This window comes from Lobosporangium transversale (assembly GCF_002105155.1).
Source record: "Lobosporangium transversale strain NRRL 3116 chromosome Unknown BCR41scaffold_60, whole genome shotgun sequence".
NCBI classification, from domain to species: Eukaryota; Fungi; Mortierellomycota; class Mortierellomycetes; order Mortierellales; family Mortierellaceae; genus Lobosporangium; species Lobosporangium transversale.
In genome coordinates this window covers 1-113,896 of record NW_019029038.1, presented here as the reverse complement: position 1 = coordinate 113,896, position 113,896 = coordinate 1, and the positions used below count along the sequence as shown (strand labels likewise).

At 41.2% G+C, this 113,896-nt stretch overlaps 29 protein-coding genes across 29 annotated transcripts; 12 read left to right on the top strand and 17 right to left on the bottom strand.

Moving 5' to 3' along the window:
* Positions 1-3,829: 3,829 nt before the first annotated feature.
* Positions 3,830-4,399, top strand: BCR41DRAFT_390114 (hypothetical protein; the record flags this gene model as incomplete). Its single annotated transcript, XM_022028193.1, has 1 exon — positions 3,830-4,399. The coding sequence occupies one exon, from the start codon at positions 3,830-3,832 to the stop codon at positions 4,397-4,399; it is 570 nt and encodes a 189-aa protein (XP_021876336.1).
* Positions 4,400-5,699: 1,300 nt separating this feature from the next.
* On the bottom strand, positions 5,700-7,965 carry BCR41DRAFT_363107 (SecY protein). Its single transcript, XM_022025840.1, has 4 exons — positions 7,811-7,965; positions 7,410-7,477; positions 7,019-7,298; positions 5,700-6,903 (listed from the first exon to the last, which is right to left on the bottom strand). Exons 1-4 carry the CDS (start codon positions 7,818-7,820, stop codon positions 5,834-5,836), a joined length of 1,428 nt encoding a protein of 475 aa, XP_021876335.1. The 5' UTR covers positions 7,821-7,965; the 3' UTR covers positions 5,700-5,833.
* Positions 7,966-8,213: 248 nt separating this feature from the next.
* Positions 8,214-11,974, top strand: BCR41DRAFT_426086 (hypothetical protein; the record flags this gene model as incomplete). Its single annotated transcript, XM_022030678.1, has 3 exons — positions 8,214-8,570; positions 8,678-11,338; positions 11,444-11,974. Exons 1-3 carry the CDS (start codon positions 8,277-8,279, stop codon positions 11,972-11,974), a joined length of 3,486 nt encoding a protein of 1,161 aa, XP_021876334.1. The 5' UTR covers positions 8,214-8,276.
* Positions 11,975-12,059: 85 nt separating this feature from the next.
* On the bottom strand, positions 12,060-14,775 carry BCR41DRAFT_342289 (hypothetical protein). Its single transcript, XM_022022279.1, has 3 exons — positions 13,902-14,775; positions 12,863-13,662; positions 12,060-12,675 (listed from the first exon to the last, which is right to left on the bottom strand). The coding sequence occupies exons 1-3, from the start codon at positions 14,674-14,676 to the stop codon at positions 12,106-12,108; spliced, it is 2,145 nt and encodes a 714-aa protein (XP_021876333.1). The 5' UTR covers positions 14,677-14,775; the 3' UTR covers positions 12,060-12,105.
* An 821-nt stretch (positions 14,776-15,596) lies between these two features.
* BCR41DRAFT_382283 (mitochondrial carrier) lies at positions 15,597-17,356 on the top strand. The gene is made up of 6 exons (XM_022027350.1): positions 15,597-15,830; positions 15,969-15,981; positions 16,104-16,242; positions 16,416-16,556; positions 16,651-17,009; positions 17,119-17,356. The coding sequence occupies exons 1-6, from the start codon at positions 15,775-15,777 to the stop codon at positions 17,305-17,307; spliced, it is 897 nt and encodes a 298-aa protein (XP_021876332.1). The 5' UTR covers positions 15,597-15,774; the 3' UTR covers positions 17,308-17,356.
* A 540-nt stretch (positions 17,357-17,896) lies between these two features.
* BCR41DRAFT_207039 (hypothetical protein) lies at positions 17,897-21,714 on the bottom strand. Its single transcript, XM_022019933.1, has 3 exons — positions 21,663-21,714; positions 18,065-21,544; positions 17,897-17,990 (listed from the first exon to the last, which is right to left on the bottom strand). Exons 2-3 carry the CDS (start codon positions 21,450-21,452, stop codon positions 17,941-17,943), a joined length of 3,438 nt encoding a protein of 1,145 aa, XP_021876331.1. The 5' UTR covers positions 21,453-21,544; positions 21,663-21,714; the 3' UTR covers positions 17,897-17,940.
* Positions 21,715-24,201: 2,487 nt separating this feature from the next.
* BCR41DRAFT_363100 (RIC1-domain-containing protein) lies at positions 24,202-29,571 on the bottom strand. The gene is made up of 21 exons (XM_022025839.1): positions 29,181-29,571; positions 28,956-29,063; positions 28,640-28,812; positions 28,285-28,540; positions 28,058-28,188; positions 27,742-27,975; positions 27,604-27,649; positions 27,440-27,494; positions 27,283-27,338; positions 27,029-27,187; positions 26,743-26,943; positions 26,503-26,656; positions 26,226-26,401; positions 26,002-26,127; positions 25,824-25,923; positions 25,628-25,722; positions 25,364-25,544; positions 25,113-25,255; positions 24,889-25,023; positions 24,770-24,809; positions 24,202-24,661 (listed from the first exon to the last, which is right to left on the bottom strand). The coding sequence occupies exons 1-21, from the start codon at positions 29,457-29,459 to the stop codon at positions 24,606-24,608; spliced, it is 2,904 nt and encodes a 967-aa protein (XP_021876330.1). The 5' UTR covers positions 29,460-29,571; the 3' UTR covers positions 24,202-24,605.
* A 105-nt stretch (positions 29,572-29,676) lies between these two features.
* On the top strand, positions 29,677-31,363 carry BCR41DRAFT_342283 (hypothetical protein). Its single transcript, XM_022022278.1, has one exon. It carries the CDS (start codon positions 29,723-29,725, stop codon positions 31,028-31,030), a length of 1,308 nt encoding a protein of 435 aa, XP_021876329.1. The 5' UTR covers positions 29,677-29,722; the 3' UTR covers positions 31,031-31,363.
* BCR41DRAFT_363096 (hypothetical protein) lies at positions 31,075-33,474 on the bottom strand. Its single transcript, XM_022025838.1, has 9 exons — positions 33,269-33,474; positions 32,986-33,173; positions 32,847-32,887; positions 32,654-32,734; positions 32,453-32,552; positions 32,269-32,362; positions 31,520-32,180; positions 31,340-31,423; positions 31,075-31,259 (listed from the first exon to the last, which is right to left on the bottom strand). Exons 1-9 carry the CDS (start codon positions 33,458-33,460, stop codon positions 31,093-31,095), a joined length of 1,608 nt encoding a protein of 535 aa, XP_021876328.1. The 5' UTR covers positions 33,461-33,474; the 3' UTR covers positions 31,075-31,092.
* A 1,937-nt stretch (positions 33,475-35,411) lies between these two features.
* On the top strand, positions 35,412-38,624 carry BCR41DRAFT_426079 (hypothetical protein). The gene is made up of 7 exons (XM_022030677.1): positions 35,412-35,596; positions 35,843-35,906; positions 36,027-36,096; positions 36,187-36,290; positions 36,390-37,595; positions 37,692-37,917; positions 38,022-38,624. The coding sequence occupies exons 2-7, from the start codon at positions 35,865-35,867 to the stop codon at positions 38,456-38,458; spliced, it is 2,085 nt and encodes a 694-aa protein (XP_021876327.1). The 5' UTR covers positions 35,412-35,596; positions 35,843-35,864; the 3' UTR covers positions 38,459-38,624.
* A 30-nt stretch (positions 38,625-38,654) lies between these two features.
* Positions 38,655-39,824, bottom strand: BCR41DRAFT_379137 (mitochondrial carrier domain-containing protein; the record flags this gene model as incomplete). The annotated part of the gene is made up of 4 exons (XM_022027197.1): positions 38,655-39,029; positions 39,141-39,293; positions 39,470-39,582; positions 39,677-39,824. 4 exons carry the CDS (start codon positions 39,822-39,824, stop codon positions 38,655-38,657), a joined length of 789 nt encoding a protein of 262 aa, XP_021876326.1.
* A 2,623-nt stretch (positions 39,825-42,447) lies between these two features.
* On the top strand, positions 42,448-44,819 carry BCR41DRAFT_363092 (cation efflux family-domain-containing protein). Its single transcript, XM_022025837.1, has 6 exons — positions 42,448-42,768; positions 42,875-43,460; positions 43,566-43,686; positions 43,785-43,907; positions 44,006-44,100; positions 44,208-44,819. The coding sequence occupies exons 1-6, from the start codon at positions 42,556-42,558 to the stop codon at positions 44,720-44,722; spliced, it is 1,653 nt and encodes a 550-aa protein (XP_021876325.1). The 5' UTR covers positions 42,448-42,555; the 3' UTR covers positions 44,723-44,819.
* Positions 44,820-44,832: 13 nt separating this feature from the next.
* Positions 44,833-49,267, bottom strand: BCR41DRAFT_206794 (hypothetical protein). The gene is made up of 12 exons (XM_022019930.1): positions 48,923-49,267; positions 48,662-48,788; positions 48,436-48,542; positions 47,922-48,343; positions 47,539-47,782; positions 47,230-47,395; positions 47,086-47,107; positions 46,715-46,951; positions 46,397-46,590; positions 46,169-46,293; positions 46,015-46,056; positions 44,833-45,885 (listed from the first exon to the last, which is right to left on the bottom strand). Exons 1-12 carry the CDS (start codon positions 49,124-49,126, stop codon positions 44,944-44,946), a joined length of 2,832 nt encoding a protein of 943 aa, XP_021876324.1. The 5' UTR covers positions 49,127-49,267; the 3' UTR covers positions 44,833-44,943.
* Positions 49,268-49,269: 2 nt separating this feature from the next.
* BCR41DRAFT_206798 (hypothetical protein) lies at positions 49,270-51,703 on the bottom strand. Its single transcript, XM_022019931.1, has 10 exons — positions 51,420-51,703; positions 51,166-51,246; positions 50,819-50,947; positions 50,618-50,661; positions 50,411-50,512; positions 50,153-50,272; positions 49,898-49,993; positions 49,728-49,787; positions 49,413-49,525; positions 49,270-49,312 (listed from the first exon to the last, which is right to left on the bottom strand). The coding sequence occupies exons 1-9, from the start codon at positions 51,616-51,618 to the stop codon at positions 49,514-49,516; spliced, it is 843 nt and encodes a 280-aa protein (XP_021876323.1). The 5' UTR covers positions 51,619-51,703; the 3' UTR covers positions 49,270-49,312; positions 49,413-49,513.
* Positions 51,704-53,614: 1,911 nt separating this feature from the next.
* Positions 53,615-56,474, bottom strand: BCR41DRAFT_390099 (hypothetical protein). The gene is made up of 9 exons (XM_022028192.1): positions 55,960-56,474; positions 55,858-55,867; positions 55,648-55,755; positions 55,240-55,554; positions 55,093-55,139; positions 54,741-54,991; positions 54,422-54,621; positions 54,094-54,320; positions 53,615-53,995 (listed from the first exon to the last, which is right to left on the bottom strand). The coding sequence occupies exons 1-9, from the start codon at positions 56,272-56,274 to the stop codon at positions 53,783-53,785; spliced, it is 1,686 nt and encodes a 561-aa protein (XP_021876322.1). The 5' UTR covers positions 56,275-56,474; the 3' UTR covers positions 53,615-53,782.
* Positions 56,475-61,597: 5,123 nt separating this feature from the next.
* BCR41DRAFT_206667 (hypothetical protein) lies at positions 61,598-63,702 on the top strand. Its single transcript, XM_022019928.1, has 4 exons — positions 61,598-61,849; positions 62,272-62,822; positions 62,905-63,378; positions 63,461-63,702. Exons 1-4 carry the CDS (start codon positions 61,835-61,837, stop codon positions 63,558-63,560), a joined length of 1,140 nt encoding a protein of 379 aa, XP_021876321.1. The 5' UTR covers positions 61,598-61,834; the 3' UTR covers positions 63,561-63,702.
* A 614-nt stretch (positions 63,703-64,316) lies between these two features.
* Positions 64,317-70,457, bottom strand: BCR41DRAFT_426073 (hypothetical protein; the record flags this gene model as incomplete). Its single annotated transcript, XM_022030676.1, has 20 exons — positions 68,792-70,457; positions 68,407-68,660; positions 68,209-68,302; positions 68,052-68,119; positions 67,727-67,962; positions 67,509-67,640; positions 67,276-67,407; positions 67,114-67,196; positions 66,899-66,982; positions 66,629-66,811; positions 66,122-66,185; positions 65,955-66,067; positions 65,788-65,874; positions 65,507-65,696; positions 65,255-65,415; positions 64,990-65,084; positions 64,845-64,888; positions 64,723-64,760; positions 64,515-64,639; positions 64,317-64,409 (listed from the first exon to the last, which is right to left on the bottom strand). The coding sequence occupies exons 1-20, from the start codon at positions 70,257-70,259 to the stop codon at positions 64,317-64,319; spliced, it is 3,744 nt and encodes a 1,247-aa protein (XP_021876320.1). The 5' UTR covers positions 70,260-70,457.
* Positions 70,458-71,014: 557 nt separating this feature from the next.
* On the top strand, positions 71,015-74,017 carry BCR41DRAFT_363084 (hypothetical protein). Its single transcript, XM_022025836.1, has 4 exons — positions 71,015-71,499; positions 71,643-72,006; positions 72,702-73,823; positions 73,927-74,017. The coding sequence occupies exons 1-4, from the start codon at positions 71,340-71,342 to the stop codon at positions 74,006-74,008; spliced, it is 1,728 nt and encodes a 575-aa protein (XP_021876319.1). The 5' UTR covers positions 71,015-71,339; the 3' UTR covers positions 74,009-74,017.
* A 31-nt stretch (positions 74,018-74,048) lies between these two features.
* BCR41DRAFT_426071 (hypothetical protein) lies at positions 74,049-75,925 on the bottom strand. Its single transcript, XM_022030675.1, has 2 exons — positions 74,654-75,925; positions 74,049-74,523 (listed from the first exon to the last, which is right to left on the bottom strand). Exons 1-2 carry the CDS (start codon positions 75,550-75,552, stop codon positions 74,133-74,135), a joined length of 1,290 nt encoding a protein of 429 aa, XP_021876318.1. The 5' UTR covers positions 75,553-75,925; the 3' UTR covers positions 74,049-74,132.
* A 296-nt stretch (positions 75,926-76,221) lies between these two features.
* Positions 76,222-77,481, bottom strand: BCR41DRAFT_313426 (hypothetical protein; the record flags this gene model as incomplete). The annotated part of the gene is made up of 6 exons (XM_022021134.1): positions 76,222-76,339; positions 76,454-76,556; positions 76,656-76,782; positions 76,921-76,961; positions 77,068-77,191; positions 77,344-77,481. 6 exons carry the CDS (start codon positions 77,479-77,481, stop codon positions 76,222-76,224), a joined length of 651 nt encoding a protein of 216 aa, XP_021876317.1.
* Positions 77,482-78,151: 670 nt separating this feature from the next.
* BCR41DRAFT_206550 (peptidase C14) lies at positions 78,152-79,639 on the top strand. The gene is made up of 4 exons (XM_022019927.1): positions 78,152-78,538; positions 78,647-79,075; positions 79,237-79,320; positions 79,405-79,639. Exons 1-4 carry the CDS (start codon positions 78,204-78,206, stop codon positions 79,538-79,540), a joined length of 984 nt encoding a protein of 327 aa, XP_021876316.1. The 5' UTR covers positions 78,152-78,203; the 3' UTR covers positions 79,541-79,639.
* Positions 79,640-79,667: 28 nt separating this feature from the next.
* BCR41DRAFT_426068 (Di-sulfide bridge nucleocytoplasmic transport domain-domain-containing protein) lies at positions 79,668-81,954 on the top strand. The gene is made up of 6 exons (XM_022030674.1): positions 79,668-79,917; positions 80,023-80,585; positions 80,739-80,917; positions 81,030-81,284; positions 81,374-81,446; positions 81,562-81,954. Exons 1-6 carry the CDS (start codon positions 79,710-79,712, stop codon positions 81,916-81,918), a joined length of 1,635 nt encoding a protein of 544 aa, XP_021876315.1. The 5' UTR covers positions 79,668-79,709; the 3' UTR covers positions 81,919-81,954.
* Positions 81,955-82,585: 631 nt separating this feature from the next.
* On the bottom strand, positions 82,586-85,718 carry BCR41DRAFT_313427 (kinase-like domain-containing protein; the record flags this gene model as incomplete). Its single annotated transcript, XM_022021135.1, has 9 exons — positions 82,586-83,092; positions 83,308-83,541; positions 83,655-83,699; positions 83,808-83,872; positions 84,218-84,317; positions 84,591-84,669; positions 84,783-84,911; positions 85,500-85,530; positions 85,682-85,718. Coding segments are annotated over 9 exons (1,227 nt in total), but the record flags the coding sequence as incomplete, so codon positions are not given.
* Positions 85,719-86,577: 859 nt separating this feature from the next.
* On the bottom strand, positions 86,578-90,565 carry BCR41DRAFT_363075 (kinase-like domain-containing protein). Its single transcript, XM_022025835.1, has 9 exons — positions 90,117-90,565; positions 89,183-89,434; positions 88,696-89,073; positions 88,426-88,506; positions 88,011-88,303; positions 87,633-87,915; positions 87,368-87,467; positions 86,901-87,235; positions 86,578-86,785 (listed from the first exon to the last, which is right to left on the bottom strand). The coding sequence occupies exons 1-9, from the start codon at positions 90,324-90,326 to the stop codon at positions 86,714-86,716; spliced, it is 2,004 nt and encodes a 667-aa protein (XP_021876313.1). The 5' UTR covers positions 90,327-90,565; the 3' UTR covers positions 86,578-86,713.
* A 1,428-nt stretch (positions 90,566-91,993) lies between these two features.
* On the bottom strand, positions 91,994-93,375 carry BCR41DRAFT_375042 (hypothetical protein; the record flags this gene model as incomplete). Its single annotated transcript, XM_022026913.1, has 3 exons — positions 91,994-92,141; positions 92,971-93,113; positions 93,202-93,375. The coding sequence occupies 3 exons, from the start codon at positions 93,373-93,375 to the stop codon at positions 91,994-91,996; spliced, it is 465 nt and encodes a 154-aa protein (XP_021876312.1).
* A 4,397-nt stretch (positions 93,376-97,772) lies between these two features.
* Positions 97,773-101,234, top strand: BCR41DRAFT_363073 (WD40-repeat-containing domain protein). Its single transcript, XM_022025834.1, has 11 exons — positions 97,773-97,929; positions 98,309-98,786; positions 98,894-98,964; positions 99,077-99,364; positions 99,495-99,790; positions 99,882-100,023; positions 100,124-100,382; positions 100,514-100,613; positions 100,695-100,828; positions 100,915-100,977; positions 101,060-101,234. The coding sequence occupies exons 1-11, from the start codon at positions 97,918-97,920 to the stop codon at positions 101,224-101,226; spliced, it is 2,010 nt and encodes a 669-aa protein (XP_021876311.1). The 5' UTR covers positions 97,773-97,917; the 3' UTR covers positions 101,227-101,234.
* A 5,924-nt stretch (positions 101,235-107,158) lies between these two features.
* BCR41DRAFT_426065 (hypothetical protein) lies at positions 107,159-110,262 on the top strand. The gene is made up of 5 exons (XM_022030673.1): positions 107,159-107,767; positions 107,898-108,040; positions 108,145-109,708; positions 109,796-110,023; positions 110,095-110,262. The coding sequence occupies exons 1-5, from the start codon at positions 107,213-107,215 to the stop codon at positions 110,215-110,217; spliced, it is 2,613 nt and encodes an 870-aa protein (XP_021876310.1). The 5' UTR covers positions 107,159-107,212; the 3' UTR covers positions 110,218-110,262.
* A 61-nt stretch (positions 110,263-110,323) lies between these two features.
* On the bottom strand, positions 110,324-111,565 carry BCR41DRAFT_206463 (hypothetical protein). The gene is made up of 2 exons (XM_022019926.1): positions 111,060-111,565; positions 110,324-110,966 (listed from the first exon to the last, which is right to left on the bottom strand). The coding sequence occupies exons 1-2, from the start codon at positions 111,353-111,355 to the stop codon at positions 110,387-110,389; spliced, it is 876 nt and encodes a 291-aa protein (XP_021876309.1). The 5' UTR covers positions 111,356-111,565; the 3' UTR covers positions 110,324-110,386.
* On the bottom strand, positions 111,566-113,896 carry BCR41DRAFT_206462 (hypothetical protein). Its single transcript, XM_022019925.1, has 6 exons — positions 113,616-113,896; positions 113,290-113,494; positions 112,545-113,171; positions 112,138-112,454; positions 111,940-112,031; positions 111,566-111,806 (listed from the first exon to the last, which is right to left on the bottom strand). The coding sequence occupies exons 1-6, from the start codon at positions 113,811-113,813 to the stop codon at positions 111,776-111,778; spliced, it is 1,470 nt and encodes a 489-aa protein (XP_021876308.1). The 5' UTR covers positions 113,814-113,896; the 3' UTR covers positions 111,566-111,775.

The following is a 113,896-nucleotide window of genomic DNA, read 5'->3' as shown; positions in this document are numbered from 1 at the left end:
CTTGTTTATAATCTCACCAAATGTTCTGTGTCTTGCGTTCATAGGCGGTTAATCGCAGTTTGGTTTTCGTATACCCCTTGAAGAACGTAAGCAAAAATGCCTTTATGTTTTATATTTGATACTCATCAATTTACCCTTTTTACTTGTCCGAAGGTAGAATGACGCCTAGCCAATGGATGCTATTGCAAGTGTGTCCACAGGCCCTTGGAGAAGTTCATTGAGGAAACTCGGTTCCATCCAGGACAGATTTATTCCTAGCGCTCTTCACAGAAGTAGCAGAATTACTTGGTAGAGTTGGCTTTAATTGCCTTGACAAGCTCCTGCAAGATTGGTTCGACAATCTAATCAGGGTCCTTTCGGAGCGGCATCAAAGCAACTCTATGTTTTTGGTTGTTTTGAACGAGGTGCAGGATATGGGGAGGGGAGGCTAAATACCAGTTTATTAATAACGACGACACTATGCGACCAATATTATCAGCATTCTTTCATGGATTGGAGGGCTTATCAGAGGATTTACCACGAATTTGCATAGTTCCTTGCGGGATAGGCTTTTGTATTTATGATCCTGCTTGGGTTAAGAGAACTGGCAAAGCTTCAAGGAATATCGAGAAGTTCTCGATGACTCGAGGTTCAAGAGTGCAGTATCGTTTCCTAGATGGGATAATCAAGCAAAAGTCCGGACATACTTCAAGACACTTGTGCGATATTTGGAGAAATAAAGTTACTCAAGCTCTGCATCAAAGCGGAGAGGCCATTTTAATGATCAAGCAATCGAGATGCTATATGCTTGGTCCTGTGGTCGTCTCCGTCCAATGATCACTATAATAGAGAACGTCATTGGACGTGCCGATGCAGGCCTTTGGAAGCAAGAAATCAAGGGCCTGGTGTGGTCGCTCACTGATCCGGGATATAAAGAATCTGGTAACCTATGCCATGAGTAATCTAGAATTCTGAAGCGTATTAACAAAGGGGATGCAGCAATTAAAACCAGTGTCGACATCAGGGAAACCTTCGGTCGAGCCGTAAAGAATGAATAGATTACTATATAGTAAAGACTTGATATTGGAGTACAATGAGCCTGTTCCGGTCGAGGTTTTGTTTGCTTGAATTGTCGTTAATCAAAGGAAGAAGGAGTTTACAATTATCGTTGAGCCAATAGCATTTATAGCAGCAATTAACTTGTTTGAAGTGGATGACCCTTGATTGGTTAAATTGGTTAATAGTGTGTTGCTAGACGCCCCTACGTCTGGCACAAAGGGCACACATTTTGAGTATTTCAGCCCCGCTTTGTTTAATTTCAATCTTCCAGAATTATAACAATGAACGAATTCTTAGATACTCACTGTAACAAAGACTCCATACATGAATCCAAGTTAATCTCGCACTTTCAAGGAAGTTCAACAAGCTAATATTGAGTACGTCGTTTCTATTCGTTTGTCTTTGATGGTAGGAACTTCTTTGACTTTAGCTAGCGAATAATCACCCTGTTCGTGATAAGACAACATGATAAGGCAACGTGATAAGTAAGGCCTAAACAACAGCAACAAGGATATGCCATTCGAGCAAAAGCCGAGAGAAGACGGTGATGAGAGGTGTTCTTTGATGCAATTATGGCAAGTTGTATTATGGACATCCTTAATTCTTGACCTTATTGCCGATTTTTGACTGTACGGAAACAGGATAATATTTACCCTCCGATTCTAATACAAAGACGATATCTGGTCCAGATGGGTTCTCTTTTGGAAACAAAAAAAAGCAAGGGAGTCCCTCAAGAAGTCAGAATTGACTCGAGCTGTGGAGGATGAGGGAGAAGGAAGCAAGCCCAAAGAACCACAGGCAAGGAGGACATCAAAGAGAATTGCCGATAAAGCTCAAGCTATGGAGCATCGCCCTAGCTCATGGAATATGAGTCCAACGTTTTCAAGAAGTTTGGGGCTCCTCTTCCAGTTTATGTTTGCGTAGTCTTCATCTGTCAGGTCTTCACCGGCTGCCTTTAAAACACGCCGTGTTAAGGAACCCTTGTGAAAGTTTCAATCCCTGGCTGAGATCTTCTTCATCTACGTCAGACTGCTGCTGTCTCTTCGTCTGGATTGTGCCATAGGCAAGTGGATTCAGAACAAGGCCATTGGTAGAATCGTTCCTTTGAGTTTGAACCGAGTTATACCTTTGTCTTGTGCCTGTAGGGGTACCTTGTCTCGATAGCCATGAAACATGCGATCTCCTTCAATGTCACAAAGAGAGCCTGTATCTAGACCTCTTTTGTTCCCTGTACACATTTAAACACTGCAGCCTTGAGAGGATTGTCGAGAGGATGTCAGTTAGGACGTGTTCAGACAGATACACATACCGAGGGGGGACGTAAGGAAGTCTGTTTTTTTTTTTTTTTTTTTTTTTTTTTTCACTCCATTGTTCTCTGGCAAGAAAAGCTCATCGAACAATAAAAAAATAAAGAGCTTTAATAGAGAGCAATCGACTGCAGAATATGCATGAGGATTCTCTACACAAAGTTATATCTTTGTGCTCCTGTGGTGAATACATGGGTAGATTTGACTCGGTCTGTAGGAACTGATTTGAAACAGGTGGCTACATCCTTGTCAAAGGTAACAACAAAAGAAAAAAGTCTTCTTTCTTCTTTTTATCAGATAATGGCCTCATATGATGCTCTTTGCTCCAACAGCTCCAGCACTTTTGCGTTAAAGCAGAGATATTCGTTGGCTCTCGGGTTCCGGCATCATTGGTGGAGATAGGAGTGATGTAGTTGCATGCGCTTATTGCTTGCAGTAAGAACTATCTTAGTACCCCTTACTAGACGACGCCCTGTTAATGGTGATATTGTGCAGTGCCTTGTGGAAGGAGGGAGAGCAGAAGCGAGATTAATACCGACGCGTTTGATCCTCTCCTAGAAGTATTTTTGATTATGGAGTGATCGCCAAAATAAAGTTTGTTCATTTCTTCTGGAGGCACCAATGGAAAAGGCTTGTGTTTTAGCAAAATGTGTTTGTGCATGTACAGAAACAAAAGAGATGCTTCAGCTGCTTATTCGTGCACACAGTGATTGACGAACAAAAAAGGAAAGATTTGCCAAATAAAAAAAAGCCCTGCGATAAAAGAAGGCATATGCAGACAACAAATAAACACCGTTGTGTCTGTATCTCTTCTAAGCTTTCTGTCTGGCCGTTTAACACAAGGAACCCTCAGAAAAAGAAATACCTCGCATGATTGGTGCCAGGTCTGAAAACAACAATAATGCAATACTGTACGTGGAAGATAGGGTCTAGAAGCTATACCATTGATCACAACTGCTACTCATGCTCTCTTGCCAAGGACTTGAACAGGCATACCAACCCCTTCTTCCTTGCTCTCATAACCGCTCACATCCTTTCGATGCATTCTTTCGCCGTTTATGTCCACTACATCTGAACCACACACAGTTCACCACTCACTCCAACAGAGATATTTGTATCACCTTGGGTATGATATGTTGCTGTGGTTCCCTCTGGTTTCAACAGGCCCAACAAACTCTATTAGCAGTGTTTATCAACCCAAATACATCAAGGGAACGCAAGAAGACGAGTAAGCAAATGATGCGACAAATCAAGTCCCGTCGGGCTGTACAGAAAAAGATCAAGTTAGTCAGGCTGTAGAACGAATTAACTCAGATTGCCTCAATCATACGACGAATATTATCATCACTATATCACATCAATCAATCAATAAACGATACAATGAGGCCCCCCAAGCGGACAATGGAGTCATGCGAAAGTCTTCATGAGTATTATGGTCTAACCCAACAGTTCGAGAGGAAATAGTCCAATTGTTGGAACTAAACATGAGTACCAAGGGGGCTGCAGAGGACAAGATCCTTAACCACAAGGGGATATTGTTGCAGAAGCTGTTTTCCTTGAAAGGATACAAGGACGTTGGACTGCAATCTGATGATGGCCCTAGAAGGAAACTACGGACATCGTTCTTTACATACGGCCTTACCCTAACACTTCTTGCCTATGACACATCGAAGCAAAAAAGAGGTAGAGGTTCGCAAGCTGCCCAACCTTCGGATACTCAAAGATCTCAAGCAGTCCAGGATTCCTCAAGTGCTCAGCAGGGATCCTCGTCTTCAGGCCATGGTGCAAGTGATGGTGGTGATGATGGAGACGACGACGGAAATGAAGATGACGATATCTTGCTGGGTATCAGCGATATTGACTTGCTGGAAGTTGATGAACCATTCTTAGATGGCGAAGAGGGAGAAGAAGCAGCTGAAGAAGGTACATCGAGCACAAATCCACTGTCCCCGGTGAGTCCCAGTCCCCGGCGTGAGATCAACTGGAAGCAGAGATCCCGTCTCCTCGAGAATGTAGAAGTTAAATATGACACCCAGGCAGCATGGGACCAGTGACGACAATAAGGAGACTATATATAGGGCGCTTGTCGATTTCTATAATGACGGGTGGTTTGTTCGGAATAGCTGGGATAATAGAAAAGCACAGAACGGATGGGTTGATTATGTGATCAAGGCAATTCTGAAGCTTGCGGGCGGAAGCAATGGAAGAAGAAGAGATGCCAATACGAATGCGGTGATCTGTATTGGACTAGGATCATTCAAGACAAACCGAGGACAAGTATCGAAGCATGGGATATTGATGAAGAAGCTTGTTGAAAAGGTAAAAAAAAAAAAAAAAAAAAAAATTCCCTTGATCAATGACATTCAATTTTTGAGTCTCTTTTTTAACGAGTATTAAATCTGGCTCGAACAGGCAAAATCTCTAGACTACCCCATTGCAGGTTGTCATGAATACTACACATCTGCCAAGTGTCCACGGCCTCACTGTGACAGTATATTGGAGAATGTTCCTTTTCGATCCAAGTACTGTCGAAATTGTAAAGCATACTTTGATCGAGATGCTGTTGGTGCTGAGAACATCGCAAGGGTCTGTGAGTCGCAGATAAGAGAGCAAAAACGACCTGCAAAATATATGCCGCCGGACGGAGGAACTCAAGGCCAAGCTTCTAGCGGTAGTGGCGACGGTGGAGGTAGTGGTGGCAGTGGTGGCAGTGGTGGTGGTAGTAGCAGACCCACAAAAAGGAAATTTTCAGATGAAGGAGGAGGAGGAGTAGAGGGATCAAGACCACCGAAAGGGCTTTTGTTGAGTCCAGGGGTAGGAGGTAGTGGTAGTGGTAGTGGTAGTGGCAGAACCACAAAAAGAAAATTCTCGGATGATGGAGGAGGGGAAGTTGAGGGTTCGAGACCATCGAAGGAACCTTTGTTAAGCCCGGGGGAAGGAGGAGGAGGAGAAGGAGGTAGTGGTGGAAGTGGCAGTGGAGGAATCAGAAAAAGGAAATTTTCAGATGAAGGAGGAGGAGTAGAGGGATCAAGACCACCGAAAGGACCTTTGCTGGGTCCAGGAGGAGGGGGAGAGACAAGCCGGCAACAACAGTAGGACACAATCTACTACAAACATGACTAGGTCCAGAAAGGCCTTCGTCTTAAAAAAATTGTAAGTATTGGCTTGATAGTACTTTTTTTTCTTGGTTAATTTATTTATTTATTTATTTCTGTTCTAATACATTTCTTCTTTTTATATACAATAGATGGAATGTCTCGTTTTTTAATGGGACGGACTATATTTTATAAGATTTATATATAAATATTTTTAATTTATTTTTAATGATGTACATAATACGAGTGAGAATTCATAGTGGCATGGTGTTGTATAAAAGCGTAAAATGGTTTAAAGTCTCTAATGTGAGGAGCTGCGTTCTGTCCTTATCTCTTATTCCTGACCCTCAAATAATAAAAAGTTTTAATATACTCATGGGCCAATAGGCGTTTTTAGAAAGCAAGGGCATCACCAGAGTTCTCGATGCTCTCCTTGACAAACATCTCCCAGTATTGATAGATGATAGTGGTGCAAAGCAAAATACCGGTTCCGGATCCAATGGCTCCAATCAAATCAGCAAAGACAGAGACAGCACCCAAGACAGCACCACCAAAGGCAGCAGCAGTAGGGATGACGCGCTTCAACTCCTTATACATTGAAGCATCACGATGGCCAGCCATAACCATGCCTTGGTCCTTGAGCTGCTTGGCAACATCACGGGGGGATGAGCCAGAGACCTCAATCCAGGTCTTGGACAAAAGAGCGCAAGCGGTCAACATAAAAGTAATATAGACAACAGTATGAATGGGATCCAAAAGTGCCTCAGTGATGCTGTGGGGTGGAGACATGTAGTAAGCAAGACCACCTGAGGCAATCATCTGGTTAGTGCCTTGGTAAGGAGACCATGTACCGAAGATGCGAACAAGAATGTTGTCAGGGAAGCGGTTGTAGACCATCTGAGAGATCATGAACATATTAGAAGTCAGAGCAGACTGCAGCATAATAGGCATGTTGGAAGTATAGAACAGCTTGACGGGATAAGTGCCACGCTGACCACGGAAGCGGGAAGACTTGACGGGAAGCTCGACACGGAAGCCTTGGAGGTAGATGACGATTCCGAAAATAAGAATAGTAGCCAACAAGTTCATAACATTAGGCAAGTTGTCACGGTAGAAAGCCTCCTTGAGGGCACGGGATTTGTTGGAGCGAGTGAACAGAAGGTGGAAAAGAGCTATCAGAGCACCCTCAAACTCGGGACCGTTGCCAACGTTGTAGGTGGTGGGGCTGAGAGCCTTCCAGAGAATAGTTTCGCAGACGTTGGTAGCGATGAAGAGCGAGATACCAGATCCAAGACCATAGCCTTTCTGCAAGAGCTCGTCCAACAGGACAACGATAACACCAGCAACAACCAACTGGAGGATCAAAAGAAGGCAAATGCCAGCACCCAGCTCGGAAGGAGGTCCATACAATCCATTCATAACCGATACAGTAGCCTGACCAAAAGCGATCAAGACAGCAAACACTTTTAAGGTTCGTATATCAAAAAGTAAAATAAATAATTATCAATGATCGACCATTCAAGCAAGATAGCATTATTTTGGAGATGAGCACCGATTGAAAGGAATAAAAGGACATACATTTTTGGGCTCCATTGAAGAGAGAGCGGTCCTCTTTGAGACTGTAGTCAACCTCAATTAGGTTGGCACCAGCCAAGAGCTGCATGAACATGCCAGATGTGACAATGGGAGTGATGCCAAGTTCCATCAAGGTTCCACGATTGGAGGCCAAGATGGCACGCATCCAGTAGAGGGGATCGGACGAGTCTGAAGACATGATACCATACAAAGGAACTTGAGAGCAGACTAAGAAAATGAACAAGGTGACAGCAGTCCAAAGAACCTTTTGCCTGAAAGGTACCTAATAATAGGGCATTCAAAAAAAAAGGAATGATTAGTCCCTCAAATATATTTTACGCTTCAGCTACTCACGTCACTTTTCATAAACCTGATCCGTGTCAAAACTACATACCTTGCGTTCTGGAGCAGCAATTTCGGGCAGGACAGCCATGAAAGGCCTGATCAAATGCAGAAAGCGAACTAAGGTAAAGATATAATGGAACAAAAAACTGAGGTTACATATTTTGGACCTGACACAGATTGAATTGCTTAGATGATGGAGGTGCTCATCCAGAATCTTTTCTTGTCAAAAATGAAGCGTGGCGCCCTGACTGAATTAATGATATTTAGTTGCATTCCGGGATATATCCTGAATACTATTAAATATTTACACAGTAGTTTATTGTTGCCTTTATTTTGACCAGCGAATGAGCGACCGACCTCCTTTGGTGTGTTGAGACAATAAAACAAGCGTGGTGATCATGTACAGGGGTAGATCAACTATTTAAAGAAATGGTCAGTCAGACTACTTACAGCCAGCCATTGTGGTCAACACGGATGGAGCGAGCTTAGGGAGGGGTCGTGGAGAGTGAAAGAGAAGAGATGATGAGAAAAGAAGAGAAAGAGGATCGAGTTAAAAAGGAAACTTCGCGCTGGCCCAGACATGTGCAATAAACACGAAATGAGAGCGACCAAAGCGATGGGAGGATTTACTATTGATTTTGACCAATCAGAAGGAGCCAACTGCAAAGCTCACTTGAACTGAAAATCAATCAATAATTGGAAGAGAGGTATTGCCTGTGAGTACAGCACAAATCCCTCTCAAAATGCGTCATATGTATCGCTTTATATCCGAACACAATATTTCGGGAAATAAACGCTCTCTTCATGGTTTTGCCACCAATTTATCAGTTTGTTTTCATTATTAGACTTGCATCCCATAAGATCTTTTTCGTCTATATCCTTCTCCTTCTTTACAGTTACTTTTACACATAAAGTCATGGCTCTCCAGACACAGCGGACGAAAAATAACCTTAATGAAATGCGAAAGACTGTAGCATTAAAATTTCCAAACATCACCAGCCTTCATTCTGGCAACAGTCTTTCCCGCCCGAACCTTTCATCAAAAGAGAATCGCCCCCCAATTGCAGGAAGCAGAAGTGGGAACGGGCTAGAGCTTGTTGCAATGGAGCCACCAAAGACATATGAATTTGGAGCTCGTTCCAGTAATACCATCTATATGCCACAGGGACTTACCAATTCAAATACCACCACCTCTAACTTTCCAAGACAGGTATAAGATAGCTTTATTTTGTTAATCCATTCTCTCAGTAATACGTTGCTGCTGTGGAGCAATTTTTTAAGCTCATATTCAGCGTCGCTTTCGTGGTGAATACATAGACAATCAGCGTTGCTGATTCGAGGCAACCAATTATTACAGAGAGTCCAAAGTCAACAATAACCTGGGGCGGATCTAGCAGACCTGTTCTTCAAGAGTCTATTGCCACAAATACTATTAGTAGTAATTCCAAATCAGTTACCAACAGATTAAGTTTTCCAAGCAGCTCTGACTATCCGACTTCTCCATCCACGACATCTTCATCTAGGCTTGTCAAAGTGGCATCATCCAATCTATCCAAAGACCCTTCAACAGCCACCTCATTATCTTCAGGTCGTAATCTTACATCTGTACACGATGAAGCTCTGATAGAAGATTATAAATTTTTGGAAGAGTATGCTGTATTGAACGATCTAGAAACAGAAGAAGCCAACATTCGCGCCAGGTCTCCTGTTGCACCGACAAAGAAATCCGAGGTTTCACCCGTGGCTTTTGATCAAGATGATGATGCTTCATTGGAGGAATTAGAGGTGATGCTTCAAACCGCCATGGATGAAAAAAGGCGCCTTGGAGACCTCATCATGGATCTAGAAGATTTGGATCAGGACACGGACGAGCTCAAGAAGTCATGGAGAGCTATGCGTGACCGTATCAACAATCTGCAGCCAAAATTAGAGGCTAAGAAGAAAGCGACTACTTCTGCGGGCAACAGTAGCGCTAGGGGAAATATAGACAGATCGCCATTGGATGATGCCTTAAATCAAAATACGAATAATATGGCTCAGGCGACACCTGTTTCTGCTTCGATCAAAGCATTCTCAAACAATTGTAGTGCGGACTATCAGGAATATGGAGCCGCAAATCAGTCTTCTATTAGGCATGGTTATACTACATTCGAAAATAACGGTAATATCGGGAGTAGCAGCAATGCTAGCAACACCTTTTTTACTTCTGCGTCTTCTGTGACTACGACTCGGAGTCATTTCAGTCCAGCTTTGGAGTCTGATTATCGAAAATCTCAGTCTCCTACTACTAAGGAGTCAATGTTATATCCTTGGTCCAGGCGGGTGATGGCTGCTCTTCGAGATATCTTTGGATTGCAGGACTTCCGTATGAATCAACTTGCAGCGATCAACGCAACTTTGTCAGGAAAAGATGTTTTTGTATTGATGCCTACGGGTGGCGGTAAGAGCTTATGTTACCAACTTCCAGCAACCGTGGGCAACGGCTCAGGGAACACTCCTACAGGCGTAACGATCGTTATTTCACCTTTGTTAAGTTTGATGCAAGACCAAGCAATGCACCTTGTGAAGAAAGGTATTCCGACTGTACTCTTACATGGTAATCTGGATGCAGCCATGAGGAAGTTTGTCTTTGATCAGTTACATGCAGAGCAAGTTATCCCTAAGCTCGTCTACATGACTCCTGAAATGCTGTCCAAGAGCGGGCAGGCGCAATCAACGTTACGACGCTTGCATTCACGTAAGCTGTTGGCACGATTTGTGATTGATGAAGCTCATTGTCTAAGCCAGTGGGGACACGATTTCCGACCAGACTATAAACTGTTAAGCCAGCTCAAGTCAACTTATCCTGGAGTACCGCTCATGGCACTGACAGCAACAGCAAATGCCAAGGTTCAGCAGGATGTTCTTTTCAATCTTGGCATGCAAAATTGCCTTGTGCTAAAGCAGTCTTTCAACCGCCGTAATCTATATTATGAGGTTCGGGCTAAAACAGGCCAAATCTATGCCGACATCCATGCGTTCATTACAGCAACATTCCCAGGCTCAAGTGGCATTATTTACTGTACTAGTAAGCGCGCTTGTGAGGAGATTGCTGACAAACTTCGGAACGAGTACGGGTTAAGTGCGCAACATTACCATGCAGGCTTGGATAAATCAGATAGGATTGCGATCCAGAAATCATGGCAGGATGGTGGGACACAGATCATTGTGGCAACTGTTGCGTTCGGAATGGGTATTGACAAGGCCAATGTACGGTTCGTGATTCATCACTCTCTGCCGCAGTCACTTGAAGGTTACTATCAAGAGACAGGGCGAGCAGGCCGCGATGGCAACAATGCACATTGCATTCTCTTCTATACCTACCGTGACAAGGCTACGATCGAGTTCATGATCGATAAGGGTGAAGGAAACCACGAGCAGAAGCAACGGCAACGGGACAATCTTAAACAGATGATCATGTATTGCGAGAATAAGATGGATTGTCGTCGTGCCCAGGTTTTGAGCTACTTTGGAGAACATTTTTCTCCCTTAGATTGCGCCAACACCTGCGACAACTGTCGTCGAGGCCAAAAGTTTGATATCAAGGACGTTTCAACTGAAGCCAAGACATTCATTAACTTTGTCCGGCAGATAGTCTATAATGAAGATCCTTCAACACGGATGAGTTTGCATAACTATACAGCACGACAAGAGGCTGACCGGTTTACATTATTATATCTTGTTGACCTATTCCGTGGGGCTAAGATCAAGAAAATCATCGAGGTTTATCATCATGATCAGTTGCAAGGCTACGGTATAGGCAAGACATGGGACCGCACAGATGCGGAACGTCTGGCACGACTGTTGGTCTCCAAGAAAGTGTTGGATGAGCGAGTAGAAGCCAGTGGGCAGGCATTTGCGAGCTATGTTTACCTAGGACGAGAAGCCTGCGGTGTAATGAATGGGTCAGTTAAGATCGAGATGCCATTTGCCTCGGGAGTAAGCTTTTTTTTTTATTTATTTTATTTTATTTTACTTTGTTTTATACTATTTAACTTAAAAGTTTTTTTTTTTTTTTTTTTTTTTTACGGGTTTCTGATGTAGAATACCAAATCTTCCCTAGCAAGCGCTATTTCTAGCAGGAAGCGTAGCAAAAAAGCTGATGCAGATGGTTCCAGCAACACCAGCACTACAAAGGCGAAGGCCAAGGCTAGTGGTAATAAAGGTCGAAAGAAAACTAAACAGGGAGGACAGGAGATCGATGATGGTTTTGAAGACCTAATTGAAGATGAGGTCATCTTGCTGGATGATTACTCGCCTGACCCTATCGAAGATGCGCCCAATGACGACATGGAAATATTAGACTCCCGGACTGAGCTTTCGCGCTTTACGGCAGATACTACCGGCAAGGGTAAAGCCAAATCTCTGGAGACATCTACTGAGGCGTTTCCAACACGCTATAAAGCTGTACCTGCAACCAGCGTAAGGAGCGGGGGGGTCTCAGGTGTAGGAGCAGGAACTGGGGTAGGGGAAGGAGAGATAAGTGATGATGATAGGTTCTATGATGCTCACGACTTTTATGACTCGGATGGGCTGGGGCCACCGCAGGCCAACCGCAAGCGCCCTCGATTTTAGAAAACAGATTCTATTCTTTACTTCCTTCAAATTTAATTTTATTTCCTATAATAAAATAGAAAAAATATGAATGATAGTTGTAAAGGCCATTTCTATTTTTATTTTTATTTTTATTTTTATTCTTTACTTTTTTACGAGTTTGCCAACTGTCGAATTTCGGCATCTTCGTATCCGAGTAAGTAGAGAACATATTTGAGACTCTTTTGATTGATGCGAGCACGAGCCTTCTGTTGGACCCTAGGCTTGGCATTGAAGGCGATGCCGAGTCCAGCCTTGGCAAGCATCCAAAGGTCATTGGCACCATCACCGACAGCAATGACCTGATCCAGGGTCACGGACTCTGCCTGTGCAATGACTTCCAACAGCTCGGCCTTACGTTCGCCTGAGACAATAGGACCCACAGTTTCGCCCGTCAGATAGAGGCCGTCAGGAGAAACCTTGAGATGATTTGCAAATGCATAGTCGAGTCCGAGTATGTTCTTGACATGCAATGCCAAAGGCATAAACCCTCCGGAGATGACGGCCAGCTTGAAGCCAATCTTCTTGAGGGCTTTGCAAAGATACAAGGCGTCTTCTGTGAATGTCAACTGGTCTCGTACTGTTTCGAGAACGGATGCGGGTGTGCCCTTTAAAAGTGCAACGCGACGCTTGAGTGATTCCTTAAAGTCGATTTCTCCATTCATGGCCGCTTCAGTGATTTCCTAAAATTCACACAATCGCACCATCGATATTGAATTAAAAAAAAAAAAAAAAAAAAAAAAAAAAGATAGGTAGATCGGGATATTAAGTAAAAGATTGAGCACGCAAAAACAATATGCATCTTCTGTCCCCTTCTCACTCCCTCCCTCGGGAAAAAAAAAAAAAAAAAAAAAAAAAAAAAAAACTTACAGAGACTTTGTCCATGACTCCGGCATGTCGTGCGATTTCATCAATGACTTCCTGCTGAATCAAGGTTGAGTCCATATCAAAGACGACAAGTCGCTTGTGCTTCCTAAAGACATCATAGGGTTGCAAGGCCACATCAGTTCCATGTGCAGCGCTGAGCTGGAAAAGAGACTCTCTGAACTTGTCCATTTGGAGAGCAGGGGGGATAGAAAGTTTATAGTCTGCACAGGAGAGTTGCCCTTCGTTTAAGCGGACCATCTTCTCGACCGAAATTTTATTCTCCAACAGCAAGTGAGTCCAATCTGATAGGAATGCAGAGGTCAAACCGTGTTGGCAAAGAACCGTTGCCGTGTACTTTAGACGACCCTCATAAGGTGCATCCTCCAATGAACGGGGAACATAGTTTCCAAAATGAGGATCCTTCTTGAGCGAGTCCAAAATGTCAAATGTCAAGGTTGCGTCCCAACGTTTGGCAGCTTCAGCCAGGTCTTTGAAGATATCCATATCATCGTTCTTGATCGTGATCAGGATTGCAAAAGTGACATTGTGATATAGACGTGCAAACGAGAAATCCTCGACCTCACATTCATATTTGGCTGCGCAGGCTAAAAGTGTGCCAATAATATCGGTTCCGTGGGGTCCGCTCATCGAGATCAAGACACGTTGGTGAGGGAGTAAAGGAGCAGGCGGGAACCAGGTCTTTTCTGTGGGTTTTAATGTAGTCGGACGCCACATCATCACTGGTGAGTCTACATTGAAGTTGAGACCCAAGTGAGGCGAGAATGGAGCTTCACCTGTTATTGCTAGTAGAGTGGGGTATATCAGGAGTCATCCATGGATAAGGATTAGATATACAATAGGCAAATAGAAAACAAAATTAGTTCGACATTTACAGATTGTTGATTTAAAAAATAGTTCGTTGGTGTCATGAAGGAGAAAGCAGTGACTTTGATTGTCTATCGGAAGATTTATGATAAAATCATAAAAGTAAAAAAATTCAGGGTGTTTGATGGTGACTCAAAACTCAAAACGTGCTTCTTACATGATCGTCCAATGGTGCTATTGTTGTCAAGTTGTTGACCGCCACTCAGTTTCTCCATTAGTTCCTTCTTGAGTGAGCTCAATTGTTCAGCCCTCGCAAAAGGAAGTCTCCAGACACGACCCAGATAGGATTCACTGATTGCCAATCCTGAATGGCGATCCATTTTCTTGATGATCTTTACAATGCCTGTATAATTAAGGAATATATACTTCTCAAGTCTGATCACTGACTGCAACAGCGTCTCCAATGACTCTCCTGTGACAGATGTTATTCCTGGTGCTGCTGCTCCTGATCCTGATGATTCTGACGTATGAGAAGCATTCGAAGCTGTAGCGAGACCAAGATCGATCTTCCCATTCTGGAAGACACCGTAGGCTTCATATATCTTTCGAGTCTCTGAAGCAGTAAAGTCGGAAACACCATTGACCTGCTGATCCAATCTCGAGAGGAACTCGGGGACTTTGGTCTGCAAGATCATCAGGCGAGAGGCGATCATGGTTGTGAAGTCTTGAAATTCTTCTTGAGCAACTGCAGTTGTAGAAGTAGTAGTGGTTGTTGTTGAAGAGAGATTGAATCCATTGGGCTGACCATTGATGGGAGCAGCAGGCGAGGTGATAGAAGTAGGGGCAAGTTGATTTGCAAGGGTGGGTTTGAGGCAGGCAGGGGCGATGTATTCCTTGATGAATTGCTTGAGGCCTTCATAGTCAATAAAGACCTGCTGCCACTGCTCTGGCAGTTGTAGCTTACGCTCCTTGAGGTAATTGCCGTACTTCATTGCAAACGAATCGATTGAATCAAAAGAAAGGAAAGGGCGAAAGTAGCAGAATAGGTCTGCAAGAATGAAAGGAGTGAATGAAATGAGAGGAATGAGGAGGAGAGGAAAAAAAAAAAAAGTCCCTGACAAGAAATAAATTTTTCACTTTTTGGGAAATCAATAAATGCGGGGACAGTAACAACACTGGCCTGATGATGAAAAAGGTTTTTTTTTTTTTTTTTTTCGTTATGAACGTGATGTAGTCTTTCAATGTACAGTTATTCCTGACACCCAAAACATAGCAGGATGTGGTCCTGCCACAGGCATTTAAGATGATCAGGCCATTAATGACATCTTCAGAAATACTGCAAGGGATATTGGTTATAAGAAGAAAAATCCAAATATCACCTAGTTCAAAGATAACGTCCGGCTCAAGCATAGTGTTCAGACTTAGGGCTATCATTTTTTGACAAAGTGTTTTCTAAATCGATGACAGAAATGAAGCCCTGCACCTACGTAGATACTATAAACAGAACAAAACGCGAAATTTGTTACCAACAATGTGCTGCGGTGAACATGCACAAAGAAGCTCGGACTGCATAACGGTATTATCCACTACACTTATGGCGCGACAGGGGCGTGGGAGGGAAAAAAAAATGATACCGAACCCTCGTCAGGATTGAATCCCGGAACCTTCAACTGTTTTTACTTATTTATTTGAAATGAACGTTCCTAAAATAATAGGAAAAAGGTGTTTTACTTTGGATCCTAAACTTTTGCTTGGATTATCAGCTTGGCTTTGGTATTTGAGTTAAGCCAATCTGATAATTTTTTTTGATTGAGGTCTTTCTTGACGCCATTCACAGTCACCAGGCACCATTGTGCTGAATGAGCACAGACACTGACCTTTTTCTCTTTCTCTTTCTCCTTTCCTTTCTTCATTCCATTCCTCTTCCTTACTCATTCATTCATTCCTCTCTTCTTCTTCTTCTTCTTCTTCTTCTTCTTCTTCTTTCTTTTTTTTTTAAATTTTTTTTCTCTCTTCACTCGATCGCAAGGGGAATAATCAAAGAGAAGCCCATTATTTTTATAATCATATTAATAAAAAATAATAATAAAATGGCAGAGTTGAAGCAAAAGGAAATTGTCCCTTGGCATGATTTTGTTGCTGGAAGGTAATTTTTAACAGCATAATTTAGAATTCCATCCATTTGTTTATTATCCATATAAATGTAAAATCGCTTGTTGATATACTTACTCTTTAAGTGTGGATACTTTTTTCTTTTATTTTCTTTTTTATTCTTATATCATAGTCTTGGAGGGATGGTAAGCTTATTGAAGCATTAGTTTAAACACTTTTTTTTTTTTTTTTTTTTTTTTTTTTTTTCATTCTCACCAGCAAGGTATCTATTTTTCCAAAAAAAAAAAAAAAAAAAAAAAAAAAATAGGCTCAAGTCACAGTAGGACAGCCTATGGACACGATCAAGACTCGTCTGCAGATCGAAAGCAAGTCTGGACGATTTGCTGGGCCCTTGGACTGCTTGCGCCAAACTATTAAAAACGAGGGGTTCCTTGGACTCTATAAAGGTGAACATAACATACACATTTGCAGGCCAAAGAAAAAAAAAAAAAAAAAAAAAAAAAAAAAGATGTAGCGAATGATGTTTGCGCCAAATGTTGAAATAAATCTTGATTATTAGTCACACAAGGCCGCAACTCAAATTCTTACTCGTTTTTTTTTTTTTTTTTTTATGACTTAGGAATGGCTAGTCCGCTGGTAGGTATTGCTGCTGTGAATGCGCTACTATTTGCTGCTTATTCCAATTTCAAGAAGCTACAGGAACCTTATCCTGGGGGGCCTCTAACACTAAGTCAGATCGCCATTGCAGGAGCAGGAGGAGGTCAGTCAGTGAATCTTGGATAAAAAATTCTTTGAAAGACTAGTATTCTCAACGCAAACTTATCCTCTTTTCCTTTCTCTGCTTTATCACTTAGGGATTGTGAATGCTGTGCTCGCTTCCCCTGTTGAGCTTCTCAAGATTAAGATGCAGGCACAATATGGAGCAGGATCTACAGTCCGGTATTCAGGGCCAGTTGACTGTGCGCAGCAGCTAATCAAGGAGCATGGATTTCGACATGGGCTCATGCGTGGATATTGGGTAACTGTCTTTAGAGAGATCCCTGGATACGCTGGATTCTATGCTGGATTCGAAGGCATGAAGAGATACTTGACGCCCCAAGGTCAAGACCCTGCTACATATCCTCATGGATTGTTCTCTCTCATGGCTTCAGGTGCAACAGGCGGTGTTTCATACTGGCTTGCATGTTATCCTCTAGACATGCTCAAATCCATGGTAAAAAAAAAAAAAAAAAAAAAAAAAAAGTAGTTTGTAGCTTCATCTTTATTGCAAAAAAAGAAAAGCATTTGTCAACATCTTTTTAATGTTTTCTTTCACCTTGCAGATCCAAAACCAGCCAAACCCTCCAAAAGGCGCGTTTTATGTCCTAGAGGCTGCCAAACAAATTTACAAAGAGGGTGGCATCCAACCTTTCTTCCGCGGATTTTCTCCTACAATCATCCGTTCCATCCCCGCAGCTGCCGCTACCTTCACAACATATGAACTGGTAATGCGGGCACTTTCCACAGTCTAACTCGTCCTTGTAACAATTATACAATATACAATAAATATACTAGTTTTGCATAAATACCAAAGGACCTTCAACAAGTAGACGCAGTGATACTGCATATTTCATAAGTTTTCTGTAGCTAGTGAATGTTTTTTTAAGACAATTTTCTACAATTGAAAGACTGTAAAGCAAGCTAGAAACGGAAAAGTACAGGCCGAGGAAAAAAAAAAATAATGTAAATGAGGAATGATGCAGGACTAGATAATAATGATCGATTATGGTATCGGATTGATTTGAGAATATGGGAGGTAGAGAAGTGAAAATACAAAAAAAAGAAAAAAAAAAAAAAAAAAAAATCTAAAATGAAATTCTAGTCGATGGACTGGTGGTCTTTTTTTTTAAGCTTTAAAAGACTCACTTGGAAAGATGTATTCCACCACTTTACTCTCCTTGGTAGCGTAATACTCTGGACGTGTCACGGTTGTTGGTGTTGTCACAGTGCTTTCTGGGTCCTGTTCTTGCTCTACCGCTGCCTTAGCTGCCTCCAGTTCCTCATATTGAAGCCGTGACACGAACTCCCCCTCTCCTTCTTCGTCATCATCGTCATCATCTTCCTCTTCCTCTTCTTCCTCTTCTTCCTCTGGAATTGCATTAAAACTAGTCTGTACGTTTGGGCGCTTGGATCGGGCACTTCTCCCATTCTCTTCCTCCTCCTCCTCCTCCTCCCCTTCAAAGTCCTCATCATTCTCCTCCTCCTCATTCTCGTTCTCCTCATTCTCGTTCTCATCCTCCTCCTCATCTTCTAAAACTTCGCTTGGCTTCTTGGGCAATGCCGTCGTAGGTGGGGCTGGAAGAGCCCCCTTAGGAGGCAGAGGCACAGTCGTTGTGGGTCCCGGAGGTAATGCGATCAAAGCAGAAAGTCTAGACGCCAGAGCTAATTCTCGCTTCGAAGCAGTTGCAGCAGCAGTAGCATTGGTAGTAGAGGGTCTTCTAGCAATCCCACCGCCCAAAGACGCTACATTATTCATTACAGATGAAATTGGTCGAAGTGCAACACCAGATCCGGAAGGTCTTTGCAACAGGGGTCTAGATGACGATGGGGGCGATCCTGAAGGTGTTGAGGACAAAGGATGTGTTGGTGCCTGTCCAGCGGGCGGAGCAGGCAATGCGTACATGGTGTGGATGGGTAGTGACATTTGTCTGCTATGTCCACCTTGGCTATTGCTATTGTTACTATTGACATTGTTGTTACCACTGCCATTGCCTTTGTCATTGCCATTGCTCCTACCGCTCTCTCCAACGACAATCATCGACTGCCGGTCTCGATTAGATGTAGATATTGCTGCAAGCCTAGGTGAAGGGCTCGTTGCTCGGCGAGAGAGCTGCAAATTACCCAGTTCCGCAGCGAGCAATGCTGCCTCCTGGGACTGTGCCCGGACGCGCGCTTTAGAACGATTTGGGATTGGGAGCTCTGGCTCATGATGACGTGGTACAGTGGAATTACGACGAAAGGGCTCGGTGGACGATGTTGTCACAGCTGTAGGCGAAGATGTAGATACAGACGCTGTAGACTTGTTTGGAGAGGTGGATATTGGTCCTGGAGGATCCGGTAAAGGAAGTGTGGGAGCAGATGATAGAGACGGCGTTGGAGAGAGTGGTCGATTCAAGCCTATCAGATCAGCTGAACCGAGTGATCTCGAAGAAAATCCAGATCGGAGTAAACTGGCTCTGGATGAACTGCGCTGCACATGTCCCTGAATACTATCCCCATTACCAAGTGAACCAGCACCAGCATTCGAGCCCACATTTATAACACTGTGTCGATAGAGCCCTATCCTTGGATCCCGTTGGTGTCGAACGCTGGTGATACGTGCAAGTGGTGTGGAGTTATTTTGTTCTCCACTCGGTCCTGGGGTAGGCGGTAAGCTGGCTGTGGGTGGATTAGATCGAAGGGGACTGCTATTTGTCGGTGTGGAGACATATTGGGATTGAGATGGAAGACCAGCGGTCACGATTTGTGGAGGGGGTAGAATCTGTGTCGAGTGTCTCATAGAGACGCTGATGGGGCGGTGAATACTACGAGGCGGTGGAGAAATCACAAGGGAGTTCCTCGGACTTGTCCTTGACATACTGGGACTCAGGGGTCGTGAGGTAGTAGGGCTTGCGGGCCTCTGTTGGTTAGTCACATTCACTCTCTGTACATTCCGTAAAGTTACGGATTGGGATATCGAGCCATCCGACTGTTCCATAACCATAGATGCTCTATGGCTCAAAGGGGCTGAAACTAAAGTTGGCTGTGTTGGCATCGTCGACTCACGCTTAGCTCGAGGAAGTGTGGCGTAGTTGGTGTCCAATCTGTCTAAGGATCTAACTGTCTTTGTGGGCATTGACCATGAGGACGATGGGGACTCCTTCTGCTCCTCTGCCATGGCCTCTGCTTGCTGCATAACCGTCCCAAAACTAGCATAGTCTGTCACAGGCTGACCTGATGAGAGAGAGCTGTTTCTCCTTCTCCTGGTCTCTGGTTGCTGCGGCTGCTGGGATCGCGCCAATTCTGTCGACTGACCCTGTGATGCCTTATAGCCATGTAGAGGTGCGCCTCCAGCAGTTCGTTGAGGATCAGTTCCAGAGGTTGATGTTGAAGGCTTTGGAGAGATGGACCGCGGTGGAGGATTAAGGCTAATAGATTGCCCCTGGTAGTTATCCACTTGTTGATGTGGGAGTTGAGAGTAGACAGAGGGATGGTGACCCTGGCGTCCAGGTGCAGAAGATGGTAATGTTGCAGGAAGAGATCTCGTAGTGCTGGCCATGTAATCGTATTGATTAGCTAAGGCGGAGGTAGGAGTCATTCGAATGACCGTTGAGGTACCAGACATGTCCGAGACCTCGGACATATCTGAAAAATGTGCGCCATGTCCTCCTTCTGACTGTTTGTTCCTGAAGCGTTGTACGGCATTCTTGAGCTCCTTGAGCCAGCCAGACATCTCTGAAGCAGTGTCAGCAAGTACATACCAAGCCTTTTCGCCTGGAGCAGAGATTTGAAGACAATAGCGTTTCCCTGCAAACATATCGGTGACGCATATAATAGCCTCGGATGAAAGTTCAATGGATTCGAGTACCGAATGCTGAGGATCAGAAGATTTGAAACAATAAAGTGATTTTTCACTAAGAATGAAGTACCGGCGCTTCCACTGTTTACGAGAGAAAAAAGTCCTGGATGAAAACTTTGTCAGATATCCTGCATAGGTCGAATATTGTTCCAAGTGTCGAACACGGAGCTGTGATAAGGATTTTGAATTAGTGTCCATGATGGTGCTATTGCTGTTGCTGTTACTGACAATGCTATTATTGATATTATTGTTGCTGTTACTGGTGCTGGTGCTGTTGTTATTGTGGGTAGTAGAGCTTTTGCCACCAGAAGGAGGGAAGAAGGAAAGAGTCGAGAGAGCGTTTGTGCTAATGTTTTTGTTTGGAGAGAAGGATGATAAAGCTCCGCTGAGTGGCGAGGGCATAGACCCTGCCTTACTCACTTTACGAGGCCTTTGGTGAAAGCTGGCAGTAGACGAGGCGTCGTCGTCTGTGATCATGGACAGGTCTGAGTTAGAAAGAAATGCGTCCCTGGTGCTAGCAATATCCTGGCGATAGCTTTGGCTACTATGGCTATGATTATGTCTATGACTTGGAACGGTGTTACTGCTATTGTCAAGGCGATGCTGGTGGAAGCGCAAGTGGTTACTATTGTTGCCAGCAGCAATGGTCTTACTTGCACTGTAATAGAAGTGGTCGTTGTTATTGTTGCAGTTAATAATGGTGCTATTATTCTTATTATTAATGTTGCTATTGCTAGTGATATCGTTATCCAGGAGATTAATTTGACTGGTACTTTTAATGCCCAAACCGCTTGGTGTACTGGGCATAGCACTACTAGATGAAATTTCCGGCAGTTTATTTTTTTCGTCAACGACCGTTAGTCGTGCCGAGGAACTGCAGTTGATGATTCTGTTGCTATTGTTGTTGTAAATATTACTATTGTCACTAATGTTATTAGCGACAGAGGTGTTGCTGTTATCAAGGATGTAATCCTGCTGCGAGAACGAACCGGGTATTGGGGTTGATCGAGGAGAGTAGTCCAAGGTTAAATGAGTCCTTGGGTGAGAATGCAACTGCATTGAGAGAAAGAGAGAAAGAGAGAAAGAGAGAAAGAGAGAGCGAGAGAAAGAGAGAGAGAGAGAGAGAAAGAGGGGCAAGGAAAAGATGGTTCCTGTTGACGCAAACAAAATGTCAATTAGATGGTTTACATTTGTATGAGAACTGTGTTCCTGAAAATGACTCGGCTGCTTCTTTTTTTTTTTTTTTTTTTTTTTTTTTTTTTTGTTTACCAGAACGGCGAAAGGGAAGGAGTATGACAAAGACGGAGAAGAGGAAAGAGAGTGAGAGCGGGGAAGAGAGAGGGAGAAGGGAGTGAAGGAGTGGGGGAATGAGAGAGTAGGGGAATGGGGAAGAAAGGTACAGTTAAAGGAGCTATGAGTGCAAGTGCAAAAGAGAGAGGAAAGGGGCGTTATGGTATGAGAAATGACTAAACAAGAATCGGAGTGTCCATTTGTGTATTTGATTGTATGGATGTGTTTGTGTGTGTTTGTATGGAGATGGTCGCTAAAAGAAAAACAAGAACAAAAAGAAAAAGGAGAGGCCAATGACTGATGGTGGCAATGACGATGGCAATGGGAATGGGAATGGCAATGAGAATGAGAAGGACTGACAGTAACAATGACAATGACAATGACAAATGACAAGGATGATGGAGGGAAAAAGAAAAGAGGGAGAGCGAGAATTAATTAAAAAAGAGCTGAAACCCACGCGTTTTTTTTTTTTTTTTTTTGGTCAGATGTGTTAAGGATGAATGTGTATAAAAATATATATATTTGTGAGGCTCATTTTCTGTATACATATTGTTTTGTATTTGTATTATGTATATATTTTATTTCATAATATTCATAATATTCATAATACTCATAAGGGAATAGAACAGAGTTCACCTTCAAAGAAAAAAGGTTAAGTTTATTTATTTTTCATCTTCATCTTTTGCTACAGTTTTAACAACGCGACCCTATCCTCTTTCTCTTCTCTCTCTCCTACATATACACACTCCCTCTCTCCTTGTTGCCCTACTCCTTTCTATTACACATTACTATCTGCCTTGGTCTTGACTTTTTTTTTTTTTTTTTTTTTTTTTTTTTCCTCTCTCTTCCTTTTCTTTCAATTGCAAAGAGTATTATGTACAACCAGCTCTTTGTCACGGTAATGATCATGGCAAGGATAATTATAACAGTTAATGGTGACCTTAGTAGTAGTAATAGAACAAAAAAGATGTATATTGAGAATCGACGTTGTGTGAATGTGTGTTAGGTTTATGTGAATATTTATACTTTTTTTTTTAATGAGCTGGAGAGCATGCCAATCAATTGTTCTCCTTCCTCTCTCTCACGCCTCAAAGCTTTACAAACTTTTCGTTCCCCCTTTCCGTGCGTTACAACTTTCTCTGTCTTACTCCGTTTCTTTATTGTCAATACAGTTATCGACTATCCTTTCTCTTGTTATTATTATTTGTTTTTTTTTTTATCATTCTATCCACTGTTATTATTTCTTTCTCTCTTTCTCTCTTTCTTTCTTTTTTTTTTTTTTTTTTTTTTTTTTTTCTTTAATTCTTCATATAGCCCGTGGCCATTACGGCAATTGTGGCTGTTCCTCATGTACACACAAGTGGCAAAGGCAAAGGAAATCAAGGCAGCCAAGGCAACAGGTGAGTTGGAGCAATCAAAGTTTTTATACGGATATAAAATATATGAATGTAATAATGTATACAGATACAAAAGGTCCGTGTGATAATTACAAGTAATAAAATATATTAAGGTTTCTTTTTGGAGCACTTTCAACGGACAATGACAATAAACAAGTTTTTATTCGCAGCCATTTTTTCTGTCCATGTGCAGAATGTGTCACTCGTCTCTTACCAAACATGCAGGGCAAAGTGGAGGAGTGACAGGGATGTATGCTGGAATATGAAATCCGGGACATTGTCTCAGACCAAAAAGATTTGTCCGTGAATCATTTTTAATGAGTGTTATGAGTGTTTGCCCACAACATTTCCAATAATCTCTTCTCCTCTCCTTCCTCTAAGGAATGAGCATTTGTAATAAGCATCATGACATTCTGCCTACCTGTACTACTCATACATTCTAATACATTCATACATACATATATATATGTATACATATATACATTCATTACAATACATTCTTTTTCTTTTCATTCAAGGTGATTATTTATCTACATTTATTACTTAATATATCCGTGTTTGTCTAGGGGGTTTGGGGAACCTTGATCGCGTCTCATCACTAGATGCTAGGACTCTACACTCTATTCACTCTAGACACATCTGTCCAGGAAAAAAAATGTCATTAGTCTAGTCTTCCTGTTTTTTTTTTTTTTTTTTTTTATCATTTGCAACAGATGATCGTAGTTATTTCCTTCAGCGTTCATTAAATTTTGTTCTCCTTAGGACCCCTCTACTATCCAGCACTGTTTACATTCACTTTTATACTCTTTGAGAATCACAGGTAGCCTTAAAAAAGGTCATTCCTCTAGACAACACTTCTCATAACTCTTTCTTGCCCATAAACAAAGCACCTCACTTTGTTTCAATCCTCCTTTCTCTTTCTTCTATTTTGTGTCTTGCAAAAAAAAAAAAAAAAAAAAAATTGCATCTTAACCCTCGATCCATTCCTCCGAAAGAAGAGTAAAAAAAGTAAATTATCTGAGTTTCATGGCAAAAGCCATTAAAAAAAAATAAATAAATAAATGTGGCGATCGGCCTTTGGTCGAAAAATCATGCTCGGTAATTCGACTCTAGTGTGTGATCGCTCAATGTCTTCAATGTATGCTTCTTTATCAAGACCAATGCGCAATGGTAGGCTTTATTCAATGGCCAGTGGAAGAAGCAACGCTCAGAATGAAGTCCTTAATCTTCACTGAAGAATATGGGTGGGTTAAAGAAGAGAGGATAGGGTATCGTATAACACCACAAAAAGAAAGAAAAATTAAGTAGAGCTGAGATACAAGAGGTTGTCCTTTGGAAAAGTGAATTTGGGATTCATCAAAAAATATTAATCATGATTGAAACAGAAGAGGGATATCAAGAGTCCTTCAAACCTTTTACTCTAAACTCATCCTTAGAAAAACTCATCCACAAAAGACCCAAACACCCCTTGTTTGCCACTCTGTTGTTTGACATACCCTCATTAAAATCACAAAGCGCCAAAGGCCTATGCGCTCGTTACAGACACCATTGAAAGCGCTTGCTGGAGAGTGGCACCGGTGGCTATATGTCATGTCAAAAGAAACAGTTTAAGTTTCTCATTTCATTCTATTAACTTTTTTTTTTTTTTTTTTTTTTTTTGATCCTCAATCTTGGATAAAGTTTACTTACAATCGATCGAATTTAGAAAACGAACAAGCTCTTTACAAAGCTATTGGGAGAGTAAAGGATTGAAAATAGTTAATGCATTGCCGAAAAAAAAAAAAAAAAGCTTTATACCCTGGTTATACCTCATAGTCTTCAGATTGTAAAGTCTTCTCCAAGAGCCGAACAGTATCTTGACTTGTTGTCTGGAGTGGTTCGAGAGTATGCAAGATAAGCAGATAGGATGTTGCAGTCTTGAGTTGGTCTGCCGCCAAACATTGCTACCAGAAAACCCAGTAATGCCTTGATTAATTTATATTCTTTAGAATAAGAAGACCTTGCTTCATTATCCCACATCCAAATCACATACCTCAAATAGCTCCTTGGGAGCACCCACAATTGAAAAAAGATATTCCCACAATGCAACCTCAGTCTTACGGGCGCAGGATACAATAACATCCAAATAATGGGGGAATTGCTGCAGGAAATTGACAACCCTCGGCAGGACCGCGCCTAAATATTAAACAAAGCAAAAAAAAAAAAAAAAAAAAAAAAAAAAATCAGTAAAGCACGAGCGATAAAAAACTGGTGGGACCACTGAGTCGTTCCGATTGGCTTTACCTTCCTCGAAGCCAATACCGGATTCAGCTTCATCCTCCAGAACATTGTGCAAAAGTATTTCTAAAGCATGTCCAAAGTATCCTAAATCCTGGTAATGTTTTGCAAACTCATATGCCTCCCATTCACCATCAACATTATGCGTCAATACATGGCGAAGGATTGTCTGCAAGAATAGATGCGTCTGTCAGGTTGAAAGGAGTTGTAAATCCTAAAGTTAGTATTCGAAACAAATAACGAGTATTGCAGTTCGGGATTCAGTAATACCTTAGTAGCCATTTTGAACATGGCGATAGATTTAGGTTTGTGGATTGCAATCTCTGGTTCTAAGCCCAAAACGATGCCTCTCTCGGGGAGAATGGCTATCTCGAAAAATAGAATAGCAAATGTTTAGCCCTAAAAAGTAGTGAAATGTCAATCTCGATCATAGGCATAGGAAATGACAACTGGGATTTAATCATACCTAGCGGATAAAATTCAAGATCCATTTCCAAGAAGTTATGCTTTGCAAATGTCGCTAGGCTCATTTCGCTGCTTCCAGGTCCGAATACATTCCACCACATCTAAAATGATAGACATATAAATCAACCATGAAGCCAGATAATCTTATACGAAACATAGCCATATCCGAGCATATATACCTTCAATGTCTTGCCATTGAAAACCCATAGTGAATAGTCATTATTATCGTGAGCAGACCTTGTAATCCAGTAGTATTCGACTTTATCTGTGATCTGCCTGAAGGATAGTCTCACATTTCCATCAGACTGAGTGACCAAAATTAAAATAAAAATAATAAGATAAGAAAGTCAATCCAGAGCTCCAGTAAAAGACCTTATGAATCATAACAAGACTATCCACTTACCAAGAATTCTGGGCGAAGGAAATAGACCTTGCCATCAACGAGCAGCGTAATATGGGTAGCATCATTGCCATCTGGACTTTGAGATGTCAAGATGGATACAGACTTCAAGAGTGTAGGCGACTCCACAATATCCTTAAGCGATGTCTTCCAGATCAACTGTAAATCAACGCGTTTCGCTAGCATGGATTTAATGACAAGCGTGTCAGCCCAAGTAGCTAGATAGAATCAGATTTTCCTGTATTAAAAAAAAAAAAAAAAAAAAAAAAAAGCGTCCTACCACTTCCAAGGGAATAGCAGTATAGGGTATTGTTGGAGGTGTAAACCAAAAGAGATGATCGCCAGACAGAGATGTGGGCAATTCGTGATTCAAACTGCTCTGTAAAGATGATATCGTTGTTGTCCAAATTATTCTCGCGCTGGTACAGTCGTAGCTAAAAATATGATGGTGTCCATAGTATAAGTATTCAAGTTTCTCTGAGACTCTTATCCTTTTTTAAGCAGTAAGATCTGTACGAACCTCGGAGCGCTTATCTTCTATCGTCTCACACCCAGCAATCAAAATATTTTTGAACCATGCCAAACCCCCCTGACACCTGAAAGACTGTTCTTGTTGCCAGTTACCGAATAGTCTCCAACGGCACGAATGTAGATTATAATGAGCAAGACCTCGTCGTCCAGCAATGGCAAGAAAATGACCGTCATGACTGAGACAAGAATACTAGATGAAATGAAGTACATGACGTTCAATATTGGTTAAATAATACAGGAGTATAATAAGTAGCTCCCTAAAGCTCGAGTCTTACTCTGATCGGCCAGTTGTCACTTAAATATACAGCAGGCACCATGACATTATTCCACACAAAGGTGTCAGGATTGATTGTTGATGAAACATCCTGTCGATGGCCTTCACTGTATACTAACAGGCGATCGTTTAGATGCAATAAACACTGTGGAGCAGAACTCTATTGCACAAATGAACATACAGGTTGATTAAAAAAGTGAGCTTTTACTATATACCTTTTCATATAACGGAGAAAAAATGCAATGAATAACTTACAAGGTGGTTCTGGACCGAAGGTATAACTTTTGCACATGGGATAGTATAAATATTGGCTAAAAAAAAAAAAAAAAAAAAAAAAAAAAGTATAACATGAGTAATATTGGTCACAACACATTTATGCTCAGGCATCAAGTATGAAAATTGTATCACGTACAACTCGAGTCGTCTGCACCCAATACAATGAGTTCCATGTTGCCTGCACTCCAAAACTAAAAAAAAAAAAAAACGCACAATCAAGTCATTAGATGTTTGGATGCTATAAAGTTTGATTCATTATTCCCATATCATGTCCTGGATATAACTTTGACAATGTCTTACGAGTGTTCTTGACCCTTGCAAGTATGGATCTTCACTGGCATTTTTCCTATGAAACAAAAACCCCATAGTGATTATTACAAAAATTGTTACCATGCTTCCAGATAAAGCATCGAAAATGATTCTGGATGTTGGTCTTACAAGATTGGAATATCATGAGCAGCAGAAGGAAAGAGTCGTCGACCGAATACACTCCAAATGGAGGGACAGCGAGATCCCTGCCCAATAGCTAATGCCGTTCCGTCCGAGTTCCATGCGAGAGATAAAATTTTATCATGAGTGCTATTATAACCCTGTGACTCTTTCAACGGTAGCTTGTGCGAAAAAACCCATTGTCCTGCATGCTCGCCTGATTTAAAAATGCGCACATCGCCTCTATTATGGATGAATTGCATTTTTTTCTTCTTAGGATGTGAAGTTATAACTGTTGAAATTAAGCAATCCCACATGAACATACCCGCGCGTTCCAATTGCTAAGAGACTATATTCAGGATTGCTCGCAGCAACAACACCTGCGTCTTGCATATCAAATCCCTCAGGGTTGCCATGAAAGCAGAACCCGTACCAACTGTCACCATTTGATGGTATCTATAAAGGCAAATCCGGTTAATATCATCAGCAACTTTCATACTTAGCACCATATACGTGTCTGACAAGAGTAACATTTTTCTCTTCTTTCCATACCGAACTTGGAGAACCTGTTTCGGAGATGTTTGGGGTATAATACACAATGTAGGCTTTTCCATCAGACATACACCATGTTTGCGTCGTTGATTTTGGGAAACGACTCATCGCTACAATTTTTACGGATTTGTCGAGTAAAAAATTCAGATGACGGATTAAACACGTCTTGACATCAACTTTGCCCATCCATGGAATGAGTTGAACTGCTGGAGGATTAACAGTGGCAACAACAATATCTGAATCCAGTCCAATGAGACTAAAAATCGGTAAATACCAATGTTAAAAATTGAGATGAATATAATAGCTAGTCAGCGATTTAGGTGAGACAAATAAAAGAAAAGACATCCGTGTATACCTTGATACGCCCGCGTCCATCTTGATAGTCATTTTAAACTTGATGGACAGATCTGGGAAGCCGACGCCTTCACCTGGTCCCAAGGCATAGCTTTTGCTATTTGTCAGTTGGTAGCGTGTACCATCGTTTCCTTGTGATACAACTTTGTAGAGGTGTAAAAAGCTTTGCTCTGTCTGAAGATGACATGAGGTCTCGGTGTTTGTCAAAGCACTCCTGCATCGTTGGCCATGTAAATCATTAAACGCATATTTACAGGCTTTTTTTTTTTTTTTTTTTTTTTTTTTTTCTTCTTCAAAAAAAAATGTGTTCTACTTACAACAACGACCAGCATCGTCGAGTCGGGCTTCCAAAGCACGCGTTGGTTTGCGCCATGGTCTAAAAGGGATTTAGGAGTTCTGACGACCTTAGAGATGACGCCTACAGGCTGGATGATCCAAGTCAGTTGAAACACAAACAAGCCATATTAGCATCCTTTTCATCTTAAAAGGAAAAAGCCCACATCCGATATCCAACTACTCAGTATGTGTCAATAAGGGCATACCCGATGAACCCACAGTTGAATGGACTCGCGTGTAATGGTCGCCCATAAGGAACCCTGCTCGTTCCGTGCCATGTCTACGATACCGCTACCCGTGCCCTTGATGATGCGTGACTGGATACCATTCTGAGTGTTAGTTTCGATATCGTTGCTACTGATATTATGATCCGAGGCAATCACTGGAAGGACCAGCTCAAGCTCCTCATCCTCGCCATCTGAGCTTCGCTTCAGCAACGAGGGCTCCACGGCCAGAACTCGAGCACTTCCGGTGGCCCAGTACATCGCCTGCGTTGCTGGTTAATCTTCCCTTCTGACGTAATGAGTTTTTTAATGAGCCTTCTGAGGGTACTTGACTATTCTCAGGTCAAATAGAAGAAAAAATAAGATGGCAAGATGCCAGCAAACTTGATGAACAATGCGCACACACAGACAAACTTAGCCGTCGTGGCTTAGCTATAGGAAATGATGCTCTCAGCGCCTAAATGCCCAATGGCACACATGTCTTATGAATCCTGCACTCAAATACGCTCCTCTGTACCAATACAATGTCAGCTAGCAACAACAAGCGATCGACCAGCGAAGATTGGCAGAAAGGCAATGAAGGGCCTTCTAGATCTTCAAAACGCGTCCGGTTTGGTGGTGGAAGAGGCAGGGAAGGTTCAATCGATTCGCTCGAAGAGATTGATGATTCAGATCTTTTGGAGACGCGTAAGACAAGACGAGGGGGTGTCACTGTAGTCGAGTATGGCTCGGGAGGGGAAAGCAGCGACGATGAAGCAATGGATCTCAAGAAGAAAAAGACACCCGTTGATGAGATTTTCACTGCAGAAGGTGGAGAAGCTATTACTGTGGAAGAAGAAGAGGAAGACATGTTTGCAGATCCAGATGAAATTGAACGACGAAAGATCGAAAAGAAAAGGAAGGCTGCCTTGAGTGGCAAAGGCAAGAGCAAGGCGTTTGACCGGTCCGAAATCGAGGGCGAGGACTTGGACTTGAATGTACTGGATGAAAATGAGTTTGACTCTGAAGGCAATCCGAAGATTGAGGCATTGAATATGAAAGCTGAATTAGAGGAAGGAGAGATTGATGAGAATGGCAATTTTGTCCGTAAGCTCGACCCAGAGCGCTTTCATGATGTGTGGCTCGAGGGCGTCTCTAGGAACGAGATCGAAGCAGCACGAGTGGCTCACGAACGTAAATTAAAGCAAGCGCAGACCGAGGAAAAGGAGGAAGCAGCCAAAGCCATGTCAAAGGAAGATATTTATCTAGAGCTGGTGAACATATTAAGGCCATCAGAGACAGTCATTGAAGCGCTGCAACGGCTTGGCGGAGGCAAAAAGGCGGGGTCAAAGGGCGCCAAGAACCACCCTAAGAAGAAGGGCTGGCAGAAGAACAAAGCCATGGACGAAGATGTGCCTGAAACTTCTGTTGTCTCGCCAGATGTTGAGGGGGATAAGAGGAAAAAGCTGATTGAGAAACTGACCGACCTCAGCGATCGAATGATGGCTATGGGTCACTTTGATATCTATGAGGAGACATATGAGCAGATAGTCAGGTTACTACGAAAGGTGGATATCATTGCTGATGATTGGGAAGTCGGGACACCAGTTTTGAAGCCGGGAGAACAGGCACAGGCTATGCTGGAGGATGATCCGTTATTTGCTAGCACCGTCAGCTGGGAATATAAATGGGCAAATCCGTCCGAAGATCAGGATGCCGATGAAATTTTCGGGCCCTTTTCTGGAGCAGAAATGAAATCTTGGAATGATCAGGGCTTCTTTAGCCAAGGGATTCTGGCCCGAAGGGTTGGCGACAGTACTTTCGAGCCAGGTCCCTCTATCATATTTGAATAGATCTTTTTTTTTTATAATCTGCAGCATACATTTTTTATTTGCTGTAAAAATTTATGCTTCGCCTAAACTAAGGGCAGGTATTTATAAGGGTTCATGATACCATTAGGATCGATCAGCTGCTTGAACCGTCTCATCAACTGGATCATGGATGGGGACTTTGAGTAATGCAGATGATTGTTCTTTGACAAACCCAAACCATGTTCAGCAGAAATGGATCCAGCGTGTCTCGCTATAAACAGGAGGGGAGGTAATTATGAGTCGTGAGAGGACGAGACAAAAGATGCCGAAGCGTCAGTCATAATAGCTTACCTGTCCATTCGAAGATGTATGGCTCAATCAGATCTGTCGCCTCTTTACAAAATTCTGTGGCAGCCACATTCAAATGCAAGTTGCCTATGGAGTGATTCCATATAATTTAGGACCATCTCTTTTAAAAACAGCAAATAACGATAAAGTATATATGAATAAGAGAGCATGATCCTAGCTTACCATCCCCCACGTGTCCATATCCGATAACGGACGAAAACAGTTTTCCATCACCAATGGCTCCTTCCTTGACTAAGCGAGCTCTCATATCCTCGACAGCTTGATAAAGGACTGGCACAGGCATAGAAATGTCGTATTTGTAGACCGCTCCGGCTTTCGAGCATGCTTCAGGAATACCCTCACGAATCGCCCACAAGTTGTGGATCTGGGTCGAGTCCTGAGCAACAACACCATCCTGGATAACATCATCAGTCATTAAACCTTCCAAGAAAGTATTCAATTTCTCGTCATCGTGATCCTTGTTACTGCCACTAGTTTCAATCAGAATATAAAAAGGATACAGCGATTGAAGAGGGTCATGTGCTCCTGCAACAAGATGCTGCTTCGCAAGCCTCATGGCTTCCCGATCCCAAAACTCGAATGCGGAAAGGATTTCTGACAGTTCATCCTTGGATCTCTTGAACGTCGCTTGAAGTTGATCGAAATTGTTGAGGCCGAGGAGGGCTACGTTAGTGGCTTTAGACCGTTTTGGTGATAGGATGGACACGGCCGTGATAATACCAAGGGTACCCTCAGAGCCAATGAAAAGTTGCTTAAGGTCATAACCTGTATTGTCTTTGCGAAGGGTCGAAAGATTATCCAAAATCGTTCCATCAGGCAAGACCTATAGCAAATTCGTGTATCAGTTAAAGTCAGTTAGATCTATTTCCTTAAATAGATAATGGTGGAATTGGAGACGCCTAATCACATACCACCTCAAGACCAAGCACAGTTCCATGTAACGATCCATATCTAAGCAGTCTTAATCCTCCAGCGTTCGTTGCTACATTGCCTCCGATGTGGCAACTGCAGTTTTTAGACGATTCATTCATTGTCAATTAAATATATCCTATTAGTAAGATTGAATTAGGCCTCATCTCAATTACAAGCACATACCTGCCCTTGGCTCCCAAATCAAGTGGCATAATGTAACCGCGCTCTTCAAGATATTTGTCCAATACCTCAAGGATACATCCAGCATCACACACAAGCGCACCTTTTTTTTTTTTTTTTTTTTTTTTTTTTTTCGTCAGCAACTGTTATGAAAAAACGGTGCCAATGCAGATCCAGAACGCAACTTCATGACAAATTCTTTACCTGACACTTCATCAAAGCTTCTGATCTTCGACATGTGTGATAAGGAAATGACAATTTCATCAAACACAGGAACGCTACCACCTGAACGTTCAATTATAAGAGAACATTAGATGAATGTTTAGTTGAATAAATGGTCAACCCTCATAACAAAGATATTTTGTATTTAAGCAATTAGTGAAAATTCTCTCATTACCAACGAGGCCAGTGTTTCCTCCTTGAGGGACAACAGCTAATCTGACATGTGGCCACATCGCAAGTATTGCAAAAAAAAAAAAAAAATCAATATTTTAAACTCACTGAACCGTGAACATTTTTGCGAAAATTTTATTTACCTTTGCTCATTGCAATATTTTAAAATTTGAGAAACCTGCTCAGCCGAAGATGGTTTCAGAACTAACTTGGATTGCCCCCTATATTTTCTAAGCCAGTCATTGTTAAAAGCTTCAAGGTCTTCCGCATCTTGCGTAATGCTGGAAGAAGCCAATATTGATTTGAAATATGAAATATCCTTCTCCGACAGCTGCAGGTGTAAAAAATAAAATTAAAAATATTTCAGAGTTTAAGAATGCTCTTTACGTGGAGTCTTCAAAGAAATCCTCTTGTTCCAAATGTTACCCTGTTAAAGGACTCGCTCCTCTTTAGATATGGGTACTCATCCACAGTAAACCGGTTTGTTGCAAAGTATGAAGGATTATGAGTCGAGAATGTAGCCCGAGCTCCTAGGAAATTAATGCCTCCTAATGGTCTTTTCAAAGATAACCTCGAGATTGCGCGTAAGGAATGAATGCGAGACAACATTGTGAGCATGCTGTTGATGAAAGTTGCATTTTAATTTTATCGACCAACACATACCGAACAAGGTAGGCTCGTCACCATCCTGAGGTCCGAAGCCACGTGCAGCGAATGAACGTGTTAGTCTACAAGGCGGAATTGCCATTTGTGACCGCTCTTGCCGGAGGCTGTGGTAGTTTCTAGACGAGGTTTCAAGAGGTGGGCTCGCCTATGACTACTAAAAGGCTTTCCACAAAGAATTCTCCTAACTGTGGTTCGACAGAATATCCCCATTAATGGATACTGAATGTAATGAAAATTAAATAGCTATAGTTCGCTTTACCTAACCATTAATGATTAGCCACAAGCGTTGTATAAAGTTCAGGGAATATCCTCCGACAGCAATGACTAAGAAGATTAGGATCCTTCACTGGACTTCTGCCACTTTTGCATTAACTCCACTCAAAAATAACCAAATCGCCTCCTTCAAATATAAAGTGAAAACGGTGCATTTATTAATAAAAAATATAAAGGAATGGAGGCTTTGTTACAGAAATACATCCACTTGGAGTATGTGCCAATGGGCATCAAATTGACTTGGAACGAGAATACGCAAGCAAAAGATCATATTGTATGGCAGCGCGCAACACTTCGCAACTCGAGTGAGTTTTTTGAGATAGATAGGTAATAATGGTATTGCTCTCGTCAGAGGTGATGCAAGCGACTTAATTGTCATGGACTGTGATGCGCTAAAGCCCGAAGATCTCAATGTCGGTGTCCGTTGTGGAAAGCTTGCCTTCGACAGCTTTGTAAAGGAGCTAGGGTCACGGGAAACCACATCAATTCAACAGACTGCATCTGGTGGACGACACTAGCATGCCGAGCACGAAAACAACGTATTGTTTGTTGCAAAGGCATTAAAGAAGAACTTGGTACTAAAATAGACGTACTGAAGGGTTCGAGTTCCATTGTGAGGCCGTCATTCCATGAACATTATACAGCAACAAACACACATCGAATCAGTATTGGCCTCGACCGATTTTTGGTCCATGTTTCTATGTGCGTAACTACTCATCGAAGTGTGTTACCAGGGCGTTGAGCTGGAAAGATGAGCCATTTTTCCAACAAATCATTAACTACTCAACGACAGACGCTCTTTATTGCCACATCTAAATGCCGTCCACCGTGGCCATAGGTGCATATTGGCGTATGCATTTGGGCACGCTAATGCAACAGCTGGGTGTTTGGCGGCCTTTTGTGGCAGGAGCTATCATGAAATGCTATTGTACGCAAGGTTGAGTCCGTGACGAGAATATCTATTCTGCGTCTCAGTAGCTACCGTAACTCTATTGAAGAGTCAAGGCGTTATTTTGTATCACGTTTTGAGAGTTGGCTGACTACCAGCCGAATTTTATTGGTTTGAGCGATGAACTCTGGTGATTCTAACTACTTCCTCTGGATGGCGCAAAAGGCTATGGTATAAATCCCGTAAAACTCGAGATGCGATAAGAAAAAGTAACAAGAGGACATGATTTCCTCGGATGGCATGATCGATGAAAGACTTTTCTTAGAAGAAAGCCTAGAAGGAAAATCTTCTATACTTATTGTGGCTAATCATTAATGGTTAGGTAAAGCGAACTATAGCTATTTAATTTTCATTACATTCAGTATCCATTAATGGGGATATTCTGTCGAACCACAGTTAGGAGAATTCTTTGTGGAAAGCCTTTTAGTAGTCATAGGCGAGCCCACCTCTTGAAACCTCGTCTAGAAACTACCACAGCCTCCGGCAAGAGCGGTCACAAATGGCAATTCCGCCTTGTAGACTAACACGTTCATTCGCTGCACGTGGCTTCGGACCTCAGGATGGTGACGAGCCTAAGGCACAGGTGGAACTAAAAAGTGCATTTCTTTAAGGGCTGTACGGGAATTTAGATATATAAAAATGTACCACCAATGTAATATCTCCTTTTTCTTTCCTTTTTCTCTTTGATTGTTTCCTTGGAGAATACAAATCTCATTTCCGACCTTTTTGTGCCTTGTCGTTGAGCGTTCATATTATTTGATTTTTGTCCTGGAACCATTTTATCTTATTCCTACTTTTGATATACATATACCATCTGGCCTGGTTTATTCACGTCTGGAATTAAGAGGGCTGATTTCGCTAAAATCGTAAGGGAAAATATATTTAAGAAAAGTTCACTAATGGAGGTTTTTTTCTTATAGGCAATGACGATTTCCCTTACTGATAAATCTATTGTACCAGTTGTACCACGCGCACCATTAGTTCGTTATGGGAAAAAAGGGACTAGAAGCAAAGAAGCTTCATATGTCTAATACATACTTTTTTTTTTTTTTTTTTTTTTTTTTTTTTTTTTTTTTTTTTAAATATTTATTATCGTTGTTATTATTTTCAAGTTCCTTGTCTTTTTATTAAAACATGTCGAGCAACGGATCAAGTCCTCATTCCACTCCAGCAGAGGTAAGATGTCGAATGGAAATGGAGATGATTTTGGTCACGCACTCTGCCCTCTTTCTTGGTGTGTAACAGTAATGTTTTATTACTGTTCCTGATCTTTTTTATTTTGATTTTACTCTACAGACCGATTGTCTCGTTTGTGGGTCAGGAAAGTCTCTCACAAAGAATCCTATCCTTTTTTGTGATGGCCCTGGTAAGTGTGCTTGTGCTTGTGCTTATAGTGTTATGCAATAAAGCAGGATCTTTTTCGTAGTTCTCATTTCCGTTTTTAAATCATTTGTAGATTGTGATATACCGGTGCACCAAAAGTGTTACGGTATCGAGGTTGTTCCAGAAGGCAATTGGTACTGCCAGAGATGTGAGGATCATATTCCTGTAGCCAACACGGTACTAGCTTATGCAAATGATCACAGCAGTTAGAGTTTGTTTCGTATGTACATCAAAAATCTAATAGTCTTTTTACTACCCTCTTTTGAGTTCCAATAGCCAAGTTGTTGTTGTCCACAACGTACAGGGGCATTCAAACGCACCACAGCTCCCAACCAATACATCCATGTTGCATGTGCACGCGCTCACCCAAGCTTAAACGACAACGAGGACCCCATCACCTTTAACTCATCCTTGGCTCAAAAGCAAATCTGTTGTCTCTGCAAATCTGATTTTGGTATATGCTCCGTGTGCAGCATCGATAATTGCCTCAGAGCCATGCATGTTACCTGCGCACAGAAAGAAGACCTTATGACCAAGGGCAAAAACAACAGTTTATACTGTGATATTCACAGGGATATTGGTGCATTAAACAGAATTCTTAAGAAGACGCAGGCGCAGCAGAATCAAGTCTCCAAGTCGGATTCGGCTTATCATCGCTTAACTAAGCGCAGTAAATCATATCGAGAGTTGTCAACAGATGATGAGAATGATGACGAGGATGATGGTGATGGGGATCATGAGGCTGAAGACGACGAAGAGTCATCAATCTCAGATAACGAGATGCTGGATCCAACCGCGGAATATGGATCGGAAGATGATCGTCGCCGCAGCAATAACAGCAAGTCAAATGCGTCCTCAAGTTCTTCTTCAACAGCAGGCTCTAGAAGCCATTCTAAGAATAAGCGCTCGGTAGATACAACTGAGCGGCGGCGGAGGGAGAGGAACTCTGATTCTGAAGAGATTGATGTAGATGATTCGGAAGCAGTCTTGGGCAGCTCAACTAGCATATCTGGTGGTGGGTCCATGGGGCAACGAAAAAAAGTGAAGAGCGTCAGCAAAGCACCCAAGGAGTCCGCGGCTGAGTCGCAGCGACGGAGGCTATTAATGACCCTAGATAAGAACAAGAGGAGGCAGAACTCTACTGGCAATAGCATTAACAATCTTACCAACCTGAGCAATATGCCCATCCGTACTTTGGGAGGCCTTGGAGTGACTGCATCTAATTCTATACTCGGTAGCGCCTCTGGTAATAGTGAAGTCAAACAAAAGCTACCAGGGATAAGCCGGTACAACAGCAACAATTCAACCATCAACGATAATCCATCTAGCAACCTTTTTACATCTGCTAGTAGCCCATCACCCTCAATTGGATCCATGGATCGGTTTGGTGGTAGCGGTTACAGTCAGAGTAATGGGCGTGGAACAAATCCTAATGATGGCTCTGCAAGGAACCCCAAAAGTCTGACCTTCGATCTTCACTCTGTAATGGCAAAGAGATGATTGTGTTGTTTATTTTTTATTTTATTTATGTGGTGTATGGCTTTTATTGAGTATATTGATATGCATACCTTTGGATAGGGAATCGATGCATCCAGTCTCAAAGCATCTAGTTCCCATCAAGGATCAACATCTTCAGGCTCTATCGCCCTCAACACTGGATCGCCTGTTCACAATCGCCTGAACGACAAACAGCAGCAATCACCCAAATCAGCCCCCCTTCCACTACTTGACGATTCTAAGGATCTGCAGACAATCGTGCGAAATCTGCAAGCCAAGTTGGCCAACCAGGAAGGTATTATTCAAGGTATGTGCACAAAGGCAGATGTCATCATCCTTTTTCCTAGCAACCCTTGATTAATGAGATAATGATACCAACTGCTATACCCTCTTTTATGTTCTATATATTAGCAATGTCAACGCAAAATCAACAATTACAGCAACAACTGGCTGGAAGCAATAGCAGTGGAACCCTTGCTTTAGCAGGATCAAGTGGATCGAACTCAAATATGAATAGTACACACGTTGCTGGAGCACCAGGCCAGGATTTACAATATAGATTCGATAAGCTGCAACATGTACACGCAGAAGAAAAAATGCGCAACTTGATGCTACGGAAAAATCTTCGAGATCTTTTTGGGTTTTTGCAGGTGCCTGTAGTTTCCACAGGAGGTGAAGGTGGTGAGAGCACTAACGTACTTTTGGAGTGGAATCCTGAGAAATTGGACGAGTACGTTCAGGCATTAAGGGATTCTGTGGTCGGAACAGAACCTATTCGATCTACTCTTGATGTCAAGCGACGAGATATAGTTGTAGACAGAGTTTTGAAAGAGATTAACAATAACTAAATTACCCGTCTAGAGCATACCCTGTAGAATACATTTGTATTACTTTATTTATTAGTCCGCATATTGCATTTCGCATTCTGTTTATATTGCACTCAACTTTTTTATAATACAGATCTAAAATAAAAGGTGCAAGAGTAGTTTTTTTTTTTTTTTTTTTTTTTTTTTTTTTCGATACCATGACGTCCGTCTCTAGGTCTTATTCGCGTGAGATAATCACTTTAGCTTTTTCATAGACGCCCAAGAAAATACTACCACCGATCGAAATCCACATTACACGGGGTCCGATGCCTGAAAATAAAGCTCGAGGACCTTCCTCTGTTAATATGCGTTTGAACGTCGAGATGATCCCAGAATAATACGCTGATGATTGTGAGCCTGCCTGACTTCGTTGACTAAGCATGACACGTGTCTTGATCACATCTAATGGCGTTGTAATCCCTGCAGCGACTCCTCCAGCAATTGATCCACAGATAGCAGCTTCCCAAGGATCTACCTTAGTTCTATGAGTGGCAAAGGCATATGTATTCTTCATATATTCATACAAGGGGAATTGGATGCATGTGAAGGGAATCTATAATAGCGATAAAAAAAAAAGTAAGGCGTAATGGTTTTATAACGATGATGGGCAAAAGCTTTTTTTTTTTTTTTTTTTTTTTAAAAAAAAAAAAAAGCGCTATTTTACCTCACGTGCTACTGTGCTGAAATATCCACGGTAGAAGCCTAAAATACCCTCGTTCTGGATAACCGCTTTCACGGCTCCTGTCGTAGTTTTGTATTGCTTTGTCTGCATTCTCTGCTTGATGACCTCTGTCGGGACTCTGACAAAGCAGGCAGCCTAAATTTTGATAAAAGTTTTAACACAAAATGAATATTGGATATATAGTGAATGACCTCCACTTTTTTTTTTGGCTCGTGTGATGTGTTGAGAGGATTGGTGGCGTAAGAACGTCGAGGAAAATTAAATTTTGCCCACACACGACTAGACCACCACAATTTGTACAATAAACTTACAATCTCGCCTCCAGAAGCAGATATCATGTGTACGACAGGTGCATACTGAGGACCCGGCATCACTGCGGACAATCCAGTCTTGAGGCCTTCATATGTGACGAAGAACATCGAGGCTATCAATTGATTGAATGACAAAAAACGAGGTATGAGATTGGTAGTGACATGTACAAAAAATAATACACAATGACTCATTTTTTTGTTTTTTACCTCCAGGTGCACTTCCGATAACAGCACTTGTCAGGCCAGAATAGACGCCTCTGAATCCTCCAGAGGCAGCGAAACCAGCCTTTGATTGAAGACGAGTCTTTAATGTATCCAAGGGAAACAATGCAGTGTCCACAGCTGTTCCTGCCATAGCGCCAGCCTTTTTTTTTTTTTTTATGACGAACATACAACGCGTGCAAAACGTCTTAGTTTTGGTTATAGAAAAGCTACATAATGAAATCAGGTTGAAATGAACGAATGAGGAGAGAGAGCATTGTGTATGTTAAATGAGATTACCAGCATGCATTGCAGCAGTGTAGCCTGTTTTAGGGGAGCAGGCATGACAGTCAAAGTGGATGCTGAAGCAGAAAGATCACTCATGTATAGAAAGTGAGTAAAGGAGAAGAATGAATGAGGGAATAGAGTAAAAGAAAAAGAGGAGGAAATTAAATGAAAGAATGAGCACTGTAGTTGACGATCCGTCGAACAAGATCTGTTTTTTTTTTTTTTTTTTTTTTTTCGAGCCTGAATGTGCCTGGTTTGGCGACAACAATTGGCTTGATTTCCATCAGATAAAGTGTATCATTTCTATGCCTTCTGTGCAATGGCGACTGTCCGGGCTCCATATGAAACCGTATAAACATCTGAACACTACCACATATTTTTGACTACCCTGCGCGCTCCTTGAACAATGATTTTAACATATTCCTGCACTTTCCCAAGGGATATATCAGTGCTTTGACAAACATGTATCCTTTGATGGTTGTGTTACAACCCTTGGATCGAGAGAATGCTGGGAATATGTAAAAAGTGGGATAATATGTGCAATTACTGATTACTGACGTTACTTCAGAAAGCTTAGCTCAGAGAACAAGCTCTGCATCTTCTAGTACACATAAGAGACGAAAATATCTATTCTGCGTCTCAATAGCCACCGTAATTTTATTGAAGCCTCTTAAGGCGTTATTTAATGTCACATTTTGAGAGTTGGCTGACTACTAGTCGAGTTTTATTGTTTTGACCGATGCAGTGAACTTTGACGATTCTTACTAGTCCCTCTGGATGGCGGTCATTCAAGAAAAACCAAACATTTCTGTTAATTACTGCTAAGTCCAGGCAGATATGGAAGTGCAATAGGTACCGAACAGTCGCCAATGGATTTATTTAAACAGAATTAAATGTATTTCAATAGAGTAGAGGAACAGCAAATGGAGATGGATATCTTAGCTTTGTAGAGAAAAATGTCCAAATATTTATAATAAAACTCTTGGGACTCCTTGGCCGATGCGTGGTTCAATGCAAATCATTTTGCTGTGGCAATTTGTCTCCATCCGTGGTAGGTTCGATCCAACATTCCAACCCTAGAACAACACTTTCCTCAGTGGCTGAAGTACAGTTAGCTCATCACTCTACAAAGAATCAAAATAATTGGTCAACTAAAACTACGCCCGGCTTTCTCCGAACGCAACGCAACGGGCACTTCAAACCATTGCCATCATTCCCTCTTGTTTGGAGAGCCGATATCGATAGCTTCAAAGATCCATCAAGGTGCAAGAGAAATACCTTGGACTACCAAATTAGACTCGAGTTCTAAGGCGCAAGCGAGGACAACAGCCTTCCAGTGGGATGTATATTACTCATTAACAAAGTTTTCTCCACCAACATGGCCTAAAAGCGATAGAGTTACTATCCACTCAAATCATGAGAGTAATGGCAATAAAGAGGCACCATCGCTAGCCTCGAATTATTATTCTCCCTCCCTTCCTTGTTAATAGCGAAAGAACAGTAAGGTTCCTGGGACAAACCCAAGGCGTAAAGCCCGGCAATATACCCTCAAACTATTTAACAATTGTGGATTCCCATTCTCAAGGCTTTCCTCATCAACATGGCCACTGGTGGTGAGGATTTATATCAATTTTAAATATTATCATTGCAAGGCTCTTAGCTTGTCGCGGTATACGACGAAACCATGTTTGATGTGCGTAGACCTTGCCGTTGGCAGGTACTTTGTGCTCTGAGAGGACCAGAGTAACAGTTAAACTTGAGGTACACGTGTATTCTTTCTGCGTGGAAAAAGTAGGTCTAATGATCTTATTCCAAAATGAATATCCCGTTGACCAATCAAGCATGCACTTCTGGTATAGCCAAAATCTACAGCGTCTGTCTTTGCTGTTCCTCTTTGCTTTGTTGAGATTGTGAATGCTTTAAGAGCTCAGTCCCATGGTGTATTCATGGATCTCACTCCAGATTCCCGACCTATTTTATTCATAAGGTAGTCATCAAATAGCAGAGGCATAAGGTGTACCCCCTTCTCCAAACGCGACTCGCTTCGGGCCTTGGTGTCTATACTTAACATGTATGATTAGCACTTATTTTCAAAATCCTTGGATTGTTGTGGACGTCGCGAAAGAACAAAATACCATTTTACTTTCTACCCTGCAATCCGCAAACTAAGGTATGATGCCTTGTGCACGGGCCTTGTATATTTAACCATTCTGCGAACACACCATGGGCTTTGATCGAGAAACACAAAACAAGATTTGGTGCAGTTCTCGCCAATAAAGTTTCATGTCTGGCCAGTAATATATCTTATGCATGGGACGTGGAATCATGGAGAGGTTCCGCTGGCACCCGTGCAATTGAGCCCCACTGGCGCCGCTTCTTGAGCTGCGAATGATGTGACAACGTGGAAAAAAAGGTACATGTACAAGAATTACGGTATTTTAATTTCCATCAAAGTAGTCAACAAAAAGTTTTAGTAATATCTCTTTCCTCATCTCATCTTTACTTCCAGTCTTTTCATTGCATTCCATTTACTCTAGAATCACGCTCTCGAGACACTAAGCAAACACAGTGTATAGACGACAAAGCAAAAAGTCATTATGGATACTAATCCTCAGCTAATCAGGAGAACACACTCGCCCTTCGTCGCTGCTGCTGCTGCCGCCGCACCCTCAGAGAGTCATCATTTACAATCTCATCTAACTCCAATGGCTGGCCAAGGCATAAGACCAACAGGGATGAGTGCATCTTCATTAGGATTCGACAATAGTCTTAATAGTGGTAATAGTCTTGTGCAGCTCAAGAAGCCTTTGGTAAAAAAAAAAAAGCCTTGAAAGTTGATGAAAACAGGTTGTTTGGGCAATTATTTTGAATAAAGCAATAACGGCTGTTTCGCTTCTTGTATTGACGACTGAACAGAGTGGAGCAGGGACACATAGTCATGTCCATGGATCGCATACTCAGCATCAAGATGGTAATCAAGATCATGGCCATATTTCAAGAATAGGTCATGCGGGCGGGGCCCACATTGGTGTACCAACTGAGCACCCCCATGTACACCATAGTCACCAACACCATCAATATCATCAAATCTCATCAGAATCGCACCAGCATGAATCTCATCACTCTCATCAGACTCCAACCTTTCATCAGAATCATCACCATCACCATCACCATGATAACCAAGGACACGAACACGGCCATGAGCACGGACACGGCCACGGCCATGGACACGATCACAGTCAAAATCATAACCATAGCCACAGCCATAGTCATGGACATGGACATGGCCATGACCACGCTCATCATCACCACAGCCATGATCATGGACATGATCATCACCTTCATCACCACTATCCTGTTAGTTTTCGATCTCAATTGCCTACATATGGACAGATTTTTGGAGACCTTTTGCCCAAACAAAAGACAATGTTTACTTGGGTCTTGATCCATTTGTCAATCGCTATCATGACATGGGTCTCCGGAATGGGAGCTGGCTCCTTATGTAATAATGATCATAACATTTTGTTGAGCCTATGGCTACCATTGGCCAGAATAAGAATTGAGAGGGATATTGAGCGCTAAGAAACGTTTCTTCTCTCAAATATAGCAATTATCGGATTGGCCTATATGATGCTTTTTGATGCTTTTGGCGTTCTCAATATATTTGCGTCAAGTGTCGTCCATATGAATATAAAAATGAAAAAGTCTACTGTGAAGCATCCCTTTGGGTAAGCGAAGTGATTATCTTTGCAATTTCTATGTATATTATATTTCAAGCAACTGACTTTTTTTTCTTTTTTCCTCCAAAAAAAACTATCAATCGAAGAGTGCAACGCTTCGAAATCCTATTTGGGCTATTCAATGCTATCTTCTTGATGTTCATCGGCATGAACATGCTCAAAGAAAGTTTGGAGCATCTCATGCTCGAAGACGATCATCATAATGGAGCGTAAGTCTGACCAAAACGTCTTTCAGAAATATACATATTCAAACTGTGGTTCTACGATATTCACCCGTGAATTACTATCTTCCTTTTTCTTTGTTCAGTATCGTGCGAGTGCCTTTATTTTGGGCAATGGTCGGCTTGTGCGCCACATTAGTGTCTTCATTAGGATATCAAAACCATAAACAGTTTTGCCTTTGTAAGTTGATAGAAAAGGCTTGAAGTCCAATGCCATTTTTTTATGTGTGTTTTGGCATGAAGTATGTATTAATATCGCAGTTATATTTTTTCTTATCTAAAAAAAAGTATTAGACTCCAATTCTCTCACATCGACACAGGCAGCTTTTAGTCGCTCTAGTGCGTCAAAGGCAGCCCTTTTGATGAATAACCAATTCACACTTACCAGCTTGGCTTGTGTCGGAGGAGTGGTCCTTGTGGCTATGTTTCCACATGTGGACGCCTTGGACAAATTAGTGGCAATCGGACAATCCTTTGTTATGTTCTGGCTTGGAGGACCATTGGCCAAAGCCTTGGGTATGGTCCTATTGCAGACAACCCCTCCAAAGGCTCTTGAAGGGATCGAAGAGGCTATTCGCCAGCTTTCACTCTCCAATCCAGCAATACTTAGACTAGAGCGTACTCATGTCTGGAGTAACACGTATGGACAGTTGATTGGCACATTAATTGTGAATGTTACCAAAGGTGCAGATGAACAAGCGATCCTTACAAGTATTCACCAGAGTTTACAAGCCTTCATGGACTTGGACGCACAATCTGAGGGCACTGGCGAGTTGACCGTGCAATTGGTACAAGATCATTAAATATGTATATATTTCTCAAGCTCCCAATTTTCTACTCTGTGGTCTCCATTCCTTTCCTTTTACTTGTTTCCCAGGACGATGCTTATGAATTAAGAATAAAATTTTTTTTGCATCAAGTGTAATTATCCTCATTCGCCGCTCTATTTCATATATTTTGCATCAGTAAAAATAAAACCAAGGTGCATAGTTTACATGCAAAAGTCTTTTTGCATCCATCAGGGCTACTCATACGCGGACTGTTGAATAAAGGACTCGTCATCGCTATCAAATCTTTCATAGCCATCAAAACTTTCCAACTCATGATCCATCCCATCGTAATGCTCATATACCACGTAGGACTCTTCTCCATCACGAAAGCCTTCGCGCGAAACCTTAGCTTTGGAAAAATAAGGCAAATTGCCTACTGCTCCACCTGCTCCTGCACTTGTCCCTGCAGCAACAGCAACAGCGGCAGCGGCAGCAGCCGTTCGGAGTCGCTCCTCTTGTTCAAGCTCAACAGTGAGCTGAACACGTTCCTGGATCGTTTCGACTACATCCCAGCATGCTTGTCCTACTTTACGCAAAATATCTTCCTCTCTTTGCTCATTAGAGCAATTTAGTTGGTACTGCTGTCGCTGACGATCATTTCCTTCAAATGGATTTCCATTTACGTTCAAATCCTCGTCATCCTGCATCACTTCTGCTGCAGCCTCTGCCTCAACTTGATACTCGTGCGGCCAATGTGGAATCACGCGTGCAACGGTGTTTGTGAAGTGAGCCAGCTCTTTGCCCAAGTCAATCATATGAGGCAACAGTGGCATATCCTGGTTTTGATCTAATATGGCGGCATGCTCAATATCTCCAACAGGCGGCAAAACTGTATCTATTATTGATGACCGAAGGTTATTGAGGCGTGGCTGTAAGATGGGTGAAGATAATGGTGCCATCATCATGGATGGAGTCCCCCCAGCACCAACGCCAATGCCAGCTCCTGTTCGTATTGGTAATATAGATCCCCTTGATCCTATATTGCTTACGCTAGCATTGCCGTGGGTGTTGTTGTCGGTATTAGTTGTGCCTTGAAAGACAGAAGAATTAGTTGATCCAGGCGAATGCGGAGCTTGCATTGGGATGGATCGCACCGAATTTGTACTCGACCCAGTATCATAACATGTATCCGCAAGCTTTAATAGCAGTAGTATATAAAATGACCCCAATCAAAAACATATATAAGCTATCAGTGAACAGCGAAAAGATCACAATTGCAATAAATCACATACAATAGTAAAAGCATTAGACAGAATGAGGCGTACACAGATCTGATCAATAAAGCCCTTCAAGCTCTTTGTATTTTCCTATGTTGGTAAAGTAAATGAGAGCAAAGGGGAAGTTGAACGTCAATATACATTGGCAGTTTTACTTCTTTTTAAGGTATTTGTAATACACAATACTTTTTTTGTAACCTACTGCGATGAACTCATTCATAGGAACCATCCACGCTTCCTTGATTCCAAACATAACGAGATTCGCTAAACCCTGAAGCGACTTGGCAATCAATGTCAGCGTTCGATGGGCACGGGCTTCAGGATGTTCTAGGAACGATATCATAAATGAATATAGAAAGCATTCATGGATCTTGATTAGCAGCCAGACGATTAAAGGAGGAGGAAGAATGTAGAACCAAACATGGGTTACCTCTCACGATGTAAAAGAGTTTAGGGGTAAGGATCGCAGCACAAATTAAGCGCAAAAAGACGAATCCGCTGACGCCAGTGTACCGTGCTAAATCAGCTAACTCGGACTCTGGGTCCAGTTTATTCGATGGTCTACGAACCGAGAACTTTTCTGTGAGCCGCTTTTGGAGATGTGAGAACACAAGCAGTAGCTCCCTGGTAAAGCACGAGATAATAGTAGCATGATTAGAGGAAGAATAAAAAGTGGATACTATTTAACTTTTTTTTTTTTTTTTTTTTTTTTTCTTTAAAAAAGCCAAAGCACATGCTGAGAACTTACTTTGGAAAATTATGGACACTTTCAGTAATTGCACCCCAGCAGACACGGGTGTGATGCTTCAGTATTTTCCACTGCGTCTTGAGATCATCATTCTTTTCTAGCTTGGAAGGATCAACTTCACAGGCTACCTTGTTTTTGCAAATGTCCCGCAAAATATCTCCCAATGTATCATCAAGGTATTCTGTTCCTACAAGGCGCATATAGGCATCCAATGCCTTTGTCAGGAGGGTATTTCCTCTAAGGTAGTGATGAGGTTCCGGCACATACAAATAAAAAAAAAAAAAAAAAAAAAAAAAAAAAATTAGGTACTGAAATACATTCAAATGTAACCAACACAATTGCTACAACAACATGTCTTCAAGTTATAATACCTGAATAGCGTGTTCACATGAGCTAGAGTAGTCCATTAACAAGATGAAAAATAAAGCGTGAGTATCCTGGGAATATTAAAAAGGAAAAGAAAAGAGAGAGGTAATAGCCAAAACAATTTAATACAGCTAAAGCTTTCTACTCACATGGATCGGCTTCCGCAATTTCCTCATCAATCAGAGAGTTGAGCCATACAACTGCAAGGCCTTTTCCCTCAAGAATGCGGAGCACATTTTTGGAGAATCCTTCAAGGTCCGTCACAAGCCCCGCGAGCTTGGATATGACATTATTCTCTTGAAAATTCACAATGATCTAATGAAAGAATATTAGCCAAAGTCAATGAGATGAAAAGATAGTGCGCTGAAAAAAAAAAAAAAAAAAAAAAAAAAAAACGTGCATTATGTAAGACAATTTACTGTTGTGATCATTGTTTGAGTTATCGCTAGTGCGCTTACCTCCAATACATCACAGTAGTTGGCAAGAGGCAATACGAACTGCTCCTCATACTTGAGCTTCAGTCGAAGGTCGCCCAGATGCTCAGATCGGGATCGACCATTCATGTTCATGATTGGATACCAGCCTTCGTCGCATTCCTGGCTATCTCGAAGTGGGATGCAAGTCCTTCCAAAAGGGATCAGCTTGCTCCCTTTTACTTGGATAACATTTATCGTAATTCCTTTCGTAAATGCTGCCAGGTCACTTATTAAATGTGAATAGGTAAATTGATATGTATATAAAAAGAGAGAAGAGATTGACAAATAACAAAACACAATGAGAACTATTTTCTTCCGTGGACTCAAAAATCCCTATAGGTGTATTACTTATTAATTGAACTTACGTGAACTCAAAATCATCCCGCCAGAAAGAAGTGTCAGGATCCGAGTTCCGAGACGCCTTCAGGCGCGTACTTGTGCGAGCTCTCCTCTGGTCGTCTAACATAATTTCGCAATAGGCCTCTAAATCCTTTGGCAGCCCCCTTCCATCACTGACTGTAATTGAAAATGTCCTGAAAAGACGATATTCCAGGAGCTCACTCGCGCCAAAGACTTCGGGCTTTGCAAAGGATTTGAGAGCATAAAGCCATTTGTTGAAGGTCTCTTGATCAGAACTCGACCGTCTCAACGAGACTGTGTAATAATTTACATCGTTTGGTGATTTTATTGAGAAGCAGTGCTTTTTCAAAAACAAACTGCTGTCCAATGCCCAAATATGTGTTCGAAGCGTATCAGCCAAGGGTATTGTTTCAAATGGGGTGTCGTTCTTACAAAAAAAAAAAAAAAAAAAAAAAATATTAAAATGCATCCGAAATTGACCGAAATTGACCTCATTTCTGGTAGAAATAATTTTTTTACCTCGCCAATGTTATATTGCGCAAAATGGCCGTTGGATCGAATGCAACAATTTACTCGCTTCCAGGTACCGACTTTATTTTGCGAATGCATAGGCTTTGACCGCAAATCTGTAATATGGTATTATCACAGTTCTCAATTAACACAAACGCCACCTTTCCTGATTCTCTTTTTTTTTTTTTTTTAAAAAAGAGAATCGTAGGTATTTGAAGAATTCTAGGCCGCTTACCTAACACAAAAAGGTCGCCTTTTATGATGATTGGGAATTCAGCAGACATCCTGGGTTTTGGTGAAACCAAAGACTGCTCTGAAAGTCGTCCAGTACTGGCATGATGAGGGCGCGATAACACGGGCTTCTGTTGTATTAAAAAGGATGAGAGAACCAATCGTCCATTCAAAGCCAAAGTTGCTTTAGTGCCTTTCAGGTGCCAGATGGAATGCAAAGAGAAGTGATAGAGCTTTAAATAAAGAAGACTATTGCTACACCTACTAATGGCGGAGAGTTAATCTTGAGGGCATCGATTTGTGGGATTTGATCGTCTGGTGGATGCCAATAAAATAAAGCTGATTTCCACTCCTCGAAGTCAACTTTTGTAGTTGCTTGCAAAATTGATTCCCTAAAATTCATAATAGGAGGAGGAAATGAGCTGAGCTTGAGCCCATCCATGATCACCACTCTTTCCCTCTTTTTCATTTACAGTCATAAAATAGTGAACAAGGAAGGTATAGTAGTAAAAAAAAGAGTACTGCTGTTTGCTGTTTTGCACTTCATACATCAGATAAATCTCTATTGAACAAATCTCGAATACAAAGTCCCTTTGATCTACATTGACCGTCCGTAAGAGTGTCTGCTTTAGATTCGCTACTTGGATATCCTACTCTTGCAGCAATAGCGGCATCTGATATTAGAATAAAAAAGTACAAGGACGTGTTCCGAAAAAAAAAAAAAAAAAAAAAAAAAAACTTCAAGAATAGTGTACCTTTCCCTTTGAGAACTGCATTAGCATGCCTCGCTTATCAGTATAGAAGTACTGTCGACTCCATTCCCCATTTTTGCTCCTATGGAACAGGTACCCCGATTTTATACCATCTTCTGGTTTCACAGGATCAAAGTTTTCAAGGTCACGGTAAGTGATAGGTAACATGAGTGAATGACAGTATTTTGAAAAGTGTCTCTGAAAGAGGAAACAGATAGGACCACATTCATATTAGTCTCTCTTTCGTCCTCCATAGTTATCATTGAAAAAACACAAGTGTATTTGTATTATTGTCGCTATTCCTTTTTTTTTTTTTACCTCAAATTCTTCGTGTGGAAAATTGAGCGGAGGGAACATTTGAGCACTAAAACGATATGTCTAGTTTCAACACACACGAGAGGAAATTTGTTATGAATTGAATGTTAATTTGCTTTGTGGAACATAGGCTTCATTTAAAGAAAAATGATTCATTTAAGAATATGTGTTACCTCAAGTCGCGGCTTTTCAAAAACACTTTTTATACTCGCTGTATCAGTCTTTCCTGAGGCATACCATGCGTTCAATGCTCTGATAAATACGTCTGTCTAGTGCCATGCGATAAGAAAATAAAAAAAAAAAAATCACAAACATAGTAATAGGAAATGAAAGACTGGCATGGTGAGATTGTGGGATAGCTTAGATTTTCATTATTGGTGATGTAAAATATCATTAAAAAGCAAAGTCCACGGACTTCACGTAGCTACCTTTTCAAGGATGAATGACTCTTTGAATGCGATGGCATGATTCAGTGTCCCACTGAGCGCGTACAAAGCCTTACACATCTCTTTTTTAGTTTCAAAAACCAAATGTGCTTCTGGGCAAGGCTAATATTAAAAAAAAAAAAAAAAAAAAAAAAAGGAAGCTTAATCAAATTGATTATTTATAAATGTATATAAAAAGTACAATGGCTCCATCAGTCCGTTAAGACAACAAACATACAGGCTGTTCTCTTTTCCCAGTACCTCTCTTGCGCTATTCATTCTATGTTTCCTTGGCATTGCATGGTATTTTTGAATGGCATTCTCGTATAATTTAATGGCCTGTCGGTAATAGAGCTTAGTTGACTAATCAGAAAAGAAAAAAGTTACAAACAGATTAAAAGGCTGCGCTAGACACATGTGGAACATGCGAATGAAGGTTACAACAAGTTTAAACTCTCCTTCCCTCACCTTGATGGTTTTTTCAATTGTCAAGCAGCATTCCTGGACTGGATCTAAATATTTGTAGGTGTGAATAATGAGTTCATACTACGAAACTAAAATCAGGAATTCATTGTGTCCCAATGCGCGAATTTTCCAAAGTTCTAAAGTACAAGAAATGAAAAGATCCACGCAACATTCCATATTATGGAGCTTAGCTAATGCTCTTACCAAGGACCATTGGAGCAAGTTGTTCCAGAATAGTTGGAAGTGCCTGTGGTTGGCATTTTTGGAGCTCTGGGCCAATTGAGAAGAGTGCTTGCATGAGGCGCTGTTGATGTGTCCAGTTATTCCCTCGGACTTGTGTTTTCAAGAAAGTATGAAAAATCGCACAATATATTTGCCATTGTATAGAAAAAGAAAGTTAGGCTTTCCTTATCCGAAAAAATTACATGGCGATGGATATTTGGAAAACTCCCGTTCCCAGTTGATAAGGCTAAGGATTGAAATGGACACTTTCCCCTAATATCCTACATCTAAGAGGCTGTCATCGTTCTGGATCTATTAGAGGAACATACCTTCCAAAATGCTACCATCAGCCCCTCGAGCTGCTCCTTGGGCCAACAGTGGAATCTGCGCTCGGAGATCTGTTGTAGAACCTTCCAAGACGTAAAACAATGGCGAATAAATATTTGGCGGTTCATTTTAGCGACAACAACACCAGTAAGAAAGATCAGTGAGTTTATAAAATGTTGACATTGATAAGCAGTTCATACTTTTCGACCAAACTCTCTTTTTTTTTTTTTTTTTTTTTTTTTTTTTTGAATCATACCTGATAAACATTCCCGAGCTTTGCGTATCCAACCATGGATTGCACCATCCAGCAGCTCATGCTGTCGCTTGACATAGACAATACTTTGTAGATCAGCAGGCGATGCCTCAAAGATAATGTTTGGATCGAGTGGTAGTGTCAGGTCCTTGTAGTCTAAATAATCGGCATCTTGAGGAGGCTCTGCTATGGGGACATCCATGATCAGTGTACCTCTCCCACTCACATACAAGCACTCAACAGAGTTCAGAACGTTCAAATCTTTAGGCGAAAAAAAAAAAAAAAAAAAAAAATGGGGATGCTTCGTTTTTTTGTCTATCTCTTTTACTCTTAGGGAACTAACCGGACGAAGAAAGAGTAGGGAAAACAAGAATGAAGGGGTAGTGGTAAGGAAAGATAGAAGCTATTAAAAGGGATGGAAAGAAAAATAGGATTCGGGAGGGAGAATTGCGATTATTGTTAAAAAACGCGTAAAATTCGTGGGAGACGGACCTGGACATTCACAGTTCTAAATAAACCACACAGGATCCTCCAAGGGGTTTTACTCCATGCAACAGCACGTTAGGTTATTAAGGACAGTGAGCAACGGAGGTAATAAAGAGTGTTCAAACGGGTCAGCAAAATGGGGAAATAAGGAAGGAATAGAGGAAGGGGTCTGCCCAGCTCTTCAGAAGAAAGTTGGGGACAACAGGTCAACTCAAAGACCAATATGACAAGCACAAACAATAGACGATAATGGTTGTTGTGTCTCTGGAGTAAAAGAGAGGGTGGGGAATGATCAACAGGTTAATACTCAATGTAAGTAAACTCTAAGGAAATGTCCAAGTGGGTGTGTGTAATGTGTGAATGTGAATGTGAATGTAGGTATGAAACGAGCAAAAGGTAATAAAGCGTTCAATAAAGAATAAAATGGTAATAAGAAAAGTAAAGAATGAAGGAACACCCCTTATAGATGATGAAGTGGGGCTGCAATGCCGACGTCGAGTCGAGGAACTAAAGAGAGAACAACAACAAGGCAGTAAGGGAGTGAAGAAAGAGACAAGTTAGAAGAGTAAAGTTTTCATAAATGAAAATGGGCCACTGCGTTTCATGCCATGCACTTTATCACTTTGAAACCAATAAAACGTCCAATGCTCCATCAAATTACATAAAATCATACAAATCTTTCTGCCAATCTGGTAGGACACCTGTCGGATTGTCGTGCTAATTGCCACGACCGAGTCCTTAAGGATCGTTCATCTCACAAATGTCTATTACCTTGCCTATGACGGTACCTTATTCAGAGCGCAACATCGACGATTATACACACATTCTCTCTCTCGTTCTTTTTTTATCCCTTCCTCATTTTAAAAAGTTAACCACAGGTATTCCTGTCAACGTTCCATAAAAAAGAAAAAGCTGCACTAAACCACAAAATTATTAAACAAAACAATGCTTCCCATCTTTTACAAAAAAATGTTCTTTTCCGTTTCGATTTGTATGACAATTTGCCACAGCAATTCTGAAAAGGAAATGACCATGCAAGATGTCGTGAGCAAATATAAAAAATCATCAAATAAAGAAAGCTGAGCATGCCATGTTAATAATCAAAATCCGCATGGACTAAACTGTATCAACAGTTGTCCTTACGCGTTCCATGTATTTCCTTTCAGGTACATCTCTCCTCTTTTTTACACTCGTCTATTTGCATAAGATACACTGAAATGAATAGTCTAGGTGTCTGTCTGTCTTTATCTTTTCCACTCTGAAAGGTCATTCTGAACCATAAAAGTTGAGCGAGCTAAATACGCTTGGATTGACATTTATTTTCCATGCATGAGCAACAATGAAGACGCAAATCAGGGAGACATGCGGGGAATAAGAGAGAGCAAGAAGGAGTGGAAAAAAGAATAAAGGTGATGAATGACTGACCACCAACCACTGCCAGATCAAAAGAGTTGGTTGCTCTTTATTATTATTTTACCACCCCTTTCTCTCCCTCCTTAACAAGATCTACCCCTTTCTTGTCTCTCCCCTTTCCTTCTCCACATGTGCCCATGCTTCAAGGGCTCCTGCTTTTCTGTGGATATGCACTCGTTTACTATGCCATGCTGTACTCTTTTTTTTTTTTTTTTTTTTTTTTTTAAAGTTCTTGAGAGGTGTTGTACATAGGAAATAGTATGGAAATGGCTATCGATTATAAATAAAAGCTGTCGTTCCAAGCGAACACGAACATCATTGCGAGATTTTAATTTTAAACTCTGGCTTGAACATATTCATTGAAGTAAAGTATAGCCATCATTTTTTGTATCATTACTCTATCCACCAATTGTAAATACAGGGTATAAAAAAATAAAAATAAAAAAAAAAAACTACCACTTGCATTCTCATTGTCCAGATCCAGATGACAAGGACGAGTCCGTTGTAGATAAAGAAGATACCCTGGTCCTTTTTTTCTTTCCTAATAATTCTATGGCGCCATTATCGTGGAAAGCTCCAAGCTCTGATGTGTGGAACCAGCCATCTTTATCCAGCACTGAAGCCGTTGCATTCGGTTTTTTGTAGTAACCCTTCATCACATTTGGCCCACGAATCAAAATCTATCAAAAAAGTTGCATAAATGTTAAAAAAGACCTATGGGTCATTTTTTACAAAGTCTAAAAGCAATATGAAATTAAAGACATTGTTTTCTCCCCACCTCGCCGCGTGGATAGGGTGCATCAGAGCTGGTGTATCCGCCCTCAACATAGTCGATCAGTTTGATTTCGTTGCAGCCTACAGGTCCGCCAAGAGTAGGAGCACTTGAGTAGTCATAAATGTTGCTGCAACATGTCAGGCCCGATGTCTCTGTTCTGCCATATGTACTAATAACATGAATGCCTAAGGCGGCCCTGATATAATCAAGTGTTTCCTGCTGCGTAGGATCTTTTTAAGAATGTTTTTTTTTTTTTTTTTTTTTTTTAGATTATTTGTATCATAAAAAAAAAAAGGAAAGTAAAAGCAAAAGCAAATTTCATGAAACTTACTTGTAGTAACCATCATCCTAACTTTCCCTCCAAGTTTGCCTCTGATCTCTGTTAATTTAACAAAGTCCCATAGACTGGTGGTAGTGATACGACCTGCCCGAAGCAAGGCTAACTTAGCTGCATATGCTCGGTTAAATAGAAATCCCTTTCCGTATGTCAACTGTAGTGCTTGATGAATCTTTTCAAGCGTTATAGGTGCGCTATGTTACAAGGAGAAGGAAAAAAACGCAGTTGCTTACTAAGCAAATACCATCCGGATTGCATAATTAGGAGAAGAAGAAGAAAAAAAAAAAAAAAAAAAAAAAAAAAAAAGCATTACCTAGCAAAAATTGTGGGCATGGAGGCCTGCGCCTCATGAAGAACATTCTTCATAAGGCCTGACGGGAAAATCTGGGAACCTCCCGTCAAAATGATGGCACTTGATAGCCAAATGGCAATGACATCCCCATGGGAGAAATGAGAGAGTAGACGATCTTTGCTAGTAAACTTTTTGCCTGCAGGAAGCGACGCCGAGAATGCAGCCATGGCTGCCACCAAGTTTGAGTGCGTGAGCACGACACCTTTTGACAGCTTATTTTGGACATTCAACATCAGAGAGAATAGACAAAGTCAGACCAAAGCTACAATGCATAAAATCAAGTTTGCATTATGTTTACAAAACTACAACTTACTGAGTTCGACTTGGTGTTAAAGTTGATCATTGCAATATCATCAGGAGCTTTGAAACCATGAATGATAAAATGACATCAATAGTTTAACACATATTTTCTCACGATGCGTGACATTTTTCCTTAAAAAAAATATAGGGAAATCGTTACCGGGCTTGATAGGCTCCAATGGGTCCAAGGATCCATTATACTCCAGGGAGGAAAATTTTGTGATTTTAACACCATAATGAGTTGCTAACTTAATTTGCTCGGCAGAGATGTATATGCCGGCGACAATAATGGTTTTAACACTCGGGCATTCCTTTAATACATGTAGTAACGAAGGGAGAGCCTTTTGAGAGACAATGATGGCTTTGAGCTTTGTTTGGCTGACAACCTCGATCAAGAGATCAATATTTTTCAAATCATGGATAGGAACTGCCACAAAGCTGTATCGATAGAAGGCCTGTTGAGCAATGAAGGATTCTGATATCAAAAACACCAGATTTTAGTGTTGGATATGACCTACTAATACAGTCGTTTCTTTTTTCTTTTCTTTTCTTTTCTTTTTTTTGTTACCTTGTGAATAAGGAGCCATAATACCGACAGGTGTCTCTGTTTTAGGCTTTAGACCTGTCAATGAAACGAATCCTGATCCGAATCCACTGATCCTCCTCTCGGCTTGTTCTTTTAAAGAGCCAAAAAGAGTAAGCATATATTTATTACTCAAAACATTAACTCTGATCCAAGCGAGGCTGATGACAAGAAAGAAGACATAAAAGTACGTACCATATGTATTCTAAAATAATAAATAAAATAAATAATTTAGATTGATGAAGATGTAAAAAAAAAACACTCAAAACATCTTTCCTCTCAATGTCTTAATATTACATTCACAAGATAAAACTGGTTCTGGAGCAAGAAAGTTAATGACACTGCAGAGGGATCAATGGCTCGTCCTGCCTGCCAGACATCGTATAAGGTATTGATCCTACTTTCATTAGGCAGCTTCAATAACGGTGCTGTGTGAGATATAAATTTAGATCGATAGATGACAGACTCGCCTTCGTTTCGAATGAGAGTAGGGGTGGACTGTTGTTGCAGGACAAGAGGATGGACGTCAGGTTCACTCTTATTGAATTGAATGTATGCCAGAAAAAGTGTAATGGCAGCAATTAACACGGTCGTAAGCGCATCAACCTCCATGCTTGAGAAAAGAAAAGGAATTCAATTGTGAGAAAAAAACATAAAATGACAGACACTGTATGTGAGAGAGTGAAAGAGAGAAAGAGAAAGGAATGAGCAAAAAGGATCGAATGTCCGACTTTGCTTGTTTTACAATGGAGGTCGCAATGTATACGCAAAGACGCAAAAAGAAAAAATATATATGTAGAAGAGTGACAGAGATGCCCGAAGAACCATGTCTGGTGCAGAAACATATAGACAAGAGCGGCTAATCAAACAGAGCGGATATCATTCCTTCCCTAAAACTTCAACCATATCAAATGCCTAGGTAAAGACACAGAACGCGTCCAATTTCATTTACGCTCGAACGCAATTGGATTTGATGTAAATCGTTGATTCAGTTCTGTATCGGGGAATGCCCAGTGACCAACACGTGCACTGATATTCTCTAACCTTTCAAAGTCCGTTTAATGAGTTATGTAATGACATGTCCTCAGTCAACGGTCGTCTATGTAGGCCATTCCATACCAATTTCTTCGAAACTACAGAACTTCAGAACAGACATGTTTCCCAATGGAGGCCTACTGCAGTTGATTGTATGGGACCCTTACTCGTTGGGAAAATAGCGTTTATTAATATAAAAAGTTTGCTAATCGTAGAACAAAGTTCATTCTGAGTATCTAAAACTGCATTCAGTTTATTGCTGTGTCCGTCATTATCACTCACGTTTTTGGAGGTGCTTAAGAGCTTGCTACAAAGGAGAAGCATGGGGTGAATAACCAATTTAATGTCTTGCCATTATTAACCCTTTTAAGTCAGATTCTATCTTTATGACAGAAACGCCTGTAGCAATAATAATAATGGCCTTAACAGTAGATAATCGCAGCTCTCTGATAACCATTATTTTCAGCCATCATCCAATCTTTTTAATTGGAGAAAATCCGGTGAGAACAGACACGATACTACTCAGTTAAGGTTGAAAAACATGGCGCAAAAAAATCTACACCATAGGCTATAGCTCCGCCTCGAAAAGAGTATCTAGTCCCGCCAGCCACATGCCAAAGTATTAAGAATGATTGGTATCCGCCTAGGCCTTTACTGTCGATACTGCCATTAATATTGAACTCTGTGTTCTGTTCGAAGTACTCGGGGGTCTGGACGAATCCTTTCCGAAAGAGCAACCGAACAAAATGAGGTTGTCGAGCATTGTCAAGAACCTATTTTGGTTGTCTTCCGAGGAAAACTTCTGTACATCTGCACCATGCCATTATTTGATAGATAATTCAAATAGAGAGTTAGTGAGTGTTTATTGTTCCTAAGATAATGGACTTTAGACTGTTCTGGATATTGTAAGTTTTGATACCGGATCAATACATTTGTCTTCAGCAGCAATGCATCCATCTTTGATGCTTTTTAGAAAGAAGATGCTGCCTGTCTATATGTGTGAGTGCTGTTGCATATTACACCTAAATATATATTGACAGCACATATACACAATGTCGTGCTCCGTCCTGACCAAATAAGAAATTTTGATCATCTCTGGTACCACACCAGGGTGGCAACTGTTGGACACTTAACAGTACGCATAGTTGCTCGGTGAGGTTGCTCTCCACTAAGCAAAGGATATGCGCTCTGTCTGCCAAAATGTCTGTTCGAAGGGCAATAAAATAATTGCATAAAGGAAATGGTTATTGCACAGCCATCGAATAACAGGCTTGGAAATGCACCACAGGGTACTGGTTATGGTAGGGTCTGCAGGGAATGACGGCCTTTTGTCGACAATTGAAGGATGCCTGTACACCAATAGTGCTCTCCATGTACTGGACTTTGAGTGGGGGTATGCAAATAGGTTTGGTTTCCTTCTTGTTTGCCTTTTCACATCTACCCATAGCAAATCACGGATATTTTACAGTTGTCGCTTGTCTATTCGACGTTATTACTTAGCATCATAGTATGCGGCAGCCCGAAGTCCGAACTATCTTTCCCAAGCAGGGCATTGTTGATTGGTATGCCAAATGAAGAATAAAATACAAAAGTAGCATTTTCCAGATGATTTTTAATGATTTTACTTTTCATATCTGCTTCAGGAGAAGGCTTGCTCCACGAAACTGCTGTCGTGGCATCTAGGGGCATGGACTTTGATATAAGCAAGTCAAAGGCAAGGGAGCAAAAAATTGATGTTTCCGATTTTCACCTCCATGACCAGCCTGCAATAAAAACAAACCTGTTTCAATAAGGAATCGAACTGAAAAAAAAGTATACGCAATAATGATATGTGATGACGGGAGCTTAATTTATGTCAAGTTTGATCAGTGTCTACAAAGACGGCTCCTAAGTGATAAAAGAGAAAGGTAAGCTGATAGATGATCTCAACTTATTTTTGCGTATTAGTATATCATCGGTGAATGGCAAGACATCATCTTTGTTATGAAGACATTGTATCTTCTCAAAAATCCCCTGTGTTGTGATATTACTCGGCGCTGGAGAAGCTCTCTGCTCCCTCTGGTACCTTAGAAGACACCGGATAGAAGGTACACTACCCTGGCTTTCATCTCAGTGAGATGTTTGCATCTTTGAGATCATGTTGGCTAAAAGTAGCTGTCTAACGGGGTCTTTAATAGCAGCAACCTTCCTCCGTTGAAGTTCGATAACATCTGTCATCTTGGTATTACATCATTCTTGGTGCTGATCAAGGCTTCGATGTGTGCTTTTTGATAGTGTGGGAGAAGTTGTTCAACATTGCCCGGATCGGCTTCTTCTCACAATCCGAGTGTAATAAGTACTTGTCGATAGCGGATGTCCCAGTACAGACCGGGCTGATAAAGTATGGCTTGTTGGAGATTGATGTAGCTATGGGCCGACCAGTAGATTCCAAAATCTCTTTGAAATGTTTGATGGAGCATTTACGAGAGGAGAAGGAGAGGACGATGGTTTGTTCTTACTATTGAGGCAATAACATTGATTATCTTTTAATATCTTCTGTCAATGAAGCGGATGGGGAAGGCCTAGTTATATATCCCCACAATAGGAAAAGCAGAGAAATATCTTATTAGTATAGTAGTGACATTTCTTAATAAATAAAAGATTTAGAAACGCTTTTTACGGCTCGCTTCAATAGTTTTACTTCGTGACTCTAGGATTAACTCCCTTGGAGTTACAGTCACCAGAGAGCGCTACGCTTATCCTGTGGACCTCGGGAGCATAAAGTTGAACTGTCTTGATTAATTTTCCGTTGTTGATGCCCTGAATAGTAACACCAACAGAACTGAGTGAAAAGAATTAATCTGAAACAAGGATCAATGAAAGTTATGAAACTGACGAGAAACCCTCATTATGGGTCACACGCAAAAGAAAAAAAGCACAATGCAGCAAGCACATGTTCAGTTCAAGAAGAGCAAGAATTAAACGCTATTTTCAGGAAGAAGTGTTATCAGGGGTCCTCACAGACTGAGCCAGGGTGTCTCTTGGAATAGATTTGTTAGGTTTGGCTTTTATCATACGAAAGCACTAACTTGTGGAAATCACCATGACGGACCTAAAAAACTGACTTCCTAAGAGGGAGACTGACAGCATGTGGTTCTGAGGATAGGATGAGTAGGTCTGCCTGAAGTACCGTTGTTGCCTAAAAAAAGCTTTTTTTTTAACTTCCTTTAAAAAAGAGACTCATTGGTACCGCCAATTGAGTGAGGAGAACACTCTTTGACCATGCCTATGCTTTGTATAAAATATACATACTGCTTTCCACAGCTGTGAAGGACAATGAATCACAAACAAATACTTCAATTACTGCGTCCGCAGGACAATAGAACTAAAAGATGGTTGTGCGGTGTGTACTTATTGTGTACATGTACGTGCGTGTGATTTCAATGATTTGTCTAAACTGCGGTATCACATGACCGCCGCAGTTAACCAAGGATTTGAGACAAAAACCAAAGAAGGGTCAAGCCCAAAGCAGCCTATAAAGAAGTTGATGCACTTCGCTTGAATTAGATCCTCATTCCTTCATTCAATCACACTGAACAACCAATATTTATTGGTTTACTGCCCGTATAATCAGATTTATCGCCCAAACAGTCAAAACTCTTAAGCTTAATACAATATCATGCCAGGAAGAGGTGGCAAATCAGGACGAGGAGGCGATAAAGGAAAACGAGGCGGCCACTTTAACTCACAGTCTTCTCGAGGTGGAGCACGAGGAAGCAAAAACTCAAGGCGAGGCTACAATACTGAATGTGCTGATCTCTATGACGATGATAACGACGACTATCTTTCTCTCGTTGGCCGTATGTGCTTCACTTGAATAGCCTAAGAAAAAATCCTTTTTTATTTTATTTTTATTATTATTATTGTGATGTCCCCGCTCAGTAATAGATCTACTCGATCTTTCGATACCCTGTAACTCTCTTATTATTGTTGACATTCGATCTTTTCTCTGTGGGCGGATCAATCTTTCGAATTTGTTTTTGCAAATGTCTTTCTAGGGAATCATCAACATCAACAGAGACAACGCTCAACAGAGGAGGAGATTTATAGCCGTATTCAACGGGCTAAGGCCGGTCGCAAAGGTGGAAATGAAGGAATATTACAGTCAACATCTGGAAACCGAGAAGGGCTCGGCTTTATTGGATTCCGTCCAGTACCAAAACAAAATGGAAATGGCAAAAAATCAAAGCACCATTTCTGGCCACCACCTTCTGACTACAAAAGCAATGATATCCGTAACAACAGGACTTTCAACAGTCGAGGGGAGTCCTCGAAGGGTGCTAGCCAGTATAGTAAACCAAGGAGCGTCGTTTTCAACAGAGCTACCTCACTCACGGACCCAACTGTACTACGTCAGGATGAGGATTATAATCAGAACCAGGATCAGGATCAGGATCAGGATCAGTGTCAAAAGCAAGAGAATAATGAGAGTGATCAACGCAGCGAATATGAATCGGAAATCGATAGCAGTGATGATCTGATCAACCGAGAGGTTGATGAAGGTAAATCAGCCTTATTGAGTTCAAATTAATAGAAACAGTAGCAAAAAAAAAAAAAAAAAAAAAAAAAAAAACCGTACTTAGCGAATCAGAACTATTTTCTGACGCTCCTTTTCTTTTCCCCCTCATAATGAAATGTTTGCTAGATGAATCTGATGAAGAATTTTTAATGCAGCAATTTAATTGGATTGAGGAAGATAATGAACACGAGATTGGTAATGGGGCAAGTTCAAAGACAGATGCTCAGGAGCATCATAAACAGCAACAGAAACAGCAACAGCAACAGCGGATTGAAGCCCAGCAAGCCGTTGCAGACATTCTTGGTGAATATATGGAGCCACTTGCGATTTCAGCTTTGGATGTAACCATGACACAATCCGAAGAACTGATACAAGCGATAGAGGCAGAAGGGAATATCAAAGTGCATGCGGATGAAATTGAAAACTTATCCGAATCTATTTCGGAAACTACCTACGAGGCTCAAGTCCAAGCTGAAGTGGTAGGGGTGGCTTCCAGCAAGCTGGAAACCGTACAGGATGGAGCATTGTTGGAATCATGTACACAAGCAGTCGAAGTGAAAGTCACATCAACTTTCAGCGATGGAGTCCATAAAGGTAATAATAGCAACAGTAACAACAAAGTCAAAAACAAGGAAGCTTTAGCAAATATGGAAACCATTGCGTCCTCAGACCCGCGGGTAACGCCAATCACAGAAAAACCAAAGAAGAAAGCGCACCGATCAAAGCGCGGTGGTAGAAACCAAAAAGAGAGACAGTTGAATAAGCAGATGATTGTAGGGAATGATGATGATGGCCCAATGATGCTGGAGGGATTGAGCGAAGATGAGAAGGAGGAGGATGACATGTCGGCAATCCAGGACTATATTGCGGTAAAAAAAAAAAAAAAAAAAAAAAAAAAAAAGGCCATCTCGTTTTGTAACGTTGGTTTATCATTTTACATCCTTGATTTCTCCCTTGCCAAGTCTAGGGCCTAATGTAAGTTTTTTCTCTTCCTACGCCAACCGGACTCCAAATAGAATACCAAAGATGCAGAAAGCTTAGGCCAATTGGAGTCATTGCTCGGCGCCTTGAAGGGGCTTCACACAGGCAGAAATGGACATTCAAAAGACATAGGCGGCTTGGAACCGGATGACTCCGATTATGAGCAACAGGTATCCGGCGGATTTGATACTGAACAGGATGATGACTGCGACTTCGATGAAGATGAGCTTGATTATGATTTTGAGCAAGATTATGAGGACAATATCCGTACTACCAAGAAGCTAGACTTCAGGAAAGGGGGCGTCTCTATTATGAGTGATAAGCGTCAGAGGCGCAAAGTAGATGACCTACTTCGTGATGAACTAGAAAATATTCTGCCACTTTGGCGATCTGGAGCCATCCAGGACGGTGATGGCGCTAGCAGGCGATTCGCGTCGAGAGCAAAAGGATATGACATTTATGACTCAGATGATGACTTTTTATTGGCAAGCTCCGTGGCTGGTGGCAAGCAAAAAAAGAAGAAGAATAGTAACAAAAAGAAGGAGCCTCATGGTGGCAGCTTTGAAACTCTTATGGATCTTAATCGGTAAGCGAAGAAAAAAAAAAAAAAAAAAAAAAAAAAAAAAAGTGAATATGTAAATTTTAACATGTATTATTATCATTTTTAGGCAAATTGAGCACTTTGTCAAAGACCGTAGTAGTGACAATCTGCATCTGCCTCCCATGCCCAAACCTCTTCGTCGTAAGATCCATCTGCTGTGTAATCATTACAATCTGAAGTCTGAAAGCGTTGGCTCTGGCAAGCGCCGTTACCCGATCCTGATCAAGACTGATCGCACCAAAATGCCTATCAACCCTGTCAATGTTAACAAGCTTTTGAACCAATCTGAGAATGAGTTGAAGGCACTTTCTATTCAATTCCAAGGCAGTAATAGTCGCAAAAGTGGCTATGAGCATGGTAATGGGAACAATGGGAACAGTGGAGGAGGCAGAGGAGGTCAAGGTGGCTACAAGGACAACCGAAATAACAAAAAAGGACGTAATAGCGGATCTAGCATGGCAGTCCCCGGATCAATCGTTGGTGCTTCAGCATCTGCTATTTCTGTTGATAATGTGGGCCATCGCATGCTGTCAAAGCTGGGGTAAGTTTTTTGTAAAAAAAAAAAAAAAAAAAAAAAAAAAGACAAAATAAAGGTGTTAATATGTTACTTTTGTCTCAAATAGGTGGACCCCTGGAGTCGGTTTGGGTGCGACAGGTGAGGGCATCACACAACCCATCGAAGCGATCATCCGTGCCAAGAACCGAGGCCTCGGACATGAATAGCATATTTGGTATTCATATACTGAAGCTGCAAAGTTTTCTGTATACCTTTTTGCTTTCAATATATCAATGAATAACAAACCCTTAAGTAATCAAAAAGACTTCAATAAAAAAATTTTCTTAGGACCTGATCAACCTCATCTCATTCCTCCGTTCTGTACATCATTCATTCTTTAATCCTTTTCCATAGAGCTTTCAACAGGTATGAAAGGACATTTATATAGCACACATGTGCAAAGCCTTAACATTATCTTGCTTTTTATTTTTTATTGTTGTAACCGCAAACGATGAATATAATGAATCGCTACTCTCAATATACGATGTGGATTATTCTTTTTCTTTCTGATGCAACCTTCTCTGTTATTGAAGCAACGTCTTGAAGTGGCCAAAAATGAAGCCAAAAAGTGTACAAAAAAGAACTAAAATCCTATTTTTATGTTTTATTGATAATTAGATTGCTGGACTTTTTTTTCTTTGTATATCTCATAAACTATTAAGGCTTCATGATAAGTACTAAATAGCATGAATTCAGGAATCTTCAACGAATAAAAAATAATTGTAAAACCATGCTGTTCTGATTTATTACTCTCTGCTCAGTGATAAGGAATACGGAAGATAATTGTAATTGCTACATTTGTTCAGTTATGATTCTCATCAAGTGAGAGTGCCTAAGGAGGACAGAATAGAGGCAGGACAGCATTGGTCATTTTGCTTTAAAAAAGAATAGAAAAAAAAGATAAACAAATCATCGAATGGCACTCACATGCGCTCAATGACCATATTCCTCTCCTCTTCAATGGTGATAGGAACGCTGAAATCAACCACTTGCATGTCTATGTCCATATCATCCTCCTTTTTGGATTTAAGTAAAGGTGATTTCAGAATAGATGTGCGATCAGTTTCTGAGGTGAATATGCCATTACGTCGATAGAGAAGCAGACTTCTTTTTCAGCGCACCATAGAAGACAACAAGGGAACAACGGATACGGTGGGATTTCTATCGAGGGCTTGTGATTGACCATATAGACGTGTGACATTCTCTTTGCCATCCATTAAAGGAACAAATCCTAACCGTGAAGTTCCTGTTTGTTGTAAGCAAAATTATTTGATGAATTTAGTCTAGTATCCCGTCAACTTAGAAAAACGCAGCCCTATATTGCCTTACCAAAGCGCGCCGCTAGTGTCTCTTCTATCATCATGATGCTATCAAGGAACAAAATTAAATCAACATTCTTTGTATCAAACGTGCCAAGCGTATTAGATTATGGTGTCCTGTCAATACCTTACCTGACCAGTGCATCATCTCTAGAAGCCACTGAGCGGAAACAGAGCTATCATGAAAACCCGGGCTTTTATAAGCAAGCCCCGATACTTGCATATTTTAAATTGAACAAAGGAGATTCAGTTTCCATTAGATGAGAGGACAACAAACCTTGGCATGGCAGGAAGCCAGCTTCAGCAGAGTTGACATGGTGGAGATACTGGACAACTCAATTTTGTCTAACCCTGAGTTTTTCGAGCGCATCACTTGATAGTAGGATGTTAGTAAATTTTCGCATTCTGAAGATCTTCTGACTTGGATATTCGATGCGAGCCAAATGTACTAATTGATGAGCAAGTGATAAAAAAGTTACACCATCATCAAAACCTAGGGATCCCAACTGTGACAACATGGTTCCTAGTGGATACAAATCTACATTTGTTGAACCATGCCTGTTGCAACTCTTCTAGAGACTTTTGTTTACGCTCCTGATCTTCTACGCTAAAAAATTGCTTTTGAATAGTATGTGCAGCAACCAACTGAGACGTCTTCGAAATTCCTTCGACTTCATCCTGCAGAATTACCATGTCGAAAGCGCTGGATTTTAATCACAAGATTATTGAGTATTACTGTTAGTAATTTGCTTCTTTAATTGGAGCAATTATACAATTAAACCCAATTGACATACTCAATGAAAGGTACTTTTCGCACCAAGCCTCGCGTTGTTTCACCCTGGTCCATTTCATTCTTGTTGAGCCTGCATGGAGTGCCAATATTGATGCGAGTGTAAGTTGCCCAGCAACAACAGGTTGCATTAAGCGCTTGGATGCAGTCCTTGTATTGAATGAAAATGTCATTTCCATCTGTGGATTCAAGGACTATAATAGTGGTATATTAGTGCATATGAGATGCTGCTGTCTACCTACAATGGCGTCAGTATTGGGGTGAGTCCTGTGCAATTTGGCTTACTCGGTGCAACGTGGTTGATAGTTTTCTTATCCAATCGATCCAGATCAAAGAGTAGAATCCCATTCTTTGCAGTGCTGAGCACAGTTGCTAAATACCGTATCATAGTAGCAATCGCTTAATCTTACGGCTCCATATCGCAAATGTAAAAGAGTATATTGGGTGCATACACTGGATACTGCCTGAACACTTTTCCGTCGGCTGTCGTATCGAGTAGAGTGGGTTCCTTGCTGCAGTCTCACCATGGTTCCAGAAAGCATGCCTGCGGTTTGTATTCCATAGTCTATGTTAGCGACACGATGTCAGGTGCCATATATCTCGATGGATTCCAGTTTACCTTTTGCTTGAGGCAATACTAGCTACAAGTGCTGGGATTGCGGTGTCATAGCTATTGTTGACCACTAAAACATGAGCAGTTTGTCTCATCCTGTTATTCTGCATAATAGTGCTACCCCCGCTTTCATTCTTATCGGTAATTGAGACGGCACTATTTTTTTTTTTTTTTTTTTTTGATCAGTTAAAAATAAATGGATTGTATTATGTTTTTTAATTCGCTGCTTCACCATCATTATATTTAAAGCGTAATTACCTCAGTAAAAGTGCTAGCTTGAGCTTTCGATATACACTTCTAGGTACAATGTGGTCTATTATCAGCTGGTTAGCCGTTGTCTTTGAAGTTTTCAGCTTCATACTTTGCCAATTGATTAACCTAAATTATCCACGATCGCTTGGCTTGTATTCCATGCCGACATGCTCTCTAATGAAAATAAGTACTTGGTCAGCTATAGAAGCTCGAGGGTGGAAACATTTGAAATCTGTTTACTATTATTTAACATCAACCTACTATTAATGATAGTAGCAAACCGGTCCGGGATTCCCGCTGGTCCTTGATCTGCTACTCGGAAGATATTGTTAACCTCAAAATGAACACCGTGCACATATGTCTCTGTCTCCTTTGGGCCAGTCCGCGATATTCTTCCTACAATCTGGACAGTTTCGCCTAAAGAGACTGTTTCTGCTAAGTCATCTACGTCGAGATTGATATTCGAAAACATTCTTTTTAATCACTATTTGTTTGCCTAAAAAATAGCATGTAAGCTAAGCATCATATTACCCTTCAAAAGTGTCGTGATTTGGTTGGTAAAGCATCCCCCAGACTCCTTAGCGCCTAGGCAGTCAAGAGAAATGGTTTGGTGCCCTATTCGAAAAAGGAAAGTCAATAGGAAATTGAAGGCAAAGGCGATAGTTATTAAACATAGTTAGCTGGTTTTATACTGCTGCTGCGAGGCACTAATCAAATGAACCTGAAACTTAAAAAAAAAGGCTTACTAATATATACACGATCAGGTACTGACTCGGGCATTGTTTTACCACAATGGCTGCAAGCGAGGTCAATCTGTAATAGGGTCGCACTATAGGGTTGCAAAATGAGTTACGCATCATTTAATGGACTGGTTTATTCTCAGTGAAATTTTCTTTATAATTGGTTACTTTGTTCCTGTCTCCATGAAACCATCATCCGCCGTTCGTTTGATAACGCGATATTCTTTGGAATAAGGAGAATAATGAAGATGGTTCCTGTTGTTGCATTTTGGATTCTGACACTTGAAAGTTTGTGAAAATCTAAAAAAAAATTGGGCGAAGTCAATAATAATTGGCAGGTAGTCCATACTACAATGCATTAGTATGGTTACGCACAGACCATCTGCATGTAACAAACTTACATTACATACTCCACAAGGAATATGGACGTTATGATGCCAGTGACTGCGACAAACCCATTAAAGCTATTGTTGTCGTATCCAATATTATCGCGGGTCTGTTCTAAAGCAGTCGTAATGCTGGATAAGTTACATCTAATCAAAAGAAGATAAGTGGACAAAAAAAAGTAAGCTAAATATTACTCGTCAACAATAGTCAAGAACAAAAAAAAAAAGCATACTTCTGAAAAGCTTTAGGGAGGTGCTCGAGGCGCATGCACAAATGTACTTGCTCAGACAAGAGTGGATAGTTATCCCCGAGTATTTGTTGTAGGATTTGCCAACAGATTAAATGAAAAATAGGCTCGATAGAATCCGGGTCAGTTAAAAAGTCATTTCCAAGACTGGAACAAAAGTCTAAAAGCTCTATAGGATCAATCTTCAATCTGATAACAAATCGGGAGATCGTCGCCCCTAGCTATATATCCGCCACATAGAAATAGGATGTTATTTCAAGCTTTTGATGGTTTATTTTGAGATGAGGGCTTTATCTATATTCATGTGTACCTCTGCTTTAGTTTTTACAGACTCAACTATGGCCCTTCGAATGTCGGACATGTGGAATTGAGTAAGATCTATGAAACCATTTCTTCAACATTAAATCATGCATACTTTGAAGAGGGTAAAAAAAAAAGCATAAAGGTCTAGGACATTTTCTACTAACACAACTTGACTCTTTCCTGCAATGGTAATTGTTCCGGATTTGGTGGCAGGACATGCTTATCAGCTGGATGGATGCGACTTGGGTGGTATCGTTTCTTTTAAGAATAAAATACATAAAAGTAACAAAAAGAAGCATACGCTTTAGCTCTTAGAGCTTTTTATATTTATTTTTTTAGCAGGTGAAACGGTGGAATTGTACCTGTTCGTATCGCTTGCGGACTTTTACTGCCGAAGGATGAGTGCATAAGAAGCGTTCTCGGAGTGAAGTTATTGAAGCTTGAATATTTGGCACCACTGGTGTTACAGCCGCATCAGTTATAGGAGTGGTTGAGAATATAGAACTATTATCTGTATTCACTACTGTGTTGCTTCCCGAGCCATTGACCAAGAAAAGCTCTTGCTGATATTCTAGATTGAGTAAGTCGAAGTGATCTCTGTCAGAGTCCATAGTTCCTGGCAATCAGAGTATAGAGTATAGGAATGTAAGGATGGTTACAAAAGAAAAATTCAAGGTTTGCAAGAATGAAAAAGGAATATGTTTTGAAAAAGCTGCACAATTCGAATCAGTTTGCTTTATTTTAGACCATCCTCACATGATATAACATGATCATGAGTATGGATGCTAGACGATAATGATGATGACAATGACAGTATTGAGTCACCTAAAACAGAAGTGTTGGTGAATGTTGGCTGAATGTCCTTAGCATTTGATGCGTTTGATAGATACAAGGAAGGCGCGGTTCGAAATGATTGAGAATCAAAGTCATTGGAATCCATAGACTGTGGTGATGGTGGGGATTCAAGGGGCAGTGTAAATCTATTCTCTCTAGATTCGTTTTGGGCTTTTGTTATTCCCATTTGTACATGGTCTTGCCAGTTTTCCAAAGAAGCGGGGGTAGGCGAAGATCTTTCCATCGAATAGAATGATGTTACTGATGAGGTGGAGGGGCTTGAGGAAGAAGAAACAGAGACCCATGGATCCACCAAACCTCCAGCTCGCGAGAATGTAGGCGAGGGATTATTAAACGTAGCGCCTCTCGAGGTGTTAAAGATTGTGGATACATTGAGGGGAGAAGAACATGAGGGCTGGTCCCTCATGTCTTCTCCACGCTCAAACTGCCGATGATCCATAGCCCGGCCTAGTGAGGACGTAGCGAAGTCAGGAATGCGACGATTGTGTTGATGATGATGCAACAGCTTTGGTGATGTAAGTCGTACAGAGTTGGTCTTTGTCTGACCTGTCTTAGATCGATCCTCTCCACGACCAAACCAGCCTTCATCATCCTCTAGTTCATCCGAGCTAGAAACACCTGACCCAAACGGATTAGGATACTTATTAATTTGGCGCTTAGGCTGTCTTGAAGTTACTGCATCATTGTCATCACTCGAATCAGTCGTCTGCGTGTCATTATCATCCATTCCTTGCCGCAGGGACTCTTTCATAATTGAAGCGCTGTGGACATTCATCATACTGACAGGGACCATTTCAGTAGCGCTATTAACCATATCAGGATCGGCCTCCATCATATCTAGTTCTTCTGTAATTTGATGAATACCCTTGACTTCAAACTTCTTTTCTCGTTGTATCAGAGCCTTTTCATTCTGTCCCCGAATTTCCTTGATAAGTGTGATAGGTTTCGAGAGGATATGGTATAGCCGTGTTGCAGTCCCTTGAGTGTGAGCCCAGTTGTAAATCATCATAAAGAGCCAGGAGGAACTTGGTGAGCGGCGTGGGATAGACTTCGTATGAGCTAAAGTTCGTGAGAGATGTAACACTGCTTCTGTCAGATCCTCATTGCGAGGAATCGCTAGTGCGACTTCATTGCTTCGTTCGCTGTTATCGATCTGGTTTAAAGAATCATATGGTGACGATGAGTGTTCTTGCTGCTGTTGTTGCTGCTGACCATTCTGTTCGTGATCGTCCTGGTATTTACCGACGCTCCGGTCAATATTATTGGGAGGTCGAGTCTGTCGAAGCTGTCCACTCGCAAGTGAAACTCTGACGAGAGGAATTGCTTTGGTCTGGTGTTGAGATTCGAATCTGGATGGCATGATCTGATTCCACTTTTATTTTTTTGTTTAATGCCAAGCGTTACTTGTCTTTGTTTTGTGGAAAGAGAGTGCGACAAAAAAGACTAAAGGGGGGTTGGATTTGTGGTGATGGGATACTGAAATACGTATTTAAAATATGTGGAAAGTCAAAAAAAATAGAAATGCAATGACATTAGAATGAGAATGAGTGAAAATGTGAGGACAAAGAACAAAAAAAGTGGAGAATTAAATAACAGAAGTAAAGCATACACCACAAATGTGAATTTTAAAAACTTTTTTTTATTCAGCGACAATGACAATGCATAGAAAGGCTAATTTCTTTGTAGCACAAATAAAGTAAATCACAATTATTACAATAAAAAGCGGAGCAAGAAGCATAGCAAAGTAAAAAAAAAGCATGGCATTTTGCATGGCCCATTTCTTTGTTGTGCGGATGTGTTCCAGCTTAGCCCAGTGGTTCCAGCTTAATATTGATGGGGAAGAGAAATGGTAGTCTCGTGCTATCCATGAATAAAATAAAAGTGTGGGGCAGCAGAAAGCCAGAAGCTTGTCTGGTTGGTCAGGGACACAAAGCCGTGAGTGCTGCGGTGGGTCAGATGCTCTGCTATATTGCTGTTTTGCAAAAGAGACATTGACAAGGAAAGAATCATTGTCGTCATTATGGGCATGAAGGGAACAAAGACTTTGTGCATACATCACGCAAAAGGGGGGACTATAAAAATAAGAAACGTTCTTTGTCCCTTTTCCTTTGCAACCTCTCATTCACTTCTCATTCACTCATTCATTATTTATTCTTCATCTTTTTACACACCATTGTTACACACTATCCTTGCCACTTACTCACTTCACATACAAGACATTCGCAGTCACCTCAGCCTTGGTTACCGTAGTTGATACTTGCCCGTCCCTCTCCCCAACCCATCTTCGCCCAAACTGCCTTACTCTCTCTTCTTGCTCCTTCCTTCATTTTCCTTTCCTTCCATCCATTCATCCTCCTTGTGCTTTTGACTCTTCAATACTCTCGTCCTGCAAAATAAAATCTTACATTTGTCATACATTCATAACTACATCTTTATTAAAATGTCGTCAACATCCAATACCAACAAAAATTCACACCGCTCTCGGGCATCACCAGCATTTTATTTTCCAGATACTGCAGACTATCATGAACCGGGCTTCTCATCCACAGGCTCACCTAGGCTACAAATACTGAGTGGCACAGGGTCACCTTGCGGTGAAGGCAAGTTCTCTTTTATGAAAAGAAAGAACAAGAAGGTGTCGCACAACCCATGACTTGCCATGAGTGATACTTCAAACTAACCGTTTAAACTTTACTGTTTAAACATGTTTGTTGCAATATGTTCTATTGCTTGACTACAAAAGGCTCATGGATTTCTCTCTCTGCTAAGGAGCTTCTTGAAGAAGATTACTCTGAGATTGAGTACTCTGATATGGATGGTGAGGACGACATGATCTACGATACACCCCCTTATTATCATTATGAAGATGAACACTCACATCAACAGCATCCATATCCATACCAGTATCGTCATCAGCAACAACAACTCCAACATCAGCAGCAACAGCAGCCGCCATCACAATCCCATCCGCAACAGATACACCAGGGCAGGTCCTTCGCCTTTACTGCGAAAGGAGATTACACAAGCTTCCCCTCTTCATCATCCGCATCGTCGTCACATCATTCCTTACAGGAGCAAGAGCAAGTAGAAGAAGCACTTCGCGCAAGGTAATGTTTGTCATTGCTCTTTTTATTTAAACTTGCGATGCGACCAGTCAAAAAAAAAAAAAATACACAAACATGCACACACACAATGGAGAGAAGAAAGTGGGTCAGCAGACTGATAAGGCATTAAAGGGAGAACAGGGTTTGAGCGTTGTTGTAATCGTAGACGGGACATATGAAAAAAAGGATCTGTGTAACTAGCCGGTTCTTGCGGGAAGGGAGATCTTATCAAAAACGAAAAAAAAAAAAAAAAAAAAAAAAAAAAAAAGACGAACTGCGCGATGTTTATCATCATTTGTGCTTTGTTTATACTTTATCATCACTCTTCACTGTTATTATACTTCTGATTGAGGTTGAGGGGTACAATGCGAATGACAATGAGATTGGCAGGGGGAAAGGGGTATAAGTGTTGGGGCTAGAGTGGTCAGATACTAATGAAAGGTCAGATATCCTACATTCACGTTTACGCATTCCAGAGATGCTCATAAAGTTCATCTTTTTTGCTTCTTCAGGATTATTGGTTTCCCTTTTCTCTCTCCTTGGACAGTAATGTGTGGTGCAATTTATGTTTCGATGTTGTCTATTTTGGACGAAACACCACACTTTATCGACAAAAAATCTAACCTTGCATCGCATGACATTCCTCATATCATCGACGCGCTGAATGCATTGCTTCATTGTTTATGTTGTACCAACAGCCTGTCAACTTTACTAGCTGCAGGTCCCAGGCCTAGCTTCAAGCAACGGCGACGACGTCCTCAAAAGATATATACTGTTGACACTCGCTCTCAGCGCTCTTCGCCCCTCGTGCCTGCATCTCCTACCCATCTGTATTACTCGACTACAACTTCGCCTCATCTACGACCCTCTAACCCAGAGTCCATCCTAGGTGACTTGTCTCCAAATTACTTTCACGGGTCCTTCACCCCATGTTCCTCAAGAGAATATGATAGTACTTCCTCCGATTCAGAGGCAACACGCAAACAAAAGGCTTCCTACCGCCGACGAGGAATACTGCTTGCTGAACAATATACACGTGATCATTACTATGAGATCGAGTCAACAACCCTCAACAGTAATGACCCATCCTCACCAACGGCACCCTTTTCAGGCAGTACCACGCCTCTTCGGTCGCCACCACAATGCCAGGCAAACACATCTAAACCTCTGCCTTCCGATGCTGTCGCTAACAATGTTCTTCAGGGCCCTTCTTCGTTGCGTGCTAAAGAATTTGCGTCATGGAGTGTCAAGGCACGGTCGATATTGGATCGTACTTCTAAGGAGCAATCGTTCAATCTAGGCGAAGGATGCGCCCCTTCATCTTCATCCTCATGGTCATCTTCACCACATACTTCACCATCAGCATCTGGGTCGTCAACTCCAGTAAGGATAAGGCGGAGACGTTGTCCTATTCCTGAACCTCACCAAGGATTCTTTTCTAGAGCATTGGATCAACGTTCATTGGCCTCGCATGTCTCAGTATCAAGGCTCGGCATGGGTGGAACGCTCTACCCTCCTATCCATGTGGGTCTCCACACAGGAATGCTAATTCGTGGGTCATCACCCTTACGACCCTCTGGAGGACCATCGCCGCCGTCTTTTACACCCAACTCCCCGACACAGCAGCACGCCAACAGTTTCAGCAGTGGTTCAGGCATTAATAACGAGAGTTGCCATGAAGATGATGTCGAATGTTGGCGGACAAGTCCAGGTTCTGATGACAAGGAAAACAGGCGTTGGTATAGGCAGGAGTTAGGACTAAATCTTTGGCAGACAACGCTAGGAGCGGCAGCGCTTTTAGGGACAGGGTTTGGATCAGGGTAAGCTGTACATTTTATTTGGTATTTTGCGTTGAAATGACGTGCAGGAGGATGTTTGTAGTAATCGTATATTGTGTTCGTTCTTTTATTATTATTCGATTAGGATGATCAAGAAGGTCCATAATAACAACGTGCAATTACATTCCAAAGAATTGAGCAGAGAAAACACCGAGATTGCTGTATAGAGTCGAGAACAAAAAAAAAAAAAAAAAAAAAAAAAAAGATATCTCAATAAAAACAGAAACATTTAATTCTATTTACGAATGATGGTTATATTTAAAAAGGGAGTACTGATGCTGGTAATAAGGGCTATGCCGCATTTTCGGGATGGTCATGTCTTCGAATGGTTGGGTTTAAGGAGCTTTGGTCATCATCATATCGGCAGATGATTCCTGTAAGACCTACTTCACCTTCCATATCTTGACAACCATAAACTGATGAAGGTTGTTGTGAGTGCTGCTGTTGAATGCCTCCAGAGCTAATGCCACCATGTTCGCCGCCGTTATTCCCTCCAATGCCAGCGCCACCTCTTCCAGAAACATTAGATCCAGTTGAGACTATGCCGCCGGTTGCGTCTGGTGAGATCGCAGTACTAACGCCTGTGGCGCCGGCACTTTGATGATTATCGTGAGCTGCACGCCTCCGTGCGATCCTTTCTTTCAAGCGGGCAGCAATGACTTCGCGTCTTTTCCAGAAGTGCCTACATAAAAAAAAAAAAAAAAAAAAGTAAAATAAAATTAGAGGGATAACAAGGGGGCAGGGGAAAGCTCGGGTTAACATAGATTCCTTGCTGAGGAAGCTGGGGAAAGAGAATAGTATGCAGAATTTACCCATAAAGTAAAACAAGTAGGACACCCATCCAACAGGCCCAGCTCGCAACAGCAAGACCCATGGTAGCCTTCTCTAATTGACAAACGGTTGTGATAGTCCGAGTACTCTTTCCATTCACTGCCAAGATACCTTGCAACCCTGTCAGTTTTCCACAATCAACCCCAATGGAATCGATGACCAAGCCGATGAGGGCCAAGAACCATAATCCGCAAAAGACCATGCAGACAATTAAATCTCCTCCGATCCTCGCTCGACTGGTTCTTCGGAAATGTCGGTTTGTAAAAGGCCAAAATAAGGGTTTCTTCAACAAAACATCCATTAAATAAATGATGCTAAAAAATAAGGAGCAACAGGCGAGAGTGGCTGTGTAGACATAGAGTGTTGCTTGGATCGTCGGGAAAACGGTCTGGGTATGGAAATATGCCAAGACAGGGGTGATGGTTCCAAAGGCTGCCAAGGAGATCAAAGGCTGAACCACACGAAAAAAACTGATGTAGGAGAGTAAAGCTTTGGTCAAGAGGGTTTGTTGTTGACGTGAGGTTGATTTGGATCTTGATCTCGATTTTGAAATAGGAGTGTTTTCAGTATTTGCTCCAGTTCCTGTCACATCATTATCATTATTATTATTATTATTACTATCGTTGCTGTCACTGTTGCTGTTACTATTGTTGTCTGATGGGTTCCCTCTTGAAGTGAGTAAATTTGAGGTAGAGAAGACTCCTTCGATCCCTGTACTGGCTTCTGGAGGAGAGGTCACAGAATCATTACTGCTATCACTTGCGGTCGTTACTGTGAGCGTAACGGGTCGTTGGACGTCATTGACGGTGTTTCTGTCATGATTTCTGACTCCAGCTGCTACGGCTGCAGTTGGTTCTGTTCCTATTCCTTCACTTGTCATCTGAAGAGGGCAAGGGAAGTCAACGTGTTGTTGATTGGATATGTTTTCTTATTTTAATGGAGGGAGAAAAATGGAGACAGAAGGAGTGAGCTACTGGTCTGTGCTAGTTTGTCCTTGCTTCAATCGTGTCTAATAATTGAGTTAGTTAAACAGAGGTTGTGAAGGGAGGAGGGACAATAAGAGATTACAAGAGAAAATGAAGGTATCAAGGATAGTGAAGGCAAAAAGTTGAAAGAGAAGAAAGAGAAGAAAAAGTTCTGAGAGCAGGGATGGTGAAAGGAATGCGCGAAGGAAGTACTAAAAATGAGGGGTGGGTCAAAAAAGAGGTCAGGAGGTGCAGCAAACAGAAAGAAAAAGGGGTTTCGGGATAAAGATGTCAATTGTCAGCCAACAATTGCACATCCACAGAACAGACAATTTTAAACTAAACGGTCAAAAAAAAAAAAAAAGTTGCGCTTAAGCGACAGAATGACAGGGCCTTCTTTGTCATCACCGACAGGTACAAAGTAACGTTAACATTCTTCACATATTTGTATAAATACAAACACATCTTGAGCAAGTAACTCTCTCATTGCTTATTTAAACTGCAGTATAAAAAATATCGTTTAATGTTTAATTGAAATACAGTGCAACACCAGAGGAACACTATACTTATTGTTCTACTTGTCCTCACTGCTCGGGGCGATCAATCTGTTCTGAAGGATGAGCACGACGGAACTCTGGTAGCTCATTCAACTTGCTATTGAGACGTGAGATAATGGGGAATGCACTCATGTCTACCCCAAATCTAATACAATAGTGGCAATAACCAAATAAGGATTAACTTTAAATAAAAACTCGCCGAGTAGAGACAATTGTCAAAAAAAAAAGGTTTTAGTAAGCCCTAAAAATATAAGCATACCTAAAACCATTGTAAACCTGGGGAACGATCACCACGTCAGCCATTGTAATAGAGTCTCCAAAGGCGAATTCTTTAGCGGTCTTTTCGAGCATGGCTTCCAGCGCTGTATCATACAAAAGTCAGGATGTTCATCATAATTAGCAATTGGAGGGTTTTTTTTATAACAACGCATCAAACAAAAAAAAAAAAAAAAAAGAGTTACCTTTGAATCCTTCAGTCAAAAAGTGCTTGGCCCATTCAGCCTTTTTCTCATCACCTACGTATTGGAGGATACGTAGGTTGGTGACAGGCTGGATACCCATTGCAACTGTTTGAACCAAGGCGCGTACCTTAAAAAGCAGATCAAGGAATACTCATATTAACATTTAAAGATACGGAGTTTTCTCTCGCTTTTGCTTCCCAAGATAATAGAAATATAGCCGCTAGTGCTATTCTTATGAAGCTATGAAGCATATATTTATTATTACCTGTGCACGTTCCAACGGGTCAGATGGAAGTAAGGGAGTTTCTAATGAAGTAGGGACCAAAATTGTAGAATGCAGGAACATTGGTGGTTTGCGTGGGAATTTTAGTGCTTTTTTTTTTTTTTTTTTGCGATTTAGGACTTTTCTTACCAGGATAAACCTCATCAAGGTATTCAAGGATGCTGATGGATTCAATCAAAGTCTCCCCAGTCTTGATGTCAACATAAGCAGGAACATAACCGAATGGCGAGATCTTGAGGTACTCACTGGATTTCTTTTATCAAAAGAACAAAAAAAAAAAAACATCAGCAAACTCCAGTTTTCAAGGATATTCTCGATTTTTTTTTTTTTTTTTTTTTTTTTTTTTTCGTGCATTTATTGTTTATTGCGGTCGCCCAAAGACAATGAAAGGCGAGTTGTTGGTACCTGTTCTCCTTTGACAAGATTGATGGGACGAATCTCATAATCAATTTTCTTGAGATTGAGTGCAATTCTCACACGCCAGGAGCATGAAGATCGGAAGTAGGAATAAAGGACAGGACGATCAATGGTGGACTCGGACATTATGGAATGAGTTGATTTGTGTGAATGGAATGAGGAAAGAAGAGAAAAGGACTTAATTGTTGGTATTAACATAGATAATAAATATGTTACTAACGTAAATCACGTTACGAATAGTAAAACTGACATTAACTCTTGTTCCAAATATTTGGATTTGTGATCTGTTGGACACCCATTTTTGGAAATGCATGTGGGTCTACTTTTTTCCTGAAGTTTCAAGTGCAATGCTTCTCACTCATTCTTTCTTTCTCATTCTTCAACCACACCAACACTCAACGCCTACTCTCCTCACTCTTCTGCCCACTGCACAACAACGAGCTTAATCCACCAATGTATCCTGGACAGTATTCACAACAGCAACAGTACTATGGAGGCTACAATAATGCTGGATATGCCCCTCCTCCTGGCAATCCTCCCCCTCAACAGGGATATCCATATGGTGGCAATGCCTACCCACCACCAGGTCAACCTTACTATGCGCCCCCTTCTGGGCAACCCTACTATCCTCCTCCTGCTTCATCGCCTTATGGACCCCCTGTCTCATCTCAGAATTACTACCAGCAATCTTCACCTGAGAAACAGCATCAACAATACCAACAGCCCATGTACCCCATTCCTCAGCACATGGTATGTAAAAGACTTGAGTCTCGTACCTTCCTCTCCTTTTTTTTTATATATAATAATAGTAGTGATGATAATAACTTGATACTCTTCGCGGAAACAAGATGTCGCCTACTGAAGTTCCGCCTCCGCCAGAAGGTTGGGCTGTCCGTGAGAGTCCCAAAAAACATGTTCCATCCGATTTTAAGCTGTCCAATTGTCAGGGCCGTAAGCGTGCGCTCTTTATCGGTATCAATTATTTTGGACAACAAAGTGAACTAAGGGGATGTATTAATGACGCCAAGAACATTAAGCGGTTCATCATTGAACGTTTCGGATTTCGGGAAGAGGACACCATCATGTTAACAGATGACCAGGAAGATCCGACTCGCATCCCCACTCATAGTAACATCCTTGAAGCCATGCGTTGGCTTGTTCATGATCCACAACCTAATGACTCGTAAGTCAAAGCTAGTTCATTCACTAATGCCGGTTCATATGGCGTAAAGTTACAAAGATCAGTCGGCGAAACTAAAAGGAGATTTTGTGCTGATAAAAATAATTATAGGTTTTTCTTTCATTTCAGTGGGCATGGTGGCCAGGCCAGGGATGAGGATGGTGATGAGGATGATGGACATGATGAAACTATTTACCCGGTCGACCACGAACAGAGCGGATTCATCATTGATGATACGATGCACGATATTATGGTCCGGCCCTTGCCTGCAGGGTGTCGTCTGACTGCAATCATGGATTGCTGTCACTCTGGATCTGCCCTTGATCTACCCTATATCTACAGTACACAAGGAAATTTGAAGGAGCCCAACAAGTTGGCTGATGTAGGTCAAGGCGTTCTGGCAGCAGGCATGGCCTATATACAAGGCGACATGCAAGGGGTCATACGCGGGCTTGGTGGACTAGGTAAAAAGTTGATGATGAGCAAGGATGTAGACAGAGAGGCCAAGTCAAGCCCTGCAGACTGTATCATGTTCAGTGGGTATGTCAACTATATCAAATCATTACGCCTTGGTCATTTGAGGGCGAGAGCTGAATTAGAATGGTTCCTTTTGGAGCAAAAAAAAAAAAAAAAAAAAAAAAAAAAAATGCCTCATTAAGATAAAAATTAACATGCTGAGCCTCGTTCCTTTCTTATTCTAGATGCAAGGATACACAAACATCAGCAGACGCACATGAGCAGGGATTTGGAATGACTGGCGCCATGACCTTCTCATTTATTAGCGCGTAAGAATCATCAGTACAGTTGTAGAGTATCTGTCAAAAGAGTTACCTAAATTAATACTTTTTTTTCATGGTTCAACATTATAGCTTGACAGCCAATCCACAGCAGAGCTACCTAGAGCTATTGAATAGCATCCGTGATATCCTTCGGTCCAAGTATGAACAGAAGCCGCAACTGAGCTCAAGTCACCCTGTGAACTTGAACTTGATCTTCACAATGTAACCAATGTAACTGTAAATTTCAGCCAATAATAATAAACCCTTTCTCTAGACCAAGAGGACAACTACATAATAAAGTCCAACTTTTAAAATGAATCATTCGATTGTTTCTTTTTACATCAAATAAAAAAAAAAAAAAAAAAAAAAAAGCTCTGTCTTGAAGGAACCTAACAATGGCGCGAATGACGATGCGAACACGAGAGGCACCGATGGAATGGGAGCGGGAGCAGGATAGAAATCTACCCAATATCTTTGCGACAGCAACACCACAACCTTTAGATTCCCAGAGCGGCACGGCTCCTGAGTCATTCATATCAGATCGTGGTCGTGGTACTCAATCATTTCAACAACGAGAATCGAGCTTTTCATCTCAAGGCAGTCGTACGTGATCTTGTAATGCACTGCGTTGCATTACATTCATTAACTGCTGATGTCAAACACTTGAGTACTTTATATCAACCGTTGTAATTTAACGATGTGTTATAGGTTCGTCATTTACTTCCGAAGGCTGGGGCTCGACTGTATCCAGACCTTTCCGCCAGGACTCACAGGCTATCTCAGCTCCAGCTTCGATATCTACAACAACAGCAGCAGTAGTTTCAGGAGCTGGATCTGGATCCGGACCTGAGGACGCATCATCTAAACAGAGGCTATTCGGACTTGGCAGGGATCGTGGCGCTTCCACAACAAGCCTCACTCGGTCACCGTCTCCAGATTCCACATCAGGGGTTTTTGCAAATTCCATGAAGACCAATATCAGTAGCTTCGATTTAAATGCTCTTCGAGGCAATATCCCTGAACAACAACAACAGCAACGGCGCTCACAAATTCGATCGTCTCTTGGAGGCGAAGGAAGAGATAAAGGAGAGACGGCCAATCTGAAGTATGCAAGTTACAACGGACACCGAAGTGAAATTTCCCCTTCTTCATTCTGGAATGATAATGAGGATGATGATGACAGTATTGATCGTAGCAATGATACAGACCGATATACTGATGATGTAGCTGGCGAACATGAGAGTCAAGGCGAAAATAGTCAATATACCAAGGTAAGGAACAGAGCCTAGCAGAACTACGCCTTTTTTTTTTTTTTTTTTTTTTTTTCTTATCTCTCTCGCTGAAGCAAATCAGTTCAAGTTAAGCTCATCATGTAGAGTTTTCTTTCTTCCTCTCTTTGTTCCACGTTCTCACCCTGAGTTCAGTTATGGGGCTCGACGCAGGATAAGCGAAAGATATATGCTCGTAGTAAGCTCAATGGTCAAAATCAACTCTCACGTCGTCATCGACCACAACAACAACAACAACCACAATCCCAATCTCCACCACCTTCACAGGGTAGAGTTTGGTCCGAAAATGTGGATCTCCCTTTTATTTTGTCAGGGTAATTTTTTTCTTTTTTTTTTTTCACTACTGTTGTTGTCAGGTTATCATTATTATTTGTTTTTAAATGAAAAGTTCTTGCTCATATACACATATTACATTAATATGATTAGATATGTTCAAGTGGCGATGAATGCAGTTTTTGTGGTGATGTTGATCTATGTCTTGGCCAATTTTATAACTACTGTTCAAAGTGATGTCGATTGGAGAGCCAAAGGACTGTTGGAACGAAAACTGAACCAGAGGATTCAGTGTCAACGAGATTATGACATGTATCATTGTGGCAGTGGGCAAGTGGGCCCTAAGCTATGGGATACTTGTGCGGAACTGGAGGCTTGTTTAGACGTGAAAGAGCATCGTGTGCAGAGGTATTTTTTTTTTTTTTTTTTTTTTTTTTTTTTAATTAATTGCTAAACACATTTTCTAAACTTTTATTATCCCTATTCTTTGGATATAGAGCGCCAGTTGCAGCAGAAACATTTGCGCATATTGCGAATGCCTTCGTAAACACACTCTCATACAAAACCATTGTAGGTTTCAAGTTTGAGCCATTTGTAATGATCTGACTACTATGCATATTTAGTTTATTTTTTTAACTTTTTTTTATTTTTTTATTTTTATTTTTTACTCGGTATTACACTGTAGGGGTTCCTGGTGATCATCATTTTTGGTGGATTCTATTTCTCGAACCAGGCCATGTCTTCATATCGACACAACCACTTACTACATCATCAACACAACGATGTCTCTCTCCATCCTTCCCTCCATCCTTCTCCCTTAAAATCAGGATCTGAGAATACTAATAGTATTACAACTCAGCATGCCTCAGACGGGTTGAAGCGTAATGATACATTTGGATGGGATGAGAATAGCTTCCTTAGAAGAGGAGAAACTGTTGGTAGACTAGCATCACAAAGTTCAAATCAGCTGGTAAAGGGATCCTTTGCGCTCCAGCGACATGATTCATTAAGACTCAAATCTGACTCGGACTCTGATCCGTAAAAATAAAATAAAATAAAGACCCAGGCGGGACAAAATTCCGAGGATTGAGAAGTTTTTTTTTTTTTTTTTTCCTTTATTTTCACAAAAGAAAGCAATTAAGGGTTAACACGCACGAAAGAGCAAACGGATAAGGCAAAAATAAAAGGTAAGGCGAGATAGATGTAAAAATATAAATAAAAAATACAAAAAGGTTTCTTATCCGCTAAGCTGCTCGCCCAGGCCTTTGACAAATAACCGTGTGATGCCGGGTATCTCGCGTTCTGCATTCTCGAACGCCAAGCGCAAGTCATCTACCACAATACGTTCACTTTCTCGAAGACAGAGATTTTGGAGCTGTAGAATGAAGAAAGAGAAGGGAAAAAATAAAATAAAAATAAGTCTTTATGATCGGTAATGAAGGAGAGATCTCAAAAAAAACAAACAAAAAAAACTTACATTGGCCAAGACGGGTCGAACAAATGTCTGATAAACCTTGTCCCGTGTCATGTCTGCAGAAATTGGTCGTTCCGCACGGTCTGTTATACGTTCTGCTGCACGTTCCGGACGCTCTGGACGTTCGGACCTTTCTACACGTTCCCGTAGCCGTTCCTGCCGTTCCCGAATGGATAGTCCTTCAACGTTTTGGATTTCTCGATAGTACCGTGATCGAACAGTATCATATCCAGAATCACTTAATCGTACCTTCTAAATGCCAATAAAAATTCAGGAAAACGAAACAAAGTAATAAAAAAAACCTGGTTAGTCTTTTTTTTCTTTTTGAAGGCTCACTGTAAAGTGGACACATGAATGAAGTTCCTGGATTAAGTATTGTATTAAAAAAAAAAAAAAAAAAAAAAAAAAAGTAGCGTACATCCTCATGGGTATAATTATCATTTGTTAATGATGATGGGCGTTGTGGTATTGGTTGGTTTTGGGTTTGGTGTTGATGTTGATGTTGATATTGATACTGTTGTGTCAAATTTGCGGGCTCACGCACGGTCCCAAAGTCCCATCCTCCATCATCTGTAACCTCGCCTTGATGTCCCCCTCCTTGAGCATCATCCGAAGAGTCACTTTCATGTCCACCGCCTTCTGTTATCCATCGCTCATGAGCTTCAATGAGCTCTGTCAAATAAGATGATTTCTTGGCAGCGCGGATAAACCGATGTTTTTGCAATTCCTTTGCTGAAGGACGCTATCATTTTGAGATGTTACAAATACATTGTTTATAGTATAAACAAATAAATAAAAGGTTAGAGACAGGAGCAAGAGGAGGCGAAGCGTTGAAGAATTAAATGAAGTGGAGTAAGGAACATGTTTCAAGAAAGGAAAGCTTATTTGACTGAATAGCTTTCGTTGCTGTTGCTGTTGTTGTTGTGTTTGTTCCTGACAGTTCTAGGTGATGCTTACCAATGCTGGATCTCTTTGAAGACACGCTGCGACAAAGTCTTTAAAGGCTCTAGAATAATTACCCTCCAACACTGGAGGGGCATTCTTAGGAATCAAGAAAAGGACTTTCATTGGATGCATATCTGAGTAGGGCGGTTCACCCTTGGCTAGTTCGATGGCTGTGATCCCTAGTGACCAAATATCAGCCTTGTTGTCGTAGCCAGATTGTTTGATCACCTCTGGAGCCATCCAAAACTATATTAAAAACGCAAAGAGGTTAATTTGTTTGTTTATCATATTTCAAGTGTATCAGAGCGCCGGAATACACAAACTGAAAAAAAAAATCTTCTGGTCGTTTTGTTGCTTACAGGAGTACCAACGAATGTGTTTTTCTTCGTCATCGTTGCAGTAAGCTACAGTTAAAAGGAAGTAGGAATTATGGCTGTCAGTATTATTTATGGGCCTGCCATGTGAAGGAATGCTTATGACACAACTTTTCTCTTATCGAGCTTATCATTTACCTGCCCTGATACACCAAAGTCTGCTAATTTGACATCTCCATCTGTAGTTAATAAAACGTTCGCAGCTGCAGGAAAAAAAAAAAAGAAAAAAAAAAAAAAAAAAAAAGTGATGGTAAGCATCTGAGCACAGCGCATTATCATAAGTTGCCATGCCGTCTCAATCGGTCGATCATGAGCGAGGTGCATTCACTTTTTTTTTTTTTTTTTTTTTTTACCTTTGATATCTAATTATTATTATTTTTTCATTGTTTGTGAAAAAGTTCATTTCATGCATGGAAACAAAATAAAATTGAAGAAAGGAAATATCCTGCAGTTAGCGTAAGCATGGTCAAATTAAAAAAAAAAAAAAAAAAAAAAAAAAAAAAAATTACATCCAGTGCAGAACAAAGCAGCTTGCTACTTGGGCGTACCTCTGTGTAATTTACCCTCACCATGAAGATATTCCAGTCCTTTTAGCAATTCGCGTACAATGATGGCGATATAATCTTCTTTGAAAGCCGCAGCTTTCATCTAGTTGCAAAGAAGAGTAAAGCGAGGAAACGAGATTAGGACTTTGAACATTTGGCACATTGACAGTCGACGATTTTTTTTTTTTTTTTTTTTTTCCTTCTTCTAGGCGATATTCAGGCTACATAGCATGAGAGATATTCAGGTTTTATGTGCTAGCGTGTTTTTTTTTTTTTTCCTCTTTTCTCCTTTCTCTTTGTCCAATGTTCTTAAGTCACTGATCCTCGGTCTTATTTTCATCCCTTCTCCACCTCTTTACTGTTGTGCGCCCCTTACCAGATCTGCACAGGAGCCTCCAGAACAATATTCCATGACGATCCAGAGATGCGCCCCTTTAAGAAATGATGCAAAGTACCTAGACAAAAGAAGAAGAAAAAAACATTAAATCCACCTGATCAACATTGTAACAAGATAAAAAGATACTATGCGTAGCAAGGCTCTTGTAATTTAAAATTTTTTAATAGTTACCGTGTCACATATGGCGAATCCAGTTGTGAGAGGATATTGATTTCCTGTTGAATATCGTCAATCTCATCCTCTGCACTTTCCAGATCGATGATCTTGATGGCTACAGGTTTTTTCGTTCTGCGGTCGAAACTAAATATTGACACAAGAAAATAAAAAAATGTTAGTAAGGCTCAATCAAGGTATTTCGTAATGTCGACGTTTAATTTTTTACCCTAAAACTTTTTTCTCCTTGATCCCGCCCCCCCTTTTAACTGAAAAAGAAGAACAAAAAAACCACAAGAGTCGATTGTGTTCATTTGTTTCATTAAACATCTAACAGCAAATCAGCAAATCATAAAGATCACAAAGACGAAAAAAGCCCAGTGCGTAATTCGCAGGACAGTAGATCATCCTCTTCCAATGTCAAGGGAAAAATACAAAAAATACATAAAATAAAATAAAAATTGAACTCAGGGGGACAAGGAGGTCTAAACCGCGCCTTGTAGCAAACCTTCTAATGTTGATTGCTGATGTCGGAAAGATGTAAATGACAGGAAGCGGATATAGTAAAAGAGGAATAAGGGATAGATAATCTACCCCGGTATTTCCCATCGCCTTGCCCTTACAGTTATTCTTATGTGCGTCTTTTTTTTTTTTTTTTTTTTTTTTTGTGACAAGGATAAGTTTGTATTATGGTGGACAAAGCTCCAATAAAGACATAAAAGAAATCTTATTTACCCTTTAAATACTTCGCCAAAGGATCCCTTGCCTATTACAGATCCGAGAGAAAGAGAGAGAGGGAGAAGAAAGGTTAGAAAAGCTTATGCAGAGAACATTTCGCAGAAAAGGAAACTACCCTGATTTTCGAATATAAGAGAATTTTTTTTCCTTCTTTTTCTCAACAACGTTAGCACACCTACCGATCCTCTCGAGCTTCACGTAGTACTCTTCTGGATCCAATTGACTAGAAACGCTCTACGAGAGGAAGTTTTTTTTTTTTTTTTTTTTTTTTGGTTTGTTTGTTTTCCGATAGGACAAAATAAGATCAACGGAAACGATGTCATCGACAAAGATTAAGAAAGAAATAAGAATGTTTGTATTAATATCAACTTAGACATGAAAATCAATTCGGAGAGAGAATAAGAGAAAGAGAGAAAGAAAGGGAAAGAGAGAGTAAGAAAGTGTTACCATTATAGTGTTGTTACAGGGAGTGAATGAGTAACTGACCAAGAATGGAATGAATATGAAAAGAGAAAAATTGATGGAGCACTAAGACTTGAATGTGTTGCGTGTGTATACAATGCAATGCAAAGAGATAAAATAGCAATAAATTTAAGAGAAAAGAGAGAGAGAGCAAGAGAGAGAAAAGGGTTTAGATTTGTATTGATATGAGTGGATGGGGTAGGAAAGGAAAAAAAAAAATAAAAAAGTGAAAATAAAGGTAAAGACGAAAGGAGATAAAAAAATAAAAAAAAAAAAAAACCATTACCGCGAAAGCATTTTCCGTGTAATCATGTTTGTAAATAAATATTGGTCTCATCCATGCATTTTACCCCTCAACCACGCATGCTTGTTGCCTGCATGGTTGTTCACCTTCTCTCCACAAGCTTCTGACGTGTTTTCGTAGTGCCCTGCCACTTCTTCCCAATCTCCGCCAATGACATTCGTGTGCCTGGGCGGAATCTGAAATAAGCTTGGGTCAAGTCCTCTCTCTCTTCTTTCCTCTCTCTTTTTCTTTTTCTCTTTCTTTCTCCACACGCACACATACACGCTCTTTTGTTATTATTATTATTATTATTATTATTATTACTATTACTATTACTATTATTTATTAATCTTCTTTTTATTACTGCATTGGAATGAGCTATCTCTATTAAGTTTTTTGTATCTGTATTGTTAGTGACTTGTATTAAAAAAAAAACATTCAATCTTTTTCTTTTTGCAAGGATTCTTTATCCACCTCGCTTGAATTCGAACAAAGGACGCAATGAGTGAAGTGGTCCTGCTCGACTCATAAACTCGTGCTATTTGTAATTGTAAGGAACAAAAAATGGCAACATCAGTACAGACAGTATACATTAAACATCAATAGAGTTCAAAACATCACATGCAACCAAGCATCGTTGTTTATCTACGCACATCAAGCAATTCTCTTGAAGTCGCACGGCTCTTGACATCAACGCACAGACAAACTGCCAAAAAGTTCTTCAGTTCTGAACTCAATGCCTCTGGCTTCTTGAGTGTAGGCGTTCCATTCGTCGCAATCAAATATAAGGCCTTCAGTGGCTCCTCATCCAGGTATGGTGGCTCCTGTTCAATCATCTCAATAGCCATAATACCCAATGACCAGATATCAACCTTCGCACCATACTCCTTCTGCTTCACCACTTCAGGTGCCATCCAGTATGGTGTACCAACCATCGTAGCACGCTTGCTCTTTTGATCTGTCAACTTTGCACAGAAACCAAAATCAGCTAAATACACAAGGATCAAACGCAAAAAAGTATAAATATACATATTAGAACTTGGTCCTCACACGACTTCTTTCAAACAAATGTCCCTTTTTCCATAGTTTAACCAGATATAATATATATCTTCCAACTTACTAATCTTTACACGCCCAAAGGGATCCATGAGGACATTGTCCGATTTAATGTCTCTGTGAATAATGTTCTGGCTGTGTAAGTGCTGCAGACCTTTGCATGTCTATGAAATGAAAGAGATTGGTAGTAATAAAAGAAGCAACAAACAGTCCATCAGTATTCCCTTCACTTCTTTAATAGTAATAATAATAATAATAATAAAAAGCACAAAAAAGTTAAAAGTCGCCTTTGCCAACCACTACAGGCGATAAACATCGTAATACATTACCTCGAAACAAATGCATGCAATTTGACTTTCGTTCAGTTTGTTATTTTCAATGACATCTGTCAAGGCACCTCCCTCCATATACTCCATGACAACCCACAGCTCTTGGTTCTTGACCAAGAACGAGTCCAAGTAGTTGACAATGTTGGGGTTGGTTGATTCCTTCATGACCAGAATTTCATTCACCACCAGCTCCTTTCTAGGTTGCATTGTAAGATCCATCTGCTTAATGGCCACCTTTGTATTTGTTGTAAGATGCTTGGCAACGTAGACAGATCCGGAAGCACTGATAAAAAAAAAAAAAAAAAAAAAAAAACACTTTAGTATAACAACTCCAACAACGACAGCAACAACACATAATAAAAATGTAATACAACTTACCCCTGACCGACTTTCTTGATTTTACTGTACAGAGTGCTAGGGTCCCCAGCAGAAACAACGCTTCTCAACTTCTCCATGATTTCTGCCTCAGTCATGGTGGAGATTCGCCTCTCGACAACATCCTTGTTTGCTGTTCCGTTCAGCGCAGCAGCGGCTTCCGCAACATGTGGGCGTGGAGCCACAGGCGGTGGTTTATGGCCAGCGTCGTCGCTTCGTCCATATTGCTGCTGTGCTTGGGGTTTAGGGCCGTTGTTATATTTATTGGATGGGGAGCTCGACAATGGAGGTGTGAACTGAGTTTATATAGTAAAGATAACATTGAAAATGATGAGTCTCCATTTAAATGCAAGGTCTATATGATTTAATGGTATAGTAACATTGGTAATAAACAAAAAAAAAAAAAGTTCAGACTTACGGAAGGTGAAGGGGGATTGTAGTCTGGATAAAGATTGTTGGGTGGTCTTGGCGCAACAGCTGGCTTTCCACCTCCTTGTTGCTGTAGATTATCCAGATCGCGTTCATAAAATAAAAAAAAAAGATTAATATAACTATTTTAAAGGCGGACCTTTTTTTTTTTTTTTTTTTTTTTTATAATGCTCAGATCTGAAAATAAACACCTCATACGAGAGCAATTGAATAAATACATAAAAAAAGTCTGAAGACACAATGCTCAGAACAGACATACCTTTCCATCATAGATAGCCAAGCTGGACATTCTCTGGGTAACAGGAGCAGGTATGATATCCACACTCTGCAGACGCTCAGGGATGTAAGGCCGCTGCTCATCGGGTCTCTGCGGGCGCTGTGGACGCTCAGGTCGGCTGGAGGGTGGAGAGGGCGATTGCTTCGGCATCAAGTTAGCCCATCGATCACCTTCAGCATCATTCGGTGCAAGAGGAAGATTGCCAGGGACTAACGATGGTGTACCATACTCCTCCTCGTTTCGTTTTGTCTGGTCAGTGTAAAACTCCAAGACCTCCAACACTGCCTGAGGATTGTTTGCATAATCTTCCTTTGTGATGGCAGATCCAGTCAACAACTTTGTCCATTGCTCTGGCATTCCCTGGTAATACCAACAATAAATAGTAACGTTTTAGTTTCATTAGTTGGTAATAATTCAACGACACAACCTCCTTTTTCATTTGTATTATGGTTTTGTGCAACACACATACCGAAAAGTTACCAGTGTTTGGATCAAAGCCCACATGGACTGTGTGCACAAAGTTTGTAGGGTTGGAGACACCCATGAGTGGCGATCGAGAGTAGATCTCATGCATCCACGAGTATAACTCTTCATCATTCTTGCACGAGAGAAAGTAGCTGCGGTCCTTTGTGACGAGCTCGAAGCAATAGGCCTTGAGATCAGTGCGAGTCACGGCAGTGACATCCTTAAGGAAGATCAAGACTACCGCATGAGGAGTTGACTATGAACAGAAACCAGAAAATGTTTTAAGATCAGGATCAAGAGAGGTGAGGCAAGGCAAAGAGGAGAGACATTGACCATCAACAACAGGAGACATGGATATTAAGTTAAAAGAGGGGAAATGTTGGCAAAATGTCATGAGCAAAAGCATGAGTATAAGGGCAATCATCCATCCTCTCAACCTGCCCTCACGACTCGGCCATCAGTCAGTCGAAACAGTCCTGACTTGCCAGGTTTGAGAGACAGGAGCAAATATGTAAAAAAAAATAAATAAATAAAGACAACAAGCAGCGATAGCAGTAGTTGCCACCATCAAGAAACAGTCAAATGTATACAACTCTTGCCTGTTCTATCGTTTTGGCCCCCTACATCTATACTATCGAGCTACATTTGCAATTGCAGATGAACTAGTGAGCTAGCTATTGTCATTTCCTCGACATGAAGTGTTAACATTCTATTTACAGCAGTAGCAGTTTTCTCACACTTGCCATCCTGCTTGAAATAGTAACCAAAAAAAAATAAAAAAAATAAAAAAAAAAGCAATTGCACATTCACACTTGTTGAAATGTGGGGATGATGTCAATGCATTCTTTTTGTTCCTCGTTTCTCGGAGGAATATTACTGGTATAGCTCTATGAATTAAAGCATTTGAAGTTGGGGGCTGGAACCAATCGTTGACATACCTCGTTCTTATGGAAACTCAAGGTGAGTTCTCTTAAAGTCATATATCTCTTCAACCACATGAAGGCCTTGAGACCCTCCTCCTTGACGGAGATGTAACCATGCTTCAACACACCCGAGCCATTGGTGGGGGCCTGCTCTCTAATAGGCTGGATCGGTGTTAAGTCTTTGTACTTTGACAAGGGGTTCGAGTTTTCCTCGGTGGCATACATGGTTAGGAGATGATGGAAGAGAACTAAAACAAAATGTAGAGGGGAGAATGAGAATGTGTAGGAGGAGAAGAAGGATAAAGAGAATGACAATGAGAATGAGAACGAATGGAAATGAGAATGGAAAAGGACTGAGGAATGAATAAATAAAAGAGAAGAAAGAAAGGGATGAAGCAGTTGATTGTCAAAGTTGTTCTTTCTTTTTTAATGTCTCACACCACTCAAGGGCAGCTAAAGTACGCTAGTTTTTAAGACCAAGATGTGGGAGAGCATCAAAAGGATAGGAAAATAAATAAAAAAAAAGGAAAGGGTGCAGTGAGAACAAATTCAAATAGTGTATTCAGTATTCAATTGAATAACTGAAATAAAAGCTCATAGTTCCTCTCTTGCTCTTGTTGGAAAAAAAAAAAAAAAAAAAAAAAAAAGAGCAGTTGGCTTAATGCAGCCATGCTATGTTATATACTATGCAGACGCACCATACAAGCTAAGCAGATGAGTTTTATTACTATTATTATTATCGTTGTTGCTTATTCAGGCACAACTGTATTATAATCCTGACCTAGTTTAAAAAAAGGAAATTGTTCGTTTGGCTGTCGTCCATAATAGATACTCATGTCTATTTCGAGAAGATAAAGGGAGGAGAGGTTAAAGCTTTAGACTTCACGTTATTTTTATACATATTATATTATAAGTTTATCCTTATATTCCGTTCCTTCACGATCAACTTGAACGCGTCGTCGTTGCATCAGGATAATCTGTATTAGCTAACAAGCCAATCTATTGCAAAATTTTAAGGGCTATTTCATACCAATATCAAAGAATGGATGGTTGGGCTCTAGGGAGTTTCTCATACTTGGCTTGGCTCAGCGTATTATACACATCATACAATATGAAAAGTAGAGAAGAATAAATTACTTCCAGCTCAAAGCGATCGCATCTTCCTACGAACCTCCCAATCCTTTTTATCTTTCTCCGAGGACAATGTGGGGTGCACACAGAAACTGTCTGTTAGGCACAGCACAGGGACATGTTTCAATTTACTAATCACGTTATTTGATTTTCATAGAAAGCTGTCACGCACATCGACGGGTCGAGGCAGAATTCTGGCCCAAAAATGAAGAGAGCTGTACAAATTCAGGAGCTTGGATACCCTTGCTTTCATAGTGTGGAGTACATTATTCAGCTCTGCTACTGGGACTTGCATATAACATTTTTCCATTATTCCCGAACAACTACGTCTCAAAAACAATGGCCGGCTTTACATCCTAAACAATTTTGCTTCTCTTTTTCGTACGTCTGCAGTCATAGTAGCACTTAAACACTGTATATTTGCGCGAGACTCTGCAGTAAAGGCCCGGGAACGGCAGCTGTTTTTAAACTATAGATTCTAACTATCCTAAAATTTAATATTTCTCACACCCTCTCTTTAAGGTACCTAGCTTGCTATGAGTTGAAGATGTTACTGGCCGCTTGCTACTCTCGCCACGGCTCGTCGTTGTGCTCGGACCAAGACTCGACCCTGCACCTACTCCTGCGCTTGTGCTTGTGCTTGTGCCTGCCGTTGGTGGCGTTATTTGTTGCATCCAAGCAGAGTGCCCTCTGCATTCACAGGATGAAGATACAGCGATCGTTGTTGTCTCTTCAGATGGCCGCGGATGATATTGCACATGTTATGCGCCGCCATTACATCGCGGTAGGAATATGTATGCAATATAAGCGACGAATCTCCACTTGCCCGACAAAGTTTTCACAGGATGGGCACTTCTTGGAAGTATAGTACTCATTGGCTCCAATAACCACATAGCCGAGTGAGCGCTCCTAGAAAGAAATATTGAGTCAGAGAGAGTAACAATAATAATAAAAAAATAAGAGTACCTTCTTAAGATTGGAATGATCCATGCAATGAGGAAGGTCTTGAGCTTGGCCCAAACTAGTCGAGCCCTGCTCCTATAATGACCTTGTTGGGATCTTCTCGCTTTTGGCCAATACATCCATCGACTTTTGAGTAGCTAATCTTGCTTGCTCTATAATCGGCTTGCTTTGCCCACGCTCTTTCCTTGAATTGCATCTTGTCATGATCGAGGTCCAGGCCCAGGACCTTGGTTTTGTCGGCACCACATCCCCAAAGATCGGTTACGTCTTATCCTGTTTTGATGACGCTTCAGGCCTCAGGGAGGTAATAGTTTGTACCGCCTACTATGCTCGTAATGCGGTTCGGTAACCATTCATCAGCAAGCCTCCTGTACTTGACGCAGTCCAGCTCCTTCATTTTGAACGCCAAGAAATGGAGTGTGACCGTCGGTCCGGATACTGCCTCTTAACACGTATCTGTTCTCGTGACAGTGGTTTGGATCAAAATTATCAATTGAAATCTGACGCAGATGTGTTTTCATGTCTGGGATGTTCATCATATACGTGTTGTCCTTGAATCTTCTGCGATCTTCCTTTAGGCGCATCTCTTCCAATATTAGATATCAACATCGTGACTAACACTCCTGGCGTCATATAGGTTCCGACATAATATGTGAAGCTTGTTATCGGGTCATCAGGCCCAAGGATTGCCTTGCCAGCGATATATCTCCTCAAAGTCTGGTTGTGCAACAGCTGTTGCAAAAGGGAGCTCTCTGAGATCGTTATGAGCTCATACCTTGGCGGGTTATGGGGCAACATGGTGCGACCGCCTTTAGTGACGCCGTTCAGTCGTGCAAAGTTCTCAATGGTACTGTGGTTCTCATTGATATCAACTATTGATGAGCCGGAAATGACACCCTTGTTTCTCTGCGCCTCGGCCTATATAAATAATGCATACAGACGAGCTTTAATAGGATGTCGTAAGTTGGCAGTATGTGCAGGCCTTCAATATTCGAACCATTCTTACCTTTTTGTAAAGCTCAACGCTATCATGTCTAAAGTACCTTTTGATCTCCAAGAAAAGTTGAGTGGCTACGGACTGAGTCAAAGGCGTGAACGGAATTTGGTTTTGACGGGGCACACCGCTACAGGTCGCAGCGCCATGACCCAAGTTGAAGCCTCGCAGCCTGTGGAGGAACATGCTCAACATTTACCTATTTTTGCTGCTTTGAGTGGATTTCCCGGTGTACAAGTACCGCAGGAACATTGTTTTAAACCTAAACTGACTGTACTGTGATGTTCCCTTGCCTTCCTCGCCAGCGCCTTGTGATTCTTCTGGACCGCTCTCGCCCCGAGCTACCACTCCATCGGCTATCGTCGCGACATCTTACTGCGATATGCGAGGGCAGATAGTATCCAGGATATCTTGATCGCCATCATTCATGAGGCGCGAGGTAACTCTTTCTATGTATTGGTCCAGCAACCAGCCCTTGCTCCCCCCCCCTCCGCTTTATATGGGCAGCCAGACGCTCAAGTACATATGACTTCTCGGATTCCTCTCCATCAAGCGCGCAACCGACGTTAGCATTAAGAGGACCGACTGTCAGCACCATCAATGGATTTATGTCCATCCTCCTAACAAGATAAACCTTTTTCATATTGTCGAGGCTGCCGGCAGTGACCAACACTGACTCTTTCTTTTCTTTGGCCCTTGGGGCAGTGGGAATAGGAGGAGGTCCTGCTGCAAACTTTTTAATACACATCTTCATCCGCGCTGGTGACTGGTACATGATGGTGCGTGAACTCGTGCGCCTTGAACGAATTCTGCGGCCACTGTGCTCGAGGCTCGACAGCTCAGAAATGATTGAAAGCTTGCTTGAAATGGCCTCGGAACCTAGGTTGATCAGCCACAGGACCGGATGAGCTTGCTCTAGTGCTGACCCTGGCTCTTTGCTGCTGAAGCTCTACCTTGTTATTTTCATACATGACCTGATGCTTTTGGAATCTTGTTACCAGAGTTTTCACTTCCCGGCCGTGTTGCTCCTCCGGAGACTCTTAGGGCGATCCAGATTGGCCTACTGCGAGGGTGATAGCAGGGTTTGCAATATGTTAACAAACACTTTCCGTGCGGCCGTATAAATGCACAAAGACTTTATATTTTTATTTGGACCCTTGACCTTATCGTGCTGTTGATAGAGCTAAATAAGTATATACGCACTTTTTTTTTTTTTTTTTTTTTTTTTTTTAAAAAAAAAAAGTTCGATTGTTTGCCCATTGACAGGAAGATGACTTTAAATGAGGGAATAGACAGGTTAAGACAGGTTAATATTGTACTTACTTGTGGCATTTCCGTCAAGTGTTTTTATAATACCTAAATTTGCCTTGTATATCAATGGCGATTCATTACGGTAGTTATTTTTTGTCACAGCGTACAAGGCTGTAAATTCTTCTCTGGAGACTTCGAGGTGCTTAATGATGTTGTCCAACTTGTATTCGAGGATGTTGGGTCTCGAAATTATTCCCCAGATGGCTTTAGCGCTCCTGTATGCAAACAGATTGCTGCCTGTTGTGATAGCGACAGCACCTTCTTGACAGTCTTGTGATCCTCAAATCCGCCTCAGCTGGAGATATGATGACGGACCAACCTTCCGAGGCCATGTAAGCGATAAAGGTGTCCTTGTCAGCTTTCCCCCAATGGAAGGCTGCCATAAGTCCTTATTGATGCTCTTGAAGAGAGCATTTCGGATCGCCTGCTTTCCTTTGACTCTCTCTCCGAACTGCCCGAAGAGCCTGGTCGCTTCAGCCAAAGCATTCTGACGCAACACTTGTCTTTTGGCATTCGCCATCTCCTTCTCGGAGCAGGGTTCTCCATCGAGGTAAAGGATAGATCTTTCCTTAGAAGCGATCTCTGGGTTTCTCTGTTCTAGGGACTTGTGGACCGTATCGAGTGGACGGAAGGCATAGGCAAAACGAATGGTGTCAACTCTTTGCTTATTTGGGGTAGGTATGCGCAAACGAGGAGCGACCGATGGAAGCTGGCTCGTATTCGTTCTCCTTCAGAAGTGACGACAGCCCTACGATCCCCAAAAGAAAAAATTTGATAGCAGGTAAAAGTATATTGGTACTGAGGTGGTATATTTAGCAAATAGAGCGGTAAGTCTCAAGGAAAAAAAAAAAAATAAAAAAAATAAAAAAACCAAGGCTTTTTAAAAAGTTAGCGTCAAGAAGGCAGAATGGTCGCTGATTCGACAGAGTTGAATATTTACTTATTTTTATATGAGTTTTGTTAATCCAACCTCCAAACAATGCATGAATTGAAAAAGGTTTTCGAGGCAATATGCAATACCACATGGCTCAGCATAGGCGGACAAGACCACAATATGCATTATCGTCCTCAAACCAGCCAGTTGTGGATTGACCATGAGATTTGACTTCTTTCTCCTAGGCCCGTCAGCCTTTCCTACCATTGCTGCCTCGGGTGCTTTGCAGGCGCTACTGAGGCAACCCTTCGTAACTCCGCTGCTGCCATGATGGATTCGAGCCCATTGAGTTGCATTTAAGGCGACATACGAAGACGCACTATCAGTGTTTTCTCTCGATAGGATGTGTGGCTATGAGCTGCTGATTGACTTTCGTGGCTTCCTTGGATGCTTCTTCTGCTTGGGCCTATTTGTATATACTTTCTTCTTGGCTCTGACGACTTTCTTGTTGGCGCATTTTCTTTTCGATACGCGCTTTGGTGGGGATGATGGCGATGATACGACGATGCAACGATGACAGCATGTAGCATCAGCTGCCTTGCGGCTACAAACTGGCTCAAATACATATGTTTGCTTTTCCCCCGCGGTCTATAGTGGACGGTCCCACTCTCTCTAAATATTAAAGATGGTTGCTCGGTTGTCGCCGTGTATGCGACTGTAGTTGTAATCTCTCACCAAAGGAATATAGGCTTACTGGTTCTCACGTTTCTAGCGCTTATGGTGTGACGACATGCGTTCGTATTATAAAAAGCATGGAGGTGAAATTTGAAATGGGCGTCTCTTTCGTAGGGTTTTCACCACACGCAGAGTCCTGCTGCTACGTGTATACCGAAGCTTAGGAGAGCACCTCAGGGGTAGGTCCATTTTTACTATAGAGTCAGGACATTATATGGTGAGACCTTAGTAAAAACCTCTCGTCTGGTAACAATAATAAAAATTACCTTAATCTCCTTGAGATCCATTAGTTATAAAATATTACAGTAGGGTCGTATATATTTGTGGCATCATTTTTTGTTTCGTGTTGAAAGCAAATCTCCAATAAATCTCTTTTTTGAGGGATATTTTATTTTTATTTTACTCTTAATTTCACTGAAGTGGTTTCTGATGGATGTTCTACCAAGCCTAATGTCCTGTCAATCAGTTGTTTGAGCAACTAAAAAGGGAATTGAGGTTCCTTCAAAGAGAAGGCTTAGTCCACACACATTCATCTTTTCATTCAACACAAGGGAAGTATACCAGAAAAAAAAGAAATAAAATAAGAAAATAAAATATATCGCATCATAGCCTTGGATGCATAGAAGATAGGGCTATCTGTGATCACAAGTGCATTCTAGACGTATAGACTCTACTAGTATATTGACATGAAATGCCAAGGACTTAATGGCATATAAACCCTTCTTTCACACCCTAATACCTTCTTATCGCCGTTCAAACCCTCTCAACTTATTCCTTCACCGTCTACATCCATAACACTCGAATCACATAAAGGAATAAAACTTTCACCACCTGCTCCAACATGTCACCATGAGTGCGATATGTTGAAATGGCTCCCAATACCCTCAACAAACCCACAATTTTTTTTAGCAGCAATTTACATACATCATGAGAAGGCAGCAAGAAGGAGCGGCAGACGTAACAAACGATATTATTCTGCAGCCCCAACTACAGTGGCGGCTATAATAATGATTGTATTAAGCCAACAACACAAGCAGATGCTAGGATTTTGTGTAAGTCTTCATGATTATATTTATCTTTTTATGTATTTTATTTTTGTAGCCACAGTTCTTTGCTAACCTATCCTCATTCTTTTTAACAGGTAGGATTGTATTCTCTGACTAGATCTTTCTTTGTAGGTGTGCATATTTGGTTATATGGGTGGTGATCAAGGGATTTATACACCTAAAAAATATCCATCCATCCTGTCAAGACTTTGTTGAGCAAGTTGCTTGTATTGTACCAAACGTATTTTCATCGCAATGTGATGGTGGCGCATAGCTTATGCAATATTATTCATGGCCACCTAAAGAGACAAGGACGACCGCATCGTCACCAGCGAGGGAATAGTCTCCTTGGATACATCAAAGAGCAATATCAGCGATAAGCATAGGCACAAGAGCAGGCATGGGTACAGGTACAGGTACAGGTACAGGGGCAGACAGAGGGCCGAGTCTTAACACAGCGTCAAATGGCCAAAGCAGCAGGCGTTGGACTAAAAATTTATACAACGTGTGCAAAATTGGTCCTTTCGGTGACGTAATTGAGCTGAGATTGTGCTGTACTCACATCGACTGCAAGAAACGCGTTTGTTTTTTTTTAACAAAACTCCTACTCCTTTGAGACTCATTCGAAGAAAAAGTGTTCAAGTTCATTTTGCTCATTCAGATCATCCTCATCCTCATCGGGCTTTGCATCCTACGTGTCTGACTACACAAAACAACTCCTAAGCTCTAAAGCATTCTCATAAACCAGTTGAACCCCTCATCATGACACTCCCGGTAGGATTCATAGAAAGAAAGAAAAGAAACGAGCACCAGCGCGACATGACTGATTGACAAACTTCATACCAAAAACAAAAAAAAAAACCATATGGCTTCCAGATGTATATGAGCAAGACCATGATACTCTCAATCCACTCTCTCAACCCCCAGCAATGCTCCTATGTTGTTAAATCTCTGTATTGTCTTGACCTTCATCCTCCTTGCCATTTGCTCATACAAAAAATATAGAATGTGAGGGATAATGAGATGGAGAAACATAGTCGCACTAGACTTCTATAGTAAAAGTAAAAAAAAAAGACGCGTCTTTCCCTCACAGTACAGCATACTAAATCATTATTAGGGCTATAATTTCCTTCCTTGATGATTATTCTCCTAGGCAACTGAACCTCTGACGCCTACGGACACTAACACCACCACCCACTCGGTGACATCCCCTCAAAAACGCGTCGTTGTCTCTCATGTGTGCATCCCTCCTCGTGGCAAAGAGAATAATGAAAGTCTCCTGAACGGAGATATCAAAACAAAATCTCAAACCACGACTGCTGCAGCGGCAGCTGTTGAAGAAACTATTGACATTGAGAGTGTCGATGGCCCTACACCTTCTGATACAGAATACACTGAGGATGGTCGTCCTATTCGCAAACGCAAAGCCAAGGTGCCTTTCGATGAAGATACAGAAATGGATACAGATGAGCTTCTAGAAAAAGAGGTCAAGACCAAGAAAAAGCCTTCACCCAAGGCCAAAGTGGGAAGGACACCCAAGGCCGCCAAGGATGAGGCTTCTACCGTCAAGGCACCAAGGAAGACAACCAGGAAGATAAAGTCAGCTTTTAGTGACGATGATGAAAGCTCTGGTAAGGCCATCATATTCGTTTAATAGTATATGAATGATTCTTAATCGACAGGGATATATGACTCACCCTCTATTGTGAAAAAAAAAAAAAAAAAAAAAAAAAAAAAGAAGCTCCTTCTACCGAGAGCGCTTTTACCAAGTTCAAACGCATCCCCAAATCCAAGATGCAATATGTTAAGGTTAGTCTGATATTCAGGCTTGTTATCTGGATCTCATGCATATACATCTATCAAAAACAGTTCTCTAAACAAAGAATATCTCAATTTTTTTTTTTTTTTTTTTTTTTTGCAGCCTGATAATCCTCATGACTTTGATCCAGATTACGTCTACAGCTTGGCACGTCAATACCCTGATAACTATGCAAAACATCATGCTGAGAGTAAGTCCGGAATGCTTAACAAGATTAACGAGGATCATCCTCTGCAATTGGTTGACTGCAATATCCATGACCAAGCTCCTATCACTGGTATGGTGCTCTCGCCTGACGGCACCATGTTGGCAACGTTCTGTAATTTGGGGTCAGTTCGGCTGTGGGATTTGGAGGATTTTTCGCTTTTGAAGACTCTACGTGATTTTAAGGTAATTGAGTGATCTAATATTTTCGCCTAGCTGCAGTCTAAGTAACGATGTCATGTACAATAAGCTCTTGCATTTTTTATTTTGTTTTATTTATTATATATATACATTCCTCTCATATGCAACCATATAGGAAGAGCATATTGATGAGTTTTATGTTGGAACATTCGTACCAGACCAGACTAAAATCTTGGCTGGTGGCAAGCGCAAAGACCGAAATAATTGGTCAGAGACAGATGACGATAACAACATCTTGCCCTGTCCTCTGAAGCTTTTTGATATCTTGACGGGTGAGGTTGTAACTAAACTTGAGGGACATACAGAAGAGATGCTGTGTGTGAAGAGAGTCCAATTCAAGGGGGAGAACTACTTCCTCAGTGGTAGTCAGGATGGATATCTTACTAAATGGCACATGGACTCCGACTGGAAGTAAGTGAGAAGCACAGACAGATGGCGTCTGTTTCAAAACTCAGACAATGAATATTAAATATCTATGACATTTTGACTAAAAATTGAATAGGACACTACAGTCATCGGTGCAGATGAGAGATGGAATCACCTGCATGGCCTTCACTGTCTCCTTTGTGCCGAACACTGGCAACAAATATTTTCTTGCTGCAGCAGACGAAAACCTTCGTCTTTATGACTTTGAGAACGCTGTTGTAAGGATTTCAAGAAATTTCTCTCTTGGAGCCGCTATTGTCATATGAATTAAGTCATCCTGTTTAATCAAATTGACCTTGTGTTCTCTAAAATTAACAGCTACTGCAAACCTTCGAGAATATGTATTCATCATACTGCGATTGTGGAAAGTTCATCACGGCAGTTGATTTCCCTATGCCTCCGCCCATCCCTGAGCCTGCTCCGGTAATAAAGGAGGAGGAAGCGCCAATAGAAATTCATACCAGGAAGGGCAAGATGAAAGCTGAAGAACCTGCACCGCCTGCACCAAAACAACAGCAGTTCGCGTACTTTATTTCAAGGGGTGTCGAGCTACTTGACTCGGAAGAACGCATGATTGGTAATGCCTTGTATTTGAAATGGCAATGATGTGCTCACTTGCACCTGAAACAAAAGTCGGAAGATAATTATGCCTAACGCGAGTCTTTTTTTTTTTTTTTTTTTTTTTGTTTGTGTTTTTGTTTTTTTAAGCCAAGGATTATAATTCTTGTACTTTGCATAAACTTGTGTATCCAGATACAAAAGGTGGAAAGTGGTACCTCACTGAGGTCAAACGATACCAAGATGAGGAGTAAGTGCCCGACACTGAAATGGTCAGCTCCACTAACAAATAGAATCATGACCTATAATCTAATAACACATGATCTCATAGGTATTTTTCGAATGCCTGGCTTATCAAGATTGCGTCTAATGGAAGATATTTGATGGCACCAACATGCACGGGAGAGGTCTTCATCTTTAACCTGAAAACAGGACAAGTGACAGGAACTCTCAAAGACCATGATGGTATAATGGATTCTCGGTTATGATTTCAACCTGTTGTTGATCCGAATAGCCGTGTACATATTCTTACCAACAACTTGTTAATTTAGATGTCGAAGTACGCGATATTATCTTCCATCCAACGCGACCACTACTCCTCACAAGTGGCGACGGTAAGTTCTCTTTAATGTCAATGTTATTAAACACTTTTATAAAGTAACCTGGAATACTGATGCGCTTTTTTTTTTCTCACAGATGGGATAGTAAAAGTTTATACTTATAAAAATCCGGAGGACCTTGCCAAGGCACGGAAGGAGTCTGCAGAGACAGAACGTGCCATGGCAGAGGCTGCTGCTTTGGTATCAGTGGCCACAGACCTCTCGGCAGTATCTGTCCAGGATGATGGTGATGAGACGGAGTAAATGATCACCCTCAAAAAAAAAAAAAAAAAAAAAAAAGCAAGCAGATGATACACTGATATGCACTTTTTTACACATTATTGAATACCGTGCATCTCCTCATCAAGGTTATATCTGCGAGCAAACACATCAGTGTGCTTACCTTCGCGATGAGGTTGTAATAGCAAATTAAATAAATATTTCTGGCATTTATATTTTTATTTTTTATTTTGTAGATTTAGCATGTTAAAGCTAGGATTATTCAGGGCCCACGTTGGGAGATATCCCTTGCCAATCTCAATTCTAATAACATTTAATCTTCGGATGGGTCCACGAGTCGCATCCGAATAAAAAGATAGAATGTCTTTTTAATTCAAGATCTTCTACACCATTAAATTATTACAATATTTTCTACAAACAGCACAGCTGAGAGCAATATGATCCTGCAAACAAGCGTTAAATGATACACGTGTTCCACTTGGGATTCTTTGGCTAGAAGAAGAAATAGTCAATTATCTATGGAGCTGCATAACGTGCATAGATCTTCAGCTGCGCGTGCATGTGTATATGTGGATGGGAGGAAGAAGAAGCAAAGCGAATTTTCCTTATCGTGCTACTCCCATATCTGTTCAATGGATGTTAATCGTGCAGTTCATGTGTGCAGCTGATACCCAGGCAACATTGTTTATAGGGGCAGTGGAAGGCAGTGAGGGCAGTTGAGGGCAGTTGAGGGCAGTTGAGGCCGATTGAGGGTAAGGAGAAAAAGAAAAGAAAAGAAAAGAAGAGAAGGAGGAAAAAAAGTTTTTTATGCAGCGGGCCTATATAGTTTTTCATATGTTCATATTTCCACATCTTTATATTTTCATTTGTTCTCATATTCCTCTCTCTCCATTTTGCTATCTCTCTTTCTCATCTCGCTTGCCTTTCAAAAAAGTCAAAGTCGCGTGAATTCCAAAAGGTCGATGAAATATCTGCATCCCATTGGCCAGTTTTTTCATTGCCGCTACACAGAGACTCATGAACATTGCCTTTTTGGTCTGTCCAATAACAATGCTTTTAGTGTCAACAAAAGGACTACAAATACCCATGGGAGGGGGTAGAAAGAAGAATGAAAGAGGAATGGATATGTGCATTGTTAGTAACTTGGGTTTCTATGTGGCCAACTGGTTGCTAAAATAAAAGATTAAGCTGAGAGATAACAGAACAACAGCTACGGTCAAATGGAGTAGAGAATCTTAAAAAAAAACATTCGCCGTGGTACAAGGATCATGTCTGCACAGATTCCAGAGCATGTATACACGACAGAGCAACAAGCATTCATGCTTTTTGCCTATCGCTTTCCTATTAATAATCTTTCTTTGCTACTGTGTTGAAAGTCATGTCGGACTACGTCATCGCTACTGCCGCTGTAGCCGTTGCTACCATTGTCCCTTTCGGGAAAAGAACTCTTATCTTTGCCATTTATGTGCTTTGAATACCCCGTTTATAAAATAGCTTAGGATAGTACAACACAACCATCTTTGGTTCTTTTATGCCTACTCCTTGCCTCTTATAGTCTTTCTGCATAAACTCAATGTTCTGTAAGGTGAACTTTATTATATATATATTTCTAGTATTCTGTTTCTTCTTTGTACTGTTATCGTCGCCACGTGGAATTATGAGTGCATTTATGCGAACGAAATAAGCTTTCTTCATGTTTTAGATGTGTTTGCCAACAGAAAGAGAAAAAGCTTTACTTTTTTAATAGTTACATACCACACCTCAAAATCGTTGACTAAAAGCCAAGATGTAAATTGAACTTCATTCAAGTCGTATACTGATAACTAGATGTTCATTATATTATCGAGACTCATTAGACGAGTAAAGCAAAGTTGGATATAGTTTATTCCTATTGTCCAGGGCAATAGAAAAACTGGTCAATGGGATGCAGACATTTCATTGACCTTTTGGAATTCACGCGACTTTAAAAGACAAGCGAAATGAGATAGAGAAATAGCAAAATAGAGAGTGAGGAATATGTGAACATATGAAAATATAAGATATGAAACTGAATAGAGACTCGCTGAATAAAAGACTTTTTTTCCTTTCTCTTCTTTTCTTTCCTTTTCTTTTTCTCCTCACCCCCACTGGCCTTCGCCACCCTGCACTGCCCTCCACTGCCTTCTCTTGCAATACCTCCCTTGGCAGGTCAGCCCAGACACGACACAGGAGCGATCCCCATCGACACCGTCAAGCAAGTATACAATGTATTATTATTTGCTGCTTTCTATCCTGTTATCCAAAATCCCCTATACGCTTAGTTAATCCACCACGCTCATCAACTTGTTTACTCGTCTTGGCGTTTCTACAGCTTTTTTTTTTCATCCAGACCTATTCACCCGCCTTGTTCTTTCTTCAAACTTTCCCTTCTCCCGCTAACTATGATAAAGAACAAAAATGCTCGACACCGCTTATCCCGAAGACTGCCACAGCCATGGACAGTGCTTCCAGTAGTGGGATGAGAAGCGGATTGTAAGTGCTCTCTGTCGTTTCCTTTACGCTTTTCTTTTTTTTCCTTTGTTGCCTATACACACAACTTGCTATTTCTCGGTATATACGCAACTCGGCATCACGCAACATAGCAAATAGTGTATAGTTGTGTATATACTAGGGTGTGTTCAGTTGCGTATATATCGAGATGTGCTCTGCCGTATATGTAATGAGAAGCGCGGAGTTGTTTATATATTCCAAGTTGCGCCCTGTTGTGCTGTACTTAGTGCTTAACAAATATTATAGCTGTACGCTTTTTTAAATATGTATATATTCTCCTTTGTTTCTTTTCACTTTATCCTTCTTTTTTTTAGAGGTCTATCCACTCCAGTGGGAGGGCCCGGCCCAACAGTGGGTCTCGTCCAATTGAGGGCCCCCAACGGTGGCCAACAAGGAGTCTCGCTTAATGGAGGTCCCTAGAATAATCTGATGAGAACCAGCACAGATCCTAGCCCCAGGAGAGAGAGAACCATTGGGCCGAGACCGATCCTCGAGAGTGGCTTGCAAAGGGAACAGATCTGACAGTGGAGGGCCGCAGTCTGGATGTTCCCACGTGGGGCCATGTCTGAAATAGCTCCGGAACAGACACCCCATCGGGAGCACAGGCAGCTTAAGGTATCAACAGTCCACTGTGAGTCCCGGCTGCCTGGAAATGGTAAGACTATAAGTGGCTTTAGTGTGGCGCGGCAGCCGTTTTGTTAGAGCCAATGGAAAAAAAGGGGCCCACTTTTTGAAGAAACAATATTGCTAACCCACAGTTGTGATCTTTTTTTTTCTTTTTTAATAACCATAGTAGGCTCCAGCAACAATCAATTACGAGCATACCAGAGGACGCCAGAATAACAAGCAGAAACATCAAAAACCAGAAAAAACAAAACAAAGCCATAAAGATAAAAAAAAAACTCATCACAAAGAACCAACAAGAAGAAAAAGAACGAAAAAAAACTTTATCTAGTATCCTCAACCCCGCAATAAAACAAAAAAAAATAAGAAAAACAATTTTAAAAAAGAGTAAAAAAAAGGTAGAACGAAGTAAAATAAAAGAAAGGAAGAAAAGCAAATTAAAAAAAAAAAAAAAAAAAAAAAAAAAACATCCAAAGAACATATCCAAAAACATTCAAAGAACACATTCAAAAGCGTCCGATGAACACATCCAAAAAAACACATTCAAAATAAACGACAGCAGCTGCAACCAAACTAAACCAACAGCGGCTGCCCCAACCAAAGTCTTACGAAGCCAAAGCCAAAGCCAATCAAAGAGTCCAGCAAACCGAAAACTACCAAGGCTCTTAAAAAAACCCCCCCTCAAAAGCGACCAAGCCATTTACACGTACCAAGACCAGGATATACGTAGCTCGGAAACAGTAGCGTAGCAAACACCCAAAATAGATCCAAATGTGATAACTATATTCTCTATGTCTGGCATCTTGATAGATGTGTATTCGTGATCGTTCTGAATGCAGACCCCAGGCTGAGATGAAATTTAGTGATAACGATCATTACTAATCAAAACAGCTGCATGCATTCATTCATGGCCTTGGCCTTGAAGAGCAGCCCAATCGATATCATGGAGACTTTAGTGCTGTTGGTTTCTATAGTCACCCATAAGGCTATACCACCAACCGGTCTCCTTTTGCCTATAAATGTAGTTACTGAGTATTTTCCTTTTACACTGTCTTTTCAGTCTGGAGTGATATATACTACTAGGTAATAATGTCCCAACGTTTTCTACCAGCAACCCTTCTTTTTTAATTTCTTAGGGACCATATATGTAGGCGTGGGCCATACTTGGCACAAATAAAGACCAAACTTCATTTACGTCGTTATTGAGTACGGTATCTTCAGCTTGCCTCATGAGAAATAAAACGTTTCTTTTTTTCAAACAACTCATTGGAGCGCGCATTTCAGAAAAACCAATCCTTCGCTTTGTCTTAGATCTGGCCCAGTTGTTACGAAGCGCATGCCTCTAGGATACTACGATTGCGGCTTTATAGAAATAACTCTATTCTTGAAACAGCCATGTTAAGAGTCGCTAAGATCCTTATGGGCAACTATTACTTTTATATTTATTCTTCGCGTACGCCTTACCCCGGGAAAATAGTACAAAGGCAGAGCTTCCGAATTCTACGACACTAGCCACTAACAGCGAGAAATGAAGCAAATACAATAATGTTCTATGGTCTTCACTTCTAGTCAATTTACTGTTGAAAACTGATATCTATTCTATACTATGATCAAGGCATGGAACCCGTAGACGGCTCTCATATATTGATTGAATTTGAAGGATCTACCAAATGACTTTGATAAGAATGATACATAGGAAGGAGGATGAGATACAAAATATGATGCACGAGACATACCTATTGTGATTTAAAGTTCTAGTGCAACGCGTCGCGTTTTGTTTGAGCAGAACGAATTAAGTTTATGGCCCATGCAACTGTGTGATATGGCGCATGCAGAGCCTTATGCATGACATTGCCGCACATTTGCCTTGCTATCTTCTACTGTTTTACCCAAGTATCGAAAAATCGCGTGTGGGCGTAGAGCATCTTTTCTATTCCTTCTTTCCCTATCAACCCAGTATCGCGTCCATATGATAAGCAGTAGATAACCAAAGTTTCTTTGAAGTCTGATCTCAAAAGCGCCGATTTAGTTCTTATGGCCCCTCATTTCTCAAGTGCGACAAAAGTCCTATCTCGTCATCAAGAGTTGATAAGGCGCTTACTGAACTAATACCAGATATGAATCAAGAGCATCATATCTTTCCTGATGTTATGTGAGTCCTGAAAAACATTATGATGATAGGTCTCTCGACAGGAAAGTGGTTAAAAGCCACCGGGATTGGCGCAATGGCGCAGCCAACATGTACTCCTGACTTATCCATTCCCCTTCAATTGTTTATGAATAAGAAAATCCTCGGGAAACTGCCACTAAAGAACAGAGAGCACCGAAGAAATTATCTGATCAGGCGGCTTTACCTGAAACCCAGGCACAAGCCAAGACCAGGGGGAACTGAATAGGAAAGTGAAGATCCTTTATGAGGTCATTCCATGGCAAATGTTTTATTCAGCATAACCCGCTCACTGATCCACCAATGATCTAGAGCGTCTATCTAGCGTCGCGCAAGCTTTCCTGTTAGCCATTTCAATGTGGTTTCTTATTTGAGGTATTTACTAAGTTGATGTGAACAATACAACTTACAGTGACAGGGCGGTGATATGAATATGTTATGCCCCTTTTCCGGAGTGGTTTGAGAAGTATTGCTTGGAGAAGGTAATAATGCAGATTGCCGTTTTTGCCACCAAAATTGTGACTGATCTGTCAATTGAGCTTCCCCTCAAAAAATTCCTAAAAATGGACATTGCCAGATGTCAACGCTTTAATGTTTGACTGGTGTTTTTTTTGTTCCTGTCATTGTTTTGGAGAAGTCTCCACACATCCTTCACTCTAAAACCATTTCACACCTTTCTTTATTCCTGGCATGGTCTACGATGACCTCCTTATCCGCAACGCCATTCAGCGCATGGCTGTAAATGCCTCAATCGAATGGATAAGACAATGCATCGCCTACAAACACAAACAAGATGCCATGCCTCGATCCACCACTGCCAACCAGGACCCTGCTCAATTCATCTTTGAGATGTATCTCCTTGCAGATTTTCGCACTCTTGAGCCTAAACCTATTTTTCCAAGCTCTGTTGCTACCCCTCATAAGCAATGGCTTTTCAAAAGCGATGATAACAGCAATCCTCCTTCTTTATCAAATGGCTCAACAAGGGAGCGCTTACACCAGACCAGTGGTGGCGTCATTCTTCAGATCCTTGAGATTCAAGATATCGGTATCAGTTCATTAAAGATGTTGGAGGCGTGCGAAGCTTTGGGTACTGCAGGCGATCAGCCAGGAGGGTTTTTGATCGAGAAAGCTTTGCCTCGGGGCATGATCTTGTTGAGTGTCACGGATGGTGTTCGGAAGATGAAAGCCATTCTAATAGAACCAATCCCAGGGATTGCAATGGAGATGAAACTTGGGGCCAAAGTAAGCAAAGCCTTTTATCTACATGACATGGATTAACCGAAAAATGGTAAAGCAGCAATGACCAGCATTACAAAACTCCATGACACTAACTTTTTTATTTTTATGTTTTTTATTTTAACAAATCACACAGATTAGAATTAGTGATGTGGAAGTCAGGCATGGAGTGCTCCAATTAAATCGGAGCAATACTCTACTGCTGGGTGGCGAAGTTGCGAGTATGAATCGGTATCCAAGGAGGCTCGTTATTATGAACCAGATGAAGAAGCGCTTGGGGTAAGTAATATAAAAATAAATACAAAAAAAAAAAAAACCGAAAGTCTAGCATTTTAAAAGTTTAACTGAGAGCCCCTTCATTTCCACTTCCCATACCTCCATAGCTTACCATTGGATCCTTTGCCTACACCGAGCGATGACGCATCAACCACACAGCAGGAAGATCAAAGGATTAGCCATCTAGCAGAGACACCGACATCTGTTAACAGGGTTAACACAAACACCACACCCAACATCTGGAGGAGTCCTCAGCCATTAGTAACTACTCAAGATACCATTCCTGCTGGAAATCCAGTGCAACCCCTAGTTACACCAAAAAACATACCAAACTCGTGGAAGACTTTCAGGCCGGCGGGCGATTCTGCATCACCATTACAGCCATTACCATCAGCACTGGATACGCGAGATGAAGAAAACCAGTATCAGTGCATACTAAAGGACCAGGAGCCAGATTGGGATCTTAATCAGGACATGGAGCTAGATGAGATCAGGCTGTTAGATGATGATGCATTCGGTTGGGAAGCCATGTCCCATATATCCCTTGAGGAAAATGTTTCAGAGCCAGGAGAATCCGAGAGTAACAATGATATATACCCGCCACCCATTGCCAGTAACTCTCCACCTAGAAAGGGACTCACTAGTCGTCGTTCTCTCAGTCTCAAGTCACCCCGTTCTCTTCATCAGCAGCAGGAGGACCAAAAAGAAAAAATCACTCGAGGCAAGGACTCAAATTCTTTCGGTGAACACCAAAGAGCTAAGCATGCGAGAGACAAAGCAGTAGTTGATATGAACATTCTTCAAGAGTCATCTGACTTTTCAAAGAAATTTACGCCTTCAAGTGGCAATGACAGTGACACCAATGGCCACATAGACAAGAAGAGGAAATGGCAAGATAGTCCACATCTAAATGCTGCGTTTGATTTAGCTGAAGGAACTGGTTTTAATTCCGATGTGAAAAATGACGAGTTCAGGGAGATAAAGCTACCAATTTTAGAGCCACGAGATATTGGACTTGTCAATGGCATCAAGCACTCTACAGATCATGGATCACAGCAAAACAAGGATAGGATAGAGGATGACAAACAAAAGCTACCAGCAGTAGAGCATGATGGCTTAAGTCAAGACAATATTATTAACAGGAAGCGATCTCATTCATTCTTGCCATCACCAGGGATGGAAGAAGACACGCCAATCAAAATCAAAGTGGAGAGAGATGAAAACGTCTTGCATGGGCTAAAGCAAGAGGATAGTATTGCAGAGGAGACTACCCTGATAAAAGTAAAAGTTGAGAAAACCCTTGCGAGTAATGGGGAGAGCTATCATGCAGCAATTGATCTTTCATCTGGTGACGAAGCCGAAACTATCAGCCATGCCAGCCATACACATCTCAGCGGCTTTCTAAACTATGATATGTTGAGCACAGACTTGCAAAAAAAGATCAAAGTTGAGCCCCTTGATCGCACGACTACCTCAAATGCCACGTGGATGAAAGAGCCAGGACACGAGGAAACAATGGTAGAAATAAAGAAAGAGGAAACCTTACTTGAGTTCGATATGAATGATGACGAGGATTATGGAAGTTTAGCCTTGGCAATGTCTATAATTCCGGAGGTCGAATTGGACCAAGTCAAGAGAGAGGTACAGGAAGGTCGTGAAGTGAAAGCCAAGGTTAGTTCCAAAGAATAATCTTTTGGTTGGAACAGAGAACAGTTTATATAAAGCGTGCTAACTTGTTTTTTTTCCTTCGTTTGGCAGTCCCGTGTCCATAAGCTAGGAAAATTCTCATTGACTACATTGGCCGTCTCCATCCCGATCTTCCTCCTTCCGGGAACAATGACTGCCGCAGACAATGTTACTGCTTTAGCAGAAACAGATATGAAATTAGAAGCCGTTTTAGATCAGCATGTGGTGGAATCACTCCTTGAGTACTCCATTGCCGAGTTCAGGGATCTTGTGCGCACCAATGAGCCCGAGGCCAAAAGAGTAAGGTCATTATTCCTTGTGAGTGTCTGACTGTTGTTTCAACAGAAGTCTAATATACTTAAATTTTATAGGCTGTTTTTAGGTTGCGTGCAAACTTATCCGAAGTTGAAATGGTGGAGTGCAAGTTCAAAGGCATGCGAAGTAATGTACCTGTTATCCGAGAGATGAGTATTTTATCAAAGAAGAAACGATAATCATGTTCAATCTACCATTATAAAGATGCTGATAATTAAAAGATGCTGGACATACCTCCGTTTACTTTTTACAGATGTTTTTATTATTATTATTATTGGTGATAAATGCATGTTATCATTTCTGGTTGGATTATTGTTGTCAATTTCATTGACAGAAACGTATTTATTTTCAAGAAATTTGGATGTAATGAGCTAGATTTGGCATTTGCATAAACCCCTTGCCCACGCTTTGCGGAGTCTCCGGGGGAAGCATGGCCTGTCTCTCCTCTTCGTCTTGCTCTTCTTCAACTGATTTGAGAGCCACTTGCTTTTTGTTATTGTTACTGGATTTGAAGCCATTCTTTCTTTTTATCTTTCTTTGTGCCTTGACAACCTGCACAGCCAGGCGCCAACGGTTGATGTCATAAACACCATATTTTGTAAAGCTTGCGACAAAGACAATATCAATTTCTGCTAAAGGTTCCAGATACCCTGTACTAAATGTTGGTCCTGACCAAAAGAATGGATGTGCATTGACATGAGGATTGGTTGTATCCTGAACAGCGGCCGCAGCTCCAGTTCCAGTTCCGGCTGCAACCCCGCTACCTTCAATGGCTCCACTACCACCTATCGTTGCTGCTGCTGCTGTTGACTTTTGTTGAGTTTGAGGGACCATAGGGTCTTTACTAGAGAGCATCTCCAGTGTATAGGCAATATGTCTATTCCAGGAACAGTTCTTGATTACTACTCTGACAGGTGTACTGCATAGTCTAGTAATGGTAAAGCCAAAAAAAAAAAAAAAAAAAAAAAATTAGACCGATAATCATGAATATGTATGTCCTAATATTACTATCGCATTTTACCTTGTTTGCCCAAAGTCATGCTTTATAGTGTCTTCACTCTTCATTAAGATCTTGACAGGACTGTCGTCCTTGAAATGTGGGTTCATGGTGAGTGCTTGGACAAGGGCCGCCTGATCTCTCATGGTTTGTTCATACAGTGCTCTCCGTGCAGTCTCAGTTGCTTCAGCTTCGGCCCCTTCGACAATATTTCCATCCGCATCAAATGTGAGATCATCCACCGGATCAATAGGCTGGAATGGATTCTGCTGGACAGCCAAGTTGATGCCTATGATGAAGTGGTGCCCTCGACGGTTCATTTTGGGGATGTTCCAGAATAAAGCCAAGTCGATATCATTGCTTCCATAAACAGTAAACAAGTGACGTCTGTCCACAGCCACAGGGATAGATGAGAACTGAGTAGCAAGTGAGCTCTGACGCCAGCTAAGTCGTGAAGCTCGAGAGAAGTATTGGAGGGCTTGAGAAGTTGAGTTGATATGTGAATTCGTCTAAGAATAAGAATAAAAAAGATATAGTAGACAAGATATAAGGTAAGGGCCAAAAAAAAAACAAACAAACAAACACGTACAGTGGAGAGATGACAGTGTTGCAGATCCAAAGGAGGTGGAACATCCTTAAGCCGTTCTTGACCAATGACAAGCTTCTCAAGGGCTTTAGCCATGAATCGTTCTGGTGTAATTCTTGATGTGGAGGCAGAGGCTTGATCATTCTTACGGACCCTATAATACGTGAATACTGTTTGACGAGGCGCTATGGATCGATGTTCCTCGGATTCACTATTAATTAAACGTATTTTAGTCAAAAGCTTCAGCGAGGAGATAGAGCTAAAATGTGTAGTAAACATTTTATCAAATTGAAAAAGAAATACTAGAGCGTAACATACTCAGATTTGCCAACAGCTTCGATGACCCAGGAAGCACTCATGGATGAAATCTGAAGGAATTCAAAAACGGGGACCGTCTGCAGGTTTTCAGTCTACAATATAAGAAATAGTAAGAACACTTTGTTATTACTTTTTTGCTAAAGAGGATTTTTTTAAAAAAAAAAAAAAAAAAAAAAAAAAAAAAAAAAAATACAGTACCTCGATACCAAGAATAAACTCGTTCAGTCCCTTGGTACTCGGTCTAGTGAATGCATTAATCTTGAGGGAAGGTAAGACTTGCGCAGCAACAGCATGCCGCAAAGTCCTGGTCCCCATGGCTGTCCCTTCTTGTTCTGATTCATACGAGAACAAAAATAAGAAATTATGTTTGCCAATTTTCTCCCCACGTAGCCAACTAGGGATTTTAATGCTTTCTCCAGGCGCCAGCACTGTACCCAAGATTCTGTGTGCTGTACTATGCTGCAATGAGTTGTCAACCTGAACTATCTCAACTGCTCTGTTACCATCACCTTTATCTGAACAACAAATGGTGAAATATGGGCGTTAGTACAGGTATCTCGTGAGAGACTCATTGATTGCTATATATTGTGCTTAAGGTAACTTACTGTAGAGTCCCAAGTCGCCCGTATCTCTCTGTTCACCAATACAAAAAAATGTAGGATGACTCATCCGTACAGTTAGATTCTTGAGTCCCTTCTTGCCTCGATTCTTGATCTCTAGTGAAATTTCACACACTTCACCCGATAACAACATTTCTGGAGACGAATGGAATTGGACATCTAATAAGGGCATCTCTGGCGCCACTAGAATCACCAGGCTCTTATCCTCTTCATATACCATGGACATCATTTGCTCCTTGGTCTTATTCAATCGTTTGCCTCGCTTGACAATATCTTTGTAAGCATGAACCTGACCTTCCACATTGCAATGAAGACCCATAACTCGGATTTGACCCTCTTTTTTAGGTAGGATCTCAAACGTCAACGTCCTGGTTTGGCCCGGTTCGAGGATTACACGATCGATCCGATCACAATCAAAGGCATTGAACGAGACTTTTCCTTCAAAGCTCGGACTCTGTTGATCATACAGTGCTAGATGAGCCTCCTCGGCTGCATCCACAGGGACCGTGAATGTGGTGGTTGAAGTGCTATGTTCACATCCAAGGATAACGTCTGTCAAGATAAGTGGGATCTGCAAAGGATTCTTTACATTGATAGTTGCAAGTATATATTCTAATGCATAGCAAGGAAGTGATGTTTTTATAAATTAACATCATTGAATTATTTCTTGCTGGACTTGTCTATCATTTCCAGCTGCCTTCTATATCATAAACAAATTGATATGACATACCTCCGACAGTGGATACGGTACGTCCCCCAGCAGAGCTAGACGAACTCTGTATTCCACTCTCTAGTTCTGTCCATGCTTCGCTATCCTCGGTTGTTGATTGAGAAGTTGAGAGAAGAATTCTGGCTGTCGAACCAAGCACTACAGGAAGCGGGAAGTCTGGGAAGGTTTCACGCAAGGGATCGGCTTCGGTCTTATTGGTATAATCCTGCATTCACAAATAAAAAAAAAAAAAAAAAAAAAAAAAAAAAAATATATATAATTATATGAGAAGTGAACAAACAGTATGTTTTTTTGTTTGTTCCTGCTTTTTTTGCTTGTGAATTTACCCTGTAAACGCTTAAGAATTCCTTCATGTAAACAGCCTGCTGCTGCGGTGTTTGCCTGCTTTCGCGTAAAAGCTTCTTGTAATGCTCAAGCACTTCTTCTGACTTGCCCAACTGAAATGATTGCCTTCCGAGTGCACAACTGATATGATCATCTGCTAATGCCCATCCTTTGCCCTCATAAACGAGGGATGCTGCCATGTAGCATCTATAAGCATGTTCTTTCTGAAACAATAACAAAAGTTTAGTTACTTTAATAGGTAAAAAGAAATTAGAAAAAAAAA

What these genes read in the sequence shown, in the direction of transcription:
- BCR41DRAFT_206550 (XM_022019927.1), top strand. Translation starts at nt 78,204, where the DNA reads ATGTCGCCTACTGAAGTTCCGCCTCCGCCAGAAGGTTGGGCTGTCCGT. An exon ending in GACTGTATCATGTTCAGTGG is followed by an intron (nt 79,076 to 79,236) that starts GTATGTCAACTA and finishes TTCTTATTCTAG; the next exon opens with ATGCAAGGATACACAAACAT. An exon ending in ACCTTCTCATTTATTAGCGC is followed by an intron (nt 79,321 to 79,404) that starts GTAAGAATCATC and finishes TCAACATTATAG; the next exon opens with CTTGACAGCCAATCCACAGC.
- BCR41DRAFT_363100 (XM_022025839.1), bottom strand. Translation starts at nt 29,459, where the DNA reads ATGTACTGGGCCACCGGAAGTGCTCGAGTTCTGGCCGTGGAGCCCTCG. An exon ending in TGCAAGGGTCAAGAACACTC is followed by an intron (nt 27,495 to 27,603) that starts GTAAGACATTGT and finishes TTTTTTTTTTAG; the next exon opens with TTTTGGAGTGCAGGCAACAT. An exon ending in CTGCTATTCCCTTGGAAGTG is followed by an intron (nt 26,402 to 26,502) that starts GTAGGACGCTTT and finishes AATCCATGCTAG; the next exon opens with CGAAACGCGTTGATTTACAG.
- BCR41DRAFT_426079 (XM_022030677.1), top strand. Translation starts at nt 35,865, where the DNA reads ATGTCGAGCAACGGATCAAGTCCTCATTCCACTCCAGCAGAG. An exon ending in CCTTTTTTGTGATGGCCCTG is followed by an intron (nt 36,097 to 36,186) that starts GTAAGTGTGCTT and finishes AATCATTTGTAG; the next exon opens with ATTGTGATATACCGGTGCAC. An exon ending in TGACCTTCGATCTTCACTCT is followed by an intron (nt 37,596 to 37,691) that starts GTAATGGCAAAG and finishes ACCTTTGGATAG; the next exon opens with GGAATCGATGCATCCAGTCT.
- BCR41DRAFT_342289 (XM_022022279.1), bottom strand. Translation starts at nt 14,676, where the DNA reads ATGAAGTACGGCAATTACCTCAAGGAGCGTAAGCTACAACTGCCAGAG. An exon ending in TAGCACCATTGGACGATCAT is followed by an intron (nt 13,663 to 13,901) that starts GTAAGAAGCACG and finishes CCACTCTACTAG; the next exon opens with CAATAACAGGTGAAGCTCCA. An exon ending in GAGTCATGGACAAAGTCTCT is followed by an intron (nt 12,676 to 12,862) that starts GTAAGTTTTTTT and finishes TGTGAATTTTAG; the next exon opens with GAAATCACTGAAGCGGCCAT.
- BCR41DRAFT_390099 (XM_022028192.1), bottom strand. Translation starts at nt 56,274, where the DNA reads ATGGAGGTTGATGCGCTTACGACCGTGTTAATTGCTGCCATTACACTT. An exon ending in TATGGCTCCTTATTCACAAG is followed by an intron (nt 55,555 to 55,647) that starts GTAACAAAAAAA and finishes TTTTGATATCAG; the next exon opens with AATCCTTCATTGCTCAACAG. An exon ending in TAGGATGATGGTTACTACAA is followed by an intron (nt 54,321 to 54,421) that starts GTAAGTTTCATG and finishes ATTCTTAAAAAG; the next exon opens with ATCCTACGCAGCAGGAAACA.
- BCR41DRAFT_206462 (XM_022019925.1), bottom strand. Translation starts at nt 113,813, where the DNA reads ATGGCAGCATCCCTCGTTTATGAGGGCAAAGGATGGGCATTAGCAGAT. An exon ending in AGTTTATTCTTGGTATCGAG is followed by an intron (nt 112,032 to 112,137) that starts GTACTGTATTTT and finishes CTTATATTGTAG; the next exon opens with ACTGAAAACCTGCAGACGGT. An exon ending in GAAGCTGTTGGCAAATCTGA is followed by an intron (nt 111,807 to 111,939) that starts GTATGTTACGCT and finishes ATCGATCCATAG; the next exon opens with CGCCTCGTCAAACAGTATTC.
- BCR41DRAFT_426065 (XM_022030673.1), top strand. Translation starts at nt 107,213, where the DNA reads ATGGTCTACGATGACCTCCTTATCCGCAACGCCATTCAGCGCATGGCT. An exon ending in CAGATGAAGAAGCGCTTGGG is followed by an intron (nt 108,041 to 108,144) that starts GTAAGTAATATA and finishes ATACCTCCATAG; the next exon opens with CTTACCATTGGATCCTTTGC. An exon ending in ATGAGCCCGAGGCCAAAAGA is followed by an intron (nt 110,024 to 110,094) that starts GTAAGGTCATTA and finishes TAAATTTTATAG; the next exon opens with GCTGTTTTTAGGTTGCGTGC.
- BCR41DRAFT_342283 (XM_022022278.1), top strand. Translation starts at nt 29,723, where the DNA reads ATGTCAGCTAGCAACAACAAGCGATCGACCAGCGAAGATTGGCAGAAA.
- BCR41DRAFT_363075 (XM_022025835.1), bottom strand. Translation starts at nt 90,326, where the DNA reads ATGTATGCCACCGAGGAAAACTCGAACCCCTTGTCAAAGTACAAAGAC. An exon ending in ACAATCCCCCTTCACCTTCC is followed by an intron (nt 88,304 to 88,425) that starts GTAAGTCTGAAC and finishes ATATAAACTCAG; the next exon opens with TTCACACCTCCATTGTCGAG. An exon ending in CTTCAAGAGAATTGCTTGAT is followed by an intron (nt 86,786 to 86,900) that starts GTGCGTAGATAA and finishes AATTACAAATAG; the next exon opens with CACGAGTTTATGAGTCGAGC.
- BCR41DRAFT_382283 (XM_022027350.1), top strand. Translation starts at nt 15,775, where the DNA reads ATGGCAGAGTTGAAGCAAAAGGAAATTGTCCCTTGGCATGATTTTGTT. An exon ending in GTTCCTTGGACTCTATAAAG is followed by an intron (nt 16,243 to 16,415) that starts GTGAACATAACA and finishes TTTATGACTTAG; the next exon opens with GAATGGCTAGTCCGCTGGTA. An exon ending in CATTGCAGGAGCAGGAGGAG is followed by an intron (nt 16,557 to 16,650) that starts GTCAGTCAGTGA and finishes TTTATCACTTAG; the next exon opens with GGATTGTGAATGCTGTGCTC.
- BCR41DRAFT_206667 (XM_022019928.1), top strand. An exon ending in ACTCTTATGGATCTTAATCG is followed by an intron (nt 62,823 to 62,904) that starts GTAAGCGAAGAA and finishes TATCATTTTTAG; the next exon opens with GCAAATTGAGCACTTTGTCA. An exon ending in CGCATGCTGTCAAAGCTGGG is followed by an intron (nt 63,379 to 63,460) that starts GTAAGTTTTTTG and finishes TGTCTCAAATAG; the next exon opens with GTGGACCCCTGGAGTCGGTT.
- BCR41DRAFT_206798 (XM_022019931.1), bottom strand. Translation starts at nt 51,618, where the DNA reads ATGGATGTCCCCATAGCAGAGCCTCCTCAAGATGCCGATTATTTAGAC. An exon ending in GAATGAATAGCGCAAGAGAG is followed by an intron (nt 50,273 to 50,410) that starts GTACTGGGAAAA and finishes TTTTAATATTAG; the next exon opens with CCTTGCCCAGAAGCACATTT. An exon ending in TTGAAAAGCCGCGACTTGAG is followed by an intron (nt 49,788 to 49,897) that starts GTAACACATATT and finishes TGTTGAAACTAG; the next exon opens with ACATATCGTTTTAGTGCTCA.
- BCR41DRAFT_206463 (XM_022019926.1), bottom strand. Translation starts at nt 111,355, where the DNA reads ATGAACCGTCGAGGGCACCACTTCATCATAGGCATCAACTTGGCTGTC. An exon ending in CATGACTTTGGGCAAACAAG is followed by an intron (nt 110,967 to 111,059) that starts GTAAAATGCGAT and finishes TACCATTACTAG; the next exon opens with ACTATGCAGTACACCTGTCA.
- BCR41DRAFT_363084 (XM_022025836.1), top strand. Translation starts at nt 71,340, where the DNA reads ATGTCGTCAACATCCAATACCAACAAAAATTCACACCGCTCTCGGGCA. An exon ending in AGGGTCACCTTGCGGTGAAG is followed by an intron (nt 71,500 to 71,642) that starts GCAAGTTCTCTT and finishes TGACTACAAAAG; the next exon opens with GCTCATGGATTTCTCTCTCT. An exon ending in GGGACAGGGTTTGGATCAGG is followed by an intron (nt 73,824 to 73,926) that starts GTAAGCTGTACA and finishes TTATTCGATTAG; the next exon opens with GATGATCAAGAAGGTCCATA.
- BCR41DRAFT_363073 (XM_022025834.1), top strand. An exon ending in CCAAGATGCAATATGTTAAG is followed by an intron (nt 98,965 to 99,076) that starts GTTAGTCTGATA and finishes TTTTTTTTGCAG; the next exon opens with CCTGATAATCCTCATGACTT. An exon ending in CACATGGACTCCGACTGGAA is followed by an intron (nt 99,791 to 99,881) that starts GTAAGTGAGAAG and finishes AAAATTGAATAG; the next exon opens with GACACTACAGTCATCGGTGC.
- BCR41DRAFT_426071 (XM_022030675.1), bottom strand. Translation starts at nt 75,552, where the DNA reads ATGACAAGTGAAGGAATAGGAACAGAACCAACTGCAGCCGTAGCAGCT. An exon ending in CTACTTGTTTTACTTTATGG is followed by an intron (nt 74,524 to 74,653) that starts GTAAATTCTGCA and finishes TTTTTTATGTAG; the next exon opens with GCACTTCTGGAAAAGACGCG.
- BCR41DRAFT_426068 (XM_022030674.1), top strand. Translation starts at nt 79,710, where the DNA reads ATGGCGCGAATGACGATGCGAACACGAGAGGCACCGATGGAATGGGAG. An exon ending in AAAGAGCATCGTGTGCAGAG is followed by an intron (nt 81,285 to 81,373) that starts GTATTTTTTTTT and finishes CTTTGGATATAG; the next exon opens with AGCGCCAGTTGCAGCAGAAA. An exon ending in CACTCTCATACAAAACCATT is followed by an intron (nt 81,447 to 81,561) that starts GTAGGTTTCAAG and finishes ATTACACTGTAG; the next exon opens with GGGTTCCTGGTGATCATCAT.
- BCR41DRAFT_206794 (XM_022019930.1), bottom strand. Translation starts at nt 49,126, where the DNA reads ATGAAAAAGAGGGAAAGAGTGGTGATCATGGATGGGCTCAAGCTCAGC. An exon ending in ACTACTGTGATGTATTGGAG is followed by an intron (nt 47,396 to 47,538) that starts GTAAGCGCACTA and finishes TTCTTTCATTAG; the next exon opens with ATCATTGTGAATTTTCAAGA. An exon ending in AATTGCGGAAGCCGATCCAT is followed by an intron (nt 47,108 to 47,229) that starts GTGAGTAGAAAG and finishes GGACTACTCTAG; the next exon opens with CTCATGTGAACACGCTATTC.
- BCR41DRAFT_363096 (XM_022025838.1), bottom strand. Translation starts at nt 33,460, where the DNA reads ATGCTCACAATGTTGTCTCGCATTCATTCCTTACGCGCAATCTCGAGG. An exon ending in AAGCTTTGATGAAGTGTCAG is followed by an intron (nt 32,553 to 32,653) that starts GTAAAGAATTTG and finishes AAAAAAAAAAAG; the next exon opens with GTGCGCTTGTGTGTGATGCT. An exon ending in ATATGGACACGTGGGGGATG is followed by an intron (nt 31,424 to 31,519) that starts GTAAGCTAGGAT and finishes ATCACTCCATAG; the next exon opens with GCAACTTGCATTTGAATGTG.
- BCR41DRAFT_207039 (XM_022019933.1), bottom strand. Translation starts at nt 21,452, where the DNA reads ATGCAGTTGCATTCTCACCCAAGGACTCATTTAACCTTGGACTACTCT. An exon ending in AGATGAGGAGGAGGATGAGA is followed by an intron (nt 17,991 to 18,064) that starts ACGAGAATGAGG and finishes GAGGAGGAGGAG; the next exon opens with GAAGAGAATGGGAGAAGTGC.
- BCR41DRAFT_363107 (XM_022025840.1), bottom strand. An exon ending in TTGCTGCTCCAGAACGCAAG is followed by an intron (nt 7,299 to 7,409) that starts GTATGTAGTTTT and finishes CCCTATTATTAG; the next exon opens with GTACCTTTCAGGCAAAAGGT. An exon ending in CTTCAATGGAGCCCAAAAAT is followed by an intron (nt 6,904 to 7,018) that starts GTATGTCCTTTT and finishes GAACCTTAAAAG; the next exon opens with TGTTTGCTGTCTTGATCGCT.
- BCR41DRAFT_363092 (XM_022025837.1), top strand. Translation starts at nt 42,556, where the DNA reads ATGGATACTAATCCTCAGCTAATCAGGAGAACACACTCGCCCTTCGTC. An exon ending in AATGGGAGCTGGCTCCTTAT is followed by an intron (nt 43,461 to 43,565) that starts GTAATAATGATC and finishes TCTCAAATATAG; the next exon opens with CAATTATCGGATTGGCCTAT. An exon ending in CCATAAACAGTTTTGCCTTT is followed by an intron (nt 44,101 to 44,207) that starts GTAAGTTGATAG and finishes TCTAAAAAAAAG; the next exon opens with TATTAGACTCCAATTCTCTC.